This window comes from Oreochromis aureus, linkage group 3 (assembly GCF_013358895.1).
Source record: "Oreochromis aureus strain Israel breed Guangdong linkage group 3, ZZ_aureus, whole genome shotgun sequence".
Taxonomy (NCBI): domain Eukaryota; kingdom Metazoa; phylum Chordata; class Actinopteri; order Cichliformes; family Cichlidae; genus Oreochromis; species Oreochromis aureus.
Window position 1 is genome coordinate 106,815,516 of NC_052944.1, and position 144,179 is coordinate 106,959,694.

The window sequence follows — 144,179 nt, forward strand, 5'->3', positions numbered from 1 at the left end:
TGACAATAAAAGAATATGACTTTAAGGACTTAACAACATTACTTCAGTTATAGTACACCAACATCTCTGACACATTAGCACTAAGGAAACACTGAATGACCTGGTGGTTTTTGTCCATAAAACTACTCATCTAAGATTAGCACAAAGTAAAAGATCTCTCAGCAAAATTATGCAACATTTTAGGCACTATTGCCCCGATCAAATCAGTGAGCTGGGATTTTTTATTCTAAACATGAACTACTGTTACAGCAACAGACATGGACGACTGGTGCCCCACACAACAACTCAATGTCCACTATGTGAAGGAGTCTATACTACTGTCTATACTACACTGTCCTGGTGGACATGGCAACACTTTTTTCATGGTTACATACAGTTTTAGACTGATGTGAGCCAAAGCCTAGCACATACCTGCCAACCTTGAGACCTCAGAATTAGGGAGACATTCAAAGGGGTTTTTACAGTGTTTACTTATCGGAAAAAAATAAGTTAAATGTCACAGGCCTGTTCTGGGGGTGTCCAAATTCAGAGGCTGCGTCCACCTTCGCGGTCTAAGTGGGCCGGGTCCTACGAAAGCCGGTATCGAGAGGAGAAATATTTTATTGCTATTATTTGCTGCTATTTTGATAATCATCATTACCGTTTCATGTTAATAGTGATGTTGCTTTCACAGATGCATTCAGATGTTCAAATATATTGGTATTATATCAGTCTTTATTACAGGTCCAAGAAGAACCACTTCGAACTGTTGAGTTGAATCTATAATTGTAAATGTTTTTAATGCTTCTATGATCTCAGTGTTTCTGTGTAGAGGGCAGAGACAGGAAAATACACTCTGTGCTAAAATGAGACAGGAAACGCGTCTGCAAGTCATGCTTTTGCAGAAGTGAAACTGAAGCCAGAGTTTAAGTGCAAGCCAAAGAGTAGGGTGTTTATTATGCATTTATTGCGGATTAAGCCTTAAGTAGTTGTGGTAGATTGAAACAGTTGTTTATATATTTCACATATAAGTCAAGATCATTACACACAGGATGGCCTTAGCCTGGTTGGTTGCTTAAGTTGAGGTCAACTAAGGTTTAGAAAGCAGATGCAAACTCTGCACATACAGATAGACGAGACATACACACCATAATAGATCTATTTTGGTAAGTGAGAAGTGAAGATGGGTTTTTGCTGCAAATGCAGAATTGTGCCGAAGTACTTAGAGGAAGTGCAACAGATGTCCCAGGAGATAAGCGACAGCGAAGACGAGCTGAGGGGAAGCACCGACCCGAAGACAATGTTCTTTAAAACTATGTTAAAGGTTGTTGACAGAACATTTGTGGTTTTGAGTTGACGTATGCTTTGTTTAAATCTGCCTAGCAACAGAAAAGGGGGCTGTACTATCTTAACCCTATAAAACTGTTGTCTGAATATGGTAAAGACAGTTCAATACTGATTGGGTTGTTGAACTCACACATGTGTTCATTAAAATGCCGTCTAAATTGCACACGCCTGGATCTGTGGTTATTTTTGGATTCCTCTCTCAACATTGAACCCTAACACCGCTTAGACCGGAAATGAGCGACAGTGAAATTGGAGGATCTAGCCTTCATAATTACGTCACCTCTGCCGTCTGCTCCTTGCTGTCTAAATAAAATAAAATATAACCGGACGCTTGCGTAGATTCTCGACCGTCTCACACTTCTGTTTAATCAGTTTTCTGTTCGACATTTATTCAGCAGTGTGAAAATCCCGGAGGAACCCTCCCGAGGGATTAATAAAGTTTTATTTAATCTAATCTAATCTAATAACTTTAATCTCAGCCAAACCGATTTACTCACGAAAAAATAAAACACTGAAAAAGGCCAAACAATAACATGTTTAAGTTATTTGAAGTTTACACAACTACATTATCGCCTGAAAATATGTTAAAAGTTTATTTCGCGACCCAGAAAGAGTAATAAGAGTAATATTAACACTAAGTAGCTGCAGTGGTAGCAGCTATTGTTGGAAACTGGAATTGGCTGGGCCAATCTAGGATATGGTTTTTCAATTTTGTTGTCCGGGTGGAAAATCGGGAGAAATTGGGGAGAATGGTGGCTCCGGGAGATTTTCGGAAGGGGCACTGAAATTTGGGATTCTCCCGGAAAAATCGGGAGGGTTGGCATGTACGACCTAGCATAGCCTGTAACGTTATTATGACGGACACATTTTATGAGTGAACTTGACTTTAAGTGACTTACAGGTTTCTTTGAAAAATACTTTCTTACAACCAGGTTCTTCCTTTTTGCTGCCGTTATCCTCTCCTCCTCGCAGCGCAGGGTTGCCGCTGCTAAAACTAAACAGAGCTCCCTGAAAGGCACAGCCAATCACATTGGCCATATTTGTCACATGAGGTAGGACTCCAGTAGAGAGCGTAATTTAACTCGTTCTGCAACGCTGGGCGAATGAGACTTTAACAGATCTTTTTTTTTCTTTCTATCGGGTTTGTATTTCTTTACTCGAAGAGATCAAATTATTGGTGGGGACAGTTCAATAATTGCTGGATATTGGTGGGGACACGTCCCTTCCGTCCATGCCAAATCGACGCCCTTGCTCTGGACTCGAGATGGGTAGAGCTCAGGGGCGGTTTATTCCTATTTATATCTGCTATGCATTCATCGCAACTCTCCCAGTTGTCATGCAGCTTGAATTCAACGTTCCTCCAGAGTGGGACTCACATAGGACTCACATGTCCACAAGGCTGCAGGTCCTGATGGCATCCCCGGGCGTGTTCTCAGAGCGTGTTCTGGGGAGCTTGCAGGAGTCCTGACAGACATATTCAACCTGTCCTTGGCCCACGCTGTGGTACCGGCCTGCTTCAAAACCACCTCCATCGTCCCGATACCCAAAAACTCCAACCCATCTAGCCTCAATGACTACCGCCCAGTAGCACTCACCCCCATCATCACTAAGTGCTTAGAGGAGCTGGTCTTAGCACACTTTCCTGTAAGTGCTGATGGTGGCGCTGTCACTTGGTGTTCGCTCGCTTTGTGGTAGAGTATCACTTCCTGTTCCTGCTCAAACACAGTGGTGTTTCTGAGTAGCTTTTCTGCTTAGCAATTTAATTTAAATCTTTTGATACATCCCTTTTTCATAGTATAATCTTAACGTGCTTCATCTGAATCACCCTTTCTGTGTACTCACTACCTAATTTATAGCCAAAGTATTCACTCACTGTCTCTTTACTGTTTCGCTAGCTTAGCTTAGCTCGTAGCCGACTCGCTAGCACCATGGCTACTTCACCTGTCCCTCCTGCACTTTCCTGCTCATTGTGTCAGATGTTTAGTTACTCCTCGGCCTCCTTTAGCAGTAATGATACCTGTAACAAATGTAGCATATTTGCAGCTCTGGAGGCCAGGATTACTGAATTGGAGACTCGGCTTCGCACCCTTCATTCACCCGTAGCTAGCCAGGCCCCTGTAGCTGGTGCAGCCGAAGATAGCGTGAGGCCCGCTAGCTGTTCCCGGCAGACCCCAAGCAGCTGGGGAAAGAGGCGGCTGGGTGACGGTGAGGAGGAAGCATAGTCCTAAACAGAAGCCCCAGGTACACCACCAACCTGTTCATGTGTCTAACGTTTTTCCCCACTCGGCAACACACCCGCCGGGGTCAAACTCTGGTAATTGGTGATTCTGTTCTCAGACATGTGAAGCTAGAGACACCGGCAACCATAGTCAATTGTCTTCCAGGGGCCAGAGCAGGCGAAATTGAAGGAAATTTAAAACTGCTGGCTAAGGGTAAGCGTAAATACAGTAAGATCATAATTCACGTCGGCAGTAATGACACCCAGTTACGCCAATCGGAGGTCACTAAAATCAATATTGAATCGGTGTGTAACTTTGCCAAAACAATGTCGGACTCTGTAGTTTTCTCTGGTCCCCTCCCCAATCAGACCAGGAGTGACATGTTTAGCCGCATGTTCTCCTTAAATTGCTGGCTGTCTGAGTGGTGTCCCAGAAAGCGATGTGGGCTTCATAGATAATTGGCAAACCTTCTGGAGGAAACCTGGTCTTGTTAGGAGAGGCGGCATCCATCCCACTTTGGATGGAGCAGCTCTCATTTCTAGAAATATGGACAAATTTATTAAACCCCCAAAACATGACTATCCAGAGTTGGGACCAGGAAGCAGAGTTCCAGTCTTACGCGCCTCTCTGCAGCTTCTCTCCTCCTGCTACCCCCAAAAACCCATCTCCATTGAGACTGTGTCAGCTCCCAAAAGACAAAAACAAACCAAAACCAGCAATAAACAACTTAAACATAAAAATCACAAAGAAAGAACAATACAGTATCCACATCTGAACCAAAGAGTAAAACAGTGAAATGTGGATTATTAAATATTAGGTCTCTCTCCTCCAAGTCTCTGTTAGTACATGACTTAATAATTGATCAACAAATCGATTTACTCTGCCTTACAGAAACCTGGTTGCAGCAGGATGAGTATGTTAGTTTAAATGAATCAACACCCCCGAGTCATTCTAACTACCAGAAATCTCGAAGCACAGGCCGAGGGGGCGGTGTGGCAGCAATTTTTCACACCAGCCTATTAATTAACGAAAGACAAAGACAGACTTTTAATTCATTTGAAAGCCTGATGCTTAGCCTCGTCCACCCCAGCTGTAAAACTCAGAAACCAGTCTTACTTGTTATTATCTATCGTCCACCTGGGCCTTACACAGAGTTTCTCTCTGATTTCTCAGACTTTTTATCTGATTTAGTGCTCAGCTCAGATAAAATAATTATTGTGGGTGATTTTAACATCCATGTAGATGCTATAAATGACAGCCTCAACATCGCATTTAATCTGTTATTAGACTCAATTGGCTTCTCTCAAAATGTAAAAGAACCCACCCACCACTTTAATCACACTCTAGATCTTGTTTTAACGTATGGCATAGAAACTGAACATTTAACAGTGTTTCCTGAAAACCCTCTGCTGTCTGATCATTTCCTGATAACATTTACATTTACAATAATTGATTACACAGCAGTGGAGAGTAGACTTTATCACAGTAGATGTCTTTCTGAAAGTGCTGTAACTAAGTTTAAGAATATAATCCACCCACTGTTATCATCTTCAATGCCCTGTACCAACATAGAGCAGAGCAGCTATCTGAACGCTACTCCAACAGAGGTCGATTATCTTGTTAATAATTTTACCTCCTCACTACGATGCGACTCTGGATACTGTAGCTCCTGTGAAAACTAAGGTCTCAAATCCAAAGTCCCTGACTCCGTGGTATAATTCTCAAACACGTAGCCTAAAGCAGATAACTCGTAAGCTGGAGAGGAAATGGCGTGTCACAAATTTAGAGGATCATCATTTAGCCTGGAGAAATAGTTTGCTGGTATATAAGAAAGCCCTCCATAAAGCCAGAACATCTTACTATTCGTCACTGATTGAAGAAAATAAGAACAACCCCAGGTTTCTCTTCAGCACTGTAGCCAGGCTGACAAAAGTCAGAGCTCTACTGAGCCAACAATCCCTTTAACGTTAACTAGTAATGACTTCATGAACTTCTTCACAAATAAAATTTTTATCATTAGAGAAAAAATTACCAATAATCATCCCACAGATGTAACATTATCTACAGCTACTTTTAGTACCATCAATGTCAAGTTAGACTCTTTTTCTCCAATTGATCTTTCTGAGTTAACTTCAATAATTAATTCCTCCAAACCATCAACGTGTCTTTTAGACCCCATTCCTACAAAACTGCTCAAAGAGGTCCTGCCATTAATTAATGCTTCAATCTTAAATATGATCAACCTATCTCTAATAATCGGCTATGTACCACAGGCCTTCAAGCTGGCTGTAGTTAAACCTTTACTTAAAACCCATCTCTAGACCCAGCTGTCTTAGCTAATTATAGGCCAATCTCCAACCTTCCTTTCATATCAAAAATCCTTGAAAGAGTAGTTGTCAAACAGCTAACAGATCATCTGCAGAGGAATGGCTTATTTGAAGCGTTTCAGTCAGGTTTCAGAGCTCATCACAGCACAGAAACAGCTTTAGTGAAGGTTACAAATGATCTTCTTATGGCCTCTGACAGTGGACTCATCTCTGTGCTTGTCCTGCTAGACCTCAGTGCTGCATTCGATACTGTTGACCATAATATCCTATTAGAGCGATTAGAACATGCTGTAGGTATTACAGGTACTGCACTGCAGTGGTTTGTATCATATCTATCTAATAGACTCCAATTTGTACATGTAAATGAAGAGTCCTCTTCAGACACTAAGGTCAATTATGGTGTTCCACAGGGTTCAGTGCTAGGACCAATTCTATTTACATTATACATGCTTCCCTTAGGCAGCATCATTAGAAGACATAGTGTGACCAAGTGGTCGGTGGGGTTATAAAAGAAATAATAAAATGACAACGCCACCTAGGGGAATTTCACCCCCAGGAAATATATTTAAGAAAAATAGATAAAAAAAAGAATAAAAGGAGGCCGCACAGATTCAAGGATGCACACTGAGGCAGGTTGGCTCCAATATTAAAACAGTTTTATTTATAGTAAAAATAAATAAAATATTTAGAAACCAAGATGTAGCGTCATTGTTGACAGTGTCCTAAAGTGAAAATAAAACAAACATGGAACTTGGACTTACCAGCAGCCGTGGACCCAAAAGAAAATCACACAAAACGAAAATCACTGCAGCCCACCCGGTGCTGTACAAAAGAGTGTGAAAACGACCCACCACCTAAGGTCCCAGGGCCACTGGTACGTCCTCCGTTCACTAAAAGAAAACACAGAAAAATATGTTAAAAGAATAAAAGGACACTGAGCATCAGGCTCGCTACAGATGATAAAAAGAACTAAAACACACTTTAATAAAAGAAACCACACACACACACACACACACACACACACAGGAAGGCTTGTGCCCCACGGGTCCACTCGTACTGGTAGTAATGGTCCCAGCCTCAATCGCGAGCTGGTCTGGCTCCCCACAGTCTAAGACCAGCAACGGGGGCAATTTAAAATCCCCGGCACGACACTCGGGCAAAGAATGGCTTCAGCCCGATCACAGAAGCGTGGGCACACGCCACAGTTCAGAAATAAAATAAAATAAAACCAGGCGAACCAGGAAATGGTAGGCCTACTTAATAAAACAAGATAAGACACGATAAAACAATTCAAAACCAGACAAGACAAGACAGCAGGCTCCACTGAGGAGGAGCCCTCACAACAACGGCTAGGCAGATGTCTTGATTCTTCACTTAAGGCTGAGTGAGTTGCCACGGAGGTGAAGGCAGCGCTCAAACCCTAAAACAGATAAATGTAACCTTAGCCTCTTGTAGTGGTGAATGCTAATAAAAATAATTTTAACAGCTTACCCCAGGACCGAGGCGCTATACTCTCACTGGTGGAGGATCACACAAGCACCTCTCTCCAAGCGCCGAACAAAACAACCTGCCGGCGCTACAACAGGCCGCAAAAACTATTACAATACATTCCAATACTGAGAGGGAATCTGAGGTTAGCAAGAGCATACCTGTGGCTGTCATATGATCTACTCTTGCCGATCAGTCCGTCGCAGAGTGCCAGCATTTACTACTGCTTTGTGCTGAATGCATGGGAGGAATAGTTCAGAGAAGCACAGGCTTTGCTTTATACCTGATGCAAGCCTGCAATCAACATGCAGGTGGGTTCCCAATTGACCTAGTTTTGCAGTGAGAGCGAGCGCAGGAGAGAGCGAGAGCAGTAGAGCGGGCGAGCGAGAGAGAGAAAAGAAAGGCGAGTAGCCCATCCGGCTACAATAGCATAAATTTTCACTGCTATGCAGATGACACGCACCTCTATCTATCCATGAAGCCAGGTAACACAGACCAATTAGTTAAACTGCAGGAATGTCTTAAAGACATAAAGACCTGGATGGCCGCTAACTTTCTGCTTCTTAATTCAGATAAAACTGAGGTTATTGTACTCGGCCCTGAAAATCTTAGAAATATGGTATCTAAGCAGATTCTTACTCTGGATGGCATTACCTTGGCCTCCAGTAATGCTGTGAGAAACCTTGGAGTCATTTTTGACCAGGACATGTCCTTCAACGCACATATTAAACAAATATGTAAGACTGCTTTCTTCCATTTGCTTAACATCTCTAAAATTAGAAATATCCTGTCTCAGAGTGATGCTGAAAAACTAGTTCATGCATTTATTACTTCCAGGCTGGACTACTGTAATTCTTTATTATCAGGATGTCCTAAAACTCGCTGAAAAGCCTTCAGCTAATCCAAAATGCTGCAGCAAGAGTACTGACAGGGACTAGAAAAGAGAGCATATTTCTCCTGTTTTGGCTTCCTTCATTGGCTTCCTGTTAAATCCAGAATTGAATTCAAAATCCTGCTCCTCACATACAAGGTCTTAAATAATCAGGCCCCATCTTATCTTAATGACCTTGTAGTACCATATCACCCTATTAGAGCACTTCGCTCTTGCACTGCAGGCCTACTTGCTGTTCCTAGAGTATTTAAAAGTAGAATGGGAGGCAGAGCCTTCAGTTTTCAGGCCCCTCTTCTGTGGAACCAACTTCCAGTTTGGATTCGGGAGACAGACACTATCTCTACTTTCAAGATTAGGCTTAAAACTTTCCTTTTGCTAAAGCATATAGTTAGGGCTGGACCAGGTGACCCTGAATCCTCCCTTAGTTATGCTGCAATGAGCGTGAGGCTGCCGGGGATTCCCATGATGCATTGAGTTTTTCGCTTCCAGTCACCTTTCTCACTCACTATGTGCTAATAGACCTCTCTGCATCGAATCATATCTGTTATTAATCTCTGTCTCTCTTCCACAGCATGTCTTTCATCCTGTTTTCCTTCTTTCACCCCAACCGGTCGCAGCAGATGGCCGCCCTCCCTGAGCCTGGTTCTGCGGAGGTTTCTTCCTGTTAAAGGGAGTTTTCCTTCCCACTGTCGCCAAAGTGCTTGCTCATAGGGGGTCATATGATTGTTGGGTTTTCTCTGTATTTATTATTGTGCTATCTACTGTACAATATAAAGCGCCTTGAGGCGACTTTTGTTGTGATTTGGCGCTATATAAATAAAATTGAATTGAATTGAATTGAAATTCAAATCCTGTCTCCCCCACCCTGGACCCCCACCAATTTGCATACCGCCAGAACAGGAGCACAGAGGATGCAGTCTCCATCGCACTGCACTCTGTCCTCTCACACCTGGACAACAACAACACCTACGCCAGAATGCTGTTTTTAGACTTCAGTTCAGCATTCAATACAATCCACCCCTCGCAACTCATCAGGAAACTGACAGACCTGGGCATCAGTTCCCTCATCTGCAAATGGTTACTGGACTTCCTGACCAACCGCCCTTAACATGTCCGACTGGATAACCGCTGCTCATCAACAATCACAATGAACACCGGGGTACCACAAGGCTGTGTGATGAGCCCTTTCCTCTACTCCCTCTTCACCCATGACTGCAGACCTGCTGATGGTTCTAACACCATCATTAAGTTTGCAGATGACACCACGGTGATTGGCCTCATCAGTGACAACGATGAGACCGCCTACAGGGAGGAGGTGGATCGTCTGGCTGAGTGGTGCGACACAAACAACCTGCTGCTTAACACCGAGAAGACCAAGGAGCTCATCGTGGACTACAGGAGGAATGCTGACCCACATCCACCCATCCACATTAAGGGGACGGCTGTGGGGCGTGTGAGCAGCTTCAAGTTCCTGGGAGTCCACATCTCCGAGGATCTCACCTGGACAACCAACTGCTCCAAGCTGGTCAAGAAGGCTCACCAGCGCCTCTTCTTCTTGAGGACTCTGAGGAAGAACCACCTGTCCTCAGACATCCTGGTGAACTTCTACCGCTGCACCATCGAGAGCATCCTGACCAACTGTATAACAGTCTGGTACGGGAACTGCTCCGCCTCGGACCGGAAGGCGTTGCAGAGGGTCGTGAAAACTGCCCAGCACATCGCCGGAGCACCACTTCCTGCCATAAAGGACATCTACAGGAAGCGGTGTCTGAAAAGGGCTGGGAAAATCATCAGAGACCCCAGTCACCCATCACATGGACTCTTCACCCTCCTGCCCTCTGGGAGGCGCTACAGGAGCCTCCGGACTAAGACCACCAGGTACCAGAACAGCTTCTTCCCCACAGCTGTCAGACTCCTGAACTCTGCCTCCTGACATCTGACCCACGTTAAACTCATGGACTGAACATACACACACCCACACACAATGGACAACTGTACCCTCAAACACACAATAATAACATGGACTGAACCACCACCCACAACCACTAGCACTTTATCACTATCACAATTATCCACATATCTCACTTATCTTAACTGCACTACTGTATAGTTCTGTGTAAATATCATTCTGTACATATGATAATTTTTAATCCTACAACTGTTTATAACTTGCATAGTTCACATTTCTGTATAACTGTATATCTCAGATTTCTGTATAGTTTTTATTTCATATTTATATCCTGTTCATAGCCTGTACATAGCTTGTACTCACTACAGCCTGTACATACTTATAGTTAAAGAATATTCATAACATACTTCACACCGTGTACATGATAACATACCATAATAGACCCATTTCTGTAATATACTTACACATCTATATTATTGCTAATATATATTGTAATATACCTATATCACGGCTAAAGCACTTCTGGATGGATGCAAACTGCATTTCGTTGCCCTGTACCTGTGACATGTGCAATGACAATAAAGTTGAATTCTATTCTATTCTATTCTATTCTATTCAAACTGCACAGGCGCAGCATCAACAGCATGTGGAGAGGACACAGCACAGAAAGATGTGGCATTAGGTGCAGGTAAAGGGGTACTAGCAGACGGGCTGAGCTGGGTTAAGATACTCTGTGCTACCCTCTGACCAACCAGCTGGATCACATCCCCCATCTGACTCACAATCTCCGTGGCAATAGTATCTGGGTTGGGAGAAGGTGAACTGCTGTTCTGAGACATGTGTGACACAGGGCTAGGGGTAGGGACAACAACCCCTTTGCTAGACTGGGATCCTCTGACTATCCCCCCTAAAAAACCATGCCCACTAACAGGAGTGTCATAACGCAACCGCAAAGGGGAACATAAGAAACCCCTACCCCTACCAACAACATTAGGAGTACCCGATCCCTCCTCTGTGATGTCCATCACTGCGACTAGAATACAAAAAAAATGCTATATTTGTTCCTTAAAAACTAATATTGTAGAAAGAACAACAATAAATCACAAATGTGAAGCGCTGAAACTGGCCCCACGTCGCTGAGGGGAGTCCACTGTTCAACCAGTTGATTGACGGCTCACGGCACCAATGTAACTCCGCTCAGTCTCTATCTCCGGTGCTGTAAGAGTAAAACTCTCTGGACTCGAGATGGGTAGAGCTCAGGCGTGGTTTATTCCCCTCTTGTGGGTCTCTGCAATAACATGGGACATGAATAACCATGGGTTTCCAGCAACAGCATTCCGCCCAAACACAGCAAAAGGTTCGTTGCTACTAACGGCTAATATTTATTTATTATTTATTTTAAGAAAACTCTGTTTTCTTAAAATAATAAATATAAAACAAATATTGATTGAAAAATAAAATCGCAACAAAACTTAATACAGAAACTAAAATAAAAATATTACTGCGTTGTGATTTAGGTAAAAAAAAGAGAGAGAGAAATTAATTCACTTAAATGTACATTCATGTGAAAATAAATAAACTTCCAGAACAAAGCCAAAATTTCCTTTCATGTACATTAAATGGAACAATGCTGCCATCTACTGGGCAAAACTTAATAAGCAGTGTTTCTTAACAGGGTTAGTCTGCAGCTCAATCAAATACATGTTTCAAAATACACATACCTGCAATAACATGGGACATGAATAACCATGGGTTTCAGGCAACAGCATTCCGCCCAAACTATCAAGAAAAGTTTCAAATTGACAGTCTCCTCTAGCTGTTAGCCGCTAGCTCAACGTGTCCATTTTTCCTAACGTCTAACCCATTAATTGGAAAACAAGATCATAAAAACTGAAATCTACTCAGATGCTACTGTATGGACAGATAATGCTGTTAATGTACTGTCATGTTAACCTCAATGAGGATCTTCAAATATGTTTTAAAGTGTTCCGTCAGGGCGGACTGAGGAAGAACTTACCACAGCAAAAGCTTCGTTGCTACTAACGGTTAAGCTTAGGGAAAACCAGTTTACCAGTAGCAGACTTCCGCTGTGGATTTCCAAAATAAAAGTTTCAACATCAAATCTATCAAAATAAACCCATGGTTGCGATCCCAAGTTTAACAGGAATTTAAAAACAACAAAACCATATTCATTCTTTTACAACGTTACACTAGCCTACGCAAGGCCACCTGGGTTGGCTGGAAGACTGTTTACTTAGCCTGGCAGGGCGAAGGATACTGTCTCAGCTGAACTCTGGACACACACACACACACACCCTATTAGAGCACTTCGCTCTCGCTCTGCAGGCTTACTTGTTGTCCCTTGAGTATTTAAAAGTAGAATGGGAGGGAGAGCCTTCAGTTTTCAGGCCCCTCTTTTGTGGAACCAACTTCCAGTTTGGATTCAGGAGACAGACACTATCTCTACTTTCAAGATTAGGCTTCAAACTTTCCTTTTTGCTAAAGCATATAGTTAGGGCTGGACCAGGTGACCCTGAATCCTCTCTTAGTTATGTTACAATAGACGTAGGCTGTCGAGGACTCCCATGATGCATTGAGTTTTTCCTTTCCAGTCACCTTTCTCACTCACTATGTGTTAATAACAGGGCCGTCCAGAGATGTTTATAGGGGCGGGTGCTCAAAGTTAAAAAGGGGCACATTGAACCAGGCTGAATAACAACAGCACACATTCATCAAGAATCTAATATGGGATCGCATCATACTACATCACTGTTGTGAGGTGGCGACAAGGCAAAGCAAATGTAGCCTAACATAACATAACAAAATGCAAAGATGTGTGACAGCGCTTGGAACCATAAGGCAACAAAAAACTGAGAAATAAACTAGGCTCTGCCTGTGATTCACTCTTTGCCTCTCTTCCTCCTTCTATTTCTTCATCTCATATATCACTCTCCACTTGCTGTCCATCTGAGAACAAGGCACAACTTGTTATTGCAATAAACTATTATTTAATTATCCACACCTAACAACTCTTGCACTTAATCTATAATAAAATGATGACAGAAAAATGTTATAGAAGCAAAACATTTCAGTTGTGCTTATTATTATTTTTATACTGGAATACCTCTCCAACAACTGGTACATGTGTTAATGTTACCTGTGCTCTTTGTAATCCAGCTGCTGAGGGATTCACTGCCTTTAGTATCCTCACACAGCTCCTACTGTTTCCTCCTCATGTCCTTACCAGCCATGTCTGGACAATGTTATATTACGAGTAATAATTTAAAAAAATCCATATACATAAAACACACACATGCATGCACACACAGTGACATTTTAGACCTTCTTCAGAATACTGTATATACTGTTGGCACACGTTTCCATCATGGTGCTGATCCCTTATTATTTATTACTAGAGCTACAATAATAAAGCAATGAGGGGAAAAAGTAATAAATATGAAATAATGTATTTATGATGATTCCATTTGTTTCACTATCCACTCAGTGCAGGCAGAAAGCTTATTACATTTTTAAACTGTAGAGATACAATAATTTTGCTGATGTAAAATCAGCATTTTGTCTTATTTAAAATATAAATCTAATATAATCTGTTTCTTAATGTATGCTCTTTAAAATACAGCGTGTGTTTTAAAATATTATAATTATAATAATCCATAATTATGTGGACATGCATATTACATCGTTTTAAGTGAAATATAAGCCCTCCAGAAAGGCAGGAAAAACCCTGTAACTTTCTTTAAAACTAAATATGTTCCCTAAAACCAGGGGTGGGCAATTAATTTTTACAAGGGGCCATATGAGAAACCCGAGTTGCGTCAGAGGGCCACATTAACAACATCTTGAACCCAAGTCTGCTTAACTTTCTTAAATTGTAAACTTCACTAAATTATATATCACAAATAGCTGGTACTGGTAATGGTAAATGGACTGATTCTTATATAGCGCTTTTCTGCTCTCACGGAGTACTCAAAGCGCTCTATACAACATGCAATCAGAAGAATAAAACTAAAATACAATAATGTAAATATTTATATTGGGCTATGCTATATGAAATTGTGGCACATATTCCAAATAAAACAAAAACAACCACCGAATCAATGTCATTTTATTTTAACATGTTTAACTCAACAAACGAGAAGTTTATAGAAATGCAACAATACAATGACTTGTGTCATGTTCTATTCTTTTCAGTGAGAATAATCCAGCCTGTTTTGGTTTTGAACAAGGGCATTGAAATCTCGAAGCATTATCCACGCTGCAGGCGAAGGGAGAAGAAACCATGTCCATTTCATTTTCAAGAGCTTTGAAATCTTGAAATCGCCTTGAAAACTCTGCATGCAGTACTTCTAACATGGCTGAGTACTTGTGGAGGTGATTGGCATTTGGAATAGCCTCCTTTAGTGTTGGCAAGTGGGTCAGAAAGTTGTCCTTCACTTGGCTTGAGATAAGCTGCAACTTCCTCATGAAAGCCTTTACTGCACTGTACATCTCATGCACAAAAAGTCCCCTGCACTGCAGTGTGACATTTAGTTGGTTCATTAGTGCAGTCACATCCACAGCAAACCCGAGGTCTGCCACCCAATCTTCATCTGAAAGCTCTGGGATGGCATGTCCTTTCTTCACACAGAAATACTGAATCGGTTCTCTCAGATCCCAAACACTTTTCAGTACCTTAACTGTAGCTACAGTTCAGTAGCTTACCCAGTTAGCCAGCAGCTATAACCAGCACTACTTGTGTAGTTAATAAAAGGACAGGTAATTTTTGTCGTGCTGTTACATACACAGCATGCTCATTTGTTTCAGTTCGTCAGTTGCCACAAGACAACTTACCAACGTGTACGTAATAAGCTAACACTCCTGTGTGCTATACACCAGCGGTCCCCAACCTTTTTCGCGCCACGGACCGGCTTATGCCCGACAATATTTTAACGGACCGGCCTTTAAGGTGTCGCGGATAAATACAACAAAATAAAACTAGTACCGGTACCGAAAAAAAGAAGATTTATCCATAACACACGTGAAAAGACCCAGGAAAACTGAGTTAACGATAAAAACGATAACAAAGTAACGCTGAAAACCGATAAAAACCCTGAAAACCATACATTTTACACCTAAGCCTCAACTCTCGCGGCCCGGTACCAAACGACTCACGGACCGGTACCGGTCCGAGGCCCGGGGGTTGGGGACCGCTGCTATACACTACAGTGTATGCAGTACACCTACTTACTGGTTTTGTCGCATCAGTCTGTGTGTCTGAGGTAATTTGTGTTTCTCCTACAGCTCTGGACCGCAAAAAATGCGCATGCTCTTTGTGAGCTTGTTCCCGGCTCATAACCAGCGCATTCTGCCGTCAAGGGCGATCATTGGTTAAATGTGATCATGTGACTGATGCAAGCCAGATCCTTTTATTTAGCAAAACTGTGATTAATAGTTAAATATTATTGTTGAGCGGCACAGACAGGACTCCGCACGCACACACACATTAAACAAAAAAAACATTGCCTCAAAAGGGGCGGGTGCTCAAGCCCCTTCCGCCCCCCCTCTGCACGTGCCTGGTTAATAGACCTCTCATTGAATGATCTGTTATTAACCTCGATCTCTCTTCCACAGCATGTCTTTATCCTGTCTTCCTTCTCTCACCCCAACTGGTCGCAGCAGATGGCCTTGTCTCTCCCTTGCTGGAGGTTTCTTCCTGTTAAAAGGGAGTTTTTCCTTCCCACTGTTGCCAAAGTGCTTGCTCATAGGGGGTCATATGATTGCTGGATTTTTCTCTGTATCTATTATTGTACAATCTACTGTGCAATATAAAGCACCTTGAGGCAACTGTTGTTGTGATTTGGCTCTATATAAATAAAATTAAATTGAATTGAATTGTACCTTGTATGCCTGCTCCAGAAAAATTCCTAGAGCCGTGCCAAGGCTCACAAAGAGATTTTTTTCCTTTGGACTCTGCCGCCGCACATGCGGTGATATTTGTTTTCATGCTTAATTAACATTGTCTCCTAGCCAAGCCTAGTGCTTCATAGCTTTGTCTTTCTTCTCAGCATTCCTAGTAGTACTTTTGCCTCGTAGTTCTTGCCAGTTACAGTGTGTATTTAGTTACAAGTTCTTAGTGCTCTAATAGGAAGTTTTGCGTAAAGTTAGTTTAGTAAATTAAAGAGGCTAGAGGCCAAATGTTTTCCCTCTCGCCCTTACTTCATGTGTAATGTTTTATTTTCGTTCACCACTTGCACTGTGTGCCACTTTTTAGTGCCAAAATAAATCGTTTGTTTTCGCCTCCGTGTTGGGTCTGCATTTAAGTCCACTGCATTTGACCGGTTGTGACAGAAGTACCCAATGAAAATGAAAAATCCTTTAGGGTGGTCAGATTGCAGGTCACTGACAGCCTCATACAGCTTGTGTAGAGCTTCCTTAGCTTCTGGGGGAATGTACACTGCCACAATAACAATGATACTGAACTCCCTTGGCAAATAATAGGGCCTTCACATCACTGCCATAAATTTCATCAGCAGAACACTGTTTGTTGATCATACCTGTGTTTCCACACGATCCTGTGTGATTTAAACATATAGGCCACCACCGCCGTTTCCTTTTCCAGATGTACCGGCATTCCTGGATAGTATGTTGCCCCATTAGCTGAATGTCCACGTGGGAGATCATTCAGCCATGTTTCCATGAAGATAAACACACGGTGTAGGAGCCATATGAGTTGTTCCTTTTTTGGATTAAGAGGGTTGGTTCAAATGCACACTCTGTATAGGGCTTGGGAGTTGACGTCATTCCGCAATGTATTGTGGGAGCGCGGCGCCATCTTCCGGGTCCACAAATCAAAACAAACACACTGTGTTGGAACGACGACCACAAGGAACATGCTTAAAAGCAGCTCAAAAGAAAACGGATGGTATAGAGACCGATTGCGTCCAGATGCGAAGGGGTGGTACTTGAAAAAAATAGAGTGGATCGCAAATGTGAACCTATATGAAATACGGCAGTGGAATAAAGACCCCGACGACTTACTGCCATGGTCCTACCCCGGTATCTTTATGTTTGTGGAGTAAGCGCTTACAATGTGAACCAGTTTTGTAATTACAAATCGCTGGAGGCGCACATCCAATTTACTAACGGCTGGGTGCAAGATTTGGCTGTTTTCAAGCCGCCAAACTCTGAGTACGTCATCATTCAAACCAAGGTAAGTCAGCTGGAATGCATCGAGTGTAACAGCCATGGTTCACCCCCTACCACAGTTGATGTTTTACATTTATCAATGAACTGCTAAAATCTTGTTGTCATATTATGTGTCCATAATTGTAAAGTTGATGCAAACTCCCACATTGATAATACAGCCATTTCATAGGCAGGCTTCCCTACAGTTGTGCAAAAGAATTAGCGAATCGTTACATAGCACGTATGTCTGCAAAGTCACTCTGGGACAACCGAGTTAACAACCAACGATAATATTTTTAAGCTCTAAAGAGTGATATGAACATATATAGAACTTACCGGAATGAAAATGTCCGGTAAGTTAAGTGATATCTGGAGATGTAAGTGAACTGGATATTAGCTCGTCTCACGGCTGCTATCCAGGCTATACGCCTTCGTTTGGTAAGGTCCGCCATATGAGCTCCCTCATGTTGCTTCCAGGTTGGGAAAGAATAAAAAGACAAACCCTTTTTAAGCTTATTCCTGTGCTGGTCGTGCGATCGAACATTGCAGTGGACCACACAGCAAGTACGAACGATGGCTATTGTGTTTGCCTTCGCTCCTTTTTTGCTTGCGCTTTGTTTGGACCCGGAAAATGGCGCATCAGGCCAAAATCCTTTCCACACCCACCCCCGTGACATCACACTCCAAAGCCCTATTGGTGCAAGGGTGTGGGCCGTGACTCATGAGTGTGTTAGGTGTGGTTGCAGTCACCTGTTTACCGCACCTGATGTTGATGAGCAGAAAGGTAGGGTGAGCATGAAGAGAAACTTTCTGTTGACTGTAGCTTGAGTCATTTTGATACATTTTTATATACAACTCGAGTTTAGTTGGTAAATGCTTAATGGCCTGTACTTGTATAACGCTTTACTTAGTCCCTATGGACCCCAAAGCGCTTTACACTACATTCAGTCATCCACCCATTCACACACACATTCACACACTGGTGATGGCAAGCTACATTGTAGCCACAGCAGCCCTCGGGCTCTCTGACCACCACCAGTAGGCAATGGGTGAAGTGTCTTGCCCAAGGACTGCCGGAGCCGGGGCTCAAACCGGCAACTTTCCGATTACAAGACAAACTGCCAACTCTTGAGCCACGATTTAGTGCACTAATTGATGCCATAGGCCAATGTTGTAGCTTGGCATATAATTGGTGTAAGACTTTGTGAGTTGAAGTTATTGTGTTTGTGAAATCTGTGCATTTGTTTAAAAGTTGATCCCATGTGCTGATTTTGTATAGTGGACTGTAGTGGTCATGTGAAATAAAAGGAGCAAATAGTACATAAGTGCATCTAATGTGTTTATTGTTGTGCATCATCAGCGTCCTCATGTTTGGGCTGCTGCGGCCATTGGTTGGAGGAGCCGCAATACACAGCACGAAGCACAGGCCAAGAAGGTGGTGTGGCAGCAATCTTCCACACCAGCCTATCAGTCAACCAAACCCCCAGGCTTTTAATTAATTTGAAAGCCTGATGCGCCGAAAGGAGTAAGCAGAAAGGAGGGGGGGCTTTCCATTCTTGTTAACAGCTGGTGATGCAACCCTGCTCACATTACAATCAAAGAACAGATTTGTTGCCCAGACATTAAACTGTGCACTGTTGGACTCAGGCCATATTAGTTGCCTAGGAAATTTACCTCAGTAAGCCACCAGTAAGCCCATCAATAGGCTTACTGACTGTATCCCAACTTAGACTGTCTATTTTTTCCAAATAACAATCTGTGTGTGACTAAGGACATCAACGACCTCCTCAATGACAAGAAGAAGATCTTCTGAGCCGGGCAGTAGAGAAGAGGGGAGAACGGTTCAGGCATTGTTGAAGAGCAAGAACAGATAGGCTCAGGACAATTAAGCCCCTTTTCTATTGGTACCTAATGAGAGCTAATGAGTTGAATGTGTTTTTCAACAGATCTGACACTGCAGTGGCTCCCTGGTATTGGATTGGTCTGGTAAATACTAGGTCCCTAGCAAACAAAACTTTTATCCTGAAAGATTTCTTCACATGTCGAGGACTGGATTTTCTCTGTGTGTGCAAGACATGGCTGAGCGTTGGTGAGTGCAACATCTTCTCAGATCTTCTATCTGGGAATTGCTGCGATTTTAATTCCCCGTACATGTTGGGCCGAGGAGATTTTTAAAAGTCATTTTAAATGTAAGCAGCTATCAACTCTGTCATGCACCAGCTTTGAACTTTCTGTGTTTGAGCTGGGCTGCTCTCACACAGTGTTGTGTGCGCTGGTTTATCGGCCTCCAAAATACAATAACTTTGTGAGTAACTTTCCTGTCCTCTTGTCTAAATTCATGCCAAAATATGATCATGTTCTTAACGTTGAGGATATTAATATTCTCATATGTTGTCCTGATATGCCCATGGCAAAGGGTTTTTTAAACCTTATTGATTCTTTTAATCTGGTGCATTTGTGACCAGTCCCACATATGAAAGTGGACACACACTTGACCTTATTTTATTTCACGGTTTTTCTGACTTAGAGATTTGTGATCCTGTGTTTTCTGACCACAATCCTGTGATGTTTTAAGTATCTCTTCCCTATACATCAGTTAAACCTCACGCTGCTGGTCAGTGCTGACGATTAGCACCGCTAATTAGCATATGAACTGGCGATCTCATTTACATATGAATAGCACAACTGTGATCCATCACACATAAAGACAACACTTGGAGTGTCTCATTGCTTTTTACCATTAAATACTTAGAGACAATGCTTTAACAAACACCCAAAAGAAGGACATGAATGTGGCATGGCCATCTTGAAACAGCATAGCAAGAAAACATCCACTTCCTGTTTAACTCTTCTTCTACTGTCATAAAATATCAACTTAAAGGGGCCACAGAGTGGCACATTTTACTAACATCTGAAACATGAAATTAACTAAGCAGTAACATAACATCTACAATATCTGAATCTAGGTTTGGGAAGGAGATTGGCGGTAGCAACTCTGTAAGAGCAATAAGACTTCCAACCCACATAACACGCACGACCACAGGTTTGTGAAACAAAGTTTGCTTTATATATATTTTCTTTGGATCAGTTCCCTTTACTCATTCTCAATGTAGGGATACCTTCAAATGCAGTAACCATCTCAAATGCATCACAAAAATAATTGAAACAATAAAACAGATGTAAGACAAGAAAGAAAACACAATATTTCAACACCCCAAAGAAAAGGAAAAATAAAATAAAATGTGGTACCACTAGACTTTTACTGGTTGTCAACCGTCAGTTTTTATGATGTCAGTTTCATTTAGTTACCAGTTCATTTGGGTTTCAGAACAAAAAACAACCTGAGTTCCAGGCGAAGAAAAAAGTAGCAAAAGGAAATGATAAGGTATCTCTCAGGTGGACTTCCTTTTGTTTTTTTCCCTACCGCCCTCCTGGTACGGCAGGCATCAACGTGTCGCGTCCTGACACACAGAAGGCCTCCACAGCAGCAACAGTGTCCTAGATCCACGATTCCAGCTCCTCACTCAGCACACATGGAACTGTCCCTCAAAAAAACCCGGTCTGCACACAACATGCAGAATGTTAGATGTCCACATTCCTTAAAAGTCCTTGCTCCTAATGTCCTTGGTTATTTTTAAATATTAAAATAAATTGCATCTTGAGGCAAAAGTAAATACACTGGCATTACTGTGCATCACCCGTAGTTACAGCTACAGCACAGCTATTGCACGTGAACTGCGCATAACCACTTAGCTGGCCGCGGCTGAACTAGCAGGCCCAAGAAAGGAAAAAACACCAAACACTCATAATAAACAATAACTGTCACAACATCGCAATACCATGAAAACATCTTAAACATCCTTAAACAACATTTACTACTATTCAGACTAGTTAGTTATTTTTTTAGTGCATTGAACTGCAATAGTGGTGCTAAGTGAGCTAGGCTAACTCACCAGAGTAGTTCAGAAAGTTTGAAGAAACACTCCGACTCCTTCGAGATAGGTACCCGTCTGTGTCCATATATATATATATATATATACATATACATACATACACATATATATATATATATATATATATATATACATACATACATACATATATATATATATATATATATATATATATATATATATATATATATATATATATATATAAAGAGGAAGTGCTAAGGTACTCTTCAAAATAAGAGTGCAAAGTAAAGTGGCTTTGCCGGCATTTACAGTCACTTCCTGTCTTACTTTGTAATGTGTGTTATGTTCAGTTTTGCTTCCTCTGTCATTGTGTCTGATTAGCTGTGTTTCCCTGTTGTTTCTCTACCCTTGTTATTCCTTGTGTGAGTCCTGTGTTTCCCTCTGTCCAGGTATCTCCCTCATACCTGGCTGTGTGCTGTGTTTGTTGGTTTGGCTTCCTATGTTCCCCAGTCTAGTTTTGTATTCTTCCGTTCGTTGAGTTTTCAGCATATTTTTGCATCCATGAGTCTGCGTTTGGGTCCAGTCCTGCCTGCTTCACACAACAACTCAAGGCAGAAGCAAACATGACTCCTTTAAAGTTTGCCGAATACTGATGTGTAAGTAGGACCAGTCTAAGTGTAAGAGGGATTTAGGAAAAAGAAACACTGAGTGGTTGAAGCCACAGAGAGCTAAACTTAAACACACTGAAGCTCCTTCATTTATAAACAAAAGGTTATCACAAATCTATTGTTAATATTTCATAGAGCTTCACAAACGTGCAGTGTAAACACCATAAACAAAGTGTCTGTGAAGATTTCTCCTCTACTTCTGTGCTTCTGTCCAACATCAGAAGTCAGCTGGTGTTTCTCACTGTGCACAGACTCAAACACTGTTCTTTCCATCAGCAGGAGGGTTGTTCTTAACCCCCATTATGTCCTCCCGTTTGCCATTCATCTGTGGTCCTCAGGAGTCAAAAATATCCTCACTTCATTTGAGTGTTTTTGAAAGTACATAGTATAAACTGTCAATAAATTCAGTGTTACTCCTTAGTTTTACTTAAGATTAACACATTACTACAAAACTACCCTTCATTTTGCAATATAAGGCCACCAGATCTTGTTTAGATAAAGTATACTCTGTTTTTGAATGAAAATTAAATGAGACGATAAAATATTTAAATGTTTAGACTATTTCGGGTCTTTGACTAACCACAGAATGCTGTATGTTGAACTTTAGTTAGAATGTTTTTTTGAAGCATTTAAAAATTTTAAACGGCAGCCCTCCCTTGGATCTCAGGTCTTTGGTCTGGGGCTCGGTCTGCTCTGGAGTAGCCAGCCAAGGATAGCCCGGCAACTCTTTTCTAGGTTTTTCCCTCCCGTGGTCCTCCTTGGGCGTTTACAAGTGCTTTGGGGGCCTCTAGATGTCCGGGGTCTGGTTCTCCTCCGTACCTGCTTCCTAACCTGGAAGGCAGGGCTATGACTCCCCACACCTACCTACTATTAAATAGTAACATGGAGAAACCTTTTGAGTACAAGCGCGCTCACGCACACAGGTGTTCACAGGCACAAACTGTCTTTGTTGGGATGTCCATGCATTGTTTCTGTCTTTCTCTTTCCCATCCTGTGGTCCTGTTCGTTCTGATTGTACTAACTTAAAATAAAAAATAATTAAAAACAATAAAAAAAATCCTAGTAGAAATCTAATAAACTACAAAAATCAAGTGGACCAGTGTAGTAAAGGGTCAAAATGTTGGGTATTTTTCTTGGCCTTCAAACAACAATTCTGATGCTAAAGTGCCGGGGAGGACAGGCAAAAAAAGAAGAAGAAGAATGTATCTAACACCATCACTCAGCTCTGTGTTGTTTCCTTTCTCAGTAACTTCTATTTTTGTTGTGCTGCTTCCTCCTTTTCTCTTTGGTTCCTGTTTTCATGTTCTTACCACTTTAAATCAATTTGTCATATGATGCTTGTAAACCTCCTTTTCAGTTCAGACGCACTCAGATAAAACACCGATTTCGATCACAAAGCAGGGTGATTTACATGTTCCAGATGTCTTTCTTTGTCTTTTGATACTCAATATTTCAAATCAAAGTTACATTTCAGGTGGTGAATTTGTGGTGTTACAGCTTTTCAGCAGCTTTTCTTTTTGTATTTAATGGATGAAGACAAAGATGGAGAAGTGTCTTAAGTCACAAACAAATATTTATCTGAATATGAAATATGAGTTGAACAAAGAATGTTATTAGTCTAAAATTACACCTTAGGATGGAGCTCATACTGCTGATCACACACTTTATAATGTTTGACTGATAGTTCACTGCTGATGGATTTATCTTCACTGTTGGCGAGGAAATAGTGTTTGATGTTCAACCTGAGCCAACCACAAACTTTAAATTTGTGATATAAGGATTTTGGTGGAGGCAGATTTTACCTGTTAGCGGCAAAGAAACACAAGAATGAAGCTTAGTTTGTAAATGTGGACTGCCAACATCTACCACCCCATCTCTCATCGTATGACAGGACAGGCTTCAGCCCACTCTACAACGCTCAACTGGATAAATGGTTGAGAAAAGGGATGAATGGAAATGTCTGGAGCACATTATCAGGTGGTGCGACAGATCATATGGTAATGATGATTTTAATCTTTGTAAATGATAACTACAGGCTGCGGCTCATTAAAGCAAGCCCCGCCCTCACCAACCCCTCAGTGTGGCAACATTTAGTGTTAAAGGGGAAGTGATGAAGCTGAAGGTGTCTCCGTGCTTCTCAGACTGATGTTCATTCGTCATCCAGGCATAATGAAGACTCCGTGTGTCTCTCTGCTCCTCGGTGAGTCAAACTCAGAGCTCCTATGCTCTTTCATTCATTTATTGTCAATTTAATAGAGATTCACTGCACTGAACAAAGAAATTACAGGAAGCTCTTCCTGACTCGCAAAGCTGGAGATGAAATTGGAACCAAAATTGTCATTAAACTGGATTGAGCCGATCTACTTTTAAATACTCTAGGAACAGCAAGTAGGCCTGCAGTGCGAGAGCGAAGTGCTCTAATGGGGTGATATGGTACTACAAGGTCATTAAGATAAGATGGGGCCTGATTATTTAAGACCTTGTATGTGAGGAATTCAATTCTGGATTTAACAGGAAGCCAATGAAGGGAAGCCAAAACAGGAGAAATATGCTCTCTCTTTCTAGTCCCTGTCAGGACTCTTGCTGCAGCATTTTGGATCAGCTGAAGGCTTTTCAGGGAGTTTTTAGGACTTCCTGATAATAAAGAATTACAGTAGTCCAGCCACAAGTAATGAAGGCATGAACTAGTTTTTCAGCATCACTCTGAGACAGGATATTTCTAACTTTAGAGATGTTGCGCAAATGGAAGAAAGCGGTCTTACATATTTGTTTAATATGTGCGTTGAAGGACATGTCCTGGTCAAAAATTACTCCAAGGTTCCTCACAGCATTACTGGAGGCCAAGGTAATGCCATCCAGAGGAAGAATCTGCTTAGATACCATATTTCTAAGATATTCAGGGCCGAGTACAATAACCTCAGTTTGATCTGAATTAAGAAGCAGGAAGTTAGCGGCCATCCAGCTCTTTATGTCTTTAAAACATTCCTGCAGTTTAAGTAATCCGGTCTTTAAGTGATGACGTGATGATTCCTGCTTCTGGGCCCAGACTATCTTACGTTTAATATAACTTTTGTGTTTTTAACATGTTTTAATGCTTTGTATCTTGTTCTATTTAATCTCAACCCCCCCCCGCCCCAAAATACGGTCACTGCCGGCCCGTCTCGGTTTTTATCACCGCTATTTGTTTTTAAAACCTTCCGATCTAACTACAGCCCATCCCATGCAGCAGTATATTAATGACTAACCTCATATTGTGGATGGATTATCTCAGTTGTTCTCCTGTCTGAAGTTTGGTCTGTTTACAGCATCCTACCATGCGATTGCATTTGTCCCTAACCACCAGGACCCCTCACGTTAATTTTTATCTAGTGGAAAATGTTAGCGTTCATCCTCCAGCTTCACTGTTTATGTCATGCTAACACAGCTGTGTAGCCAGTGTTGCCAACTCCTAAGTAAGGAAAATCGCTATTGGCTGTCCTAAAAGTCGCTAGAAGTCGCTAAATGATGTCATCACCTAATTTGCATAATTGTTCATGCTAATATAATTGTAACCTATGTTGTTGGAGAGCGAAATAACATCGTGGAAGAGACATAAAGTGAGTAAAAAACGTCCTAAATGCATTTAGAGTTTATTTAGAACTAGAAATTAAATTTCTTTTAGCAATTATTGTTTTTTTTAATGTCACAATTCCAACCCTGCTCCTTTACCCGGGCTTGGACTGGCAAAAGTGACCCAAAATAGGCACTCTGGTGGAGTTACTTTGTGTGTGTGTGTGTTTATAATTAGTTTTAAACCTTCTGATCCACAAAACAGCATAAGAGTAAAAGAAGAACTGCCTGCGTTACAGCACCCGCTGCTTGTTGAGAGTAAAAGCGATATGCGCTTTCACGTCTTTTTTTAGCGACTTTCTTTAGAAAAAAAGTCGCTAGGGGGTCTGAAAACTCGTTAAATATAGCGACAAAGTCGCTAAGTTGGCAACACTGTGTGTAGCTAGAGATCACGTAGCACATCATTTTATACCACCTAGCCCAACTTCAGTAACCCTACAAACATCACTGCTGTTTAGTTTTCTGTCTTCATTCATATTGGAAGTGACAACAGAGCTGTACGTTTGAATTTGTTTCAGAAATCTCTCAGTCAGAACCATTGACTGTAGAAAACATGGACAACGCGACAGCTCCCCAAAATGAAGTCAAAACGTCTCTATCGCCCCCTGGTGTCTGGCTGCAGTATAGGTCATAAACTCCGCCTCCTCCATGTTAGCAGATGGGACTGGGGTCAGACTAAAATAAATTTATTCTCCTTAGATGATTTTTTTTTCCAAAGATGCTTTCTTTTGTTACCAATAGTTCTCATCATTCTGATTGATGTCCAAGGGCTCTCCTCTCCCATAAGTTTGATTCTAATTCCTACAGCGGTGATGTTAAATTGGGGTGAAACGTCATCATAGCAGCTTTGACTGACAGCTGCAGTCACGGAGAAACTTGCGTATCTCTATTCGGGAATAGCAGATAGAGCGTAGGCTCTGAGAGGAGGGCCAGCGTTTACACTACGAAAACACGACCGAGTGTTTTAACCTGACAGCCTGAGGTGTTCTTCAGTAAACTGGACTACCCGACAGAAGGACCCGAGGCCCCGCTGCACTTTTTCGGTAAGTTAAACGTGTTTGTAAGCTAATCCGTAACTACCGTCCTTAGCTAGGTCCTGAGAGCCAATCCCTGCAGGTGAATGAATTTACCCTGACTAAAGAAATCAAGAGAAACGCCCCAGGCTGCTCAGTTACTAACTACCGTTACTGTACTTGTATTACAAGTATTGTACTGTAAAAGCAACAGGCTGCACTCTGCTTCAGCTCCTGTGCAGAGCTGATTATTAAATATGTGCAAATAACATCATGTTTTCAGTCTCTTGCCACATCTGTAAAGACAGTAACACCTATTTTCTTTTACAGCTTGTACTTCAGTAACTCCTCATTAATCAGGAAGTATGGATTAAAGTACTGTAGTGTACTGTAATACTGAAAAAATGTAAGAGAAGAACTTCAGATCCTGAGTGTGTGAGGACAGAAGAATCAGCTTTATTTCAGTTTTGAGGGATAAAATTTACATTTGAGTTTGATGGTTCTGTTCTGTTTGTGATTACAGGAGCTGCCCTCAGATTCAGACCTCAGCACCACCCAGTGACAGCAGACAGATCATCCAACATGTTCACATGTTAACTGCAAAATGAACTGATGAAAACAGTACAAAGGTTAAAGTACCACATGTGCTGTAGTGAAAGCTGCAGCTTTATTGATAAAGTTAAAGACAAAAAAAAAAAAGGATTAAACACTCATGTAACTGTGTCACTATATATCAACATTAACAGGACCTCAAACCTGCTGATCTCAGACCAGCACAGCTTCCGTTTTAAACACTTGATGTACTCAGCTGCATGAAGAGCACATGAGATTTTCTCTCTAACACAATTAAATAAAACCTGATAAAGGTCAAAGGTCGTCACTTGTATGTTGAACTACAAACTTGTCATCTAGAATTCTTGTGTCATATATTTTTATTTTCAATACCAAACTGTCATAAAACACATAAGTACATATAGAAATAATAATATTTTCCTATTTCTTTTTTATAGCATACACAAAACATAAATGAGATGAGTACCTAAATACATGAATACCCCCCACTCCCTCCCAATAATGAAAAAATAAATATATTGCAGAGAAAATGAGTTGACCCGTCAAAAAAAAAATACAAAATAAAATACAAAACCCATACAAAAAAAAAGAAAGAACCAACAATAAAATATTAATGCATTTCCTTATAGTTTAATATTAACATTAACATCTGCTAACCTCCTAAAATAAGGTCTTAACATTAATCAATATTGATATAAATCTTAACCAACAATAGTAACAATATTTGTGTTAATGATTACTTGCTCCTCGTCGAAACCAATTAATAATGCTGGAATATCTTTAAATAGAGTATTTTTATAAGGTAGATCAGCCACTGCCATCTATCCGATGAGCCTCTGATCGAGAATTTTATCTTCTCCAATTTTAAGAGTCCTAAGATATCCTGTAGCCAGACTTTAATTAATGGTGGCTGAGATGATTTCCACAACAACAAAATTCTTTTTCTAGCGATGAGAGAAACAAAGGCAATAAGGTTATTTTGAATAGCTGTAGTTTGAAGGTTATTTGGTGGTTTGCCAAATATAGCGATATGTGGAGTCGGAGTCAATTTTATACTCAATATATCCGAAATTATTTTGAAGAATTGATGCCAAAATTCAAAAAGCCTAGGGCACGCCCAGAACATATGGGTAAGATTGCAAGGTATCTGTGAGCATCTGTTACATTTATCATCAAATTTATCTGGGTATAATTTTGACAATTTTTCTTTACTGTAATGTAATCTGTGGAAAACTTTAAATTGTATTAATGAAAGTCTGGCACAACTAGAAGATGAGTTAATGGCCCTTACCGCTCCCTCCCAAAACAACTCAGAAAAACTCATATGAAGTTCTGACTCCCATTTCATCTTGGTCCTGTATAAAAGAGATTCACTAGGTGAAAAAGTTAGTTTATAAAGGTTTGGCTCTGAGAACCAAATCTATTCCACTGGAAGTTGGGATTTGTGGGAATAAAGCTGAACATTTCTTTGCAAAGTTTCTCAACTGGAAGTACCGAAACAAATCAGATTTATTAAAATTAAAGCGAGTAACTAGTTCGTTAAAACTTGCAAAACATCATTTACGTATAAGTCACCTAGAGTACCAAGTCCTTTATGTTCTAAAACAGAGAATCTTAAGTCCATCTTTGCTGGCAGAAATAAGTGATTGTTGCAGATCGGGGTTGCAAGAGGGAGGGTGAGCCAACCAAAGTGGCGTCTTATTTGTGACCAAATTTTTAATGTTTCAGTGACAACTGGATTGGAAGACCGGCTTAATAGGGATGATTGTCAGGTATCGCATGCTAAAGCACGTAATGACGAAGAACAGGAGGCCGTTTCACTCTGGCACCAATTAGTATGGGGAGATGTACACCACAATAATATATTATACATATTAGATGCCCAATAATACCCAATTAAATTAGGCAGTCCTAATCCTCCAGCTGATCTATCCCTATAAAGAAGCGAGCGACTAGCCCTTGGACGTTTACCGGCCCAAATAAATGACGAAATAGCATCATTTATAGTTCTGAAAAATGAGCAAACTTTGAAATACATATAGATATCTAGGTAATACATTCATTTTAATAATTTGGATCCTACCAGCTAAAGACAGCGGTAGGTAGTTCCATCTTTGGAGGTCAGACTTAACTTTCATTGTAAGTAAAGTAATATTCTGTTCCCGCATTAATCTCAGAGATTGTGAAATTGCAATTCCGAGATATTTAAAACCCAAATTAGCCATTTTAAAGGGTATAGTTGATGTAGGTATGTCCGCAGCCATTTGATTAACTGGAAAGTATTCGCTTTTGGAGATGTTAAACTTATATCCCGATAAATGTCCGAAAGAATCTAATACTGATAAAATGTGTGGGATATTTAGTAGACGATCATTCACATAAAGAAGCAAATCATCTGCATAGAGCGACACTTTATGTTTTATACCCCATCTATCAATCTCTCCTAATCCTTTCACCATTTTTAAAGCTACTGAGAGTGGTTCAATCACTAATGCAAATAATAATAATAATTGAGGGCATAATCGATTCTAGTCACCGGGCTAGGATTTTTGCAAGAATTTTAACGTCTACTGGGAGGAGTGATATTGGCCGATAGGATGTGCAGCTCAGTGGGTCTCTGCCTTTTTTAAAAATTAGAGAAATAGTGGCTTGCATGAGTGTAGGTGGCAGAGTTCCTTGTTCGAACGAATAATTAAACATTTCCAGTAGAAGTGGAGCTAACTGATCTGAGAAAACTTTATAAAACTCGACCGGGTAGCCATCTGGACCTGGTGATTTACCGCTATTCATTGATTGTATTGAGTCTTTATTTCTGAAATTGTAATAGGGGCGTCTAACTTTAAATTATTTTCAGATGAAACTTTAGGTAGATCCAATTTTTCAAAAAAAAGATTTAATTGACTTTCATCTATGAAAGATTCTGATGTATAAAGTTGAATAAAGAAAGATCTGAAAGTATCATTAATTTTATCTGGATCTGAGGATACTGAGCCTGAATCATCAGTTATCTCTATAATTTGATTTGACTCGGTTTTAGTCTTCAGTTGCTGTGCCAGGAGACGGCCAGCTTTATCACCATGTTCATATACTAACCCTCGAGAACGGAGGATAAGTTGTTCAGCTTCTGAAGTAAGAAGAATATCTAGTTCTGTTTGAAGTCTTATTCTCTCTTTATAAAGATCAGGTGTATTTGTAAGAGAGATAGAATTGTCTGTCTCTTTTATGGCCTTCTCCAACTCTGCTGGGATCTACGTATTTTATTAGAATAAGATGTAAAAGAGATAATTTTACCTCTAATATAGGCTTTTAGAGTGTCCCATAGGATGGATGGGGAGGTTTCATTATTTTCATTAGTTTCACAAAAAAAAGTAATCGACTCAGAAATATATTTTTGATTTTTGAGTCGTGCGACCGATTTTGTGATCGGCCCGATTTTGGCCTTCATCGTGCATCGTGTAGTATACATGGGGTAACAAGAAGCGATTAAAACCTCACGACCAGCTCCCGATCATCAATCGCTCGTGAGGGTGTCACCGCAGCCGCTCACACTGCTCAAGTGCAAACACATAAACACTGAGTAGCACGGCTATGCAGCGTTTGATCTGGACACAAGTGATGAAGGCACAACTTGTAGAACTTTGGAAAGCTCATCCGAGCCTTTTCGATGTGGCATCACAAAATTATCACGACCACAACAACCGTGAAAATAGTTGGATTTACATTGCTGCTCAATCACAGCTGCCTGATCAATGTTTTTCATTAGCAATTTAGCAAAGTTGATGGTGGTGGTGTGTGTGTCTGTGTGAGTGAAAGACAGAGAGGGAGAGCGAGCGACAGAATTTCTGTTATAACCTTCATTTTATGGACGCACATTGTGAGCACTCAGGTCGCATCAGAGCATCGGGCCGTATAGTGTGAGACCCTGCATCGTGACCTACGAACTTCTAACCCCTGCGAGTCAATCGTGCAGTTTGAGCAGGAGCTGAATAACATGACTAAAAAAATCATTTTTTTGACCATGACATTGTGTGTTTGTATGTGCGAGTCAGAAATAAATTTGGATAGCTCACATTAAGAAGTGGAAGAATTATTTTTTCAAGGCTTGGGACAGAAATTCACCACTACAGTGTGTGTTATCTGGCTTCATGGCTGGAGTTTCCAGCCTTGGAAACTTCCATGGAGTTTCCACTCCAGCTTCCTCCTGTAATTGTCCTTAGCCTCTCTGATCTTGTCCTTCAGTAACACCTGGACCTTCCTCACCTCCTCTTTATTGACCCCTCTGAAAGCCCTCTTCTTGTTGTTGAGGAGAGCTTTGATGTCCTTAGTCACCCACAGCTTGTTATTTGGGTAACAATGAACAGTCTGAGTTGGAACAATGGAGTCGGTGCAGAAAGTTATGTAGTCTGTGATACACTCAGTTAGCCCATTGATGTCCTCAGCGTGAGGCTCACAGAGTGTCTCCCAGTTGGTCACTTCAAAGCAGCCCTGTAGTTCCGCTAAGGCTTCCTCTGACCACCTCCTAACGCTCCTCGTGGTCACAGGTTCCCTCCTCACAATTGGCACATAGCGGGGGGGTGAATCAGGTTATGATCTGACCTACCAAGTGGGGGGAGGGAGGAGGAGCTGTATGCATCCTTTACATTAGCATACAGTAGGTCTAGAATCTTCTCTCCCCTGATGGGACAGTCCACATATTGTCTGAATGTTGGTAGTGTATTGTCCAGTGATATATGGTTGAAGTCACCCGAGATTACAATAAAGGCACTCGGGTGCTGAGTCTGTAACCGGGCTATGGCAGAGTGGATAGTGTCACATGCAGCTGTGGGGTTAGCAGAGGGAGGAACATAAACAGCCACCAAGATCACATGAGAGAATTCCCTGGGTAAATAAAACGGCCTGAGTCCAACAGCACACAGTTCAATGTCTGGGCAACAAATCCTTTCTTTGATTGTTATGTTGGCAGGGTTACACCACCGGTTGTTAACTAAAACAGCAAGCCCAGCTCCTTTCCGCTTACCGCTAGCGATGCTGTCCCTGTCCGCCCGAACAGTGTGTAAGCCTTCCACGGAAGCATTCTCGTCGGGAATGTCCTGGTCCATCCATGATTCAGTGAAACACATCATGCTACACACTCGATATTCCTTCTGACTCCGTACCAGTGCTGAGAGCTTGTCGATTTTATTCGCTAAGGATCGCACATTTCCCATCACGATAGACGGGGCAGACATGGTTTATACCTCCTCCTCACTTCGAGCCTCCGCTGTCTCACCGTCTCCTTCTTTTTTCTCTTCTGTCCTTGACCTCTGCATCCTCGATGTGTTTTTCTCCAAATTTCAGCTGGTACTTCTGCAGGTCTGGCCAGCGAGCCGGCCGGCATCAGGGCGATCAGCTGATCTCTGGAGTAAACAGTCCGTGCGTGTAGGAGATGTGCCACGGTCCCGTTCCTTAATAAAAGTAATAGTTCCACGGCCACCAGAAGAACAAAAACTCTCTCAATCCACATGATTAAGTGAAAGATAATAAACGGATGAAAATAGAAGTAAAAAAAAAAAAAGAATACGTAAGAAAACAGAGCTAAACTAAGAGAAAAAGCAGGAGCGACTGCAACAGGCTTCACGCTGGTTGGCGCATGGGCACTAGAAAAAGAAAAAAAAACTTTGTCAGGGACAAAGTTGTGGATACGTTTAAAGCAGGGATAGGTTATAAAATAATATCCCAAGCTATCCCAACATCTCAAGGAGCGCTGTTCAATCCATCATGCAAACATGGAAAAATTATGCTCCTACCAAGACATGAGCGCCGACCTAAACTGACAAAACGAGCAAGGAGAGCTCTGGTCAGAGAAGCTTCCAAGAGGCCCATGGTCACTCTGGAGGAGCTGGAGAAATCCACAGCTCAGGTGGGAGAATCTGTCCACAGGACAACTGTAAGTGTGTAACCCACAAATCTGGCCTATATGGAAGATTGTCAAGAAGAAAGCCAATGTTGACCGAAAGACATAAGAAGTCCTGTTTGCAGTTTGCAGGAGCCATGTAGGGGACACAGCAAACATGTGGAAGAAGGTGCTCTGGTCAGACGAAACTAAAGGTGAACTTTCTGGCCTAAATGAAAGTGCTATGTGTGGCAGAAAGTCATCCACCCATTCAGCACACATTCACACACTGGTGATGGCAAGCTACATTGTAGCCACAGCCACCCTGGGGCGCACTGACAGAGGCGAGGCTGCCGGACACTGGCGCCACCCGGCCCTCTGACCACCACCAGTAGGCAACGGGTGAAGTGTCTTGCCCAAGGAAACAACGACCGAGACTGAAATGGTTTAGATCAAAGAATATCCATGTGTTTCCATCCAATCTGTGTGAGCTTGAGCTGTTTTACAATGAAGAGCTGTAATTACAGTGAAAGGTGGCTCTACAAAGTATTGATTGAAATATTGATACAACGTCAGAGAGATCTATGTTTTAGAAGAATCAGAAGGTCTCAAAATGCGTACTCCGAAGCGTGCGGTCGCTGGATTGGGACACAGCCAGCCTGTGTGTTTTTGTTCAGTCTTTGTCAGGTTGGCTGTTATTCCTAGCCATGTTCCAGGTTTCATGTCTCAGGTATTTAAGTAACTCATGCTCAGGGTTTTTTTTTATGTTCCTGAAGATGTTTTACCAGCCAGTGGTTACTGGAATACTTTTCTATGCTGTGGTGTGCTGGGGGAGCAGTACATCAAAGAAGGACTCATCCAGGCGGAAGAAACTAATCAGGAAGGCTAGATCTGTGGTCGGCATGAAGCTGGACACTCTGGTGAGACTTCATGTCCATAAAAAACATGAAAAAAAAAACATTTTTAAAAATATAAAACCATAATATACATAAAATACAATTACCTAAAAAATATCAATTAATACACAAACACTTCAACCAGTGCTTTCTCAGACTGGATGAGTAACGGGAACCACTCACTGTCAGATCTGTGAGTGCTAAAATTATGCTTTTACTAGAACCATCCAGTCATATAAAAATTGAACATTAACTTTCTCAAAAGTGCTTTAAAAGTCCAAACACGCACATCTACAAAAATCTGGCTGGCACTACCCCCTCTAGTTATCCTACAAAGAATTCTCATCGCATCATTATATGCAATGTGCAGCTTCTGCACACTACACTGTTTGTAGGGTGACCACTAGGGGGCAGCATATAGTGGTGTGTAGTACGCTTTAAACAAAGCCACTTTAATTGGAAGTGAACAAAAGCTGAATTTGCGTGCAATAGTATTTGCCTGCACATAGAGCTTACACCGTTGTCTGTATATGTCATCATTTATTTGATTAGTAATAAAGTGACTGAGGTATTTCACCTTTTTATGAACTTCAAGAGTTTTTGGGGCCAGTTTAAACAAAGGGAAATTTACCAGTTTGGTTCTACATATAAAGACAGCACTTTAAACAGCATTGTACTCTATGTCATATTGCACACCATATTCAGTACAGACATAAAGAAGTTCCTGTAACCCAGCACTGCTTGGACTAAAAACAACCAGGTCATCTGCATGCATAAGATGATTTATCAATGTTTTACCTAGTATACAGCTCAGCTGTATGGACAAATCATCAACATATAAATTCAATAAAATTGGAGACAAAATCCCACCCTGTCTGACACCAAAGGGGGCAGAAATACTGCTTCCCCATTTAACCTGCATGCTCTGATGAGCGTAACAGTAAAAGAGAATTCTCAAGATGTATTGAGGAACTCCCCGTCTCTTCAGTTTATCAAAACGTTTTCTGTGGCTCACTCGATCAAAAGCCTTAGAGGCATCAATAAAACACATGAGGACAGATGAATTTTTAGCCTGTGCATATATGCACATGTCAGTGCCGTGCTTTGGTTTGAAGCCAAACTGATTATCCACAGAAGAGATGAACACACTAACTCTGTCACACAAGATTCTTTCTAACACCTAGTGGCTAGTGCAATCGGCCTATAATTATCCAAACAGCTCACTTTTGCAGCCTTGTCCTTCATAACTGGTACGAGTAAAATACACAGCATTGAGTCTGGTAATATGCCATGAATCATAAACCCAGTGAAACCGAGTGCTAGAACAGGAGCTAGCCTTGAACTAGCATGTTTTAAATATTCTGCAGTGATGTGATCCAAACCAGAAGCTTTACTATCAGATAACCTATGAATGGCTTTATATACTTCATGTGTCCTTATTGTGTCATTACTCATGTCAGAATTGTTCTCATATGGTTCACTTTTCATACAGTAAAAGAACGCACTGTAATGCTCTCCTGACAGGGTTTTGTAGGCGGACTCAGGCGCAGACCTTGGCAAAAGCTGACAGTGCGTTTATTTACAGTGATTTGGCAAGGTGATAATATACACAAAGTGTTTGAGAGAGGGGTCCGGGTCCGAGGGGAAGGGGAAGAGTCTGAAAACACACTCCACTCTCTCAGCAATGATCTCCTTTTCCTCCAACGCTCAATCCCTCTCTCGCTCACTCAAAGATACAGGGACAGGTCCAGGGAAGATCTACACACACAGAAAAATACAATTAGTACAAGGTTCACTCGAAGACTAACAAACTCAGACTTGGTGATCACAGAATAACTGATGCTGGTGGCTTAAAGTTCCAGCAACGAGTAGCGTAGGTCTGCCATCTTAAGAAGTTCTTCTGATTACTACAATCAGCGACAGGTGCAATGATAAGCGCAGGTGCGTGGGCCGGGAGGGAGCCCACAATGACCACTGCCACGGCAGGGGGAAGAGAGAGAGGGAGAACAAAAACAAAAACATGTTCCCTAACACATAGTCAGCCGGTGAGGTATGGGGACGGTGACATCTCCAATGCTGCAATGTTATCTGCCCCAGAAACAGCTTCAACAGTTGATGGTAGAGATGGTTTACACTTATTTAGAGCTTTCACCTCTTTCCAAAAGTCTGTCACATTGTTACACAGCGTTTTCCTGGCCAAAGAATCTGCTCTCAGCATTTGCTCATTTTGAGTTATGAAGCGAACAGCATATTTATATCTGGCATTCGCACATTTTTTCTGTTCAAATTCTGGGCCTTGTTTAGGTCTTCCAGCCATGGCCCAACATTTATAAGCTACACGAGCTTCATCAAAGTACATGGTTACATGTTCTTTCCAGGTCTGATGTTAGGTTTCTTAGGGTTATATTGTTTATCAAACAGTGTACCCCATTCATACAGAGCAGTCACTATATGATCATACATGGAGCAGAGTTCATGTTTATGCACAGCATCCTTACATTTGACATCCTTGCACAAAACAGCTTCTTTGGGCAAAGAAATGTTGTTCAGATGTATATCGGTATTACTATGATAAGCTAAGACGTCCCCTTCACTAAATGCTGACCAGTCTAATTATACACTGGTAGCAATATTAGCATAATTATTTCCAGTTGTTGCTGGCATTTATTCCACATTCACAGAAAAAAAAGAGAAAGTCTTGAATAAATGCATTAATAAAAGCCAGCCTACTGAGGTATTCCTCCTCATTTTGACAAGATTCATAGGGAGTATAAATATTAAGAATAATAGAACTACTATTATTCTGTGTATATTGTATACCAATACATCCAGTCTAATTGGCTTTATCACAGGATTTATTTTTTGTCCTAAAGAAACTGTTGGGAATTAGAACCAACAGACCCACACACCATCAAACTGTTTAACTCCTCTCTGGAGGGGAGAGGGAGGGGAAACAGGAGGACAAAGGAGGGCAGGGACAACTTATCTGTAGTGCATTTTTCACTGTCCATTTTTTTTCTATATCCAATAGAATAGGTGCAATAGACTCAAAATAGTTGAAATGTGCAATTCAATGGTTATTCCTATTTATCGCTACTATATACTTTGTATTTATATATGTGTATATATGGTATATTTCTATGTCTGCTTACATTACTTGCATAGTTCACATTTCTGTATAACTGTATATCTCAGATTTCTGTATAGTTTTTATTTCATATTTATATCCTGTTCATAGCCTGTACATAGCTTGTACTCACTACAGCCTGTACATACTTATAGTTATAGAATATTCATAAAATACTTCACACCGTGTACATTATAACATACCATAATAGACCCATTTCTGTAATATACTTACACATCTATACTATTGCTAATATATATTGTAATATATCTATATCGCGGCTAAAGCACTTCTGGATGGATGCAAACTGCATTTCGTTGCCCTGTACCTGTGACATGTGCAATGACAATAAAGTTGAATTCTATTCTATTCTATTCTATTCTATTCTATTCTATTCTATTCTATTCTTTTGCAATTTCTGTCGCTGCTGTGCTACTGGAAACAGAAACTCCCAGAAGAACCCACCTGAGGGATTAACAAAGTTTTATACAATCTAATCTAATCTTGGAGAGCATCTAAATTCTCCCTGCTGTCCTCCAGGGTGTTGGGAATGATTATGCAGATGTGTTTAGGTGCCTGTCAGTTTTTTGGTCTAATCTAAGTGTTAAAACATGTTCAATTCTGAGCTATCACTTTTTCAAGTCTCTGGTGTCTAACATCACCTCCAGCATTTCCGTTCTGTCTCTGCTCACACTCACCTCCCTCATAAGTCTCCTCAGTGTGTGTTTGTGTGACTGTCACAAACATCTGCTTATCTGTTTGGTCATATTTACACAGAGAAAGAAGCTCCTCACCTGTGCGGGTATGCAAGGTGGTGGAGGGGCCACTAACCTTTGACCTTTAGTGACCTCTGACCTCCTGTTGTAGGTGTGTGTGTGCTGCTGCTGTCTGCACCGACTGTTTCTGCAGGTGAGTTGATAAAGTGAAAACAATCAGTGAGACTCTAACAAGAACACAAACACACTTACTCTGTGTGTGTGTGTGTGTGTGTGTGTGTGTGTGTGTGTGTGTGTGTGTGTGTGTGTGTCCTCCAGTGTCTCTGTCTGTCAGTCCAAACCTTCAGCAGTTCTTCAGTGGATCTTCTTCAGTGGATCTGAGTTGTGTTGATGATGGACAGACAGCTGATGGATGGACAGTGAAGAGGACCAGAGGAGGACTCACTGAGGACTGTGGAGCAGTTCCAGGCTTTGGGAGGCTTCTTGGTTCCTACTGTGTTGTGGATCTTTCTGCTCCCAATGAAACCTTCTGGTGTGAGGACTCCTCTGGACAGCAGAGTGACAGAGTCTCCTTCAGTGTCCAATCAGACCCTACAGGTGAGATGTTCCAGCTGTGTCTCTGTCTCTGTGTGACTCTGCTCTCATTAACTCTGTTTGTCTCTGATGGTCAGATAAAGGTGTCATCCTGGAGATCCCTGCACTTCCTGTGAGGACAGGAAGTGATGTCATTCTGCGCTGCAGACAGAGGAATGGTGCCACAGTCGCAGCTTATTTCTTCATCAAAGGAAGTTCTGTTGGTCATAAACCAGAGCACATCATCACTAACATCACGCAGGCTGATGAAGGTCTCTACTCATGTTCTACTAATCAGGGTGGAAAGTCTCCTCAGAGCTCTCTGAGGGTCAGAGGTCAGAACACTGACATCACTTCCTGTTTAAAAGCTGATGTAACATTGTGACCTGATAATAAACTGACTGAACCATCTTCATCATCTCTCCTGCAGATCCTCCCAACATCATCCATCCTCCTCACTGTCCTCCTCCAAGCACCTCCACAAACTTTGCTCCTCCTGTAAAAACTGCTCTTACGTGTCCTCCCTGTTCTCCTCTCCCAGCATCCAACTGTCCTCCTCCTCCTACTTCTCCTCCTCCTCCTCCCTCTCTCCTGGTCCCAGTTGTAGCAGGTCTGGTCTCTGGGCTTCTCCTGGTTCTAGTTCTGGGTTTGTTTCTGTTCCTCTGCTGGAAACTTAAAGGTATGAAAACTTTCAGTCACCTGACATGAACAGGTGTAATCTGATTACTGTACTAACCTTCTGATCCTAAATATAAATGAACTGACTGGGTCACCTCTGTCCAGATCAGTGGGTTTTCTCATCCAGACATGCAGTCATGGTGCGTTTGAATGTATACTCGAGTGATGCTGCTCAGTGATTCTTCAATTTCCTCTGTGACCTTTCAAAATAAAATGTATATTTGGGTCGCCCCTGACACATAAAGCTATATTATATCTCAGTTTATTATTTTAGTGTGGAAGATTTCACAATGTAGTATAAAAAGAATAATTTTTTGACATTACATTTAATCACCTTTCAGTTCTTTAGGATTTATCATGGAGCAAGGCAGAAGTGTTTTTGCTGATTCTTAGAATAAGTATATAATATTAAAAACGTTTCTTCATAGAGTCCATCATATCGAGCACAGAGTACTTCAGTAATAACATGTTAGTGTCAACAAGCTAAATGATTGTCTTGGAAAAGCAAAAAACTCTAACAAGCTAATCTTCTCAGTAAGTAAAACTTATCATAAATGTTTAATAATGTTGTAATGTAATTAGATTACATAATCATGGTCATGTGTTTCCTCCTCTCTTTTCAGGAAGTAAAAACCCGTCTCCTCCTCCTGTGGATGTGACCTATGCTGATGTCACGATCAAACAGAGAGCCAACAGGAGAGGTAGGCTGTCACCATGTGTGCTGTCATCAAAATAAGACAAGCGTGTTATCTAGATAAATACTGTACTCTTTAAATCTATATTAAAAGGAGTACTACTAAAGGCTGAAAACTACTACCTCTATGAATGTCTGTAAATCTGTGTGTGTTCCAGACAAACATCCTGCTGATCCGCAAGCTGTCTACTCTGATGTGAGGACTCAAACTTCAGGTACAAATGAACATAAAACAGGTGGTGATGATGATGGTGATTATTATTATTATTATCGTTATTACTATTCTAATATTCTGTTATTGTGACTCTTAGTTTTCTCCTTCGGCTATTTCCACAGTTAGCTTTGTGTCATCGGTATGTTCATGAGGGATATGTACAAAGTGTGACCATTAAACGCAGGAACATGCAGGCAATCTAAGTTACCTTCTCAGATAACTTTATTCAGTAGAATTGTACTTATATAAGACTAGCTGTACAGGGTTGTGTTCTGTTACAAATGTTAGAAAAAGAAATCGATTTTAAGACATCAAGCTGTCTCAGAATCAGACGTTTCTGTAGATGGTTGGCTGTGTGGCAGGCATGGGCAGGACCCAAACACAGGACTCGGAGGCAGCAGAAATAAAGTACCACATTTATTGCTGGTATTGATTTACTAAACTCAAAGTCAGGTACAAAGAAACATTAAAAGTTTATAAGGCATTGACTTTGTGTAAAAGAGAGCAAATCAGTGTGCAGCATGATCAAATACATGGAGCAGGAAGAGAGGATGCTCTAAAAAAACAGTTCATCAAAAATTCTGCTTCCAGGTGTAAAATGTACTTAAGAAATACACAGTACATGTTACGGTTTGGAGGAGGACTCAAGCGCAGGACTCCGGTTCTGATGCTCACAAGAAGGTTTTATTTACAATGCACCAGGTGTATATACAAGGATGTGCGGGGGGGTGCTATATACAGCTGAGTGAGGGGAGAAGGGGTCTCCAGGGAAGTCCAGGGGAAAACACGTGTTCTTCAGAATATCCACTCACACGATCACACTCCGACACACGGGAATCACACGGGGGGAAAATCCAGGGAGCTCTGTAGACAGGGAGACAGGGTAACACAGGGAGACAGGGTAAGTACGACGCACACAGAAAAACACTCTTAACTAACTTGCTGTAGCTTGGCTTCACTAACGCGTGGTAGACAACGATCCAGCGACAAACAGCAGTCACCTCCTGGCTTAAATGGTGATCACCATAATGAGACCCAGGTGTCTCATCTCCCGAGGGCGTGAACCCACAGTGAGTTCCGCCCCGGCCAGAGAGAGAGGAAGAGAGAGAGTGCTGATCAGCGTGCAGCTGATCCGCCTGGCCGTGACAGTACATATAGTTATAATTATAGAATTTATAGTATATTATATATAAACGTACCTGTCCACTGGTTAATTACATAACCATTGGGAAACCATTCCTCTTTACTTTTAAGTGTTGCTGAAGTTCCTGAGTTGTTAGTTTTGTATCCTCTGTATACATATATATATATATATATATATATATATATATATATATATATATATATATATATATATATATTATTATTTTTCACCAGCAAACACCTTGGAAAAACTATGTTTAAATAAGAAATGAAAACACAGATATTATATCAGCAAAATTACAACTCAAATACAAGCACCATACTCAAGTCTACCAGTAGGTGGTAACAACACAACATAGGAACCAGATTAAACACCTAAGTTTGAACATTGCAATCACATAATAATTACATTTCAATGTGACAGCTAAAACCTGCTTCAAGAATATGGAATCAAACTTTATGAACAAATGATTAAATTTGTCCCGATCAAAAAATTCAACTATTTAAAAAAAGAAAACTGCAAATCTAAAAAAAATAATAATAAGTAATAATAATAATAATAATGATAAAAACATGACCTTGAGGACTGAAAATACTCACAGAGCAGCTTGTCTGTAGATATCGGCTCTGACCAAACTCCGTCTCGAGTCACTCCATCCATCTCTCTGTCTTCAGGTCCTGAGGACGTCGCTTATGGTCAGGTGGTCATCAAAAGCAAGAAAAAAGGTGGCAAGAGGAAAGGTAACCATAGTAACCACCATAACGACAAAGCATGGCACTCACCATAAGTCAATTCAATTTTATTTATATAGCGCGAAATCACAACAACAGTCACCTCAAGGCACTTCACATTGTAAGGTCGACCCAACAATAATAGATACAGAGAAAAATCCAACAATCATATGACCCCCTGTGAGCAAGCACTTTGGCGACAGTGGGAAGGAAAAACTCCCTTTTAACAGGAAGAAACCTCCGGCAGAACCAGGCTCAGGGAGGGGCGGATATGATTTAATGCAGAGAAGCAGCCTACGTCTATTACAGCATAACTAAGGGAGGATTCAGGGTCACCTGGTCCAGCCCTAACTATATGCTTTAGCAAAAAGGAAAGTTTGAAGCCTAATCTTAAAAGTAGAGATAGTGTCTGTCTCCTGAATCCAAACTGGAAGCTGGTTCCACATAAGAGGGGCCTGAAAACTGAAGGCTCTGCCTCCCATTCTACTTTTAAATACTCTACGAACAACAAGTAGGCCTGCAGAGCGAGAGCGAATTTAATGACCTTAATGACCTTGTAGTACCATATCACATATAATAGGGTGATATGGTACTACAAGGTCATTAAGATAAGATGGGGCCTGATTATTTAAGACCTTGTATGTGAGGAGCAGGATTTTGAATTCTGGATTTAACAGGAAGCCAATGAAGGGAAGCCAAAACAGGAGAAATGTGCTCTCTCTTTCTAGTCCCTGTCAGGACTCTTGCTGCAGCATTTTGGATTAACTGAAGACTTTTCAGGGAGTTTTTAGCACATCCTGATAATAATGAATTACAGTAGTCCAGCCTGGAAGTAATAAATGCATTACTTCTAGGCTGTGTTTGTTTAGAACAGCAGCTGCTTTTACTTTGGCATACAAAATAATCTGCACTGACTCAGAGGTGTGTGTAATAGAAGCAGAGTATCCATGAATCCTGTGTGTGTTGTACACTGTAATTTCTGCAGAGGCCTGTAGGGGAAGCGAGGAGCACCACTGAGCTAACTTGGTAGATATAAACATGTGAAACACACATACAGCTGTGTGATACTCTAAACGTGTGTGTGTGTGTGTGTGTGTGTGTGTGTTACAGAGCAGTCAGCTGATCCATGTGCTGTGTACTCTTCAGTCAGAGCAGGTAACATTTACACACAGGTGTGTTTAAATAAAGGTCAGAGGTGAACAGCTGACATCAGTGGTGTTTGTCTCTGAAAAGGAAGCTGAGGACACACTCGGTCTGATGGACGACCTTCATCCTTCACTCTGCTCCTCTTTCAGAGCCTGCTGAGGCTTCATCAGTTATTCCTGAATCTTAATTAGTCAGTGTTGATCATGGAGAAGCAGATTTGTACTTTGAGTATTAGCTTTTCTCTTTTCATTCTTCTACAAACATGTGAATGACTTTAAAGGATCCATATACATGTAATGAAGAAAGGACCTGTGTTTAATAAAAGTTTGTTTGAAAGAATCCCAGATGTGTCTGAATCTGTGTTTGTTCCATCTAACAGCCTGTGTCAGTCAGTCCCTGTGAGGTCCTGATGAGCTGAGTCCTGTAGTCCTGGGTGATTTGATAATGGATCAGGCTGGTTGGTTCTTTGTTTCCTAAACACATCCGAGTTAGTAAATGGACTTCCTGACCCACTCACAATCAGCAGCTGATGCTTTTCCCAGTGTAACTATTGTATGTTTAATGGACTGCAGTCAGGTCTAGACCCCGATGAGGACTACGAGCATGCAGATGAGCTTCTCCGAGACAGTTTCTGACAGTTTGTGCAGAAATTCTTTGGTTATGCAAACTGATTGTTGCTGCAATGGTGGCTATTTAGTCTTTTATTTCGTAGTTGTTTCTGTCATCTCCCCCTGTACTCAGTCTCCCTGATTCGTGCGTCTACCTGTCATGTTTCATGTCTGTGTGGTTATGTTAAGTTCAAGTCATGATTTATCTTCATGTCTGTGTTTCCTGTTTTATTTTGAAAGAGTCTGGTGTTCTTTGTTCACTGCATTTAGTTTTACACTCCCCTGTGCTGTAATTATGTTTCATTCTAGTCAGCTGTGTCCTCATGTGTCTCCACTTCCCCTGATCACCTCATGTGTGTATTTAGTCCTCAGTCTTGCTTCCCAGCCATAGTAAGTCGTTGTTTAGTCATAGTCTAAATCTCAGTAGAGTCATAGTTTCCCAGTCTATGTTCAGGATTTCCCTCAGTTACTTTTTGTTTTTTTCCGTGAGTTTTCGGCATAAAGGCAAAAAGCAATAAAGGCTCGCTTTTTCTTAAGTCCAGTTTTGTGTCCTCACCTCTGTCTGCTCTTGGGTCCTCTACTCACTCCACACGGTCTGCCCCGGCATTCTGTGACAGACTCCTTGCTGCCCTCACATAAGCTCTGCTTCCCCTCTCGTCATGGTTCTCATGGCTCTGTGCATCCTCCGCTGTTTGCACCTTCTGACATTTCAATGAAGATTTTGTCCTTATTGTCAGTGAACTGTCCTGCACCTGTCTCCTTTGTTTCACCTGTCCTTAGTTTGGTTTGTAGCTACACTGTAGGAAAAGATAAGTGCAAAAAATTGATTATTTCTATTATTTTGGAAAATCTCATTATTCAGGTTAAATGACATATAATGTGCTTTATTATAAAAATGAATTCTGTACTTCAGACTACGGGTGAAATCTGTGAAGTAGCCAGCTTTATTTATTACAATTATTATAGATGTTTGAAGGCTGTAAAAGCCCTCACTGCATGCTTTGTACACTTTTCTCAGACAGGCATGAACATTTTCACTCTTTTCTCTCTTGTTTATACACAAAGTTCAAACCTTGGTAGAAAAATAAGTCCATTATAGAATGAAACCAACCTTTAGAGTCACACTGCGAGGGATCAAAGATTTATGTACATTCTGTACTGGGCAGGAGACACGGCACAAGATTGATTAACAATAGTCTACATACCAATCAGGACGCAGAACACAATGCATTATGTTGATGTTTACTTCTTGACCTCACCGATCTGTTTGATATCCCTGCTGGAGAGGAAGAGTCAGATGAAGCTGGAGTATTTTTCATCTAAGCTTTGTTACCAATGCACACTGGGAGATCCCACTACATGCAGTCACAGCAAGCACCAAGTGGATCGTGGTGCTTGCATACACCTATATAGAGCGGGGGGTTAATCTTACTGAGTCAGGTCTTACTCCTCATTCCTCAGGCAGACCCCCACTGTCAATAAATTCCTCACTCTACACAGTTACACACCAAAGTTTAGCTAAACTACCTGCTTTGGCATGTCAGAGGTCAGGTTCAGCAACTTAATCTCATTTTTGAGAGCTTTAAAGCCACATGAAATGCTTTGAGAATAAAAGTTCACAATTGTCCTTTAAACAGGGGTTGATCAAGTCATCCTAACAAGACACAGACTTACGAATCATTTCCTGTTCTTCTGATCTGCTGCCGAACCCTATTATCTAAGCACATTTTATTATAATTGTTCTTTGTTTATTATATTATAATTATAATAATATTATAATTGTGGGGCTGGTGCCCTACCCTCAATTTTATTGCATATAGACACTAAGGATTTTCGGGAGGAGCCGTGCTGCTCTCTGGCAGGAAGCACCATGCCCTCCTGTGTTTTAAATGCACTTTAGAACAGCACACAGCAACACTACATATGAGCGGGCGGAGGGAGGTTTGGGGGTCTTCACTCACCTCGGTTCTGTTAGCTGTCAGGGCTGGGGGGCTGGGAGGAGGTGCTGGCCGTCAGATTGGGGTCTGGGATGCGGGGCCTCCCTGCTACTGCAGATAAGGAGGCGGTCCGCTTGCCTCCACCCTAGAGTGAAGGGTTACACCTCCTGGGTCTAGGTGCGGCTTGCCCCTCTGGGGGCGGGGGTACCTGGACCTGGGATATAGAGTATGTTTGGGGAGTGTGATTGTCTGTGCAGTGTCTATTTGTGTCTGTCTACACGTTGGGTGAATGCCGAGTATTTGGTTGTGTATATGGGGGTGGGAATGCATGTTTGAGTCTGCGTGCGCCTGTTCATCTGTGTCTATATGTCAGGTTGGGCCTTAGACTCGACCTCTCTGGGAACATCTCAGGCCCTCCAAAGTATGGAGGCCTATCTCCCCTCACCACACTCTCTGCCGGTGGCTGATGCCCTCAGACATTGGTGTGCTGGTGGTCCTTGTCGACTGGGGCTGGGCGCTCATGTATGTACCGGCTCACTCCTGGTGGCAGATTGGCGGGGCCTGGCGCCTGTGGCACGGCTGGGCCCCTTCCAGGGAATGGGGTGCCCTCAGGCCTCTGGCCTCTGGGCCTGAAGCTCGGTCCTCTCTGGCATAGCTGGCTGCCGGCAGAGCCCACGGGCACGCTACTACAACCCCCTCTGGCTTCTGCTCCGTGGCTGCTGGGTGACTTCTTGTTTGGGGCTCTACTCAGCTCTTCCCAGGAGGGTGGCACGGTTCCCCCCCTTTTGGTGGTCCTCATTGGGTCCTCGTGTAGCAGATTTCAAACGGTTGACTGCGTTGTGACGACAGACACAGACTGGCTGGAAACTGGATTTATTTCAGTGTGGAGTCCATGCAGCTCTGGCTGGGAACCCCCACACATGCAGCATGTTTACAAGTGGTGTCACACTGATTAATGCCCTACTTCAACAGTGACATGTGGAACCTTAGTTTTACAAAAATTAAATTTACACAATAAAAAAAATAAAATACATACAATACAGTTTTGAGAATGTTCACACTCAGTATATTATATCTCAGCTACACTTGTACTCTTGGGCCTCTGGATTTCTGGGGCCTGGATCTCCTCCATACCTGCTTCATGCCCTGAGGGACGGGGCTTTGGCTCCTCACACTCCTTAGCAGATCGTTACATGGAGAAATCTTTGGAATACAAGCGTGCTGATCCACACGGGTGTTCACAGACACAAACTACACCTTTCTTGGCTGCTACCTCAAAGCACATTGTGCGTAGTCTATCTTGCGTGCTGCACAATATCGTTTAATATTTAGTATCTACTGTTATCTACTGCTAGCTAGTTTATTGTGATGCTGCTGTATTTATTATGTTGCTCTTTTTTGTTCGTTTGTTTTCTGTTCATTTTTTTTTCTCCATACAGATGATTCAGGTGTTTTGTTTGTTTTCTCTTTCTTTCTTCCCCCCTTTCTCACCATCTCTTCTCCCCCGTCTATTTTTCTTTCTCTCCCTCTCTTTCTTTCTTTTTCCCTGTCCTATCCCCCAGTCATGTCTGTCCCGACTGTAACAACCGAAAATAAAATAAATACATAATTATAATAAAGGTCAATCAAATGGACCAATATGGCAAGGCCATGATGATCCACTTGGTAAAATAAATCCGCTTGGCATCTTTCTTGGACTTAAGACAACAATTCTGATGGCTAAAGATCCAAACGGGACAGGGGGAAAAAAAAAAAAGAAAGAAAAAAAAATTAAAACTGCCACAAAAAGTTCTGCGATACAGCGAGGCGGCGATAGGTGAACTACGTTATAGTGAGGGACCACTGTACCGAGTGAGTAGTTCATAGCTCACACTTTTGTGTTGTATGTGTTTAAGGTGAAATGATTAGATGTTAGAAACATGAACCGTGACATGAGCTCACAGTCAGCAGCTGTATCAGTGACACAGAGTCCAGTGTGTGGGCTCAGTTCACAGGCAGACAGGAGGAGGCGTGTTTCACATATTTCTCTTTGTAATAAAGAGCTTTATTCTTTTATTGGAGCATCTTTAACCTTCGTACAGTCTGTGAGTGTTACAGCTTCTCACCTGCACATATTCTTCACTTTCCTTTTACCTTGTATTCAACACCGTAATGAGCTTTTATTGTGAAGGTTCTCAGGGAGGAGGAGGCTTCCGGTAGAATCGAAAGTCAGTTTTTCTTTGTGCGCCATCTTGTTCAGAGTAACGAGTCTGTGTCTGGGAGCGGTCGGTGGGTCGGTGAGGATCAGCTGTAACGGGACTGTTACCGAGGATGAAGATGATCGTGCTCCTCTTACTCAGTAAGAAACACACACACACACAGAGGTGTGGCTGGATACCGAGTGTGTCGCAGGTCTGTTTTTTTTAACCGCTCGTGCTCGCATTCATCGAGCTCGTTCATGTGATGAAGCTCGTCCCCGCGGCCTCCATGCAGGGCGGATCCCGCACTTTCAGCTGGTTTTATCAGATCATATGTGTGTTTAATGCAGGGGTCGGTAACCTTTCTGATGAGTGCGTCTAAAATGTCCTCAGAAGGCAATGCGCCACATGATTGCATTGCAAATCCATCAGCAGATCAACTGAAGCAGCTACGTAAAAAGGTGTGTGTGTGTGTGTGTGTGTGGGGGGGGTTGCGGCCAGCGGGTGTGTGGGCGTGACACAGTCGCTCCACCTCAAGTCACTACTGTGTTGTCTTCGTAGCGCTTGTTAAAAATAACACAGCATCCACTTATGCCTTGCGAGCTACTGCTCCAAACATTTTATTGACACCATCCCTGTCACACCACAGACCAGTCTTCTTTTATGTGCTCCCCCGGAGGCATTCATGAGCTTTCTTAAATACAGCGCCCCCTGCTGGTAAACCTTATCATTACATGAACACCTACATATCAACACTGAACTATATACAACATAAGTCTTATAAACTAACATATACACATAATTGTTTTACATTAATATTAATAATATTTTTTCAATTGTTTTTTTTTTCAACACCATCAGAATATAAGATGAAAACAAATCCAGTTTTAGCTTTACAGATTAAGCCTAACTGGTCTTTTGACCTTACGCTCTGACCTCCTCAATACAGGTTCTGAAACCACTTCACTTTTCTCCACATACTCATGTCCATCCAGTGGTTTCAAATCAGACACTGTCTCCGCATGCGACACATCAACATTTTCATCTTCCTCGCCACATTGTTCCTCCTGAAATGTCTCTTTAGTCTTCAGCAAGTTGCGACGGTTCCTTCTGAACACATGACCTTCTTCAGTTCTTACGTCATATGATCTCGGACCTGCTTCCTGAAGAACAATGGCTTTCCTGCTCCATGCATTCTGAGGACGATGATCTGTCTCAACTGTAATAGTAGGAAGACCATAAACATAACAGTGAAAAATATCAAGTCCATATTAGGGCTGCCACAAACGATTATTTTGATAGTCGACTAGTCACAGATTATTTTTGCGATTAGTCGACTAATCAGATCATGCATCCATTGAACGTACAGCTTATTGACTATGTGCACGAGAAAATGCTAACTTCCTGGTTTGAGGCCGGATGCGGGGTTGCACATTTCCGGTAGCTTTACTTTGCGGTAAATCGCTACTGCGAAGATATACTCCAAAATCATGTCCAAAACTTGAAAACGGAAAGATTGCGTTAAGTTCCAAAGAGCAGAGGGTGGGAACACTCACCACTGTTGTGTCACAAAAAATCTAATGATAGATTTTGACGTTTAACCACTTAAGCCCCACGTCTCCGGTACCGGGGGCAAAAAGGAGGAGATCACGTTTAATCAGTTATAACCCGGGTTGAGAAATATAACTCCAGACAAGTGTGGTATCCACAGAAACCTCAGAATCTCAGCTAAAATGTCATATAAACCATGTCTACAACCACCAAACACACCGAATTTAAGCCGCGATTAAACGAGCAGTTACGTAAATGCGCAGAAGTCCGCTAAACAAACAAAACCGAACCAGAAATTCTTCAGACTTCATGTAAGTAACCGGTTGAAGATGGGCTGGTTAGCTCCCAGAGCTATCACTGACTCCACACACCAAGTTTCCCCACGATCAGACCAAAATTCACTGAATTAGCCGCAAAAGAAGACCACAAAAACACATATTTATATTGCAAATACGCTAAGACAGAAATTGGCTTACCATCCCGATTATTTTCGCCGGTAGCTGGTAACCACGTGATTGACGTTTAAAGAGTTTAGATTGATCGGTTGTTTGCATCACTCAACACAAGCAGAACTGCATCACTGCAGCATAAGACACATCGTCCACATACAGAAGCGCATCTCTGTACAGTGACTGGTCTTATTCTTTAAACAGGCAAATGTTCAGCATTCAAACTACAGATGAACAACAGTCACAGATGTTTCCCGTTATGTCTATATCAGCGAGTCAAGTACACACCTACACAGCATGTTAACAAACCGTGAAAAAAGCTACACAAAAAAATGAACGATTGATGGTGAGGGTTTCTATACATTAGTATGTATGAAGGGTATGTTGTGACGTACCTTCTAAATTAAAAAGTGCAGTACTGGATGTCCACAATGTCCACGCATCAAAAAAATAAAATTGGCTACTTGATTTCACCTCTCGCTGGTTATTTTTAGAACATAACACCCGCAATAAACGAGGGACAGCTGAGAAATATAACATTTGAATCCCTTTTCTCTTTTGCTCTGAGGCGTGGGGGCAAAATATCGACAAGTCCATGAACATCATTTACAGTTATATTGGGTAAATGACCAAGACATCTATAGAAATGTAAATCGACCTATAATTCATTCATTTGGTTAACTTCTTGTAACAGTGACAATAAAAAGCTATTCTATTCTATTCTTTTGGACATTAAACAGGGCGCGAATAGGACACCGGAAACAAAGCTCCACACAGGATTTTCCGCACCGGAACTAGCATATGCTATCGTGCACATAGTCAATTGCACCAGCATGCATCTGCTCTTATATAACTATCATTCGCTTACAACTTTAAGTGTTTAAGGTATGTGCTAACTAAAAATAAAAACAAGATCATAGTTTATTAAATTTAAATGAAATTTGCAGATTGTTTCGGTGAAGTTTAATAAACTCCTGGCTATCTAAAATATAACGGGACACCAGAGTATATTCTCGAACACTTCTGATAATCAGTTGTCTGCTTGAAGTTTATTCAGCTGTGTAAAAACTATAACTTTAATCTCAGCCAAACCGATTTACTCAGGAACAACTAAAGATACAAAAAAAAAAAGCCAAACAATAATATTTTTAAGTTATCTAAGTGACTTCTATATGTTTAACCTGAGTAGTGAAAGACAGCGGTGGGTTTGAAAACAATTTGCTGGGAGTCCGCTGTTCTCACGGGCTCTAGTGAGCCTTGCCCCCGGCTAGCTATCAAGCTAGTGGGTAACAGACGTCTCTGAAAACGTCGGAGCGCTTTTGAAAATATGTGGTGTCTTGATAAACTGAGCAGATATTTGAAGTTTACACAGCTACATTCTTGCCTGAAAATATGTTAAACATTCATTTTGTGACCCAGAAAGAATAATAAGAGTAATATTAAAACTAACTAGCTGCCGCCATTGTTGGAAACTGAGCAGGGCCGCGCTATGAATTCTGGGACAGTTTCTTCTTCGGGGTTTAACGGCAGCTGGCATCCTTGTACATGCAGTGCTGCCATCTTCTGTTTCATTCCGTTATTACACTCTTAAATCCTACTACTTATTCCTGCGTCTTTTGGGATCTTACAAAGCTTCAAACGACGCATCGACTATTAAATTAGTCGTCAACGATTTTGATAGTCGACGTAATCGTGACTAGTCGACTAATCGTGGCAGCCCTAGTCCATATGCCAGCCCAAGACATTCTTTCTCAGTCTGAGCATATCTGGTTTCAGACTCAGTCATGGATCTAGAAGCATAAGCAACTGGTTTCCAGCTCCCCTCTTCAGCTTGAAGTAAAACAGCTCCAAGCCCATCTTTTGAGGCATCTGTTGAGATTTTCAGACTCTTAGTTGGATCATAATATGCAAGCACTGGGCACGTTGTCAGTGTGGTTTTTAAATCGTTCCATTCTTGTTCATCCCTCACTGTCCATTTAAATTCTATGGAATCACGAAGTAACTCCCTTAGTGCTGATGTTCTCACTGACAAGTCAGGTATGAATTTTCCAACAAAGTTTATCATTCCCATCACTCTGAGCACACCTCTCTTCTCTGTTGGGCGTGGCATTGTTGCGATGGCTTTTATTTTTCTTTCATCTGGCTCAATACCTCCAGCAGAGAATTTATCTCCTAAAAATGTTATTTCCTTTACACAAAAATGACACTTGTCACGATTTAGCTTTAATCCATTCTCCCTCACCCGTTGCAGCACCTTCACCAGTCTTTCATTATGTTCTTGTAGTGTGGAGCCCCAAATAACCACATCATCAACATAACAGCGAACACCTTGTAATCCCTCTAACATGTTGTCCATGGCACGATGAAAAATCTCAGATGCTGAGATTATGCCAAATGGCATTCTGAGGAATCTGTACCTGCCAAAAGGTGTATTGAAAGTACAGTATTTTGAACTTTTCTCATCTAGCTTTATTTGCCAGAAACCCTGTGCTGCATCTAGCTTTGAGAAGTATTTGGCACCTGCCATTTCACTTGCAATCTCTTCACGCTTTGGTATCTGGTAGTGCTCACGTTTTATGGCTTGATTTAAATCGCCAGGGTCCATGCATATTCTCAAATCATTGTTTTTAATTCCTCTTATCCACACACACCATTGAGTTTACCCACTCAGTTGGTTCTTCCACCTTTGTAATGACCTGCAACTGCGACATCCTGTCAAGTTCTTTCTTTAAACGGTCCTTCAGTGGAGCTGGGACTCTACGTGGTGAATGAATCACTGGCTCTACATCCTCTTTCAGCTGGATACTATAAGTGCATGGTAGACATCCCAAACCTTTGAAGACATCCTCATAATGCTGTACAATGGAGTCAACTGCTCCTCACTGACCACTTGCTGCTTCTCCACAGCTGATGTGGTACACTCTTTCTACTAGGTTTAATCTTTTGGATGACATACCACCCAGCAGTGATTCACGACCTTCTGGAACAACATTAAACAATACATCATAATCTTTGTTTTATTGTCACCTTAAGTCTGCATTGACCACTACTTTCAATATTCTTTCCATTGCAGTCTTTTAGAGGTACTCTTTTCTCTCTTTTCTTTATTAATTTGGGCTTTGGTTTCAGAGCATTGATCTCTGTCATGCTGATTAGGTTTGCCTGTGCACTAGGGCTGCACGATTAATCGTTAGAAAATCGCGATCTCAATTCACACTTATGTGCGATCTCATTTCCAAATGACAACGATTTAAAAAAAAAAAAGAAAAAAGAAAAAAAAGACGACGACGATTGTACCACATTTTGATCCGGGACGTAATCTGCATGAAAACAAGCGCGCACTCTTCCTGCTCAACAAATGACAAGGGCGGAGCCTTATACCACGTGATACAGAAGCTGTGCCGTTATGCTCAAATTGGCAGGGAAAAAACAACGGAGAACACCTCAGGGATGACGAGAAAGTGACAGGAGAAAATCTGTCCCGGTCAACCACCCAAAGATCAATAACGGGAAGCTTATACTGCGCTTCCCTATACACGTCGAGCTCCCGCAGGCACAAAGATATTACAGAGGCTATTACTCATCACCTGACCAAAGATATGGCTCCCATCAACACTGTGCAAAACGAGGGATTTAGGAAAATGATCAACACCCTAGACAAACGCTACACAGTGCCGTCCCGCAACTATTTTTCTATTGTTGCACTACCTGCTCTGTACACGCAGTGTCGAGCAACTGTGGAGAAGGAATTTCAAGCAGTACAACATTTTGCGGCAACCACAAAATGTGAAACATTTATTGTTTTTATGTTTATTTATTGTTTTTATGTTCAGTTTCAACTGTTACAAAGTTGATGTGCAGTTAATAAGTGCAATAAATATTTATATTGGAAAAGAAAATCGTGAGAGAATCGTGATCTCAATTCTAAGCAAAAAAATCGCGATTCTCATTTTATGCAAAATCGTGCAGCCCTACTGTGCACCTGTATCAACCGTTAGTGTCACCGAAGTTCCTTGAATTGGGAGTGAAACAATCCATGTGTCTTCATAATCTGAGCGTCTCTCACTGTCTTCTGCTTCATTATGCTCTGTTTTTACATCCCCAAGTGACCACAAAGAAAGTCTCGCTTAAGTCAGTCTCTTCAACTAAATGCACCGATTTGGGTTTGGTTTTAGACAGACATTGTTTGGCAAAATTATTTTTTCCATTGCATTTCAAACATCTTTTGCCATTTCGCTTTGCGCAGGGAAGAGGGGGGAGGGGCGGTAGTTACAGTCGCAGTAGCACAGGAACAGAGCGGGAGGGAGAGACAGAGAAAGAGAGCCAGGGACAACAGCGTCACATTAGAAAGGTATAGTAATCATCCACAACTATTTTCAGCTGCAGATGATAAAGGATTCAGAAAGTTTATTCATGCAGGCCCATATGACAGAATGTGCATCTTCTTTTTGTTTTCATATTTTAATTTATATTTAATTGTGTTGTGGTTTGCAGTGTTTTGTGTTGTTTCACTTTAAATTTGTTTAAAAGGAAAAAGCTGAAAATTTAAATAGTTAAAAGTTGAACTGTGAATAGTTGTTTTTTGTATTATATGATTTATTAATAACATTTAATGTGGAGTGCATAAATAAAAGTATATTTACGGTGGCCCCTACAGACAAAGCAGCATGTACAAACTACAAAACACAACAGAAGTGCTCCAGGATGCTAGGCACAGTGTTGAGCTTTTGATACCTAGTGGCTACACAAGCCAGCAAGTATCAACGACCGGATTTGGTGCGTGGTAGTAGCAGGTAAATGACCTTTTTTTTTTTTTAAATTATTTGAATATATATGAGTGCTTGTTTATAAATACACAAAGAATACACACATGCTTTTAATTGTGTAATTTAAGTGATCTAGGTAGCTCTGTTTTGGAAGTTCAGTTAATGCTAGAAATGTGCTTCTGAGTTTGTACGTGTTTTGTCTCTAGGGGCCATATATAAATAAAACCACTTTTTTTTACGTTAGTTCATTTAGTTACACACATTTAGTTACATTACTTTTGTGCATAATTTTATATTATTGTTAATAATAAATTAATTAATTAAAGCAACAAAACAACCTGAAGAGCCGGTTTGGACCCGAAAAAGCCGGATCTCTAAAAAGAGCCGGAAATCCCACCACTACTGCAGGGCTCTGTGAGTCTCCTACTCGACACCCTGACCCTGGCTGTACACTATTGTGCTGTATAACAGTGTACACGATTATACTGAGCTGTGTGTGTGTGTGTGTGTGTGTTAATCTGAAAGGTCTAAGCTCTGCAGCTACAGGAACTTCCCACTGAGCCTTTTTAGATGTAACTTAAAACAGGGGGAGGAGCCACAGATGCAAACAGGAAGTACAAACAGTAAACCAGCCCTCCCTCCTGACACACAGCCAGGGTGCTGTCAGCTCAGTGCTGTAACTACAGCTTTAACACTGATGGAGCTGAGACCTCCACCCACACAGAGAAACAAGCACTCCCACCCAAAGAGGCAGAGACAGAAACATGTACTACATATTGGTACTACGTGTAAATATTGGTGCTGCTGCAGCTGAGGAGCATAAAATTATTCAGTTAGTAACAGAGTTTTATCTTTTGTCTGATGTCACAGCCTGAGTTACTTTCTGCTGATGTTATTCACAGCATATACGCTATATGCTATACTGCAGATAGATGAGCTTTATCCACCTGACTTGAGCCCATCTTTCACTGCTCACCTGCTGGTGGAACTGAGTGACCCTCACAGCTTCTCTCTGCTGCCTCCTCTGATGTTCTGAGTACTGTACATGTGTGTTTGTGTTGGTGATTTGAGCTGGACAGGTTCTCTGTCACATGTTAGCACTGCACTGTTTCTTTGCTGAAGTGTGTGTGTGTGTGTGTGTGTGTGAGAGAGAGAGAGAGAAAGGTCATGTGACTGTGAAGCACAGGTCTCACCTGTTTCATGTTTCTGTCTTCAGTTTCCCAGCATGCCTCAGGGGTGGAGGTGTATAAGGGGGCGGAGTCTGTCCTGCTGCACTGTCAGGTATCAGTTGGTGTTTCCAGTAGCGACACAGCAGCAGTGTGGAACCGTGTTGGGCTCAGGAACCCAACAGTTCACCTGCGAATGCAGAAAAGTGACGATCTTGATGAGCGTGATGATCTTAGTGGTCAGAATGATCTTTACCAACATCGAACATCAATGAGAGCTGATGCTCTGCAGACTGGAGTCCTCAGCCTCACTCTGAAGAACCCCACAGTCTCTGACAGTGGAACCTACAACTGCATCTACCGTAAATATGGACAAGATCTGAGAAAAACTGAAGTACAGCTGAAAGTCTCAGGTCAGTGAACAGAGGTCAGATTCATGTGAGTTCATACAAACATGTTAATGATGTTCATGTCTCCTGTGTTTGTGTTACAGAACCTCCTCCTCCTCCAGTCTGGCCCAAAGTCCTCGCAGCTGTGCTGGTTACTCTGATCATCCTGGCTGCTGCCATTGGTCTGTTTGTGTACTGTGTGTATAAAAGAATGAAGAACACAGAAGGTGTGTATATGTTTTATAATGTGTGTGTGTGCGTTTCCACAGAGCAGATCAGGAAGTGGAAGCAGCAGCCATCACCTTCACCTGTAACTCAGTAACACAGTCACACATTCAGTCATGCAGTTATTGTGTTCATATTATCAATAGCAATAATGAATCCTGTCTCGATGCTCAGTCATTCAGGCAAGTATCTCCCAAACACTGCTGGACTCTGTGGCCTCCTTTCATCTTTCTCACAGCTCAAAATCTGCTGATCAACTTTCCATCAGCTCATCTTTCCTCTGTGTATTAGAACACTTTGGTAGCAGAGCCTTGAACTCACACCGATGGAGCACATTAGAGGCATCACCCACATCCTGAAGGTTTAACACACAGCTGCTCTTGTAGATCTGAACTGATTTGTCTGACAGCGACGTACTGAGGTCACATGACTAATGTGAGCATCAGAGCACTTTTCCAGGATCAGCTGGTCTGAGCAGCTTCAGTGATTCAGGGTCCTTAGATGGAAGAGCAGATACTCTGCCACCAATCACAGACCTGTTCCTGAGGTCTGGTGTTCTCTACAGCTGAGCTGTTACTGACTCTCCAATACCAGCAGCTTACAAACCAGCTTCTTTCAGCACTTACTGCTGTACTCTGGGGAAACAGTCCAGTAGCAACAAATATCATTTTTCACTTAGTAGCAGCTCATTGCAGCCTTAAATGAGGATCAAGATGGCGCCGGTGTCCATGGCTGCTCGTCTGTGGCTTACAGTTTTGTTTGTTTTTATATTGTTCCTGTCATGTGACACTCAGGAAATCTGCTCTCTACTGGTGTACGATCGCCAATCACTACTAAATCTGGTTCAGAAGCTGGCTGGTTAAACTCAAGCTCTCCTTGGTGCATTGTCCCAGTACAGTCAAAGGAATACAGAGATTATTTCATGGAGTTTTTTGTGCATCGACGTTTCCTGGACCCTGTGGATTCCTGCCTCATCCTCGTGGTCGGCCAGGATGACGCGCCGCTCCTTCGTGACCCCAGTTCTCCTCGGCTCAACGTGCGCCGGGCAAACCTTGATAAACTCAGGCTGCTGTGTTGGGCTCCCTGTGCCGCTGGGGCTCATACCTCATCCCCAGCTCCTGTCAGGATTGGCCTGGTAAATGACAGATCACTAGTGAACAAGTCTTTTATTTTGAAAGAGTTATTCACCTCCTGGAAACTAGACTTCATGTGTGTAACTGAGACTTGGCTTAACACTGGTGAGTCCAGTACTTTTACCAGTGGGTTGTTCCTATTTTAACACACCAAGGACATCAGGGAGAGGAGGAGGTACGGTGGTTGTTTTTAAAAGGATTTTAAATGTAAACAGTGTTTTTACAGCCCTCGTTTTCCAGCTTTGAGCTCACGTGTTTTGAAGTTAATCACTCTAACTCTGTGCTCTTTGCTGTTATTTATCGTCCCCCTAAACACAATAAGAATTTCATAAATGACTTTTCAGAATTCCTAGCTGGGCCTATGCCCAACTATGATCATGTTCTTATTGTGGGAGATTTTAATATCCATGTCTGCTGTCCTGACAAACCTCTGGTGAAGGAGTTTTTAAGCCTTATTGACTCTTTTAATCTGGTCCAGTCCGTACCTGGTCCCACACACGAACACAGACACACACAGTGGTCCTGTCACACAGTCTACCTGTGTCTGACACTGCCTTCTCTGACCGTATGGCTGTATTATTATTTGATGCTGTGTTTTCACGCACTACAGTTCAAACCAGCGCTCCTGTTCACCGCTGTCGGATTATTAACCCTTCCACTGCTGCCCAGTTCTCCTCTGCTTTTAGCCAGCTGTCTGTCCCCACTGATATCACTCCCTTGGACACAGAGGACCTCAGCTCCTGGTTTCAATCTTCTTGCCTAACTATTCTGGACAGTGGCACCGAGCCTTGGTTTAATGACACCACTCGGGCTGTGTGGAGGGAGTGTCGTAGAGCTGAATGCAGATGGAAGAGGGACAAGCTGCAGGTGTCTCTTCTAATCTTAAAGAACTGCTGGCGTTTCTATCAGGATATAAAATGCTGCTGCACGAGTTTAACTGGAACTCCCAGTTAAAAGTCCCATCCTCGCTTCACTCCAATGCCTGTATGTCTTAGAGTTCATTTTAAAATTCTAATGTTTGTTTTTAAATGTTTAAACAGTCTTGCCCCCCCCCCCCTTACCTCTCTGAGCTTCTGCATCCTTACTCACCCCCCAGGTCTCTTAGGTCAGCTGACAAGCTGCTCCTGGAGGTACCCAGGTCCAAGAGGAAGCTCAGAAGGGGCGAGGCCTTTTCTATTGCTGCTCCTAATCTGTGGAACGATCTGCCCCAGGACATTAGCGAGGCCCCTTTATTGTCCACTTTTAAAACACCTATTCTCATTTTACTGCTTTAATTTAATCTAATGTGCTGATTTTATTTTTTTCATTTATTTTTATGTCTTTTTTTAATGTATTGTTTTCTGTTTGTCATGTGAAGTGTCAGCACTGTTTTTAGCTGGGTTCAATGAGTCTCACACAGCAGAGGACATGATGGAGGATAAACTTCACTCGTGTCTGTCTGTGTTCATGTTCTGCTTTCAGCTACGCAGACAGAGGTGGTGGAGGTGCCACAGGGGGAGGAGTCTGTCCTGCTGCCCTTTAAGACCACAGCTGACCTTCCTCGGGACGTCACAGTGGAGTGGAGACTCACTGAACCCGAACACATGAAGGTCCACGTGTATGAGAGTGGAAACAATCACCCAGATAAACAGGACCAGGGTTACAGAGGTCGCACAGAGATGGATAAAGATCCACTGAGAACTAAAGACCTCAGTCTGACCCTGAAAGACCTCCACCCTACTGACAGTGGAGTCTACACCTGCAACATCTCCAGGGATGGACACATGCTGCTACAGAAATCAGTGACGCTCATTGTCAGAGGTGAGTATAACAGCTGTTTGTCCACAGTGTGAATCCTCCATGAATAAGATCCAATCAGACAGATTCTTGGGTGCTGTGTTCTTTATTTTTTAAGATAATCTTACCAAATGTCAGGATACGACAGTATTTGTATCATCATCTTTTTGTTCCAATACATAGTTTTAACCCCCACTACTGGTTTCATGATGTTCTCAGCACAGGCACGCCTCAGTCTGTTGTCATATGCTGTTTTCAGGTGAACTGAAAAAAAAGCTTTTCTAGAATAGTGAAAATGGGCCAATAATATGTGCAACAAACCTTTGGTAGGAGAACAGACAAAGACATGATTTGTTAACATTTGTAGAATATAATTAATCACAGTTTGTACTGAATTTGCAGTGCTGTGTGTTTCTTCTCAGCAGTGCACACAGTGGGAATATTTAGTCTCATATACCACATTCAACTGATTCATGTGTTAATTATGTAATAAATATCTGTGTCCTCTTACACAGTGCTGAACAACAGAGCAGTGTCCACATTACATCATGGAACAGTTACATTTTTTATCTGTCTGTCTCATAATTTTCTGTTTTCTCTCAGTTCCCCCGCCAGAGGTGGTGAATGTGACAGATGCAGACAAGTCTGTCGAGCTGCCCTTAAAGACCACAGCTGACTTTCGTCAGGTTGTCACAGTGAAGTGGACTCTCACTGAACCCAAACGCATGGAGGTGTATAAGAGGGAAAAAGGTTCGTCAGACATTGTGGTTACCAATTGTCGCACAGAGATGAAGAAAGATTCACTGGCAACTGGAGACCTCAGTCTGACCCTGAAAGACCTCCACCTCACTGACAGTGGAGTCTACACCTGCACCGTCTACAACAAGGATGGAGACATGCTGCTACAGAAATCAGTGACTCTCAATGTCTATGGTGAGTGTAACAGCTGTTTGTGCAGCCTCACACATCAACACACAACAGTTCAGCTCCAAGTCAGAGAAACACTGAGAACAGGAGCTGCTGGTTACACAGCAGAGGACAGGATGGAGGATCAACCTCTCTCATGTCTGTCTGTCTCTTTACAGAGAGTGTGCCAGACATTGTGCAGGTGCCAAACAGACCGGGGTCTGTCCTGCTGCCCTTTAAGACCACAGCTGACCTTCCTCAGGACGTCACAGTGGAGTGGAGAGACTCCAACAACATGAAGGTCCACGTGTATGAGAGTGGAAACAATCACCCAGACAAACAGGACCATGGTTACAGAGGTCGCACAGAGATGAATGAAGATCGAGTGAAAAATAAAGACTTCAGTCTGACCCTGAAAGACCCCCACCTCACTGACAGTGGAGTCTACACCTGCACCGTCTACAACAAGGATGGACACATGCTGCTACAGAAATCAGTGGCTCTCCATGTCTATGGTGAGTGAAACAGCTGTTTGTGTGAATCAAGCATAAATAAGTGTAATCAAAGAGCTGCTGATGGATCTGTGATAACCTGATACGATAAAATAATAATGAGACACAAAAGTGCTGAAAATGAATTTTAATAGCTGAAAGTGTGATGAGATATTTTGTGTTTTCTATCTAATATAAGCTGGGTATCTATCATCATCATCATCATCACGCTGAGTTGTTAATAAGAAGCTCCTGACATTCACTGATCAGTACAGATGAATATATTTGCTGGCACTGCTGCTCTTCAGGGTTCTGCTGATTGGTCGACTACTTTAACGAGACTTTTTGGTGAATAAGGAACAGAGTGCTTCATCTTCTATATATAAATGATCATAAACTAACATTGTTTAGAAATAATAATTAATACTTTGATTATTTAAATGTGTTATGGTAAATAAAAGCTGACAGCTAGTGCAGCAGCTTTTGGATAAATACAGATTTGCTGATGATGGAAAAGCACAAACAGAATAAAGATGTTTAAAGGTTTAGTGTGAAGACTGTGATCCAGGTCTGAAGGAGATCCACGTCAGCGTCCTGTCAAACCTGTCGCTCACTCAGGGCTCAAAGTCTTTTTTTGTTCTGACATCACTTCCTGTGCTGTAAGTCCCACCTCCAAACCTCTGATCAGATCTGAAATCTTCTGAACAGCAGGTTGTTTCTCTGAGGTTAATAACACACATATAACAGTGACAGTTCAGCATCAGCCCACAGTGAAGCTTCAGGTGACTCCAGGCTGCCAGCAGAGCTGACACACTGACAGCTGTGAGTCTGTGACGAAGCTTCACTCAGTGTTTAACATCCATCATGTTCCTGTCTGTAACTAGTGGCAACAACCACTCACAGCTGCTTAGTTTCACCAGGACTGAAAGCAGCACCGATAACATCAGAGCTTACAAATACTTTAAATATTATTTCAGGATTCCAGTACCATCGATACTCATCAGACTTTAAACAAAGGATCATCTCTGTGTTCTCTGTTTGATGGAAACAGTCAGCTGTGACTGTGTCCAGCTGTGACTGTGTCCAGCTGTGTGAGAATAAAAGCTGCACAGCTGTTTGTGCAGAGGAGATAATCACTCACTCACATCTGTCTTTTGAGAGAGTGCCTCACGTGGTGGACGTGCCACAGGGGGAGGAGTCTGTGCTGCTGTCTTTAAGACCAAAACTGACCTTGGTCAAGTTTGTCACACTGGATCAATGGTGTCTGTCTGTCTGTTTTCTCTTTTCAGACCAGCCTGTGAGAAGTTTGGGGACAGTGTGTGGAAACAAGTCTTATTTGCTAGAATTTGAAAAAAATGAAATGAAAGATGAACTTGATCAGATTTCCACAGTGGAGTGGAAACGTATATACCCCAAATACAATTTCATAAAGGTAATAAGACGCCATCAGGGAAATGAGAAAGACCTCAGTCTGAACCTGGAAGACCCCCGCCTCACTGACAGTGGAATCTACACCTGCACCGCCTACAAAGAAAATGGAGACATCCTGCTAGGGCAATCAGTGATATTCAGTGTCAGAGGTGAGTGTATCAGCTGTTTGTCCACACTGTGAATCCCAGCTGTGTAAACCTGTATGTCCAGCTGTTTGCAGCTGTGTGAGAATAAAAGCTGCACAGCTGTTTGTGCAGCCTCACACATCAACACACAACAGTTCAGCTCCAAGTCAGAGAAACACTGAAAACAGGAGCTGCTGGTTACACAGCAGAGGACATGATGGAGGATCAACCTCACTGATGTCTGTCTGTGTTCATGTTCTGCTCTCAGACTTCCAACTGGAGAAGGTGGAGGTGGATGAGGGGGGGGAGTCTGTCCTGCTGCCCTTTAAAACCACAGCTGACCTTCGTTATGTTCTCAGAGTGTACTGGACTGTCTCTGAATCCACACAGAAGATGGTCGACTACTTTGATGTGACTAAAAACTACCAGCCAGGTTTACAGGCCAAGGATTACATCGGTCGCACAGAGATGAATAAAGATCCACTGAGAACTGGAGACCTCAGTCTGACCCTGAAAAAGCCCCTCCTCACTGACAGTCGTAGCTACACCTGCACGGTCAGCAACAAGGATGGACGCGTGCTGCTACAGAAAGTCGTGATTCTCAGAGTCAGAGGTGAGAGTAACAGTGCAGTTAATGTTGAAGAAATGATGTAAAAAGATTGATAAGAAGTTTACACTATAAGAAAGAAAGTGATGGGTGATGCAGTGTCACATAAAGATCTGAACACACCTTTAGCTGCACCGTCCCCTCTTGCTCCTATAGTGAAACTACTCTCAGAAATATTTAAGGTGTCTAGTTTCATAAACAGCAGATCTTCACATGATGTCTGCGACCACAGACAGCTCACTGTGTTCCTCTGGATGTTATTAATGGAAGTGTTAGGCTGACTTCTTTAGAGTCAGAAGGCTGAATGATGGATGATTGAACGTGCTTCAAGGTTAAATCCACATTCATTCACTGAATTAAAGAGAAAATAATCTTAAATACTTGTTTGATAACATCACTGTGTGTAATTGGTATGACTTTAATTCATGATCCACAGAAAAGTGACGATGTTTTACTCCTTAGATGTAGAGTTTGTATTTTATTTTGCAAAGATATTAAACAGCGTAGTGTTTACTCACCGGGATCTTTTACAAGCCAAATATAGAAGCTAAGTGTGTTAGTTTTATCTACACGATGGATATAAATATAAAACTAAATAACACTGAGATAACTAAGATAACTAACTATAAATGTGTCCGTGCAGAGTGCATCCAAATAACATCTGTGATACTTGTCCTTCAGTGTAGTGTTAAACTTACAGCTGAGCGGCTCATGCAGAGCTGTGATTGGCCTGTACAGTCAGGTGACCAGGTGCTGATTCAGTGAATGCTTGGTTTGCATTTTAAACATCACTCAGTCTCGTTTAACTGTAGGAAGCCAAATCTGTGCAGAGTTCATGTATGTGATCGTTTTCATCACTATTAAAGGTTGTTCCAGTGTTCCCACTACTCAGACTAAACCACAGCTGAGAGGAAAGAGTCACATGATCACCTGGTTTGTGTGTCTGATGTAGAAACACTGAGACTCACTCCTGTTTTCTCGTCTGCAGCAACCTTAAAGGGAACCATGGAAGACATGTTTTCACGTCTCAGGAGGAGGAGGACGGCACCAAATGCTGAGGTCAAAGAGGACGTGAGGTATGTTTGCAGGGTCACAGAGGTGTGTGTTTACCTGTGAGGTCACCATGGTAACTGCAGCTTGTCCAGATTCAATGAGCTGCACTTTAAATATGGAACGATCTTTATATCATAAGAAGAAAAAGAAAAAAATGTAGTCTGAGCAAATGATTTCATTTCACATGCACAGTTAAATTCCTCGTGCATAAATCCAACAACCCGCGCAGAGCTCAGCAGCCACACGCACGAGAAGCTGCAAGTGTTTCTCCTTTGATCGCTCGTGCAGTTCATCTGCTGGTGACATTTTGCTGCTGCACATCACTACAGCTGTTACCTGACTTGGCAGTGTGGAGGTGGATCAACCCAAAGGTTGATTCTGTTCATCTGGATGTTTTCAGTGGGAGAAACATTTCAGTAACATCCAAGTGACTCTTTCAGTCTCAGCTGACTGCAGGTTTCCAACCTTATAAACAGCACATTTGCAGAATGACTTAAACTAGCAGCAGTGAGGGAACAATGAACAGTTCAGTGGCGCCCACTGAAAACACAGATGAACACAATGAACCTTTTAGGATGCTTATTTAAAAGCACCTTTCAAGGACACTGTACAGCAAATAAAACAGGCATAAAAACAGGCAGTTTTAAACAGGTGGGTTTTTAGGTTGGATTTAAAAAGAGGGAATGAGGTGATGTTTCTGAGGTCTGGAGGTAGGAGGAATTCCAAAGTTGGGGGGCAGAGGGGCTAAAAGCCGCCCATAGAAACAAGACGAGAGGAAGGAAGAGAAAAAGAAAGAGAAGAAGATGATCGAGGGCGCTGGAGTGGGATGGTGATCTGAACCAAGTCAGAGATGGTGGGGAGAGACGATGAATAGCTTTAAACGTATAGAGGAGTGTTTTAAAAGTAATGTGAGATTTGACCGATTCAATTCGATTTGAATCTGGGAAATTTTGACAGTCAGAAATATAAATAATTCAGATCAGTACATTTACATATTTTTGTATCTATAAAAAGGAAGCTGACACACGCAAGACTTTATCAAAGGTGTGAGCGTTACAGCAGATGCCTTTGTGTCAAAGTAGCTGAAGATAAAACACAGAAAAACATGAAGGTGATTTTTCCTGGCCTGGGATTTTATAAAAATATTCTGCAGTACATCAAAAACGAAAGAAAACCATTAATCAACATATGAACGTTACCTCTGACGTTACAGCGGTTTTATTAGAGACACGGCTAAGCATTTTGCATTTTGCATAATTTTAAAAAGTTTAAATTTGTTTAAAATTATTGAACGGCAGAAATTAGGTTTTCTTTTCGGAAGTATGTAAAATGAAGAAAAAAAAAACAGCATCCCACAGCGCTGTAAACAACGGTAGACTTGTGCGTAACAAGCAAGCGAATAATGCAGAAAACAGATTTTTAGACAGGAAACTGTTCTTGAAGTACAGAGAGAGAGAGAGAGAGAGAGAGCTGTGCATAAAGTGTGATTTTATCATGGTGGAAGTAAAACAGTAAAAGTCAAAGTGATTTCATGACGATGTTTATGTGAAGCGTAGTTTGGATCTTCTTTTGCTGCTGGTTCAGTCAATATTGTTTGGAGAGAGATCAAACTAACAGCTTTAGAATCAGCGCAAAAAGGGCGTAAACACAAAGTGCGGACCCGCCGAAACATCAGAATCAGCGAGCTGTCGGCTTTCAGCCCCGACCGTGTCCGTGCCGTCGGGTGAGAAAGGCGACATCTCACTGATTCTGATCCGCGGGTCCGCGCTTTGTGTTTACGTCTTTGTGGAGAATCCGTGTACCTGCTCTCATTCACTGTTTTAAATGTTTGGTGGTTGTTGAAATTTTGTGAGACTTCACCTGAGATTCTGGCATTTCGGGCAAAATAAATTTATGTTAAAAAAATCGATTCAGGATTTTAATGAATCGATTTTACGTTTTCCAAGCCAGAATCGATTTTAATTGATAAATCGATTATAAAAACCCACCCCTAGTTTACCGTCGTTGTTGCTAACGACAACGCCTAAAAACAGTGGCTTGTCCGTCTGTCCACACTGTGGTTAAATTAAATATAAGAGAAAGAAAGAACTGTAAGAGATTGATTTAGCCACTACAGTGACCATCAAAACCATGAAAACATAAACCGTAACCAGTTTACATTGTGACACCATGAAACAAACGATCGTGTATAATATGAAACAATACGCATTTTCATATCATTTTCATATCGTCATCGGATGGAAGGGTCCTGACACCAACAAACTGACCAATCACATCAGGACACTGGCCTCCTTTAGGCAAAGTGATCTGCACAAGCTAAAATGACCTTTGCTAGCAGGTTAACTGTACAAGTGTAGCACCGCTGCAGCACAAGCAGAGGAGAAACCTCTTTGGTTTTCGGCTTCTCTGTGCAGCTGGCTGGAGTGCTGCACTGACTTTATGCATGAGGAATTTAATTATTTGCTTGAATTATGTTTTTTTTTTCTTGCATGGGACTGTTGATATAAAGATTATTCCATATTTAACACTGATTAATGGAACAAGGAGCTCAGAGAGTGAGGACATTACATGACCTGCAGGTATGAATGTATGAACCTGGTTTAATTCTTGGCTCTGATCCCCATCCTAGTCCCAGCTGATCGATCACAGATCAGAGAACCGATCAGTCTGTTTGTAGGATATTGATCAGCTGGGATAGACTCCAGCATCAAACCCACGGACCCATGTGAGTGTCTGACTGTCCTCTGTGTCCTCAGGAACAGGAACCAAGAACAGGAACCTCTGACTGCTGAAGAAACAGTCTGAGGAGGAGGAGGAGCTGGTGATGAAGAGCAGCCTGTGTGTATATACAGTATCTGTTGTGTATTGAGCCCTGAGGAAGATGAAGATGCAGCTTTGCTTTGGCCTTCCTCTGCTAACAGCTAACAGCTAACTAACCTCAGCCAGATGTTCTGCAGCTGTTTGTCTAACATTATAAGTTTATAATGATGATGACCCCGAGCGTGTTTCTGCTGTTCTGATGGATCCACAGAGCGTCCTGACTCTGTGTCACATGTTAGCTTCATGTGGGTCAAAGGTCAAAGTTGCTGACTGTCAGGAAGCATCAGAGAGGATCAGACAAACAGATGAAACACCCTCTCTGAAGCTTCAATCAGAGCAGGAAGGACCTGTGATGGAGGCCCTGAGGCCACATCCACACTTCCTGTCAGTCCCTCTGATTGACAGCTGCCTCCATTAATATCATATATATCCATATAATCACCCTGAGGTCACTGATGTTGTGATGTTGGTTCTGTATAAACCAGATTAAATGTTTTTACACATCAATATGACGTCTCCGTGTCTCTCTGTCACATATACAGTATTTATTCATGTCAGTCCATTCAGTGCACAAACATGTCAGTAAACAAACACTGTGCTGTTGTGTTGCAGCTGCACAAACACACTCATGTTGGTGCTTTGTGTTCACTGCTGTTGAGTCAAAGCTGTGTTTGGACCAGGCTGTGCTGGTCTGATGGATCTGCCTGTTCAAACAGTGTGAACAGCACCCGGTGTGGAGGGTCCTCCATCATGTTCTGATGGAGCTGTGGGGTTCTTCCAGTGTGGGCAGAGGGCGGCCATCATGGTGTTTTCCTGTGAGCCGAGGTTCAGCTGTGAGTCAGTATGCTCTCTATAGAGCACCGATAAACACCAGCAGCTCAGACATTTCATTATTCCAGGGGAGGGTGGTGTCAGGAGTCGATGAATATGGGGTTTAATTATGGTGGAGGACTCCAGGCAGAGTGGGACAGACACTGGCTGAAGACTCCTTCCACCCGGCCTGGGACACCGTCAGGACCAGCAGCCTTCCTCAGGTCGACGGTTCGCAGTGACCTCATGCTCGTGTGCTGTGAGGGTGGAGCTTCTGAGGTGAGTGGGTTGTGGTGCAGCACAGTGACTGTAATAGATAAAATACCATCCTAGTGAATCCAGCAGACGTCACATGACGTCAGTCTCCATCACTGATTAAACACCTCAGCTGTGAAAAGTATGACCAGGTTTCCATTTGGTGTTGGAGTTAATCAAACATTCAAAGCATTGTTATAAATATACAGTCCAGTAAGAGCAGCTCCCTGTTACAGACGGTCTGTGTGGTTTAATGGCCATTAAAAATAATCACGTACCATCTCTGGTAGAATGAGCTTGACTCTGAACAGTGGACTGGTTCGTGAGCTCAAAGGACCAAACGTTTGCTGCTATAAGCTAACTGTTGATTTCATGGCCTAGCCAAACAAAAGAAAAAACTGTATGAGGTCACATGGTTTTTATTACTAGCGTGAGGATACTTAGAGTGCCCAGAGTGTGGGTGTGGACGCTTAGTTCACAGTTCATATTTATGGTATTTTCTATGTTACTGTTGTACACCGTTAATCTCAGGATTACAGGTGTGTTCCTTTGCTGTGGGTTCAGTCTTTATAACATTCAGGTACAGCACAGTACACATTTTATTTTCAGTGTGGACATGTCCTTTAATTTCAGAGGCCCAGTGTAATAATATGATTGTTGTGTTTTACATAAAGGCACAAAGACTCGTGCAGGGACATCATGCAAACCTCCCACAGAGATCCTGAACGGTCTGTCAGTGTGAGGCTGAGTGGTTGTCTGTACCTCTGTGACTGCACTCGTTACTTACCCACCATGCACCACTCCTCTCAGTCAGGGACTGTAACCCATCTCCATCCCTGGGCAGGCTGTGATCAGCCGACCTCTCTTTGGCTGTACACAGCTGGATTCATCCAGATGTGAGCAGATGTCTTGTGATCTTCTAGGCTGAACTGCTGTAATTCATTATAGGATGACCTCTGACAGCGCCACCTGTTACTGTGACCTCACAGCTTCCTGGTTCTGACCCATGTGACTGAGTGGACCAATCAGTGACCGTCAGTGTGTGAACCCTCAGATGACGAATTAAAGCTGAAGCATTCACTCAGATATGAGTTCATAACCTCACACTGATGTTTTCATGTTGACTCCCTGACCCCACTCACAGTCTGCTCCCACTGTGGAAACAGGAAGTAGAAGAACCCCCAGAGCTGAAAATAAGGAGGAGGAGTACAGATGCATAAAAATACTGCAGGGCTGAGGAAGTTCCTACAGATGTTATACAGAGTCAAACATCAGCTCTGAGAGCAGAAATCAGCTTTCATGGGTGGAGACACTCTGAGGTGGAGATCACACACCTGCTTTCTGACAATTTGACTTTGTTATAGGAACAGTCACCTCCAGGAAACCAGCTGGATCCATGTAAATACGGTCAAACAAGAGAGCACAGCCCTGACTGCACACTGGTTCATGATGCGTTTGGGGACTGTAGGTTGTTGGGACTGCAATGAGATGTACACAGCAGTCTGTCTCTAATGTTTAATGAAATGTTCTGAAGATGATAATAATTTGTGATTTTCTTTTAAATGAATCTTTAATTATATTGTGAGAACTCTGAATCTCATGAAGATTTTCACATCAATGTGCTTTTCACAAAGACTATTAGCAGTAACAATGAAAATGACGTGCAGCCCTGAACTACTCATGTGTTAATGTAGCGGTCCCTAAGCCACGGCCTGGTACCGGTCCAGAGAGCAGAGAGGAGTCAAGTCAAAGTTTATTTCTACAGCACATTTAAAAGTCTAGTGTACATTAAAGTGCTTCACAATAAAACCACAATGTGGACAGAAGAAGAAACAAATATTACAGTTACAATTAGAATTACATTACATGGTGTAGTGCAGGCTAAATGAAAGTCAAACTAATTTCCTTCGAACGCTAAGTTTAACAGTTGTGTTTTTAAGCACAATTTGAACGATTAAATTGATTCCGATGTCCAGATGTCAACTGGGAGATTATTCCAGAGTCTAGGAGCGGCAATGGCAAAAGCACAGTCACAGTTTTTAAACGAGACCTTGGTTGCATTAGGAGCAGTTGGCTGGAGGATCTTAGTGCTCTCCTTGGGTTGTACAGATCAAGGAGATCAGTTAGGTAGCTAGGGGGCACGTTAGTTAGAATTTTAAAAGTGAGCAGAAGGTTTTTAAAATCAATGCGATATTTGAAAGTGTACGTCAGCGAGGACAGGGGCGATGTGCTCATGCCTTCTAGTGCCGGTTAAGACACGTGCTGCAGCATTTTGGACTAATTGCAGGTGCTGAAGGAGGGAGAGTTTGAGGCCCAGGTAAAGACAGTTGCAATAGTCCAATCTGGAAGTGATGAAGGCATGGATACGTTTTTCAAGTTCTTTATGTGGGAAATAGGGCTCAGCTTTGGAAATCTGGCATAATTGCTAAAAGCTGGTTTTTACCAAAAAAAACTTTCCAGGAGCACTCCAAGATTTCTGGCAGAATGAGAGAGGTGGCAGGCAAAAGACCCGAGTGTATCAGTTAGCTGGCCCAGGGGAATGTGGCTATCGAAAACAATAATTTCTGTTTTGCTTTCATTTAAAATAAGAGAATTCTGGGATAGCCAATCTTTAATGTCCCGCAGACAGGTGAACAAAGGCAAGAATGGAGACGGGGCACCCAAATTTAGAGGACGGTAGATTTGGATATCATTTGCGTGGTAGTGTTAGGAGATGATATGTTTTTTAAAGATGAGTCCCAAGGGCAGCAAGTACAGGGAGAACAGCTTGGGGCTCAATACGGACCCCTGAGGTGCACCATGAATAGCAGGGACAGAAGAGGAAGAGTATTTCCCCATGGTGACAGAGAAGGATCTGTCTGATAGGTACGATTTAAACCATGAAAGAACTTTACTTTTAAGACCCAACTACATGCTCTAGCCTTGTTAGGAAAATATTGTGGTCAACGGTATTGAAAGCAGAAAAACTCTCAATAAAGCTGTCTTGGTACTATTACAAGGTTTGAATCCAGATTGAAATTTGTCACTGACACCATGTGTCTCTAAGAAGGACTGTGGCTGCTGGAGAAATATTTTTTCTAAAAGTTTAGACATGAAAGGAAGCTTAGAAATCTGCCTGTAAATTAAAAGAGTGTTGAGGTCTGATTTGCTTTTCATGATAACAGGTTGCACGACTGCATGTTTGAAGGCAGTCAGAACACAGCGTGATGACAATGAAGAGTTCATTAAGAGTGAGATACAGGGTCCAATAGTAGTCAGAGCATCCTTAATAATGTGGGAAGGAAGAATGTCATGCAGCATATTAGAGCTGGAGAAGGTTTTTACTCTCAATGTTGTTGGCGCATTTCAGGGTTTTTAACAGGGAGCCAGTGTAGATTGGCTAGAACAGGGATCATGTGATCATGCCTTCTGGTGCCCGTTACGAGGCGTTTTTGTCTTGGTTGTATCATTTTATTTTGTTGTATTTATCTGCCACACCTTAAAGTCTGGTCCGTGAAAATATTGTCTGACATTAAACCGGTCTGTGGGGCAACAAAGGTTGGGGACCGCTGGTGTAGATGCATTCATCCAGCCAGAGCCTGCAGTCACCACAGAGTCAGGACACTGACCATAAGGAAGTGTGGAGCTGATAAATGAGGGTCCATGTCCTTCATTCAGAACAAGAAGATTGTGTTTATGAAGACAACAGAGGCAGCTTCTCCAGCCTCACATTTCATACAGCATCTCTAATCACAACAGGCTTTAACAAACACTCCTTTGTGGCGGTCCAGGCCTAGTTACATGTTTGTAAGCTGCTGTGCTCTTCACAAATAAAGCTGGAAGCAGCTCATACTGTTAGAATCAGCACTGAGGCCTGTTACATTTATACAGTGCAGCTTACAGCCTTTAACCTAGCGATTAAAATGCTGACAGTAAACTCATCAGTCCAGATGTTACCACATTACTTTGTGATACTGAGAGTTAAAACAACTGAGACAGGCTGATTAAAGCCCCAATTCTTTTATCACGGCCTCTGTCTGACTGGAGATCACACTGATTTCAGTTGATTTAATATGTGAGTTCACACAGTCGTTCTCTACTGGACATAGATGATGACCAAGGACCAGGCTCACCTCATCCCAGCCTCTAACACAGTGTGCTGAGTCTGTGCTATGAATATGTTGCAGTGAGTACAACGTAAGGATTCACTGCATTTACAGTACCTACACCAAGTCACATGTGTGGTAAAGATACAGAGAATGAAATATAATTATAAATGAAATAACCATCCATCCATTCTCAGTGCTTCCATATTAATAAATGACACATGATGGAAAACAGAACCTGAAATTGTTCAGTTTAGTACGTTTGTCTGTTTGCACTGTGCTTATAAAGGCCCTGAATGCTGTGACACATACAGCAGTAAATATATACAGTACATGATGTGGAAATCATTTTCACAGACATAGCTCCTGGAATGGCTAACTGAAGCTGGTCCTGATCCCAGGACCAGAAGGGACCGGCCCCATCCAACTACAGAAGAGCCCACTGAACAGTAAGAATAAGATCCGGGCTACTAACACCTACACCCTGCCTGTGATCAGGTACCCTGCTGGGATAATAAGCTGGCCAAAGGAGGAGGTAGAAGCCACTGATGTCAAGACCAGGAATGCATGGAGGGTTTCACCCCAAGACCAGCACCCTGAGGCTGTACGCTAAGGAGAAGGAAGGAGGCCGGGAACTGGTGAGTGTCAGCACCACAGTCCAGGATGAGACAACGAACATCCACGTAGGGCTGCTCGATTATGGCAAAAATGATAATCACGATTATTTCCACTGAAATTGAGATCTCGATTATTTGACAATATTTATTTAACAATAACAATGTATTGAATAATGGCTTTAAAGATGTCAAAAAATAATATAAAATAGTGTGCAAATACTGATAACAGTGCAAATGTTTGCAATATAAAAAATAAAATGTAAACATCTATGTTTAGTGAACTTTGCAGTGTTGCTCTGTGGTGCAGCTACGACACCGTAGCAAAGTTTACACACTATGTCTACTTGAGCCACGTCTGACTCCGCGAACCCAAAATGTTTCCACACCACTGAAGGTTTTTTGTTTTTTTTTACCTCTCCTTTCAACCAACGGCATTCTTTCTTCAGCAGCCATTATCCTCTCCTCTCCAAATAACTTCTGCTTAGCTTTCCGAGCTTCCTTCCCCTTTCCTCTTAATTGTTGTGTTCGAAACGCAGAGAGGTGCGCTCGATTTGCCACATGGTGCAGCGCGAGAGTAAAGCACGAGGGAGGTGCTAATAATCGGCTCAGTCCTTTTTAATGATCCTTGAAAGCCCAGATCGTAATTTAGATTAAAACTGGCCCCAACCAGCCGTGTGCTCAGTGAATAGCTCAGGCAGCAGAAACCCAAGAAAGAGGAGGAAGAGGAGGCACCATCATGAAAGGACAGGCCCCTGCACGGTATGTACCACCGGCAGATAGAGGAGGTGGCTGATATACAGAAATCCTACCTGTGGCTGGACAAAGCTGGACTGGAAGACAGCACAGAGGCACTAATCATGGCAGCACAGGAACAAGCACTGAGCACAAGATCCATAGAGGCTGGGGTCTATCACACCAAGACTGTATTTATATCCAGGCTGACATGGAACAGCCAGTAGTTCAGGGTTCAAACATACAGGAAAGTGTGTGAGACCTTCCGTACTGAGAGAAGATGGTACTAAACATGATTTTAAACTGTTGTTTGTTAAAGCCTCACAGACAGAGTTAGATCTGAGAGCAGGGCTCAGTGGGAACATGAGCCTTTATACATGAAGTGTTTCAGGTTCATTTAAATCAGTGTTTCTGTTTCCAGGAGAGCAAACATGATCCAGCTGTGTTTCACATGGATCTGTGTGGATGCAGCAGCACCTGACTCTGCATTAAACATGTTGTTATTATTGTTCTTACAGTCTTAACTCAGTAGATCAGGTGGGTCACATGACACCTGGACATTCACAGCATCTTTCCTCAACGGAGGGACCAAGTGTTTCTTTCTGCTTTAGAAAGCTGCTCTCTGTACCAGGCGCTGTTGTCACAGGACAAAAACAGAAAGTCACATGCTCTCTGCTCTGTGATTGGCTGCTTCTTATCTCAGCTTCCTGTAGACGGTGGAGGTCTGCTGAAGTGTGACTTTCACTTCCTCTTTATTGTTCTTACAGCTCTCAGGCGATGCTGCAGCGCCCCCTGGTGACACAAACTCCTCCCTCTGTCTCAGAGGTCAGAGGTCAGCCTGCTGCTGAGGGTCTGCCTGTTCATGGACTTCCTGTCACAGACCCACCCGGGTCTCAGGGTGGATGCTGGTTTCTGATTGGATGGTGCAGAAACCAGCTTCCTCCAGCCGAGATAGAAAAATCAATATTCTAATGTTCATGTTAAAGCAGTGAGTCTGTGGATTCATCACTCTCTGTGGATCGGAGGCTCCAATGATCGTCTCAGCTGCTCTCACCACCTGCTGTATCTGGACTGTCTGAGGTGTCTCCATCAGAAAGTCCAGGATCAGTGTGGAGGTGTTCAGGCCCTGCAGGAGCGACTGTGTTGGATCCTGAACTGAAGTCTATCAGCATCAGCAGAACCCAGTGTGACAGCACTTTGTGAGAGTGGGAATGAAAAGCTGAACTGATCACTGATTGGATCAAACAGTGTCTCAGTAAGAACTGACTCCTCTGATTCAGTGATGCTTTAATAAAACAGTGAAACATTACAGAGCAGATACTTCAGTGACACAGAGAATCAGAGTCACAGAAACAAGATTGAAATGATCCAGGAGTGTGAACTATGGCTGATGAGAGAGTGATTTATTTATTATGGTTTATTCTGTGCTGGTGAGGTTAGCCTGAGAGTGCTAACAGCAGCTCAGCCACAGCCTTAGAATGTGAACATCAATAAGCTGTGATGGAAACAGGAACAAACAGAACAAAGACAAACATCACAAACACTGAGCTGATCTTATCTTCACTTCTGTTTATAATGTGGAAACAGTTCACTCACAGCTGAGGTGTCAAACTGTCCTTCACAACATGTTTCTTATCTTTAGTGTTAATAAATTCATTGTTTGCACATTTTTATCTCTTCAACTCTGAGAAGTGACCACAGAGAAAAACAGGAACAAGACGTCTTACTGTCTTAAACTGAAAGGACGAAAATAACCTGCAGCTGTCACCTCATTTAAACTGTCTTTGAACTGAAATCCAGCAATGTGGGGAGTGATGGACCTGCATCCAGGGCAGGTGCCAGAAACCGCAGGAACCCAGTTGCAAATAAAATAAAATCACTATTGAGCTGACAATGTGGAAGTGTCTGCCTGTTGGTCAAGTATCACAGGCTAATTGGTCAAATCCACAATTCCTCTTTTTGAATTTAGAGAACAGACTGTGAGACTCTTCCAGGGTAAAAGGACAGAAGTAGATGAGACTAGACAAGGACATGAGAGCAAAGCAGGAAAGATAAGGCAGAGAGATGTAACTAAAGTTATATAATCAAGAACGCAATTGCACAAAGGCATCATGGTCCGGAGTCTAGTGGCTCTGTGTTTATGTTTGTGATTATTTAATATTCATCGCCTTAGTTAAGTTCTGGTCATTGGTTATGATTTGTTGTGTTTAGGTGTTTCTGTTACCTCTTGTCATCCCTACGTTCTTGTATTTCCTGTTTTACTTTGACAGTCTGTGTCCCGAGTCCTCGTATTCTGTTGTTCTTCCTGCCTCGTCATGTCTGATTAGTCCTGTGTTCCCACCTGTTCCTCTCATTGTGCTGCTTGTGTATATCTAGTGTTTCCCTCTGCTTTATTGTCACTGATCATCATCCTCTGTGTTTCATCTGCATGTCTCCTGTTCATTGTCCCCTGAGTATCTCCCCCTGCGTTTCTTTTCCTGTGTTTTCAGGTTTCAGGTTTTTCTTGTTTAGTTTTTTCCTGTTTATATTTTGTTCATTTCCTTCCTGCCTTGTTTATATTCACATTCAGCCAAATAAAGGCTCACTTTTGGTTAAACATTCACCTCAGCCCTGTGTGTCTGCATTTGGGTCTGCTCTCTCTCCCCATGGTCTGCCAGCTCAGACCGTAATCGAAGGCATCTGCAGAGGAGAATGACAGATGCACAGAGGGACACAGCATGAATGCTGATTGGCCAGGAGAAGGTGACTGGGCTAGATCGCTTGACAGCTTGGATTTATGTGGCAGCACTTGTGTTTGAATCCTGCTCTGAATCAGTCTTATTAGGTAATTTTCAAATATGAACACACTATGAAAGGCAGCAACAAGTTTAATGTCCAGAAACCTAAAGTATGTATCAGCAGCAGAATGGAGCTAAAAATAAACGTTTGTTTCAGTTCTATGAAGCTTTGAGTATTTTGGATTAGTAGCACTGCTGTGTTTGTTGCATCATATTGTTGTAATTGTTTATATGCTTTATATATTCTGAGCTAAGTTGATCTATAGTGTTACATAGAATAGAATAGAATAGAATAGAATAGAATAGAATAGAATAGAATAGAATAGAATGCCTTTATTGTCACTATACAGTTGTACAATGACATACAGAGCATCTCCTACTTAGTGTAGCACATACAATTGGTATTGCACAGTAATGGTCCATAGAGGAAGTGGGAAGTGGGTGGCTGTGTTATCGGTGCATGTGTGAGTTCAGGGTGGTTATGGCTTTGGGGAAGAAACTGTTTTTGAGTCTGTGGGTTTTTGTGTTGATGCACCTGTAGCGCTTCCCTGAGGGAAGCAGGCTGAACATGTTGAAACCAGGGTGGGAGCTGTCCTTGATAATGTTTGCTGCTCTGCTGAGGCAGCGGGAGGAATAAATGTCCATCAGGGAGGGGAGAGGGCAGCCGATGATCTTTTGTGCTGTCTTGACCACACTCTGAAGCCTCACTCTATCTGCCTTGGTGCAGCTGCCGTACTATACTGTGATGCAGTAGGTTAGCAGGCTCTCAATGGACGAGCGGTAGAAGGTCAGCAGCAGGTTGGAGTTCAGCTTGTACTTCCTGAGGACTCTCAGGAAGTGCAGCCGCTGTTGGACCTTCTTGACGACCACTGAGATGTTTTCCGTCCAGGAGATGTCAGCAGAGATGAGGACACCAAGGAACCGGAAGGTGTGGACCCTCTCCACACACTCCCCGTTGATGTAGAGGGGGGCCAAGTCAGTGCTGTGTCTCCTGAAGTCAACATCATATTCTATAAGGATGATATGTATTTGTATACACTGTAAAAGATACTTGTCTTTGAGATGGAATAGACATGAAATGATAGGAAATATAAATACATATTCCTTGAATCTTTGCTGAAGCTCAAATGCTCTTCTTAACTCTTATAACCTGACAGGTTTAATGTATTCTATGGTGTATGATGCTAACAGTGGGTATAAATGACTCCATCTGTGTGATGATGGTGTGGCGAGTATATTTACAGCTTGATATTCAGATTTCAGCCTCTGCCTTTGACTCAGAGGTGACAAAGTGTAAGGGAGAAATGTTTACTCGTTATCTTCAGTTTCATCTTTAAACACTCCGACTGAGTCCAACCATGAACCTGATCACTGATCTACACACGGTCATGTTTCCACTGAGAGTCAAAGCTGATGTTTGCAGTGGAAAACGTCTCTGAGAACATTTGTCAGCCTTGTTGTGGAAGATTTAAAATAACCTGCAGACACTTCGGTGAGCATGATTTGAAGTGGGTTTAATGAACACACTTCAATGTGGAGAGAAACACTCCAAACACCAGGTGATCTCTGGCCACCGCCCTCACAGATACCCACTCTCACACAAAACACATTTCACAGCACATCATACGTCCCTACACCTTCAGTCCAGCTCATCCTTGACCTCCTCCCACTCTAAGGAAAGCTACAGCCACCAGTCACCTCCCTTGAACAGGATGTCTCTACAACAGGTCCCCTGTGAAGGTGCAATAAACATGAGGCCCACTAGTGATAACATTCATGCTGGTGACAGCAGTGATCTGCTACCACACCCTCATCAGCCTCCTCTCTATCAGCCCTGCAGTATTTTTAGCCTCTGCATCACTTCTTCTTCTTCTTCCTGTGGTTTCCTGCTGATGTGAGGACAGCTGTCCTTATTTTAACTGTGAGTTTGGGCTCTGTGGGCTCTGCTGTAAAGGCTCGGTCAAGTTACAACAGCCATGTGGCTCCATCTAGCTGTTTATCATAAGTAAGTAAGAATAATGTGTTTATGTCGCACTTTCACAGATAAAAATCACAATGAAACCAGAAATATAAATAAACTATGGAACAATGAAATAAAAACCTAAAAAAAAATAATTAATTGAACTACAGCACACTCCATGTGCTTCTGCATCCACTTCCAAACACTTTTTAAAACAGTATGGTGGGTGTAGGTGGACATGAAACTAGAACTGAGCAAACACTAGCACGCAGTAACATTACTCATCTCCCAACAGGAAGACGTGTTTCAAAGTTTTTGATCCGTGTATTGATGTTTATGGTGAACAGGCGTGCTGCTTTGAAAACCACATGCAGTGTGTTACCGTGACTGGCACACTGAGACCATGAACGCCACCTCTCTGATGCTTCTTTCTTCTTCAGAAGCAACATGAGCTGCTTTGATGTACCGAAAGGACAAAGCAGAACATCTGAGCTGAGACCAGTCAGGAGGAATCATGAAGACAGAAACAAGAGTTGAGTGCAATGCCTCAGGTAGCTTTGTCCGTTATAGCTGTCGATACAGGCTCAGTACAATCAACACTCAGTGTCAGTGTGGGAACTAGTGGCTGGTTCGGTGCATTGGCTCCCATGCTGTATTTAAATACATGACTTGGTTCACTTTATGTCTGGGCTGTATGTGTGGTTGTATCATGTTATTTGGACAGGAGTACCTGTCCCCTGTTCTCATCTGCACCTTATTCTTTCTGTCTTGCTTCCATGTTTCCCTTTATAAATATATACATTTATATGTCTATCTTTATCTTGATTCCAACACTGTAAAGAGCTTTTATTGTGAAGGACCCAGGGAGGAGAAAGTCTTTTTTTTTGTGCGCAGAGTAACGGATCTGTTTCTGAGAGCGGTTGGTGATTTCATTTCTCAGTGAGGATCAACGGGACTGCTACAGAGGATGAAGAGGATGATGAAGATCATGCTCCTCTTAATCGGTAAGAAACACACTCACACAAACACACACAAACAGATGGGTGTGGTTTCATACAGAGTAAGTAGCAGGTGAGTCAAACCGTCCTCTGCTGTTAAAACCGCTCACGTTCATTATTCTGTCATCGAGCTCGTTCATGTGAAGCTCGTCCCCAAGGCCTCCGTGCAGGGCGGGTCCCGCACTTTCAGTGTATACTGTTACAGTGTACACTGTGTATAAGGACACTCTGTCTAAAATGTACATAATAAATACACTATACATAGAGTTAGACCTCACAGGACAAACATACTGCCAACCTATTACATGACTGTGTTGTACATACACATATATAGTGTCACCAGCAAAAGGAGAACACACCATGCCCCACGTTTAAACAAGGAAGGTTTATTCCTCTAAAAGATTTATTATTAAAATAGATGTAACATCCCCCCAAAAACAAGCACAAGCACCATATCAGCATGAAACAGAAGCTCAGCTCTGTAGAGCGGCCAATCATAATGAAGCACTTCATTAGAAGTTGTAGATTCAAGCTGCTCTTCATATGTTTGTCCACCAGATGTCACCAAAGAGGACTGTGTTGAAAAGCTTTGAGTAATGAACTGTTTGTCAAACAAGCTTCAGTGTTTCACAAAGCTTCATCTAGTATCAGTGTTCACTGTTGTACTGAGCAGCATGTGTGTGAGTGATGATCTGATGTGTCTGACATCACACTGCAGCTACAGGAAGTTCACACTGAGCCTTTTTAGATTTATCAAAAAAAAGGAGGGGGCGGAGCCTCATACACAAACAGGAAGTAGAAACAATAGCCAGCCCTCCTCCTGACACACAGCCAGGGGTGCGGTCAGCTCAGTGCTGTAACTCCAGCTTTAACACTGACGGAGCTGAGACCTCCACCCATATCGCACACACATGTCAGACACCATGTAGACATGTCAGAGAAGCTACAGAGTCTGTTGATCAGCTGCTCTGATGAAGGACTCCTGCTGCCCATCACTGCTGCTGTTGTGTTATCGTTGTTTGTGTTTACACCTGGAGGTGTGTGAGCTACATGTGGCCTTATATAGACGACTGCGTGGACAAAGTGGGCTCAAGTTGTTCTGTTGGTCACACACTCTGTGCTGTACTCACATGGTTATGACTTTTGGCCTAAGAAATGAATCACATAGGGGCAGGACTACAGGGCTGTGCTGCTTCCCTTGATGTTGTAATTTACAGCAACACTTGAAGACCATGTAGAGTGAATTAGAGCTGAAGCTCTGACATGGGCCTGCTTCACTGTGAGAAGTGCAAAAAATGCAAATGCCAGTCAGTCCATGATCACCTATCAGGGTGAGGTTGGGAATATCAGCCCTGTGTGGGCCAAATGTGCTCCTGATCATTTCCCCTCCATCTCTAAAACAGACCTAATGCAGTTCTTGGCCATGCTAGGTTTCTATCTGCACCTCTCACAGATCTGCTCAGCTCTAAGATTAACTTCGAGCCGACCTGAGGAAACGACTTCTGCTCCTCATATGGGTGAGCCATTCCAGCTGTAGGTGGATGCTGGGTCTGTTTCTTTGTAGACTGGTGATGATGGAGCTGTTCATTCAATCATTTTGATGTTTTGTTTATACTGCTCATTGGTTAAAGAAGAAGTGCCGGCTTTAATATGGGCTGTGCAGCATTTTGGGGTTTATAGTCATCAAAGACTGGAGTGTAACATCAGAAAACACAAAGTGATCCGTGGCCTGGACATCAATGACAGTCTGTTTTCTTTTCTATATGAAGCCTGGTCACATTCTCAGTAAGAGCGCTGACCAAGTCCCTCAGTGAGGTGTTCTCATCAGGGCTTTACAGTCATGGTGTAAAATCTCCACCACAACGTCACACTGAAGCTGGACAGTCGCTGATAGATTGTGTTTGCCAGCTGACGATGTTGTACGAGGAGAGTCTACTGGGAGATTTCTTTTGGCGGGTGGCGTCTAGTTCTTCATAATTATCTCACTGAAGCAGCAGTTGTTGCTGTTATTTATTTATTTATAGAGTATTCAAATTCTCCCTGCTGTCCTCTGAGGTGTTGGATGATTAAGCACATGTGGTTATCTCTGCTCACACTCAGCTCCCTCCTAACTGTTCTAACTGTCATGTTGTTTTGTAATGACTGCAGTTCCCTCAATGTGACTCACAAATGACTGTTTGCTCACACAAAGACACAAGGTGGTGGAGGAGCCACTAACCTTTGACCTCTAGTGACCTCTGACCTCCTGTTGCAGGTGTGTGTGTGCTGCTGCTGTCTGCACCGACTGTTTCTGCAGGTGAGTTGATAAAGTGAAAACAATCAGTGAGACTCCAACAAGAACACAAATACATTTAGTGTGTGTGTGTGTGTGTGTGTGCATTATTTTCAGTTTTGGGTAATCTTACTTTTTTTATAACCTCTGGCAGTTTTGTTCCATTTCAAGTGATTCATTGGACTTGAACAACTTGAATTACAATGAATAACTGGAAAAATTGGGGCTTCTTTATATTCTAACTGTACATTTCTCTACAATTAGACCTGATGAACCATTTCCTCAAACATTTGTAAATTAAAACTTTTGAAATTATTCTTTAGCACAGACCATTGTGTGTGCACACTGTCTGCTGGTCCCACTCTTCATCACCAGTGTGACAGAGTCCTGAACACAGCCTCAGTTTGCATGTTAGTCCACCAAGTTCCATCTGAGCTTTAAAGAAAACACACTCAGCTTTTCCTTTTGTTGGCCGTTCCTCTGAAAACCAAAGTGTGTGATCACAGCTGAAATAAGGGAGATTTTTCCACTTTAAAGTGCTTCAATTAGTGATGCTGTTGATCCACAAATCAAATCATCTCTAAGATCTGAATGTTGATGACAAACACAAATATCTGCTTATTATGAGGCTAAAAGCTTGATGTAGACATAACAGTTTATAATATGTCAGCAGCATATAACAGCCCTGCACACCAGCACTGTGCTTATATTAGACTTTAATCAACATATAGTTATGATTTCATCATCTCTGTGTGTCCTCCAGTGTCTCTGTCTGTCAGTCCAAACCTTCAGCAGGTCTTCAGTGGATCTTTAGTGGACCTGAGTTGTGTTGATGATGGACAGACAGCTGATGGATGGACAGTGAAGAGGACCAGAGGAGGATTCACTGAGGACTGTGGAGCAGCTCCAGGCTTTGGAAGGCTTCTTGGTTCCTACTGTGTTGTGGATCTTTCTGCTCCCAGTGAAACCTTCTGGTGTGAGGACTCCTCTGGACAGCAGAGTGACAGAGTCTCCTTCAGTGTCCAATCAGACCCTACAGGTGAGATGTTCCAGCTGTGTCTCTGTCTCTGTGTGACTCTGCTCTCATTAACTCTGTTTGTCTCTGATGGTCTGATAAAGCTGTCATCATGGAGATCCCTGCACTTCCTGTGAGGACAGGAAGTGATGTCATTTTGCGCTGCAGACAGAGGAATGGTGCCACAGTCGCAGCTTATTTCTTCATCAAAGGAAGTTCTGTTGGTCATAAACCAGAGCACATCATCACTAACATCACGCAGGCTGATGAAGGTCTCTACTCATGTTCTACTAATCAGGGTGGAAAGTCTCCTCAGAGCTCTCTGAGGGTCAGAGGTCAGAACACTGACATTACTTACTATTTAAAAAATGATCTAACATTGTGACCTGATAATAAACTGACTGAACCATCTTCATCATCTTTCCTCCAGATCCTCCTACAATCTTCTCTTGCTCTTGACGAAGGCGGTCGCACTTTTCTCCTCTCCTCTTCCTCCTCTCCCTTAGCTTCCCTGCTTAGCCTCTTATGTCCTTGTCTAGTCTCGTGTTTTTTGTATTACTTTTCCCTGGAACACTCTCTCACTGTCTGTTCTCTAAAACCTAAAAGAGGAATTATGGATTTGATCAACTGGTCTCTGAATGCAATTGACACCCCTTTCTCAACGAGAAGTTGAGAAAGGGGTGCTGAAGATATCTACCTATTCGGAACCATGGTAACAGGGTTCTTGCTGATCCGAGCTGGCTTGGCTCTGGCTTATCGAAGAATTAAGGAAGCGGAACCGGCTGTTCAAAGCCGCACAAGGCTGCCCGCTGGGACTGAAACGATGGGATGAGGAGTGAGTTTCTCAAAATGGGCTCAATGAGTGCAGCATGGATAAGATCTTGGAGAACCGCACGGCTGCTGTGAATACTCAGAACAAGACCTCTGAGTGCAGACTGGATTACATCTGGAGGGGCTCGCTTGGAATAACCCCTCTGAGCGAAAATTGAATCACATCTTGGGAAGCGCACTGCGGTCGTGAGTTCTCAGAACCTGCTCTTTGACCACAAGAATGACAACATCACGGAGCGTAAGTTTGGATAACATCATAGGAAGCTCACAGCTCTCCAACACGAGATTGATAGACCAGTGTTGGACTGTTCTCAAACTGATCTCCCTGTTGGAGCTCAGTCTGGGGGGAGTTATTTTTTCTCCTTATCTTTCCTCATGTTGTGCTTTTCCATGTTATACCTCTCTGACCTGTCTTCCCCATGTGATGTTTGTGTAATGTATGTATGGTCAGAGGGTAAGACGGCGCCGCCATTGCGTGCAATAGGTCGGCAGCCTTAACATGAAATTTCCCCTTGTGGGACTAATAAAGGTATATCAAATCAAATCAAATCAAATCAAATCCATCCTCCTCCTCCAAGCACCTCCACAAACTTTGCTCCTCCCTCTCCTCCTCTCCCAGCATCCACCTGTCCTCCTCCTCCTCCTCCTTCCTCTCTTGTGGTCCCACTTGTAGCAGGTCTGGTTTCTGGGCTTCTCCTGGTTCTGGTTCTGGTGCTGGGTTTGTTTCTGTTCCTCTGCTGGAAACTCAAAGGTAGCTCTCACTCACCTGATATAAGCAGGTGTAATCTGATTACTGTACTAACCTTCTGAGCCTAAGTAAATGAACTTACTGCGTCACCTCAGTCAGTGGCTGTAATGGTCCAAACATGCAGTCATGGTGTGTTTGAGTGATGCTGGTCAGTGGTTCTTCAGTTTTACCTTTCAAAATAAAATGTGTTTGGGTTGGCTTTGACACATAAAGCTGCCACAGAATCAGAGTCTACGTTCACACTGCAGGCGAAAGCGCATCAAATCCGATTTTTTTTTTTGCCCCTATGCGACCCATATCCAGTGTTGGGGAGTAACGGAATACATGTACCGCCGTTACGTATTTAGAATATAAAATATGAGTAACTGTATTCCGTTACAGTTACCGTTTAAAAAGGTGGTATTCAGAATACAGTTACTTTGTTGAAATAAATGGATTACACGGCGGTACTTCCCTGTTTCATATTGTCGTGGGTCAGGATTGTTTGGGTTTGTTTGACAGCTACGTTCTGTTGTTCCAGGCGGCAGCGTTACGGTTGCCATGGTTACAGGGTGACGCGCTCTCTCTCTGCGTGTTTCTTGGGTGAAAGAGCGCTTTTTTGTTGTTGTTGTTGTGCTAAGCTAAAAGGCAGAATGCTACAGGCATAGCTCTAAAGCATGTAGCCTGATGGGCAGTGTAGTCCGTGCTGCAGGGAGAATGGACTACCATACCCGCTATGTGTCTGTGAGCGAGGGAGGGAGAAAAGGGAAAAGTCCGAGCTGTCATAGAGCAAAAACGGGAGCTGGAAGCATGTAAATATAATAATAACCACAGCAGCCAAGAAGAGTGCCTGACGAGCCCATTTGTAAGTAAGCTATTAAGACTCGACTGTACGCTGTGTTCCTGTTTTCCTCCGAAACAGTAAGTTCCGTTGGAGCAGCCTTTCAACGACTTTCTCTGTCTCTTGCTAGCAAAGTTGACCCAGACAACAAAGTAAAGCTAGTTTTCGCCGACGAGTCCGACACGAACCCGACGTATTAGCCAGAGGTCCCTTTACTACGGTTCGGAGCCGCAGACCTTCAGTAATAGTAATAAATCACAGCAATAGTGCATTCATGTAGTTGTAAAAAGCATGATAATATATTAAGTAATCCAAAGTATTCAGAATACGTTGCTCTCATTGAGTAACGTAACGGAATACGTTACAGAATACATTTTGGGGCATGTATTCAGTATTCTGTATTTTAAAAGTAACCTTCCCAACACTGCCCATATCTGATAATGGTATGACAGTGTGAACGGCACAAATCCGATATTTTCAAATCCGATCTGGCCCTTTTCGTATGTGGTCCTGAATCCGATGCATATCCGATGTTTTAGAAAGCGACTGCTGTGTGAACGGCCAAGTCGCATTAAATCCGTCTTTTACGTCACTGACACAAGACAGACGCCGATTATCAGCGCCCGGAGAAGCGCCCGATAGGACATCGCGAACGATTTCCTACCATCCGGTGAAACTGTTGGGAAGACAACGTTGGAGAAATGTGAACATTTTATTTTTACTGTATTTTCTGCAGATTCTGACAGAAACCTGCAACTATCCTTTGAAGCACCGCTCCTCTAAAACAGCAAAAAGTATCATTATTAGGTTATATACATTATTATGTAAATAACAAAATAACTTAAAGCCAAAATTTGGAAACATAAAGTCTGAAGTCTTTATATTAAGGGCAATCAGTCAAACAATATTGTTTGCTCTGGGTCTAAACAGAACGAGTTGTGTGTGACATCTTCTTTTGCGCATGCGGGCCGCTTTGAGCGTTCACACTAGAGCGCGTTTGATGTCGCATTTTATGTGTAGTGTGAACAAGCAGACAAAAAAATCAGATTTGATCAAAAAATCGGAATTGAGCATTAAGACCTGCAGTGTGAACATAGCCAGAGTGTACCGAGCTCACAGCTTCGGTGTTCCAGTTTAACTGTTTTTAATGTTAACCAGCAGCTGCAGCTCGATATAACACAATGACGGCGCAATATTGTGCACAAGATAAGTAAATATAGCTTCCTGAGCTCAGAGCTGCTGGAGCTTGTGTTTCCCTCAGAGTGACTGACCTGAGTTACAGATGATGGCTGGAAACAGAAAACTACACAGCACTTCATCAGCGGCTGATATCACCGCACACAGCTTTGAAACCTTCGCTGAGTTTCAGCTCTCAGGGCTTCATTCACTCAGGTTCTGTCTGTCGGGTCATGTTCAAGTCACTGTTTTATTTACAATTAAGCAAATCGGTTTGGCTCAGATTAAAGTTACGTCTCATAACTGCATAGTTTTACTGACGTTTAACGTCTCAATGTTAGACTGAACCATTGGCTTTTCTTTATTATCTGCTGTTCATATGTGTTGGATTTTTTTAAACCGTGAATTTTTAATTAAAACTAATATTAAAAATCTTTTTTACACAAGGAGGAAGGATAAAGCATTTTTATATTATAGTATAATTGCAATAGTCCAGCCTGGAAGTAATAAATGCATGAACTAGTTTTTCAGCATCACTCTGAGACAGGATATTTCAAATGGAAGAAAGCAGTCTTACATATTTGTTTAATATGCACAGTGATATATGATACCATATTTCTAAGATTTTCAGGGCCGAGTACAATAACCTCAGTTTTATCTGAATTAAGAAGCAGAAAGTTAGCGGCCATCCAGGTCTTTATGTCTTTAAGACAGGGGTGGGCAATCTCAGTCCACGAGGGCTGGTGTCCCTGCAGGTTTTAGATCTCACCTTGGGTCAACACACCTGAATCACATGATTAGTTCATTACCAGGCCTCTGGAAAACGTCAGGACATGTTGAGGAGCAAATTTAACCATTTGAATCAGCTGTGTTGGTTCAAGGACACATCTAAAACCTGCAGGGACACCGGCCCTCGAGGCCTGGAGTTGCCCACCCCTGCTTTAAGACATTGTATTACATCCTCAAGTCCTCTCCCTCTCTCCTTCTCTTTCATCCAGTTTCTAAAACATATTTTAATGTGAGATTACAGGATGACACATTGTTGTTTATACTGATATGGTTGGTTGTGTTAAGATTATTGGGGTGGTGGTGTCCGTGCACCTTCAGCTGCTCCACCTCTCTCCCTGTCACCGTCTGCAGACAGACACATTTACATAGGACAGATCGTCCTGTGGACACATGAGCTGAGCTGCTCTGTCCTCTGTGTCCTCAGGAACAGGAACCAAGAACAGGAACGTCTGACTGCTGAAGAAACAGTCTGAGGAGGAGGAGGAGCTGGTGATGAAGAGCAGCCTGTGTGTATATACAGTATCTGTTGTGTATTCAACCCTGAGGAAGATGAAGATTCACCTTTGCTTTGGCCTTCCTCTGCTAACAGCTAACTAACCTCAGCCAGATGTTCTGCAGCTGTTTCTCTAACATTAGAAGTTTATAATGATGATGACCCCGAACGTGTTTCTGCTGTTCTGATGGATCTCCACATAGCGTCCTGACTCTGTGTCACATGTTAGCTTCATGTGGGTCAAAGGTCAAAGCTGCTGACTGTCAGGAAGCACCAAACACCCCCTCTGACCTCAGAGCTCCCTGAGGCCACACCCACACTTCCTGTCAGTGCCTGTGATTGACAGCTGCCTCCATCAGTATCACATATATCCATATAATCACCCTGAGGTCACTGATGTTGCTGCTGTATGAACCACATTAAATGGTTTTACATATTAACATCTCGTGTCTCTCTGTCACATTTACAGTATTTAATCATTTTCTCACACAGTTCTTCACATTTGTGTTGTGGGTTTGTTGTTACAGGTTACACAGCAGCTTGTGTTTCTTGTGTTTCTGCCCAGTTTGACCCATTTAGCAGAAGTCAGCCTGTTTAAGGCTCTGATATCTATTCTGTATGACTTAAAGCAGTTATGACATGGTCTGATTTTCTCACCCAATAAAGGAATATTTAATATATCAGTCGACTCTTCATTCTATCAGACACAGTTATGTTCACTGTTCACTGCTGTAATAACTAATAATGATTCATATGATAACTATAACATTATATTTACATAACCAAAGTGAGATGACTTTAGTCTCATGAACAACATTAGCTAATTGTTATTTACTAATCTTAAATGACTGTTCGGTACAGAAATGAAGCCCAACAATCATGATTCACAGTCTCGTGGTCTCTAGTGAAAAAGGCCCTAGAGCTGAAACTAAGGAGGAGGAGCACAGATGCATAAAAATACTGCAGGGCTGAGGAAGAGGAAGTTGTTAAAGACGTTACACAGAGTGAAACATCAGCTCTGTGAGCAGAATCATGGGTGGAGACACTCTGAGGTCTCTGAGCGTGCTCATGGGTGGAGATCACACATCTGCTTCCTGACAATTTGACTTTGTTATACGAGGACTGGTGTGTGTGTGTGTGTGTGTGTGTGTGTGTGTGTGTGTGAGATTAAGTTAGATGGCCATTATTGTGTAAACGGACAAATACAGTTTGATTCTACCATGAAGCTGCTGATGAAACCTCCACCAAAGTGTGTGAAAGGTCACAGATAGAGACAGGGTGGGGCTGAATGTCAGTGATGTGGGTGGAGACGGTGGAGATAAAGTGAGCAGACCAGAGGCGTCCTCGCTGAGTCTCCTGTGAGACGAGCAGTTCAAGGATTCCAGATGTTCACCACTGGAAACTCCATCAGAGGCAAATCATTCAGCCCCTGAGTCAATACTTTGTAGAACCACCTTTTGCTGCAATTACAGCTGCCAGTCTTTTAGGGTTTGTCTCCACCAGCTTTGCACATCTACAGACTGAAATTCTTGCCCATTCTGGGCCTGAATAATTACACACACCCCACTTTTCAGTTATTTATTTGTAAAAAATGTTTGGAATCATGTATTTTCGTTCCACTTCTCACGTGTACACCACTTTGTATTACAGATGTGTTAATAATGTTTCACGCGAAATTCCAATAAAACTAATTCATGTTTGTGGCTGTAATGTGACAAAATGTGGGAAAGTTCAAGGGGGTCTATCACAGCAGGCAGGTCTGTATTTATATATTATATATTTATATTACCTGAGTCTGTATTAAACATGTTGTTATTATTGTTCTTACAGTCTTAAATCAGTACATCAGGTGGGTCACATGACACCTGGACATTCACAGCATCTTTTCTCTGCGGATGGACGAAGTTTTTCTTTCTGCTTTAGAAAGCTGCTCTCTGTCCCAGGCGCTGTTGTCACAGTACAGAGATAGGAAGTCACATGCTCTCTGCTCTGTGATTGGCTGCTTCTTATCTCAGCTTCCTGCAGAGGGTGGAGGTCTGCTACACACACCAGCAGAAGTGTGACTTTCACTTCCTCTTTATTGGTGTTGTTCTTAAAACTCTCAGGCGATGCTGCAGCGCCCCCTGGTGACACAAACTCCTCCCTCTGTCTCAGAGGTCAGAGGTCAGCCTGCTGCTGAGGTTCTGTCTGTTCATGGACATCCTGTCACAGAGACGGGTCTCAGCGTCAACGCTGGTTTCTGATTGGATGGTGTGGAAACCCAGCTTCCTCCAGTCGAGTGATGTGTGGATTCATCACTCTCTGTGGATCAGTGTAAGTCTTTGTGTGGGTCAGCTGCAGGACTTGTTTGACCTTTGACCCTGGCAGACAGAGCTGGTTACTGCTGTGTGACTCCTGCTGTCGCTCCACTTTAAACTCCACCTGGAGAAGGACCTCGGCTGGTCCCTCAACACCAGCTTCCTGCACAAGAAAGCCCAACAACGTCTCTTCTTTCTGAGAAGACTGAGAAAGGCCCAGCTTCCACCACCGATCCTGACCACCTTCTATAGAGGAACTATCGAGAGCATCCTGAGCGGCTGTATCACTGCCTGGTTTGGGAACTGTGCCATATCGGACCGCAAGACCCTACAGCGGATAGTGGGAACAGCAGAGAAGATCATCGGAGTCTCTCTCCCCTCTATTAAGGACATCTACACCACACGCTGCATTCGCAAAGCCACCAGCATTGTGGCTGATTGGACACACCCTCTCACACACTCTTCACACTCCTGCCATCTGGAAAAGGTACCGAAGCATTCGGGCACACACATCCAGACTGTGCAACAGCTTCTTTCCACAAGCCATCCGTCTCCTCAACAAAAAGGGACTGGACTGATAAACACACACACACACACACAGACACACACAGACACACACACACAGAGTAAGTGTGTTTTTGTTCTTGTTGGAGTCTCACTGATTGTTTTCACTTTCATCAACTCACCTGCAGAAACAGTCGGTGCAGACAGCAGCAGCACACACACACCTGCAACAGGAGGTCAGAGGTCACTAAAGGTCAGAGGTCATTAGTTACTAGGGACAAGTTATCCCTGGAAGGGTCTTCCAAGGGAATTTGGTATTTGCATGAGCCATTTCTTCTTTCAAGCTCAGAAATGTTGGATGTGAGCTTTTTGTGCAGTTTCTATTTTATATCAAGGGAATAATTTATTTTATTAATTGATTTTAATAATTTATTTTCAAACTATAGCAGTTAGTCTTCTCAATTCCCAAAGAAAAAAAAACTTATTCTGATGACAGTGTCTGTGCTGATGTTAAGAGGATGTTTGGAGCTCCACCTTTCACCGACTTTTCACACCATGTGCCTCCCTCTGGGACTCGATGACTATCTTCTGTAACTGTAGATACCGGTCTGATACTTCCTGGCTGAGCTGCTGTAATTACTAAATGTTTAAACTGTGAAATAATTTCACTTCCCACATAGCACGCAGGTCTGGGCCGGATCTGGTGTCAAGCTGGCACTGCTGGCTGATGTCTGGCAAGTCATCCAGATATGGGCCAGGCCTGACATAGATGGCACTGTTTATGACACTGCCAGAGGCATGCCACATCTGGCTCGATTATGGTTTGGTTTATGTGGCCCAGGCTCATAGAAAACAGGTCTGGCCCAGATCCGACATCAAGCTGGCACTTCTGACTGACTGGTGTCATGGCAGGGTGTATGTCAACCAGATGTGGGCCAGGTCTGACAATGATGGCACTGTTTATGTTCCTATTTTATGTAGAAGACCCTAGAGGTGGATGTTTTAGACCAATTTTGGTCTTGTCTTGGTCTCGCTGTCTCGGTCTTGCTTTCTCAGATCGACATAGTGTTCGGGACATTTGGACTGAGCGCAGCACCCATGTGAGCGAGGGGGGAGAAGCTGCTGCCTGCGAGTTTGCCACAGAAAGAGGAGAGCTTAAGTTTGACCAGGTACCAAAGCAAATCATTCGTTCTGTACAAATAATGTAAATATGACGGTGAATCACAAAAGACTGATATCAAACTGATCACGTGACCCATATTACGTTACTTGTTCTTCGCCAACAAATGGCGAAATGAAAAGCCGAACAACAATGCTGTTTTTTTAGAGAGTCTTAGCTCACATGTGTTTATTTCATATTTTCAGTTGTTAACCTCTGATGAACACAACAATGGACATAAGGAGCTTCTTTCAAAGAAAAATCTCTGGTAGATGTTATTTTATATATTATGCTTTGTATGTTGTTCAGTATATTTCTATGCAAAACAAGATGAACTTCAATAAACAGCAGTATATTCACAGTTTAAACCAGATATTTACATACACTTTAAGGAGAAAACATAAAAACTTTTTTTACTGTTAAACATCAATTTAGAGTAAACTTGTTTTGTTTTGGATAAATAAATATTGAAATATCTTTTGAATTAGTTAAATGTCAGAATAAAGAGAGACAGAGTTGTCTGTTTTTATCACCTTTATCAAATTTAGGAGTACATACACAATAAGTTTATTGTTAATTAATAAGAAACCTCCAGAAGATTCCATCCTGGGCTTAAGAAGCTTCTGATAGGTTAGTAGAGTCCATGTGAGTAAACTGGTGGCACACCTGTGGATGCATATAAGGCACCCTGTCAATAGAATGTAATGTCAGTATAATCTTTTAATTGTATAAGTTTACTTATGTTAGAATGCTGCATGTAATCATTTGTGTTTAGAAGTATGTAGAGTGTCTCATCCTAGAAGGTTTGTGTGCATTCCAGAGTGTTCTGGCATTCACTCCCACACGGGAAAGGTTGTAACTTCTTTTATTGTTTTGCAGTAGGATAAACGTAGCTATGTCAGTTTTAGTCTAAGTGCCTTTTTTACATATAGATGAACTGTTGGATTTTCCAGACCAGCAGGTTTAGGGAAATCGTTTATGGGGTCACACTCTGACACACACACACACCCACACCTAAACATCCACATTCCAATGTAAGGAACAAACACCCACTGATGTATAAATAAAGACCAGGGCAGTCTCAGAGCTGCGAGTCTCAGAGCCCGCACTTCTGTGCGAGTGCTGTGGCTGCCCTTGCTTGCAAGTAACTAACTGCAGTGTGTGTTTCTCCTCTCTGATTCTCAACTGGAGAAGTGTCTTAGAATAATTCTCGTGACACCCCCCCCCCCCCCCAAAACACAGAGCCTGTTTCTTTGAAATGGGAAAATCAAGAGATGTCAACCAAAACACCAGGAAAAGAATCGTGGAGCTCCATAAGTGTTGCTCAATTTTGAATACAATTTGGGTCCATTTGCAATTAAGAAATACAAACAATTTCTCTCTTTACTCTTATATTCAACAAATATGTTTTTTATATTTATCAATCTAAAAAAATCAACATGTAGTCTGATTTGATGTTTGACAATTAAAAAAGTGTTTTTGTTTTTATCTGAAGAGTGTGTAAATTTCTGGTTTCAACTCTATTTCAGGATGTTGTTGTTTGGCTTGATTGTCAGCACACTTGGCCACCAGTGTGTCTGCAACTGGCCTTTGCTGGCCCATGTGTGGGCAAACCTGATCTGGGCCACCAAATTCGTTGTGGTATGTGGGCCATGTGTAAACTGACCTCAGGAAATCACATGATAGAGTGGGGCTAGGTTTCACAATGAGCTCACCTGAAACCTTGGCTGATTGTGACCCACACCTATTTTCACACCTTGGCTCATGTGATTAGGTAGAGGATCAATAGGGGGTCCATGTCCCTCTTGGGGATACAGTCCCATAGGGCTTAAATCTGGCACTCTCCACCATTTGACCCAAGAACTGAAGAAGCTGCTTGGATGAAACACCTTAAAGGAACTTAAAGAAGTCCAGATGCTCTTTCCAAGCTCCTTAGACAACATTTAGAATTAAAACAAATTCACAAACCAACGTGTTTCAGCGGTATGACCCTGTTACAGTACTAGCCTCGTGTTCACTGAGCTCTTTAGAAAGATCCATTCTTTCATTGATGTTTCTAAAAGCAGTCTGCATGGGAGCTGCTGGATTTTATACACCAGCGGTCATAAGATTAAAAACACCTGATTTCAGTTATTATTAGCTCTGGCCCACGATTTTTGGTATTTTCTAATGAATACAATCTCTAATTGATGCAGTTAAGTCTGATGATAGTCTGGTGTCCTCTATTTCTAATGTAAATGTGTTTTTTTACTCTGCGAGTGTGTGTTGAAGCTCAGATCACGATTCAATGAGTAGATAAACATTTGACTCACCGAGGTGTCTGAATGTTTGAAGTCTGAGCAGCGTAGACGTCTTCAGCTTCACAACTTCCCTGTTAACACTTTCACTGTCTGAGCAAACGCTGCACTAATGAGGAGCACACCCACACAGCACCTGGTTGAGTTTCGATGACTTTTTGCCTTAATAAATGAAATTCTCATTTTAAAAATTGCATTGGTTATTTACTCAGGTTGTATTTGTCTAATATGATATTTGTGCCTTGGTTATAGGAAACAGGATGTCTCTTAGAGAACTGTGTGGTTAGCATGTAGCTGTGCTATAGAGAAGAAGCATGAGTCTTTGCAGATCGAAGGAGAGCCATTAGTTTTTATTATTTAACTTTTGATGCCACGGGTAGTCCTGCTGAGACTCAGTGTCTCATTTTTAAAACAAACCTGGTTCAGCTGAACGCTGGTGTTGTAGTTTGAGTGCAGCTGTAGCATCTCTCATTGGCTCGTGACCACAGGTGGAGGTGGAGATACAGACTGACTGGCAGATTGATAACTTTGCTTTCACACTCTCTCATTACTTAAGTTTAATACGACAATTTTAAAGAAGCTCATTATCTGCTGTTTCCAAAAGTTTTCTACAGTTTACACCTAAAAACATGGCTTAGAAGATCTTTAATCATAAATTCTAATCTTATGCCTTCTCACCCACTAGTCACTTCATACCCCCAGAGCCCACATTTGACCTTTTAATGGCCCAGAATAATTGTTTGACTTTTATGAAACATTTCTAGTAGGAATTGTGATTAATGGGATTCAGGTTGGTTGATGTATTCAACCGCAGCACCAGTGTCAGATGTTTAATAGCTTTTCTTTGAAGGTGAAACTGTCCAAACTACAAACTAACGAAGAAGTTCCAGATACAGATGCAGAGATGATCCTCTCTCATCAGGCCGTGTAACAACGCGTTTGCAGGCTGTGATCGATGGTTCAGTTCAGCTTAACGTGGGCGTTTCATTAAAGACAAAGACAACAGAAGATGATTTGAAGGGCAAACAGAGAAGAACAAAGACAGCAGCACAGAGCTGAACTGATCTTATCACAACTGTCACGTACTGTGTGACAACAGCTCATCCCACCGAGGTGTGTTTCATAACGTGCGCTTAAACGTGCATGTTAATGATGCTTTAGCCTCAGCAGAAGTGACCGCAGAGACAAACAGAGCCTCAGATCTCTGACTCTGTGTACTGGAAACATGAACCACAGCTGTGAGACCATCAGACCGTCACGAATACTGACAGACTGAAAGATTTCGATCAGAGTGCTGTGGTCTGCTAACATTATCACAGAGATTATCAACCACTGTTAGCTTTTCTTATTAAAGTCTCTAAAGAAACAAGTTTATCAGGTCTGAACTTCAAACACTTGATTATTCATTGTCTTCAACCATGCGCATGTCTTTGAGGATGTGCTCCATGTCTGGGTCACTGATGAGCTCCTTTATTTTCTTTGCTTTAAAGTCACAGCCCCCCCCCCTCCCATCTCCCAGCAGGGGGCTGACAGAGCCAGTAGACACCTGAGCACCCAGCCCCAAACACCAAGAACCACAAATCTAAGTTGCCCAATAATCAAACTGAAGGGGAGGCTGAAAGTTTACATTTCTGACACTATGGCTGTACCAGTGTCTTCATCCTTCGCGGTCTACGTGGGTCATGTCCTCGGAAGACCGAGAAGGTCGGAAGTGCAAGGCTTGTGAAATGGGTGGGTCTGAACATTAAACTTGTTGCTGCCTTTCATAGTGTGTAACTTGAAGGCCCTGAGTACTTTCTCCCACACTGAAAACACTGGGATGATAACATTATTTGAACATTACCTAATAAGACTGATTCAGGACAGACAATTAGTTATGTTAAACTTTCCTAGCAGTCCTTCACAAACAGGGAACAGTCTGTCTATTCTCTCCATCTGTCAGCTGCTGCTGGCTCTTCCTCCTCCTCTTCCTCACACACTGCTGAGTTTGTCCTGGTGGATCATCAGGGGTGCAAAGCCTCACAGATGATGTGCAGCAGTGGGTCCCTCAGTCTGTCCTCACTCTGGACACTTGCAGTTGTCACACATGGAAATCAAATGTGTGATAAGCTGCAGGATTCAAACACAAGTGTAACTTATAAATACATGTTCATACTTTTATTCCACAATCAGAGAGAAAGAAACAGAGAGAGAGTGCAGGACAGACAGACAGGTGACAGTCTCAGGTGTACACACTGCTACAAAACAGCACAAGAGAAGGAGGATTTAGTGTTCGCCTAAGGAGCTTGGAAAAAAAAGCATCTGGACTTCTTTGAGTTGCTTGAAGACGTTTCACCTCTCATCAGAGAAGCTTCTTCAGTTCTAAGGGTCAAATGGTGGAGAGTCACTGATTTAAACCCTGTAGGAGTGTCCCCCCGAGTGGGACAATGGACTCCCTCTACCTAATCACATGAGCCAAGGTGTGAAAATGGGTGTAGATCACAATCAGCCAGAGTTTCAGGTGAGCTTATTGTGAAACCTGGCCCCACCCTATCATGTGATTTCCTGAGGTCAGACGGCCCAGGATGTGAGTGGGCGTTAAGGCATCTGGGGAGGGATCTCAAAACTGGATTATAGATGGCAGACAGTTGGTGTCGTAAAGCACCACCTCTGTTCAAAGATTGTCGCTCACAGTGGACATAGATGGCTTCTTTCACTCCTCTTTTAAACCATCTGTCAATATAACATAGCTAACATTAACAGTGCAGTGAACCCTGTTTGTGGCGTTATATTCAGGACTGCAAACTGAGCAGCATCACTGACTTTCAGCTTGTTGTGTTTGTGGATATATGACTGACTTCCATAAAATCATCATATTCTCTGTAAGATTAAGGTCAACTATTGAACGGCGTATATTTTAAAGTAAAGGCTTTAAAACAAAGTAAACGCTGAAAGTACAAACATCACTAATGTCACATAACTTTGCCGACATGTGGCCAACAGTAATGTTTTAATGTTCTTCATTATTAAACATTCGCACATAAATAAGTGACATAATATTCAGTACTTACTTTTCCAAGTTTACTCTTTGGCCGTCCCGCTTCCGCCGTTTGTTTGTTTTTTTTCGGCAAAATTATCCACACCCAATGCCGCGCATTGCATTCTGGGATATGTTGGCCCACGAAGTCTACACTGCCACATCCTTAGAATTCAGGGAAATGAAGGACGCATTTGAGGGCCGCATTTCGAGCAACCTTTGAATTGGGACAGCCTTTTTCACGTTGCGGTGACGTAATCGGCCTTAAAATGCGGCCTTTAAGGCTGCAGACCCTGAATTGGGATACAGCCCATGATGCCACTGGGAAAAGTTAAACTCAGCATACTGAACATGGAAAAACCAGATTCTTCAAAATAAAATAAAACAAAATAAAACAGGAAACATGGAAAGACGTTGACATAATAACACGAGCTTGACAATAGGATGTGGAACACAGACATGAAGCACATGACAGGCTGAGGACATGAAAGCACAGGCGTAACCAAAAGTAAAACAGAGGACAAGACAGACTTACACAGAAGACAGGAAAGACTAATAAACCAGGAGACATAGAAGAAACCAGACTAAAACAACTTTGTCATTGTCCGGGTAATTCTGGGGTTTTTCCACTCTGCTGGGCTCCACCTTCGGATGGAGAATCCAATAAGCCTTCACACTTGACTGCAATCAAGTCACCTGCATTTAAGACCAGCACTGACGACAACCGTCTGTCAGACAATCCACACCAGTTGGTGGTGGTAATGCACCATGTTGGTGTTTGCCAATAAAACAATATGAAGAAGAAGCCTCCTGTCAGATCTTCAGCTAACTGTGCCAGGCTGCTGGTTTTCTGCTAGCAGGTTATACTCTCTTCATCATGGCACTTAGTGATGCGTAGATGAGGCCTCGTGAAGTGTTTCAGCACATTCCCCAAACTGTATATACTACGATACTGTGTTGACACAGTGTTGCTGTTTTACTCCATACTGACACCTGCTGGGCCTTAAATATCATTGCAGGCAACTTACTTGAGACTCACAACAGACACTGATTCATATTACTACACGCACGTTATACCTATTTCGTGTCCACAAAGTAGTATTTTGTGGCCACAATTTATTTATTTTTTGGACCATGTCATCAGAGGGGCTCCGTAGGCTTTCACCTGGTGTCTGTGAATAAACTGTTGACTTTATTCTAAAGAGCTGGTCTGTGTTACGTTATTTGAGGTTATGAATGTTATCTGACTGGAGGGATAACTCACAGACACGCGAGATGCCATTACTCCGCTGAGCATCCTTAAGTATTTTTTCATCCCCTCCCTCACAACAACCCAGCACAAACGTTCCTACCTGTTAACATTTACCTGATACTACAGCCTGTACCTGAGTCCGTTGGTCCTCGTGACAACCAGTTTATAATATATTTTAATAATAAGCCCCGCCCCCGACTGTACTGCCACCTTTATTAGCTGGGTGGTCCCATTAGTCACATACTTACTAGAGATGGACCGATCCGATATTACATATCGGTATCAGTCCGATACTGACGTAAATTACTGGATCGGATATCGGAGAGAAATAAAGAATGTAATCCAATCCATTAAGTATCACGAAAACACCTCACAAAACAAAACACGACGAAATTCAGCTCATAACCTTAGCACCTCGGAGCAGTGTGTGTCACACGATAGAGCGACTGTGGCGTCCGAGACCTCTCGGCGGTCTGGTTGAGCATTTGGAGCCTCGCTACCAAACCGGCATTTCATCTCAGAGGAAGTTATCCCAGAGAAGTTTATCTCTGAATGTTTGTAAAGCATTCCCACGTTAAGCTTAACAACCGATATAATGAGCGACTGCCTCTCTCCCTCCTGCTGCTACTTCAATCATGAAACTGATCAATGATCAGCTGATCGGCTTTTCTATCACGACTCCGTCTCTCTTGTTTGTTTTTGGTCCACTTTGCACCAGAAAGAGGAAACCAGCGGCTGAACAACAGCAGCACGTTTAACCTTGATAAGCTGTCGTTAGAATTTATTTAATATTACTTTCTACTCCAGGATCCTTTTCTACGTAGCTGACGGCTGTAACTGTGCAGGGGCGGATCTAGCAAAGTTTAGCCAGGGGGGCCGATAGGGCATGAACAGGGAAAAGGGGGGATACGAAGAAATACTTTTCTTTTTAATTCTTATTTAAAATGTCTAGCTTTTAATAAATAATTATCTGAATCTTACACTCAAAGTTTTAATCTGATGTAAAATGTATAGAAGTCCATTACTGTATTTAGTAACTGTTAAGTCTAATATACCCTAGTAAGCTGTAGTACTTTTTCCTTTGGGAAGGTACCATCTGTGCAGTCTGCAATTCTGTAGAAGAAAGATGTTGATTCTATTTAATTATTCTTAAAAAATAATTGATTTATGTGCATTTTCTTTTACACTTGCATTAAATTAAAGTGGATTATGTCGATTAAGCATCATGAAGCAGAGGGTGGGGGGTGGTTCCCTATTTTTTTGCTGGGAGTTGGCAACCCTTTTAGTTAGGTTGCTAAGTACTCTTTAAAATACCAGAATATGGAGTATGGTGCAGGTTTATGTTTATTAGATTGGTCAGTATCGCTCAGTATTGCTGAACTATAAAATAGTTTTTGCATAGAGGTATAACAGAATCGCTTTAGTGGTTGTTTGTTTTTTTGAGTATGAACTTATACAAACTGCAGCAAGATATTAAAAAAACAGTTTTATTGATTAAAAAACACACAATTGGATTCATATCGATATCGGCAGATATCCAAATTTATGATGTCGGTATTGGACATAAAAAAGAGGTATTGTGCCATCTGTAATACTTACACATACTAATGTTACTGGGTAAATGAGAAACACGTCATTACATTATGAACACGCATGAATTAAGTCATCTCCATTTTCTGAACACTTTTTGGAATACATTTAATGAAGCAGTTCATAAACAACCCCTAATTTTTATAAAGCGCCATGTATTTAAAGAACCAAGATTCATACGAACTTTTATTTGCAACGTTTAAAAAAACGAGCTTTACATTCAAACCAGGGCAGATTCAAAAACCAGAAAGCTGGGAAGAGTTGTTATTTCTCCCTCTGTTGTGGTCTCTCATTTGTTAATGTAGACGTATTAATGACATCATCGTTTATTGTGTTTGTTAATAAAGAGAATGAAACAGCAGCTTGGCGCTGGAAAACGCCCCATGTCAGTGTTTCTTGTCCAACAGGGAGGAGACTTTCTGCGCCTCCTTCAGCAGAGTAACGGATCTGTGTGGGAGCTGTCGGTGGTTCGGTGAGGATCAGCTGTAACGGGACGGTTTAAAGATGATGTTGAGGTTTCTGCTCCTCGTTTTTGGGAAGAAGGCCTCTCTGATCCTCTGAGCATCCACTATGGACCTGAATGTGATTGTGTGTGTTTTTACAAAAACAGGAATATGGTGCAACATGTTGTTGGTTAGAAATGCCTCAGCAGCCTGTGTATGAGCGTGTATGCTGTAAAACATCAGAAGTGTCTGCTGGAATTTGAGGATTAAACCGAGTTCTGATAGAGAACTGTTAGAAGCTACTTTATTGTTGTGATTTTCGTTCTGAGTTATATTAAACCTTCATCAAAGTGATTTTCAAGCGTATCTGGCCAAAGTGTTTTTATTTTGGATAAATAAGTCTGTGACAAAGTGGGTGAGAACACCACTCGTCCATATTCTTAGTTAACATTCTTGTTTTGATTTAACCATATTTCACATGTAATCTGCAATAGGCAAACATCTACTATCCCTGGTTTGTTTATGTTTTGCACTTTTACAGATTATATAATATAACATCTTGGTTTAAATCAATTCCTACAAGTTTGTTAAGTTAACATGTTCCTTATTTCAGCTGTTAATTTGTATTGTATAAACTTACCTTACCTACCTGTCTTCCAGAAACAAAAGGAGGAAATGTAGTTTTACTTCTTTCTTTTTTTTTTACTTTATAGCTTCTGGGTTCATCTGAGGTCACAGGAAGAGACCAAGTGCAGAAGGGGAAGAATTCTTGTAATTTAATAAAGTTGATTTTAGAGTGTTTATGGAGAAATAGATTTATTGTTGTAATATGTATTGATTACACCACAGAGTTTATGTTGTTAGTAAAGAGTAGCAGTAGAGGTTTGAGTATGATGATGTTCATCTTACCTACTGAATGGAATAGTGCAGAGGAGAAATTGTTTGGTTAAGTGGACTATTTAAGCAGAAGAACTCAGGTGTTTGAGGAGAAAGGTTCAGGTCAGTGTAGCTGTGTGCAGTTTGACCTTAATTTCTGTTGATTTGAGTTCAGTTATGTTTATTTGAACTGAGTTAATTTGGAGTTGAGTTTCTTATTTATTTTTTGTAAATATTGTTTGGGTTACAAATGGTGAATAAATCACTTGCTACACTGGACAGCATCAGTCTCCTGCACTTCTTTGGCCGCTTAAGTCAAGTCCTACCACAAAGTCTTTATTGAAAGTACAGAAGTAACTTTTAACCTGTAATTTTACGTGAATAAAAACTGTACAATGACTTTTCAGAGCACAAAAGTAAGAACCATGATTTTTCAAACTTGTACAATTAATGAACGATTTACAAATCAAACATACTCCTGATGTCTGTGTTTCTCTCAGATACATCAGACAAACAGGTTTCTGTGACATTTGTTATTTGCAGTTATTTCATTAATCATCCATCATACATGTTGAAATATCAGCCAGTACATCAGTCACACACCTTTAATGTTGTAGCAGCAGTCCCTCTCTCTCTCTCTCTCAGCAGGTAAAACAATGTGACAGCACAGGCATGTGTCACGGTTTAAACAGAAAATAACAAAGAAATGCATTTTAAAGCAGAAGTATTCACATGTTTGTCAGCAGGTAGCAGTTCATCCTACACATCTGTTTCACTCTCACCTGTTAATCTCAGACAGCTTTTCCAGATGAAACACATCTGTTTGTGTTTCATATACAACTTGTGTCTCCCAGGAGCTGCTGTGCATGTTCATTTATAGTAAACTAAACTGATAACAGTCAGAGTTTAAACATGTGGAGTCACACAGACATGATATAAACTCATATAGTCACATGATCACAGGAACTCACCTGCCCGTGCAGGTATGAATGTATGAACCTGGTTTAATTCTTGGCTCTGATCCTCATCCTAGTTCCAGCTGATCGATCACAGATCAGAGAACCGATCAGTCTGTTTGTAGGATATTGATCAGCTGGCACAGCATCAAACCCACGGACCCATGTGAGTGTCTGACTGTCCTCTGTGTCTTCAGGAACAGGAACCAAGAACGGGAACGTCTGACTGCTGAAGAAACAGTCTGAGGAGGAGGAGGAGCTGGTGATGAAGAGCAGCCTGTGTGTATATACAGTATCTGTTGTGTATTCAGCCCTGAGGAAGATGAAGGTGCAGCTTTGCTTTGGCCTTCCTCTGCTAACAGCTAACTAACCTCAGCCAGATGTTCTGCAGCTGTTTGTCTAACATTAGAAGTTTATAATGATGATGAACCCGAACGTGTTTCTGCTGTTCTGATGGAGTGAAAATGCTTCATTTGAGTCAAAGGTCAAAGCTGCTGACTATCAGGAAGCGTCGGAGCTTCAGAGAAGATCAGACAAACATCATGACACACCCCCTCTGACCCACGGGTCCTCCCTGCTCCAATCTGAGCAGGAAGGACTCGTTAGATAAACGTGGACTCTGAGTACAGAGCTGGTTTGGAGCTGTGGAGACTTACTAAGGAGTAAAGTGGACATGAATGAGTCACAGAGGGAGGAGGAGATGAACAGTGATGTTTGTTAGACATGATCAGACTGAAGAGTGAACATAAGAAGAGTTTAATGCTGGATTTGAACAGAACAGGAAGATAAGCTCCGCCCAGCAGCTGAGTCCTCTCTGCTCACACTGGTGTTGGACTGCAGACCTCAGGGAGTCTGCTTCCACATCTGGTTTCCACAGCTGGAGGAAGGAGGACTGTCCCACGAGCACGCCTACGCCCCTCTGTCATTACTGAAGTAGTGATGGTGTTTAATCAGTGTGAGACTGTTTCACTGGTTCAAGCAGAGATTTACATAAATGAGCTTTTATGAGTTATTATATTATCTGATCAGGCCGTTTGCTCCTGTTAAAGATAAATGTGCATCGAACTTTGTGGATATTCATGAGTCTAACCGTTTAAACCTGTGTGTGACTTTGTGTCCTTGAACGGCCCTGACAGACTGCTGTAGTCCATAATATTCATTTTTCCTGCTGACTAAAATAAGCAGCTGAGCTCTGTGAGGGGAGAGCTGCTGCTAACAGGTGAGTCTGTTACCTGGACTGGACTGAGTGAGCTGCTGTGTCACAGCTTTATCAGTGACACACTCTGTATGTGTGTGATATGTCATAGGGCTTGAAACACACATGAAAATATATTAAAGGTTGATTCTTTTTTTCTTGTTTTTGACAAAAACCAGCAATGAAGAAATGTACGTGCTGTCTTTAGGCACCTGGTATTGCACCTGGTAAATTCAGGAGTCTCTACTCCAAACCACAGCATGCTTCAAAAGATCCACCATCATCCCTGTGCCCAAGAACAGCAAACCCTCATCCCTGAACGATTACCGGCCAGTTGCACTGACCTCGGTAATAATGAAGGTGTTTGAGAGGCTGCTGAAGAACATCATCTCCTCCTCCATCCCAGACACCACAGATCCGCTCCAGTTCGCCTACCGACCCAACAGATCCACAGAGGACGCCATCGCCCACGTCCTGCACACCACCCTCAGCCACGTGGACAAGAAACAGGGTAACTATGTGAGAATGCTGTTTGTTGATTACAGTTCAGCGTTTAACACAATAGTGCCCAGCAGACTGTTCACAAAGCTCAGGGATCTGGGACTCAACAGCCGTCTGTGTGCATGGGTGTTGGACTTCCTCACTGGCAGAACTCAGGTGTGAGGGTGGGTAGGTGTGTCTCAGACAGCATCACCATCAACACAGGAGCACCACAGGGGTGTGTCCTCTCGCCACTGCTCTACTCCCTCTACACTTCGGACTGTGTGGCCACCCACGGCTCCAACACCATTGTGAAGTTTGCTGACGACACAGTGGTGTTGGGTGCCATCTCCAACAACAATGAGGCGGCCTACATGGACGAAGTGCAGAATCTGGCATCATGGTGCCAGGACAACCACCTCCAGCTGAACGTCGGTAAGACCAAGGAGCTGGTGGTGGACTTCAGAAGGAGTCAGCACAGAGACTACAAGCCCATTATCATCAATGGAGCTCCAGTGGAGAGGGTGCAGTCCTTTAAGTATCTTGGTGTCCACATATCCTCAGACCTGACATGGGCTGCCCACATTCAGGTCCAGACCAAAAAGGCTAGGCAGTGCCTGTATCACCTACGACAACTGAGGAAGTTCAGGGTCTCTCCAAAGATCCTTAGGAGTTTCTATACAGGCGCTATGGAGAGCATCCTCACACATAACATCACATCGTGGTTTGGAAACAGCTGTGTGAAGGACCAAAAAGCTCTCCAGAGAGTGATCCGTACAGCAGAACGCTGCTGCAGGACTGCTCTCCCCCCGCTTCAGGACACCTACACCAGGAGATGCCGGACTAGAGCACATAGATACTGAAGGACCCGTCCCATCCTGGCAACAAACTGTTCCAACTTCTACAATCTGGTAGAAGGTTCTGCATCATCCGGGCAAGGACAGAGAGACTCAAGAGGAGCTTCTATCCCCAAGCCATCCGGGCTTATATATATATATATATATATATACAGTGGGGCAAAAAAGTATTTAGTCAGCCACCGATTGTGCAAGTGCCCCCACCTAAAATGATGACAGAGGCCAGTAATTTGCACCAGAGGTACACGTCAACTGTGAGAGACAGAATGTGAAAAAAAAATCCATGAATACACATGGTAGGATTTGTAAAGAATTTATCCGTAAATCAGGGTGGCAAATGTAGCGGGTAAAAGCCACCGAGTGTTCGCTAAGGGCCTCTATACGACTTGTGCAAACTTTCAGGCCCAAAGCTCTTACAGGAACGAGCCCAGAATAAACGGGACAAGAGGGTCAATATCAGTCAAATATGTCAAAATTTATTATTTTAAAAGAAAACACAAGGGGTTTGTAAAAGGCCTAAAACATCAAAATAGAGAAAAAGTCACTAACGACTGCAGTATAGTTTTATTGGTGCAACCTGCCAGCAATGCAGCTATCACCTGAGGGCTTGCTCTACCCGGTGGTCCCAGATGCTCGTTACTTTAAAAGAAAGAAATCCACCCCAAATAAATACGAGCCCAACAGAACACTTATCGCATGCACTAAGTGTTTTAGTCCAGGCAATAATCGGTGGCACTAAAATCACTCTTAATAAAACTTGTTCACAGCAAATCCACACGGAGCACCTCTAAAAGACCTAATTCCCCTAAGGTAAGAGCCCAGCTCAGGGATTGCACGTTGCCCGACTAATATTGCACCAGCCCAGTAGAAATAAAACAAACCCAGCATAAAAACAAACAGTTTTAAAAGGTGACCCTACTAAAACCAAAAGCGCAACAAAAAAGGAGGAAAAAAACAGTGACAAATTCACATGTGCAGCCTGTCCTGCAGGAGGCAATACAATATAAATTAGATTATAGTGCATAAATATACTTTTTTTTTAATGTCAAATATATTAAGTTAACATACCTCCAGCAGACAACTGTGTTTGCTGCACACCTGGCTTATCTTGGCTTGTCTTCTAAAAATCACTACTAAAAACATAAAATACAATAAACATCAAATACATTTCAACAAATGTAAAAAAGAACTAAAAGAAAAACAGCCTGTACCTCGAACCTCTGCTGTAGCGGTTTAAAACAACTGTTTGTGTAGCAGACAATTAAAACTTCTCAGGCTCTTCACCTACTCACACAACCATTGTTCACAGCCAGCTCGTCAGTGGGAATGAAGAGCACCTGCTGCTACTTCCTCTTTTATATCCTCCTTGGGTCCCCTGGGTCCTAAAGCCTTCCCCATTACAATTGCCCCCGTTTTGAAAGGTCACCGTCCCGGTGACCACTTACTGCCAGGGCCTAAATACATTTTGGGGAAAAACATTATGGACAAAAGAGCTCTGTGAATCACTAGTGAGAACAGCAACAGTCTGATTTACTGACCGTGGGAGATTAAAGGGGTTAGAATGCTTTCCTGCTGTACTTCTTTTGGCCGCCCCTGAACTGTTCCTGAGTCTTGCTCTAAAACATTCTCCTATTATCAATCCCACTTTCCTCTGCCTGTTCTGGAACTATGGACACAGGGTTCAAGTTGCTCGAGTCTATGCTCCTAGTTTCACTAGCAGGCTCTGGAACAGATACCGAAGGGAGCTGATCTTGGGGTTGGTGTGGAACAAGGGCGAGTACAACTCCATCAGCCTCACTGTCATCATCTGGTGTATCTGATGTTGACTGCGGGGTGACTCAACTACCAGCCCTGGGTCAGAGGGAGGATATTCGTCTGGAGCAGGTGCTACAATACCTGAGGGTATTACTCTCAACTCTGCCCGATTTAAGTTCTTGTCTGGACCTGAGCGATCTCTAGGGCGTATTTTGTAAACCCTGCCATCTTTGTCCATACTCTGCACAACAACATACACCATAGGATCCCAGGCATCGTGGATCTTATGGCGGCCTAAAGGATGACTTTTCCGATAAACCAGAGTACCTGGGGAGAGAAGGAAGTAACTGTTGGCTGAAAATGTTTATTTCTCCTCTCTGCAGCTTGTTGGAGTTGTTCTTTCGCATGCACATAAACTGAACTTAGACGTTGTTTATGCTCCTCTACCCACTCCTGCGCAGATCTAGACATAGGTTCCGACTGGGAGGCCCCCAGTAAGAAGTCAACGGGCAACTGGGGCTTCTGACCAAACATAAGCTCATAAGGTGAAAAGCTGGTGGACTGATGTTCTGTGGTATTATAAGCATACAATACCTGTGGCAAGTATTGGGGCCACTTTCTTTTCTTATCAGGAGGGGGCGTGCGCAACAGATCATGGAGTGTTCTGTTAAATCTCTCACATTGTCCATTGCCCTCAGGATGATATGGTGTGGTCCTGCTTTTGTCTATGCCATACAGGTGGCACAGACGTTTCAGCAAGTCTCCTCAAAGCTCTTTCCCTGATCACTATGGATACGCTTAGGGACCCCATAGATATAAAACCATTTTTCAGTTAATAACCTGTGCCACTGTACTTGCCCGTTGATCTACTGTAGGGTATGCTTGAGAGAACTTTGAAAATACGTCGGTGACCACAAGTACATTCTCACGCCCATCACTAGACTTGTCCAAAACACTGAAATCAATGGCGATGATTTCCAGGGGTTTAGAAGCCACCAGTCCCCCCCTGAATGTACGAACTTTTGGTTTCACAGCCTTTGCCAAGACACAACGATCGCACTCCTGACAATATTTCTCAATGTCACGTGCCATAAAGGGCCAAAAACACCTTTCTCTCACCAGGCTGGTAGTGCGTCCAATGCCTTGATGCCCATGATCATCATGTAAACTTCTCAGGACCTCTGTTTGCAAGCACTGGGGTAGCAACAGTTGAAACAAAACTTGGCCATCACCAGGTGTCTGAACTTGACGATACAAGACACCTTCCTTCAACTTGATTCTGGGCCACTGTTGCACCAACTTTCTCACTCCCTTACTTACGTTACCCATTTTCTGCTTGGTAGGCAGCCTCCCTCTTTCCCAATACTGTGAAAAAGGGCCAGTACAGGTCAGCAGCTTGAAGGATATTAGATCAGCTTTAGGTCGGGATGGAAAGGCAGCTATGGCTCTACACGTAGTGGCAACAGCATTTCCCAGTTGTCCTACATCTGTCTGATCTTGCACTTCCTGTGGAACCTTCAACCCTGGAAGCAGGCCAGATGGACTCTGTGGATGCAGTTGCCGTGACAAAGCATCAGCGTTGCGATTGCTGGGACCTGGCCTATATTTGATCTCAAAATTGAACACAGCTAGTTCTGAGGCCCATCGCTGCTCTACGGCTCCCAATTTAGCAGTCTGCAAATAGCTAAGGGGATTGTTATCTGTGAACACAAACTTATTTCCCAACAAATATTCACGGAATTTTTGAGTGACAGCCCATTTTAGTGCCAAGAATTCCAACTTCCTAGAGCTATAATTGGACATATTCCTTTCACTAGGTCGCAGGCCCCGGCTAGCAAAAGCAACTGGCCGTCTCTTTCCTTCTTGCTCCTGAGATAAAACTGCCCCTAAACCTGCCTGGCTAGCATCTATCTCAAGGACAAAAGGTTTAGCAAAATCTGCATATGCCAATACTGGGGCACTAACCAGCAGCCTTTTTAGTGTTTGGAATGCATTCTCACATTCCTCACTCCAAAGATGACACATTGCCCCACTGGCACCACTTCTACGTTTTTTTTCTTGGTACCTCCCAACTCGCCCACCAGCCGGTGGAGCGGGCAGCATACTTGGCAAAACCTTTAACAAAACGCCGATAGTATGAGGCAAATCCCAAAAATGACTGTAGCTCTGTACAAGTAGTTGGTCGTGCCCACTCAGCCACTGCACTAATCTTAGAAGGGTCAGTCGCCACCCCAGAAGCAGATATTACATGCCCGAGGTATTGAACCTCCGGTTGGAAAAAGTGACACTTCTCCAGCTTCAACTTTAGATTGTGCTCTTTGAGGCGTGTTAAGACCAGGTCAAGACGCTCCAGATGCTGCTCAAAGGAGGATGAAAACACAACAATATCATCCAGGTACAATAAAAGGGACTGGAAACTTTGATCCCCAAAAATCCGCTCCATTAGCCTCTGAAAGGTGCTAGGGGCATTACAGAGCCCAAATGGCATTCGATTGAATTCGAAAAGACCAAAGGGGTACAGAAAGCAGTCTTAGCTTTGTCCTTCTCAGCCACTGGTACTTGATTATACCCACTTGCAAGGTCCAATGTAGAGAACCACTGTGCTCCCGTCAGGGCATCTAATGACTCCTCAATACGGGTAATGGGTAAGCATCTTTCCGTGTCTTGGCATTAAGCAAACGGTAATCGACACACAGCCTAATCTCTCCATTTTTTTCTTGAAAACCACCACAATCGGAGAAGAATAAGGGCTACTGCTTGGACGCACTACCCCCCGATCCAACAAATCTTTAATATGGGCTTTCACTTGTTCATACTGAGAGGGTGGAAGTCGGCGATACCGCTGTCGCACTGGGGCATCATCCATTAAAGGGATCTCATGTTCCACTAACGTGGTACATCCTAAATCTCCCTCCCCATGGCTAAAAACTGAGCAATGCTTCCGCAAAAGTGACACTCCTTGTTGTGACTGTTCATTGGACAAGTTAGGCCATGAGAGCTCGGAAAAATCAAGGTGCGGATGCGCCTGTACAGTCACTTCATGCATCATTATCTGCATCGTGGGATCATCAGACTCTTCAGTAATGACAGAGTCCCCAGATGATGGAGGGTCCACCACATGCAATTCACCTAGTTGTGTACAGGGCGGTAACCAAACATCCTCAATTCCACATTGACCACCAGAATGTCAACAACACCCTGTTCAACAGAAAGGAGGGCCGGGAAACCAAGATGCCCCTGGAAGAGGGATTACCTGTCGCTATGGGCTCCAGGAGCACTGACGGAAGGTTAATGTTAGCAGCAGAGGGCAGCTAGTACGTATCCATTTCAACGAACCAGCAGGGACACAAACCGCTCGACCGTGGACTTTTGCTTTACCTAAATACCGGATGTATTCAAAGCCTCAATGCGCTGACACTTATGAAGTGTCTCTTTCCACGTCTTACTGGCATTTTCAAGGGCAGGAGATTCAAACAGGCGAGGGCCAAACTGCTCAAAGAGTAGGTGGTAACAACGGCTAATGATATTCATCCCCAAGAGGCCAGGCACACTCTGTGGCTGCTGAACGCTCCCATCTGGAGGGTCCTCCACCACTAACACACCCATTTTGTCAGGGTGCCACCAAAACAGTCACATCAAGCTCCATGTAGCCTGTATAGGGATTCTCAACCCATTAGCTGCCCTAAGGCGTAACCATTGACATTTCTTTAAATGCCCCACCCCCTGTGACCTGAAGTGCTTCTCAAAGAAACTCTCTCGAATAGTGGTGACCATGGACCCAGTATCCAACAGGCAGGGAACTATAACACCCCCCATTTCTATTTCCACCACTGGACAATTTCCCAATTAATCGAGAGGATCTTCCATAACAACATCAGCTGAGCCTGTAAACCCTGTTCCTGATGCCTGGCTCTCTGCACCAGAGGGACCTAGTTTCCCGATGGCTGAGACTCAGGGCCTTGTTCCACAACCTGACTTTGTACATGTGCATCAGCAGGAGACCCACCACTATTCTTTATAGGTGGATGTTTTACCCTACAGAACCTGGCAATATGACCAGCCCTACCACACCGATGGCAAATTGGCTTTCCATCTGCCTGGAAACGAAAAGGCCTAGTTGTGGGAGGGGTCGGGGCTAGTCCAGTCTGAGAGGGCTGTGAAAAATGGACAGACATTTGCTTCATGAGCATATCCAACTGAACCTGTTGTTTACGAAGGCAGTCTTTTATCTGTAGAATGTCATCATTAGGCCTAGCGGTGACTGCATGCATCTCTGCATTAACTCCTTCTACTACCTGACAGTTCGTATCACAAGAATAGGCTCGGGACCTAGTTTTCCCTCCCTGCCTACCTACATCAGCCCACTTAAGGGCAATACTGCGTAGGGCAAGAAAGGACATGTCTGGTGTTTGAAGGACCCGCTGTTTCAACTCTCTGCGCAGCATATCATCATGGACATGTTCAGTAAACTGGTCCCGTAGCAATATATCAGAATTTGGAATACCACCTGGTGTCTTACAGATTACAGTGTCCATTAAAGATTTAAGGGCATGAGAGTAATCTCGCAGAGATTCCCCTTCTCGCTGGGTGCGCTGGAAGAACTGTAGCTGGGCAGCTACATACGACTGAGTACAGCTATAGTTCTCAACTAAAATGTCAAAAATCTTGTCAGGAGTATCTCTACTGGTACTCAAATGAAAACAGACCTCAGATTTAGCACTGCCATCAAGATGGTCCATCACAAACATCACTTGTGCTGCTCTTGACATAGGACGAATCTCCAGGCATCTACGTACTTCTTCAACCCACTGGTCAACAGTTAACAAGTCCACTGACAATTTACCAGTAAACCTTGGGCATTTACGCTCCCGAGGTGCATAAACGTAACAGACATTTGTAGTTTCATTTATTGGGTTCATATTTGATGGCACAGTAGATGGACCCGGCACTGGATCTGGCACTGGACCACTCACAGGAGAACGTTCCTGTAATTGGTCTCTCAACTGTTCATTTGCTGCTTTTAGCTGCTGCAGCTGCTCCAAGAGAGCCTGTACGTCGTCCATAGGGGCGGTGAAGGAGGTTTATTATCCGCGCGGGCAGTCCAACCGTTGGCGTCCCCTCTGTAGAAGATGTCACTGTTTTTCCTCCTCTCCTCTAACACTCTTATTAAAATAAACAGGGCCACACCAAAATAAAAACAAAACACTAACTGATATGACCTGATCCTGTCGACAACGCCAAATAATGTAGCGGGTAAAAGCCACCGAGTGTTCGCTAAGGGCCTCTATACGACTTGTGCAAACTTTCAGGCCCAAAGCTCTTACAGGAACGAGCCCAGAATAAACGGGACAAGAGGGTCAATATCAGTCAAATATGTCAAAATTTATTATTTTAAAAGAAAACACAAGGGGTTTGTAAAAGGCCTAAAACATCAAAATGGAGAAAAAGTCACTAACGACTGCAGTATAGTTTTATTGGTGCAACCTGCCAGCAATGCAGCTATCACCTGAGGGCTTGCTCTACCCCGGTGGTCCCAGATGCTCGTTACTTTAAAAGAAAGAAATCCACCCCAAATAAATACGAGCCCAACAGAACACTTATCGCATGCACTAAGTGTTTTAGTCCAGGCAATAATCGGTGGCACTAAAATCACTCTTAATAAAACTTGTTCACAGCAAATCCACACGGAGCACCTCTAAAAGACCTAATTCCCCTAAGGTAAGAGCCCAGCTCAGGGATTGCACGTTGCCCGACTAATATTGCACCAGCCCAGTAGAAATAAAAACAAACCCAGCATAAAAAACAAACAGTTTTAAAAGGTGACCCTACTAAAACCAAAAACGCAACAAAAAGAGGAGGAAAAAAACAGTGACAAATTCACATGTGCAGCCTGTCCTGCAGGAGGCAATACAATATAAATTAGATTATAGTGCATAAATATACTTTTTTTTAATGTCAAATATATTAAGTTAACATACCTCCAGCAGACAACTGTGTTTGCTGCACACCTGGCTTATCTTGGCTTGTCTTCTAAAAATCACTACTAAAAACATAAAATACAATAAACATCAAATACATTTCAACAAATGTAAAAAAAGAACTAAAAGAAAAACAGCCTGTACCTCGAACCTCTGCTGTAGCGGTTTAAAACAACTGTTTGTGTAGCAGACAATTAAAACTTCTCAGGCTCTTCACCTACTCACACAACCATTGTTCACAGCCGCTCGTCAGTGGGAATGAAGAGCACCTGCTGCTACTTCCTCTTTTATATCCTCCCTTGGGTCCCCTGGGTCCTAAAGCCTTCCCCATTACACAAATAAGTATTTGGTCACCTCAAACATGGAAAATCTCTGGCTCCCACAGACCTGTAACGTCTTCTGTAAGACGCTTTTCTGTCCCCCACTTGTTACCTGTATGAATGGCACCTGTTCGAACTCATCATCTGTATAAAAGACACCTGTCCACAGCCTCAAACAGTCAGACTCCAAACTCCGCCATGGCCAAGACCAAAGAGCTCTCGAAGGACACCAGGAAAAGCATTGTAGACCTGCACCAGGCTGGGAAGAGTGAATCTACAATAGGCAAGCAGCTTGGTGTGAAAAAATCAACTGTGGGAGCAATCATCAGGAAATGGAAGACTTACAAGACCACTGATAATCTCCCACGATCTGGGGCTCCACGCAAGATCTCATCCCGTGGGGTCAAAATGATCATGAGAACGGTGAGCAAAGATCCCAGAACCACACGGGGGACCTGGTGAATGACCTGCAGAGAGCTGGGACCAAAGTAACAAAGGTCACCATCAGTAACACACTAAAGCGGCAGGGAATCAGATCCCGCAGTGCCAGGCGTGTTCGCTGCTGAAGCCAGTGCATGTCCAGGCCCGTCTGAAGTTTGCCAGAGAGCACATGGATGATACAGCAGAGGATTGGGAGAATGTCATGTGGTCAGATGAAACCAAAGTAGAACTTTTGGTATAAACTCAACTCGTCGTGTTTGGAGGACGAAGAATACTGAGTTGCATCCCAAGAACACCATACCTACTGTGAAGCATGGGGTGGAAACATCATGCTATGGGGCTGTTTTTCTGCCAAGGGGACAGGACGACTGATCCGTGTTAAGGACAGAATGAATGGGGCCATGTATCGTGAGATTTTGAGCCAAAACCTCCTTCCATCAGTGAGAACTTTGAAGATGAAAGCAGCGGCTGGGTCTTCCAACATGACAATGATCCAAAACACACCGCCCGGGCAACAAAGGAGTGGCTCCGTAAGAAGCATTTGAAAGTCCTGGAGTGGCCTAGCCAGTTTCCAGACCTCAACCCCATAGAAAATCTGTGGCGGGAGTTGAAAGTCCGTGTTGCTCGGCGACAGCCCCAAAACATCACTGCTCTCGAGAAGATCTGCATGGAGGAATGGGCCAAAATACCAGCTACTGTGTGTGCAAACCTGGTAAAGACCTATAGTAAACGTTTGACCTCTGTTATTGCCAACAAAGGTTATGTTACAAAGTATTGAGTTGTATTTTGTTATTGACCAAATACTTATTTGCCACCCTGATTTACTGGATAAATTCTTTACAAATCCTACCATGTGTATTCATGGATATTTTTTTTCACATTCTGTCTCTCACAGTTGACGTGTACCTCTGGTGCAAATTACTGGCCTCTGTCATCATTTTAGGTGGGGGCACTTGCACAATCGGTGGCTGACTAAATACTTTTTTGCCCCACTGTATATATATATATATGTATATATATATATATATATATTTATAATGTTATTCCTCTACCCCCTTTTTTTTTTTTTGCACATGTCGAGGAGCGTGTCAGGATACATTTCACTGTGTGTTATACTTGTATAACTATGCATGTGACAAATAAAGAACCTTGAAGGTTGTTTTAAAGGCTTTTCTGGGTTAATATTTGTTTGTTGGCATAAACATGTCTGTGATCGCTGTGTTGTTCTTTTTGATGCAGTATTTCATGTAACTAAAATCATAACAATAAAGTAAGTTTAACAGTTCTAGTGCTCATGCGTCAGCTAGCATGCAGCCTGTTTCAGTTGCTAATGTTTTTCTCTTTACTTTAACTTTTTAAAAAAACCTTTTTTCTTTGTCCTTTACTGAGTGTGTTCATCTGTTTGGTTAGCTTTTGTGAAGAGATGTATTCTAAAACACTTCTTCAGGAGAAACACAGTTTTACTTGTATACAAGGGCAGCACAGAGCATCCACAGTGAGAGTGATGGCTCTGTGACACGCGCTCTGAGACTGCCCTGGTCTTTATTTATACATCAGTGGGTGTTTGTTCCTTACATTGGAATGTGGATGTTTAGGTGTGTGTGTGTGTGTGTGTGTGTGTGTGTGTGTGTGTGTGTGTGTGTGTGACCCCATAAACGACTTCCCTAAACCTGCTGGTCTGGAAGTCCAGCAGTTCAAAAGGCACTTAGCCTAAAACAGACATAGACACGTTTATCCTACCATAAAACAATAAGACAAGGTACGACCTCTCCCATGCTCCAAGAATGTGGGGGGTGAATACCAGAATTCTCTGGAATCCACACAAACCTCCTAGGATGAGACACTCTTTCAATATACCATCAACTACATACTTCAAAACACAAATGATTACATGCAGCATTCTACCATAAGTAAACTTATATAATTAAAAGATTATACTGACTACCAAGTAATAATTTTATATTGACAGCTTTCTTTTCAAATATGTGGGTCTAGAGAGTTCTTGTTCTGCTGTTACTCTCATTGAAGAATGGGACCACAGTGCAGCGGATACACGCCACATTGTTTGTTTACTCTAGAGATCAGCTGCCGGTGTCTCAGATTAACTGGAGACGGTCAAACAGATGTGTGGCAGACTTGCTTTAAGGAGCTGCTGCCAACAAATCAGCAAATAAACACTGAATATTTCATGTGTGACATTTGTGAGCTTAAACACAGTCCGTCAGTCTTTTTACTCTTGAACAATGAAACATTAAAAACTGTCTCGAGTTTATTTGGTGATGTTCTCATGCACGAGGCAAAAACAGCAAACAAACGTCACAGTAAATCTTTCCAGCTGATGTTGAGCATCCTCCACCTGCTGAATCCACTTCAGCCTCTTCCTGCTCATGTTCCTGTTTAGAGGCACAGTCAGTCTGTACAATGGAGAAAACTGAACACAGGAATATTTGGATTTTCCTTCTTTTTCTCTGCTCATGTTCAACTTGTCTGATTCAAGCTGGGAATATTTATTATGTGTTAGAAATGTTCTTCAATCAGCTCTTTTTTCTTTCTTACATTTCACCGCCAGTACTTTTTAACTTTTACTTGAGTAAAATGTTGAATTAGTACTTCAATTTTTACTGGAGTATTTTTAACAGTAGTATTTTTACTTAAGTACAGAATGAAGTTCTCAGTCTGCTGTGCATCTTTAGTCGCTGAGTAAATGGTAAATGGCCTGTATATTCACACACTTCACACTCCTCTAAGTAAAAGAATAAACTATTCAAGTTGGGTATCACTTGGTTTTGGAATATAAAACAAAACTCCTTGTATATACATGTGGTGGATGAAACAGCAAACAAACATCATTGCAGACATTGATGCTGATGGAACAGACCTGAGAGCTATACAGTGGGGTTTGGCAAAAGTGGAAGTTGAAGAAAGTGTGACTCCAGTACCTTAGAGTTTCCAGTTTACAACAAAATATTTCTAGGGCAGTGGAACACAGTTCCACTCCTGCAATTAGATTAGATAGCGACTGGTCTCAATCAACATACAGCTTTTCAGTCTGCAATTTAAAATTAGGTCATTAAAAAAATACTTTAGTAGATATTGGTTATAATTATCCATCACAACATTTAGAATTTAAATTTTAACCATTTTTAGGGTATAACTGGCTGTTTTTGACTACTTTTGATTTTACCCTACATTTCACCTTTAAAACTGTTTATCTCGCCTTGTTTGGTCTCATTATTCTCAGCACAACCTCACGTTTTACTTTACTGTTATTTTTTCCATTTTTACATACTGTTGTAACACAACTGATCTATATTCAGACAAAAACATAAAATTAGAGCAGAAAAAAGTTATTTTTGTCACTGTAAAAACCACAAACATGTTTAACAAATCAGTTTTATAGCTTGAAATGCAAATGTATATTATAAAATTTTAAAAACCTATTATTGTGGAAGTTTTCCATTTAAATAAAGCCTGCAGACGAGCGGTGAGCGGTAGCTAACATTCTTTAATCCAAACACACAAAGAACAGAAAACCAAGCTTGTGGAGAGCCTGCATGACCGCGGGGCAGGTCAGCAGAGTCTCTCTGAGCCTAGTGTGGCTCTCAGTTAAATACCTTCTCCAGGAACAAAAGGCAGTACACAGTTGTTTCACACCTTAAGGTTCACACTCCCTTGCTACCTCCCAGAGTCCTCGAAGAGACAAAAGACTCTTCCTGTGGAGTGGTTTGCTTCCCCCCCAACTTCCTTACTACCCCCCACCATTTGTCTTACAGTATGGGTGTCAGACATGTTAAAATCCAGTGGCACCAAGGCATTCTTTCCTGACATTCTGTATATCACATCAACATTATTTTACACTTAAAGGAGTTTCACACTGTGTATCCTCACTTCACTTTTCTCTCACCACCCTTTGTTCATCTTTAATCATCCCCACAATCTAAGCTCTCACATGCAAATGCCAACAACAATTATACAGAGGAAAAGCCTTCTCCAGAGTGTCAAAGTACTTTGCATGGCAAAGTGAAACAGCATTAGGTGGTCATTCTCAGTCCCGGTCATGGCTCCTGGTGTCTGTGCCATCTACAGAGTCATAATTCCAACGCCGATCTCCCTTTGCGCTGTCACTTTTGGAGCTTGGCCTGCTTTCCTTCATCCCTCGATTTCTGTTCCAACGCGGCTGTAGATTTAAGGCAGAGCACGTCGTACACCTTAGTTGTCTTCCTCAACGGCGAAACGCTTTCATTTTATTTTAAGATTTTGCTGTTCAAAATCTCCTCGTGACAATCCTTTGGAAGCCCAGTGGTGCAGCCCACTGTCGTTTGTCTGCTGTCCTGCAGATGGTCCCTGCTTCTCACTGGCCCTCTTACAGCGTTCTCTCCCAGTCATGGTCTGCATCTGCACCTCAGTCAATCCTTCCATATCCCTCATGTCACGGTCTCTGCAATTTAAAAATGAAAACTTCCCCGGAAAACCCTCTTTTGCCCTATGTTAACTTAACACAATTAGACATGCACAATAAAGTTGTGCATTGTCTCTTAAAAATTGGAGTAGCTTCACTCCAGGCCCTGTCGTATGAAAAAACATTAGCCAGTGGTGTGTCCTGCTGTAAATCATGTGATTAGATCCCACGATTAACCCTCTGCTGTGGAAAAAGTGATGTAGATGTTAGCGCAGCGCATCTGTATGCACACTTTCTCACAGTGAACTCTGCACATGCAAACAATACAAGGTCATGAATAACACACTGCTGGTAAATTCACAAAAACACAGAAAGTGGCAATTAAAAGGTTAAGTCAGCACGGCCCAAAAGCCCATGCAACCTCTTGCTGTCATCTTTCTGCTCCTGTAAAAAGAAACATACATACATGCATGCATACATGCATGCATACATACTTTTGTGACTCTGGGTGGAGGTGCAATCTTGCATACTGGTGTCAAGTCAGTCAAAGCTTTTTTCAGTCCAGTCAGTCCCCATTTTTATTTGCTGACAGTAGAACCTTTCGTGACGCAATAAGTTTCTACTGCCAGCAATGACGTCATTTCAAAAAAGAAAGAATATTTAGACTGGATTACATCGCTGAATCCTTTTTGACAGGGACTTGTTTTCTGATTGTCCCAAATAAATGGCTTTCCGATCTTGCAGGCCTGCTTCAAAAGAGGAAATTGCCAAACAAAAAAATCTCAGTGCACTGTTAAAAATCAAAAACTATGAAGGCCTCTTTTTAGAAGTTGTCTAAGCATGCTCTCTCACAATGATAGATCAAAACACAACTAATTGGCAGTTTCAAAGTGGTACCAAAGGAAAATGTAAAGTCCCCAAAACTTTCATCCACCAGTCACACACCTCACACAACAATATTCTATTAGATGATGAGTTTTGTTTTCCCCCATGTACCCAGATGTGTGTCATGATAAGACCTCCCCCACACATCAGAAACCAGAAACTCAAGAATCTATTAGTCCCCGCTCATCTGACCCTCCTGCAGCATTCTGTTCACCCCTGCAATGATTCAATCATCCTTCCCCAAAATAATACTAGTTCACTAGTCTATGTATCACTTCTTAACCCACTAAGTGAACCGGACAAGATGATGGTAACAGAAATGCATGCTTAAAATACTATTTGGTCTTTATGAGCTTCATTGCATGTGTGTATGTGTTAGTAGGATTAATGCATTTTTCTGTTTGTCTAATTTTTGTGTACCTCTCCTCTTTGCGGTGCTCCAGACACTTTTCAATTCTCCACGCAAGGCAGTCGTTTTTTCTTCCCAGTTTTTCATTCCCCACACTAAAAAAAGCCTTCCTCCATGTTCTCCCCTGCTCCTTCCACTGTGGTCTCATCTCATCTCTCCCCCCTTGCAGCAGTCCAGTGAGAGTCAGTTGTCTTTCAGCTTTGTCCTGTGTTTTCCACTGTCTCATTTTGCCATTTTGCTCCAAAAGTGGCAAATGTCCAACTCAGACAGTCTTTTCAAAGGTCCATTCACACACAGTGAAGTTGCAGCTCATTGGAAATGCACATCCATCCATCCAGTCATGATGATGCCATTTTTCTCCTTGCTGTCGCTGTCTTGCACAGCTGCTGCTGCTGCTGGAACTTTTCTTCACTGCTCAGGACACTGCTGTGAGCTCTTGAGATCCATCTCGTTGTTCTGGAACTGCATTTCTTGTTTTCAGGGAGCTTGTTTTCTCAGGGTGACAAACACATGGAAGTTAAGCTGTAAAACAATTCAGCCAAACTTGGCTCGAGTGTTTCTAATGATGTTAACCTATAATTTTCTTCCGACTGCTGCACGTGGAAAATTGATCCGGGTCTGCTCTTCACCTGCAAGTGACACACTGAGACATTTTGATCATTCTTATCACTGCTTAACACTAGAAGTCCCAGAGAAGAGCCATTTGGCTTTTCTACCTATAAAACCCACCGTCGAGCCAAATGGCTGGTAGGCTTTTAGCTAATATCCTTAATCACCTGTGAACAGCTGCTTTTGTTATGTAAATAAGGTGGGGCCATGCTGAACCACTTGGAGTGGTTAGTTTCCTGAGCCACAAGGAAACTTGTGTTTCAGTTTGCCTTAGGGAGAAATCAACACACATGGGTGTATTTCCTTTGTTGCTGAGATTTATTGATAAAACAGTACAAAAAAACAAAAATAAAAAACAACCATTTGTACACATATTTACAAATAACAATAAAAAGTGAGTGAGTACATTTCAACATTTTCAGCAATCACTCACAATCCTGGCACTGCTATGGTATCTGTAGTCTGCATTTACCACATGTGTATCTGTAGCAGTGAACACATCGCACAGTGGCATGATTGTTCTTGCATTTGTGTTTGACCTGACACGTGGCTCTTTTTCCAGGGCTAGGTGTGGAGGGTTGTGTCCGAAGCAACTGTTCTTTTCTTGCCTTCTTCCCAGCCATATGAGAGTTAGCCAACTCTCTTGCAAACTCCACCAGGAAGTCCACCCGTCTTTCCTGCGTCCCGTTGCATGCTTGATACAGCACATGTGCATTCAGTGCTGCCATGTCAATCATGTTATAGAACACGGCAACTGGCCAGCGCCGTGTTCCTCTGCGGACCGTGTACTCCCGCACCATCTGGTCCATCACATCCACGCCACACTTTGTGGTGTTGTAAAGGTGACAGTGTTTGGCTTCCTTTTGGTGGTGTTATCAGTCTGAACCACGCTGTGCATGCTGCTAAGAATATAGACTGTCTTCTTCCGTTTGGCCGCATACGCCGTCAGCGTGGCAGCAGTGGTTGAAAACACCTAAGAAATAAGATAAATTGTTATTTCCATAGCACTTTTTACACTATGAAACACATAAACATAGAACCACAAAGACCTGCAGCCTACCTGAGTGGTGAATTCATTGCGATTTGTGTATCTAGCGGATTGAGAATTTCGGCGAATCTTGTTGACTGTGCCGAGGATGGTGGTTTTCCGTCTAAGAAGTTTTTGCGCAAGTGAAAGCGATGTGAAGAAATTGTCCGTGGTAACATTTCTGCCCTTGTCTAGGAATGGTTCCATCAGCCTCATCACTACATTTTCAGACAGTCTCTCCCACTGGGACGATTGGGGTCCTTGCCAAGATATGTGAGGACATTGCAAATGTACTTGGATTTTAGGTCATGAGCCACCCAAAACTTGATCCCAAACCTGTCAGGTTTACTTGCAATATACTGCAGGAAACAGCACCGAGTCTTTGATGGGAAGAGCTGTTCATCAACGGTGATATGTAGACCAGGGTTGTAGCACGTGATGCAGTTGGTGACAAATGATCCCCACACACTGGAAACTGCAGCGAACTTATCAGTCTTTGCTCGATCACTGCGGGTGGACCTGTCATCAAAGCGTAGGTGTTGCATGATGTCTTTGAAGCGGTTACGCAGCATAGTTCCAATGATCTGTGGGTTTCCCAGGTTTGCTGACCAGCAGTCACGTAGTGATGGAACCCTAGTAACCCCCCGCAAGATCAAGATCTTTGATCAAGATCAAGATCAAAGACTCGGTGCTGTTTCCTGCAGTATTTTGCAAGTAAACCTGACAAGTTTGGGATCAAGTTTTGGGTGGCCTGCGACCTAAAACCCAAGTACATTTGCAATGTCCTCACATATCTTGGCAAGGACCCCAATCGTCCCAGTGGGGAGAGACTGTCTGAAAATGTAGTGATGAGGCTGATGGAACCATTCCTAGACAAGGGCAGAAATGTTACCACGGACAATTTCTTCACATCGCTTTCACTTGCGCAAAAACTTCTTAGACGGAAAACCACCATCCTTGGCACAGTCAACAAGATTCGCCGGGAAATTCCTCAATCCGCTAGATACACAAATCGCAATGAATTCACCACTCAGGTAGGCTGCAGGTCTTTTGTGGTTCTATGTTTATGTGTTTCATTGTGTGTAAAAGTGCTATGGAAATAACAATTTATCTTATTTCTTAGGTGTTTTCAACCTCTGCTGCCACGCTGACGGCGTATGCGGCCAAACGGAAGAAGACAGTCTATATTCTTAGCAGCATGCACAGCGTGGTTCAGACTGATAAGATAAGATAAGATAAGATGGCCTTTATTAGTCCCACAGGTGGGAAATTTGTTTTGTTACAGCAGAAGTGCAAAGTTATGTAGCAGAAATTAGAAAACACTGGAATGCAATAAAATACAATAAAATAAAATAAAATACTATATACAACTGAGTAGGAAAATACAAAAACACAACTTCGTCAGAAGAAGAATTGCACGTATAGCAGTCTTATTGCACATGTGTGGGTTTGTGTGTTTGATCAGCTGCAAAAGTCTTTATTGTAGAGTCTGACAGCAGTGGGGAGGAAAGACCTGCGAAATCTGTCCGTCCCACACCGTGGGTGCCGCAGTCTCCCACTGAAGGAGCTGCTCAGTGCTGTCACAGTCTCATGCATGGGGTGGGAGATGTTGTCCAACAGGGATGACAGCTTAGCCACCATTCTCCTGTCACTCACCACCTCCACTGGGTCCAGAGGGCATCCTAGAACAGAGCTGGCCCTTCGGATCAGCCTGTTCAGTCTCGTCCTGTCCCCAGCAGAGATGCTGCCCCCCCAGCAGACCACACCATAAAAGATGGCTGAGGCCACCACAGAGTCATAGAAGGTCTTCAGGAGTGGGCCTCCACTCCAAACGACCTGAGTCTCCAAGCAGGTACAGCCTGCTCTGCCCTTTCCTGTAGAGGGCGTCTGAGTTATGAGTCCAGTCCAGTTTGTTGTTCAGATGAACACCAAGGTACCTGTAGCTGTCCACAGCCTCGATGTCCATACCTTGGACCACCAAACACCACCAAAAGGAAGCCAAACACTGTCGCCCTTTACAACACCACAAAGTGTGGCGTGGATGTGATGGACCAGATGGTGCGGGAGTACACGGTCCTATAACATGATTGACATGGCAGCACTGAATGCACATGTGCTGTATCAAGCATGCACCGGGACGCAGGAAAGACGGGTGGACTTCCTGGTGGAGTTTGCAAGAGAGTTGGCTAACTCTCATATAGCTGGGAAGAAGGCAAGAAAAGAACAGTTGCTTCAGACACAACCCTCCACACCTAGCCCTGGAAAAAGAGCCACGTGTCAGGTCAAACACAAATGCAAGAACAATCATGCCACTGTGCGATGTGTTCACTGCTACAGATACACATGTGGTAAATGCAGACTACAGATACCATAGCAGTGCCAGGATTGTGAGTGATTGAAATGTACTCACTCACTTTTTATTATTATCTGTAAATATGTGTACAAATGGTTGTTTTGTAGAAATATTTTTGTTTTTTTTGTACTGTTTTTATCAATAAATCTTTTGGAGATTTATTTTCCTGGATGATTGAGAATGCATCAAGACGAACACAAAATGAAGTTCACAGCTTTTAGCAGTTCCCCCTCCCCACACACAAACAAAGAGGCAGTTTGCAGTTAGAAATCCGCAATCATTCACACACCCCCACTCCCCTCCACAATTCTCAGGTAACGACCCAATTTACATATGAATTGATGCTAACAGACTAGCCAAGTTAGCTTCCACTTGGCTGACAGAGGGTTAGAAAAGCCTGGGACTTCTAGTGTTAAAACAACACATCTCCCCTCTCTGTTTCTGAATTCTGCTTTCTTAAAATCCCAGAGAGATTGTAGTTGTTCTACACTGAAAAACACTAAACCCCCTTCCTATTTTGCTTATTTTCATCAACAAGTCTGCTAAAAAAGAAATTTTTGTGTGTCCACCCTAGGGGAGCTGGTGGCCTGCAGTACCACCCTCTCCCGCTAGTTGAAACAACTTTTACACACATTTCTACACTCCTCTCTCTTTTTTCTCTTTTTTTCCCCCTTGTTTTTTGTTCCCCATTTTCAACATTTTGTAACCCCATTTTTTTCTGTTTTGACACACATCAACTTTTCCCACACAACCATTCTCTGCAATCTTACACACCACACATTTATTCAGTTCTTACCATACAGTCACGCATGGAGTCAGGTTTCCCCAAATCTTATAAACAGTACATTTGCATAATGACTGAAACCAGCCCACTGAAAGAACAATGGGCTGTGAGGCCAGTTCCTTTATCATGATTATGCAAATTCTCATGACCATTGATCAACAATCACTGACCAAAACCCACTGATCAAAGAACACTGATCAATGGCCATGAGTACCATTCACAGAGAGTTGGGGAATGGCTGCAATCACAGCATTGTAAGATGGCAAAAGATGTACCCGTAGGCCCCCTAAGGGTACATCTAAGAGGATGTGTACATCCTCATCGTTGAAAGAGTGTCCACTGGCCTGTAGGTGTAAATAGACTGCAGAGTCCTGGCCTGATGAGGTTGCTCTTCTGTGTTGTGCCATCGGCTTCGCCAGAGGTTTTTTTGTCTCCCCGATGTATAAATCCTGGCAATCCTCCTGGCACTTAACAGCGTACACTATGTTACTCTGTTTGTGTCGGGGGACCCGATCCTTGGGGTGGACCAATTTTTGGCGAAGCGTGTTTTGGGGTTTAAAAGCCACAGAGACACGGTGTTTAGAAAAAATGCGTCTCAACTGTTCCGATACTCCTGACACATATGGGATCACTACAGGTTTTCGCCTGGGCAGCGGTTGTCCTTCTCACCTGGATCGACTGGAGCTTTCTTTAGGTGCCTTTCCAGCTTTGACAAAAGTCCAGCTGGGATAACCACATTTACTCAGGGCCTCCTTGATGTGCTGTCCTTCTGCCTCCCTGGCCGATGTGTCAGTGGGGATGGTGTTCGCTCTGTGTTGTAGCGTCCTGATGACACCCAGTTTGTGCTCCAGTGGATGATGAGAGTCAAACCTTAGATACTGATCCGTGTGTGTAGGTTTACGGTACACGTCAGCCTTTAGATGTCCCCCATTACTGATGGAAATCTCACAGTCTAAGGCGGCTAACCTGCCACTTTTCATATCCTCCCTGGTGAATTTGATGTGTTGGTCCACCGAGTTAATGTGATTCGTGAAATGTAGAACGTCCTGAGATTTGGTTATCACCCAGGTGTCATCCACATATCTGAACCAATGGCTTGGTGATGTTCCAGGGTAGGATGAATGAGCACATTGAACACAAACATGAACACAACATCTTGTTTTTAACCAGAGCTGAGCTTATCTTTCCTGAGTTCATTTCTACATAAACGGACGAGTTAGAAAGAGTCCTTAGTCTCAGCAGTATCTGATTAAACCGATCCACTGTTGAGGAGACAACGCTGTTTCTCCATCGTGGTCACATCAGGAGGTCAAAAGTCAAAGCAGCGCTGCTGAAGGTCAAAGGTTAACTGAACCCTGAGTCTCCTGATGAGATCATGTTCTGTAGATGATGAGATGTTCACAGTGAGGAACATGACTACAGCTGCTGAACCTCTGTCTGCCTCTCTAACATGATCTTTCTATGCCAGCCAATTAAAAAGGAGCTCATTTTATCAACAATTCCTTCAGTTTAACCCTTTAAAGCCGGTCGGAGCGGGCACGCTCCGTTTTGCGTAACTATTTTTAAATCCCTGTAGAACCGGAACCATGTAAGCTAGCGCAATAAATTTTTTTGCATATGAAACCGTAGGGGTTGTACTTACATCTTATAAGTACTTATAAGTACGCATGTCCGCCATTTCCTGCCCGAAACCAGAAGTGACATCATTTTCGCGGAAAATTTAGTTTTTTTACTTGTAGGCCTTGAAAGCCTATATTGGTGTTTCTATAAGTCATGTTTGACTTTAAGCTTTTCTGAATAGTTTCTGGGATGTGCTCCTCCATCACAGTCTGGTATGGTGCAGCCACCAAACAGGACAGGAGCAGACTGCAGCGGACTGTACGGGCAGCAGAAAGGATCATCGGCGCCCCCCTGCCCTCCATCCAGGATCTGTACCTCTCAAGAACCAGGAAACGGGCAGGGAAAATCATCACAGACCCCTCACACCCTGGACACAGACTTTTTGATCTGCTGCCCTCTGGCAGACGGTACAGAAGCCTGAAGACCAGGACCACCCGACACAGGAACAGTTTCTTTCCCCTCGCCATCTCCCTTCTAAACAGTTGACCTGTCACACTGCTCCCACTGCCAGACTGCAACTGCACCTTATGTACATTCTGTAGTATTCATTCCACCTCATTTCATTTCTGTATTTTATGTATATATGTTTAGATTAGTTATTTATAGTTGGTTTACACGGCTTTGTGTATGTATGTGTATGCATGTGTAATGTATATATAGACAAGTGTGTGTGTGTGTGTGTGTGTGATTTACATTGCTGTGCTTGAGAGCCACCATCTACCGGAACCAAATTCCTTGTATTTGTCTGCACATATACTTGGCCAATAAACACGATTCTGATTCTGATTCTGATGCCATCAGCTTGTCCTAGGTCACAGTTTCCTTCCACATATAGCTTTGCAAAAACTGCATAAAAAGCACTTGCAGGAACAAAACCATAGTATTCCAGAAACACGCTTTGCAGATCCGATCAGCTGGTCAGCTCTTCCCACATTGAAACAGACGTCAGCCCGAACGATCGCATGTCCGCCATTTCCTGCCCGAAACCGGAAGTGACGTCATTTTGCGGAAAATTTAGTTTTTTTACTTGTAGGTCTTGAAAGCCTATATTGGTGTTTCTATAAGTCATGTTTGACTTTAAGCTTTTCTGAATAGTTTCTGGGATGCTTAGAACTCGAATTGCACTGCTGGAAACAGTTTATTTTGATGCACATGCTGTTTTCTTTGCAAATTTGCATCATAGAATTGTTTTTCGTTTTTCCTGCAGTATATAAAAATTGGTGTATCTCAAAAATAAAACTATGAAGACACTTAAAACAAATTTCCTGTTGTTGTAAACTATTTTTTGCAACTTTTTTGTATTTAAAGTTTTGAGGGATAAGCCTCTTAAATTTCTCCAAGTAGAAATATATTTTTAAAAAAAACAAAAACGATTTTCAATATTTTTTGTAGTTTATTCCTACCATAGAACCAAATCCGCCAGAGCTTACTTTATATTTTTACATGCTGTGGATCCATTTTTGGGAGCATTTCAAGTTGCTATACATCAATACAATTGTTATAGCCCATATTTTAATAATATGTATGCATTAAGTCCATAGTAACTACATTAATTGCAAAAAATGTAAAGGGTTAAACAGTCCCTTTACATTTTTCTCTGTTGTGAGTTAAATATGTTCAGTTGTTATTTACATATTTCAGCGTCCAGCTTTTTTGTACAGTTGGGTGGATTCAGTCCTGTTGGTCTCTCTGGCTCAGGTCCTGGAGCCATTGTTGTCTCTGTCTTCTGTAGTTCTTTGGACAAACCTGGATCTGAGTGATTCATCTGACCTGTGAACTCTGACCCTCATATGAAGAAGCAGCAAGCACAGATGAAGTTAACCTGAATCAAATCTGAATTTACTGCTCCAGAGATCCCACTGAGAGCTCCACAGCAGCTGGGTCCACAGCAGCTGGGTCCACAGCAGCTGGGTCCACAGCAGCTGGGTCCACAGGTTTAATCTGATAGTTTTCCTGACCCGGCCCACCCAGGAGCTGTGACTCCTCCCAGTCTCAGCGGTCAGGTGGATGCTGTGTAAACAGCACTGCACACTGACATGAACAGGGGAAATGTTTGTATCTGTATCTGCTGAATACACTCAGTGATGGAGCCTCAGAGGTCACACAGGTCAGATCTACAGTCAACCTTTAGGGATCTCCTTACCTGGATCACTGAGCGTGCATCAGGACATTTTTCATGGAAACATGTATGATTTTGGTTCAACACACAGCTGTGTTTATTTAGCAGCTGTAACCGTGGTTAACATAGCTGTCAATAAATAAAAGCCTGTTAGTAAAAACAGTCATAAGAAATATATTACAGGTGATAAATAGTCAATAAATAGATCATAATGGTTAAAAAATTCATTAAAAACACGGTAAAAAACTAGCTAATTCATGGTGTTTTATGTTAATTCAGGTAAAATGGCTAAAATATGTGTTCAGACTCTTATTGTGAAAAGGCACGCTGCAGTGTGACCCCTGTGACCAGCCACACCCAATCGGGTTGTTCCTTCTTTTTGATGCTGGAGAGGGAGAAATGCAGACAGTCCTTGCGGAGCTGCTGCCTAAACGAGTTGAAAAAATATTAAAAAAACAAGCCAGAAGTCTACATAAAGCCATTTTTGTACTCTGGAGAATATATTTTTGTTTTTCCGACCTGTCCTTGCCTTTGTGACGTTGTGAACATAACCGAACGGGACTTGGTGAGTTCAGAAATTGTATTTTATTTGATATAAGAAATGTTTAGTTGTATTATATTGCTCTTTTCATGCAAATGGAAAGCAGATTTATGTTGTTTTATGTTAAAAACGGGGGATTGGTGCTTAACCGACACTAAGGCTGCAGTTCAAAGGCCTTTGACGATGTTTTCAGCGCGCCATATTGGCGTCACCTCATTTAGGACTAAATAAGCTGGAAAAACGGACTTTTACTGTTATTTAAGGGCTACCTGTGTGTTCTTTTCAAATGTTTATGCACTTTGTCTGTGAAGGTTCTCAGTCACTGACTGAGACAGAACTGAAGAAGCTTCTTGGATGAGAGGTGAAACGTCTTCAAGCAACTTAAAGAAGTCCAGACGCTTTTCTTTCCAAGCTCCTTTGACGTTTATGCACTTTATTTTGTTGTTATGGTAGGCCATTAAGGTTTGGATCTGGAAATGCTGAGCTAGAATCGGAGTTTGATCCGCTGAGTGAGAAACAAGATGGCAAGCCACCCACGGACCCATTGAACTGTACCGAGGAGGAAAGTGTTACACAGTGACCATGCTATTGGGTAAAAGAATATCCTGAAGTAGTAGTGGGAGGTCTTACAGGGGTATATTCATCATCCCGACCTGAGTAACAAATTTAAAGATGATGAAATTAGTTTTTCACCTCGTACGCTAAGGTAAACTTACTGTCTGATAAAAACACATCAGAGATCCACAGTGTCGCGATCTGCAACGACAGATCATGTGGAGAGAGGAGGAGGAGCCAAATGTTAAAACTGAGGCGAGAGTGAGGTTTTACAGAAAGAGAGTCCTTTATTGAGGCTGGAATGGTAACATACATAAAATGTGAAACCAAGACTAGACTCACTGACTAAAGTGGGAAAACTAAATCAAAAACACCAGGAAAACTGGAATATGAGACTGGGATGAACTAGACCAGGGGTGTCAAACTCATTTTAGTTCAGGGGCCACATGGAGAAAAGTCTATTCTCAAGTGGGCCGGACTGGTAAAATCATTGTATATATAACTTAAAAAAAATAACTTCAGATTGTTTTCTTTGTTTTAATACGATCAACTTAAAAATAAAGCTAGAGCCTGTAGACAGTATGTTCAAAATAGTACAGGCACAACATAGCTATTAATCATAAAACACCTCAAGTTATTTGAAAATTCTGAGGACAAAGAACACACAAGCACACAGTGCCTCAGTGATTCACAGAAGTATATCACAGATCACAGAACTACATCAGGGTGTCTCATGCAGCACTTTCAGTGGGGTTGCATAGTTTATTTGACTCCTGGCATCTTTTAGCTTTCACCAGCTCATCAATATCAGGCTTCACATTCTGAGCAGCAGCCAACTTCAGGATGTGATTCAAGTGTCTGTGTGTGAGCCTTGAGCGCAGTTTTGTTTTATTTATGCTCATTACAGAGAAAACTTGCTCACAAAGATACGTGGTTCCGAACATGCACAACAGTTTTGCAGCGAGGGCTGTCAAGTTGGGGTAACCTGGCAAGAGATTCTGATAAAGTGTGTTCAAGCTGCGGCAAATTTGCCCTTCAAATCCGAGTCACACTGCAAGTCTATTATTTCAAGTTGGATCCTGACGGGCAGATCAAAGAGTTTCACGGTGAACGGCGAGCAAAAAACTTTGAAGTCTTTCTCCAGATCACCAAAAATCTGAATTCGTTGCTCAAACTCTAGTAACAGTCCCGTTATTTTATCTTTGAACCGCTTCATATCTGCCACACTTTGGATCGTGCACACATTTTTCAGACAGGGGAAGTGAGCTGCATCACCACCAGCGAGCTACGTCTCCCACAATAACAGCTTCAACTTGAAAGAACGTATGCTGTCATAATACTGCGTGACAACTTCTTTGTTGCGTCCTTGCAGCTGTTTGTTCAAGTTATTCAGGTTCTCTGTAACATCCACCATAAATGCAAGGTCCTGCATCCATTCTGCGGAATAAAATTCTAACACTGGTTTGCCCTTTTCTTCCATAAACTGTTCAATTTCTTCTCGTAAATCAAAGAAACGCCTCAGCACAGCACCTCGGCTCAACCATCTTACCTCAGTGTGGTATGGCAGGCCATAGATGTGGTCTTTCTCTCTGAGAAGACTGTCAAACTGACGGTGATTGAGGCTTCTGGATTGGGTGAAATTAACAGTTTGGATGACCACCTTCATGATGTTATCCATTTTCAGTGACTTGCAACACAAAGCCTCCTGGTGCAAAATACAATGAAAAGTCCAAAAATCACGTCCTCCATTTGCAGATTGCACTTTATGTCTGAACTTTTTTACAACGCCTGCTTTCTTCCCGATCATTGAGGGTGCACCATCTGTAGCCAGGCTGACAGCGCGGGACCGGTCCACTCCGACCCTGTCCAGCGCGCTGACGAGTGCGGTGAAAATATCAGCTGCGGTCGTTGTATCTGTCATCGGCACCAACTCCACGAACTCCTCGGTGACGGTCAATGTGTCATCAAATCCGCGGATGGAAATTGCCAGTTGTGCAACATCTGTAATGTCCGTGCCTTCATCAATTGCATCTGGAAACGCAATAAATGACTACTTTTTGCTTAAACTGGCTGTCCAAATCCGCTGAAAGATCAGAAATCCTGTCAGCAACTGTGTTTCTATTTGCAAAGGCCTGGCGCTTTTCAGGGCACACAATCTCCGATGCCTTCATCATACATGTTTTTACAAATTCACCCTCACTAAATGGTTTTGAAGCTAGTGCAATTTCGTTAGCAATGAGGTAGCTAGCTTTCACTGCAGCGTCACTGATGTCTTGGCTGTGAGTAAACACAGGCTGCTGTTTCTTCAGACCCGCCAACAGTTCATTCACCTTCTCTCTTCTCCGCTGTCCTTGAAAGTTGTCATATTTGTCGGCATGAAGACTCACATAGTGATGACGGAGGTTATATTCTTTCAGCACTGCAACATGCTGGGAACACACCAAACATACAGCTTTCCCATTCACTTCCGTGAATAAATAGGAGGATGACCATTTTTCTTGGAACACTCTGCACGCTGCATCCACTTTTCTCTTTTTTGACAGAGACATATTGGGGCAATGAGGGTGCCAAAGCACATCAGTTTTAAATTTCGCGGGCAAAACAAAGTAGCTCACAATTGCTATTGCGCCATCCAATGGACACAATTGGAACAGCAGTTTATTGAAAAATTGCAGCTCATTTTTATACTTAACAAAATCATCTCACGGGCCAGATTAAACCCGTTTGCAGGCCTGATCCGGCCCACGGGCCGTACGTTTGACACCCCTGAACTAGACCATTACGTGAGAGACACAGTGGAAATACAGACAACCAACAGAGGAAAACAGACACAATATAAGCAAACAAGGGTAATTAGGAAGAGTGGACCTGAAGACACACAGGAAGCAAAACTACACACACTCAGCACAGGACGTGACACTGTCAAAGTAAAACAGGAAGCACTAATTCACACAACATGACACAGGAGATGGGAAGAACTAGATGGACTTGGAAGACAATGGAAGAGATGGACTGGAGAGAATGTACAGGAGACACAATACAGACAGAAGAGACATGGAATGAAAACACAAAACAGAAAGGGAGACGAGACAGAGAAGACATACATAGAGGACAGACTTACACAGGAAACAGGGATGAAGCGATAAACTCAAACCTAACTAATCCACACTGACACTAAACACTAGAACTTTTCTCCAACACAGCAAAAGAGGAACCAAGATACAAAAATACTGTAGATGCTGGTACCCTGACACACAGTCTGCAGCTCAGAAAGCATGCTCAGCGGTGACATCAGCAGTGACATCATCACCATCTTCAGCCAGTCCCTGACCTCCTCCATCACGCTGGCTCATCTCCATGGAGACAGCCGGTTTGTTCGGTGTCCTCCTGCTGCAGCAGATGGACAGCAGCAGACCAGTGGAGATGCAGTACGGACAGAAGACCACTAGATGGCAGAAGAGCCTCAGCACAGACTCACAGGGAGGAGGAGGAGCTGAAAGAGGAGGACACAGAGGAGGAGTCAGAAGGTCTTTATTACTCAAATTACATCATGAAGTACTTTGAATCCTGCATACTGTAGACATAGAACTAGCCTGTTATAACCACACAGAGCCTTGGGCATCTTGCTGTAAGTAAATTTGCACTGAAGGCCAGCCTAGTATCTACAGCTCTGACCTTTGACCCTCAGGTGTACATGTTTGTGGGTCAGATCTGACCCAAACCTGTGGGTGTTGCAGGCCAAGGTTACATTGTTAGAACTGTGGATTTATGGTCTTTTGTAGTTCCTCATGTGGAAGCCAGGTTTTTTCTTAGTGTTCGAGGCCCTTTGAGTGAGTGTGGACACACCAAGAGACTGAATTCCCCTCAGAGTTTCATAAACTTTGAAAAATTTGTTACAATAAAAACTAATTAAAAATTTCTACAGTCAGAAATAAATGTTAAAAAGCTGTTCAAAGAATGATAAAACAGCAGCTCTTAAGGCAAACAGGAAAAACTAAACAGAAGCTGAAGCTTTATTTATCAGCTGTAAACAGTCAGTCAGATAAAGGAGAGAAGAAGAAGAAGAGGCTGACCGAGGATTATTGACCCTGTGCACGAGAAAATGCTAACTTCCTGGTTTGAGACCGGATGTAGGGTTGTACATTTCCGGTAGCTTTACTTTGCGGTAAATCGCTACTGTGAAGATATACTCCAAAATCATGTCCAAAACTCGAAAACAGAAAGATCGCGTTAAGTTACAAAGAGCAGAAGGTGGGAACACTCACCATTGTTGTGTCATAAAAAATCTAATGATCAATTTTGACGTTTAAAGAGTTTAGATCGATCGATGTTTACATCACTCAACACAAGCAGAACTGCATCACTGCAGCAGAAGACACATCGTCCACATTCAGAAGCACATCTCTGTATAGTGACTGGTCTTATGATTTAAACAGGCAAATGTTTAGCATTCAAACTACAGGTGAGGAATAGTCAAACCAGATGTTTCCCAATTATGTCAATATCAGCTAGTCAAGTACACACCTACACAGCATGTTAACAAACCGTGAAAAAAAGGCACACAAAAAATGAATGATTGCTGGTAAGGGTTTCTATACATTAGTATGTATGAAGGGTATGTTGTGACTTACCTTCAAAATTACAGTGGTCCCTCGCTATAACGCAGTTCACCTTTCACCTCGCTGTTTCGCAGATTTTTTAGTGCAAGTTTGCATGCTTATTTTTTCTTTACATCACATTGTGTCCTGCGACCTGATCGTGCAGACAATCTCCTCCGTGCCGTCTCTCCTGTACAGTACAGAATCGCTGCATCGATCGCTAGCAGTGTGACTCTGAAGTGCAGTATTGTATGTCCACGATGTCCACGCATCAAAAAATAAAATTGGCTACTTGATTTCACCTATTGCTGGTTATTTTTAGAACATAACACCCGCAATAAACGAGGGACAGCTGAGAAATATAACATTTGAATCCCTTTTCTCTTTTGCTCTGAGGCGCGGGGGAAAATATCGACAAGTCGATGAACATAATTTACAGATATATTGGGTAAATGCCCAAGACATCTATAGAAATGTAAATCGCCGCTTGATTCATTCATTTGCTTAACTTGTTTTGGACCGTAAACAAGGCGCGAATAGGACACCGGAAACAAAGCTCCCCACAGGAGTTTCCGCACCGGAAGTAGCATATGCTAACGTGCACATAGTCAATTAGACATGATGATGGAGCAGCGACCACAGAGCACCTACATCACCTCAGAGTTCCTGTTACCTTCAACTCACCTGCAGGAACGGTCAGAGCAGACAGCAGCAGCACACACACACCTGCAACAGGACAGAGGTCGCTAAAGGTCAGCAAAGGTCAGAGGTCATGATGAGGACAGACAGGTGTAGGAACATCAGCTCACCTGCAGCAGTCAGCAGAAACAGGCCTGAAACTGAAGAACACACTGATCAGAGATCAAATGGTCACATGACCAAAGAGAAGCATTCAGACTGCAGTGATTGGTTACTGTTCCCACACATCAATAACCCACAGCGCCCTCCAGTGGCGGAAACACAGATAATACATGAAACATGAAGGAGACTCACAGCAGAGGCAGACGCTCCGTCTCAGACAGCCGTCACCTCCAGAGCTCCACAGGTCTGCTCCCCGACCTCCTACATCACACAGAGAAACATCAGCACAGGAGGAGTAATGGTGCACATCAAACTCATGTGATGGTTCGTGCTGACAGCGTGATGGTGTTTGTTAGACAGTAGGAAGTGCTGTGAACTTGTTGTTCCTGCAGACACATGAGTGGAAGGAAACCTGGGACCAGCTGAGTGTGTGATGTGTAAACACAACTCCTCTGTTTTCAAACGCACAAACATTATTGTTCCAACTCATCCTGCAGCAGGTTTTAAAAGAGTTGATGGGAGCGCGGCTGCTCTCGTCAGCTTTAAGGGTTAAAGGAACAAGACTTTTACTTCTGTGCAGGTTTATCACCTTTGAGTTTACTGCAGAGGAACAGAACTCCACCCAGAACCAGAACCAGGAGAACCCCAGAGACCAGACCTGCTACAACTGGGACCAGGAGAGAGGGAGGAGGAGGAGGACAGGTGGATGCTGGGAGAGGAGGAGGAGGGGGACACGTAAGGGTAGTTTTTACAGGAGGAGCAAAGTTTGTGGAGGTGCTTGGAGGAGGAGGATAGTGAGGAGGAGGAGGATGGATGATTGTATGAGGATCTGCAGGAGAGATGATGAAGATGGATCAGTCAGTTTATTTTCAGGTCACAATGTTACATCAGCTTTTAAACAGGAAGTGATGTCAGTGTTCTGACCTCTGACCCTCAGAGAGCTCTGAGGAGAGTTTCCACCCTCATCAGTAGAACACCAGTAGAGACCTTCATCAGCCTGCGTGATGTTAGTGATGATGTGCTCTGGTTTATGACCAACAGAACTTCCTTTGATGAAGAAATAAGCTTCGACTGTGGCACCATTCCTCTGTCTGCAGCGCAGAATGACATCACTTCCTGTCCTCACAGGAAGTGCAGGGATCTCCAGGATGACACCTTCATCAGACCATCAGAGACAAACAGAGTTAATGAGAGCAGAGTCACACAGAGACAGAGACACAGCTGGAACATCTCACCTGTAGTGTTTGATTGGACACTGAAGGAGACTCTGTCACTCTGCTGTCCAGAGGAGTCCTCACACCAGAAGGTTTCACTGGGAGCAGAAAGATCCACAACACAGTAGGAACCAAGAAGCCCCCCAAAGCCTGGAACTGCTCCACAGTCCTCAGTGAGTCCTCCTCTGGTCCTCTTCACTGTCCATCCATCAGCTGTCTGTCCATCATCAACACAACTCAGATACACTAAAGATCCTCTGAAGAACTGCTGAAGGTTTGGACCGACAGACAGAGACACTGGAGGACACACACACACACACACACACACACACACACACACACACACACACACACACACACAGTGTAAGTGTATTTGTGTTCTTGTTGGAGTCTCACTGATTGCTTTCACTTCATCAACTCACCTGCAGAAACAGTCGGTGCAGACAGCAGCAGCACACACACACCTGCAACAGGAGGACAGAGGTCACTAAAGGTCAGAGGTCACAAAGAGGCAGACCACAGTCTGGACCCAGACCCTGTCAGATCCAAACCAACAACCAAATCAGATTTTCCAACCTGCAGTCAGCTGATGTGACTAACGTGGACCTGAAGCTTGTAAGAGGTGACCTTCCACCACTGAGACGAGTTTCTCAGCTTTGACTCTGAGCATCGTCACATGTTTGGCTCCACACACTAAAGCAGTTTCTCCACAGTCGACATAATCACAGCTAAATATGGTTCCCAGCTCATCAGTGAGCTCCTCCACATGTGTGTGAGGCTCTGAGTCAGCCAGGGTTAAAGTCCTGGCAGCACAAGCTGGAGCTCAGTTTACTCACAGAGCAGAAACGTGCAAAAGCACAGCAGAGTGGAAACTGTGGTTGAGATGTGTTACCAGTATAACTGAGACACAGTCAGTGTGTGAAACAGAAAAGAGGAAATTCAAGTTCTTTCTCTTTTTATTTATGTCCCTTTGAACATGCATCACATTGTATTATGTTAAAATGGAGCATTATGCATATGAACAGTCTTACATATGTGTTTACTTCTATGTTGCATCTACATATCTGTATCTGTGTGTTTATGTTTGATCCTCTGGACTTTAGCTTCAAGACACGACCTCTTTAAACTTTAGATTAATGCCCCTTTTTTACATGATCATTACACACACACACACACACACACACACACACCTACACGCACACACACACACACACACACCTACACGCACACACACACACACACACACGTCCTTGTCTTTGGTACATTGTAGGGACACCTGACCAGAACATGTATCGTGGGAACCATCCTGTCTGGTGGTTTAAAAATAAATAAACCAGGCTTTATGTCAGAAAGGACATAAACCAAGTTGTTACATCAAATGATCAGACAGAGTTCCCACACTAGGAACAGCATTTTGGGTTTGGTTCAAATTGTGCTCATAAATATTTTGCATTTGTAAATCAGACTGCCTAGTAGTGAACTGAGTTTTGTAACCCTGTAAACCAAAATATCTGAAAACTCTGTTTGTGCATCCATAGATGAGAATGTGTGTATGTGAAAAATATGTACACAAGTTACATTGTTTTAGTTGAGGTCTGTTTACAGATACAAAGCAAAAATCCACATGTAAAACTCTGCACTCATGTTCCCTCGCTTGTTTTTCTTCCTTTCAGCTCATTGGTCAATGTCATGTCAATCACAAATTTAACAATCAGAGAACAGATGGGTTTCTATCTATATTTGTGTGTATGGCACACACACAAACACACACACACACACACAGACAGACGGTTACCAAGACTACGTGAAGTACCCACAGAAGATCTACTAGATGATGTGAATGCAGGACCACATCTACTGCAACCAGCTCATCTACAGCACAGCAGGAGAGATCAGTGAGATGCTACAAGCAGCAGTGGCCTCCATGGAGAAGGAGACTAGAGGCCAAGGTCAAAGGATCACGGAGGGAGGTTGAAGTGGTCTTGAGCAGCAGTTCTCCAGGGTTTATGATCAGCATTCAAGTTTTTTCTTTGGACATATTTGGTTGTTTTCTCACTGGTTTCCAGTCGAGTGGAAGTCAGCAGGAAGTCACATGTAGTTAGTAGGATTAGCATCATATTCAGAACAGGGTGCTCTCTATGTAGTCCGGCTACCACACTGAATTTAGTCAAAGGGATGTTTTTTAATGAAACTAGTTTATGGTTTAATCACCAGGCGTTGTGTTTTACACCTTTTCATGTACACAGTGTCCCAGACCACTGAAATCAGTATTTTAAAATGCTTTTCCTGCTTGTTTAACCATAATTATTAGCGTGTAGTCACTCTGGTGTACTGGAGAATTATTAATGTGTATAAAAGTGTTTTTATTTAAATTCATGACCTGATGGCATTGTTTTTGTAAACTGTTCTTAAACGACGGTAAACATTAAGTAGACTGAACTCAATTTTCATCAGTTTGTTATTAGATCTCAGGTTAGGTAAGTTACCAGTAGTGATGTGCGGATCGATCCTGAAATATCGATTCCTCCGATGCCAATCATTTATGTTCTAGAATAGATTCTCACATTGAAATATTGATATTTTAGTAATTTAGGGTAAATTTGTAGTTTATCATTAACAGGAACACAGTGGAAAGAAACTATAACATTCGGATTGTCTACATTCAAAGGAACTACTTTCTCTTCCGCCTTTCATAGTCATGTGCGAAATACGGCTGTATAAATGTCATGTGCGAACGTATTTTACCTCCACAAACAGCTGAGACGTGGTTTGCGATACATGTGGCAAAAAAGTGAGGTGTTGTAGCCATACTTGCCAACCTTGAGACCTCAGAATTAGGGAGACATTCAAAAGGGCTGTTGGGGGGGGGGTGATAAATGCATTTTACAGTGTTTATTTATCGGATAAAATAAATGTCACCGTTATTATTGGCCGGCCCGGAAACAGCAGGTGTGTCCAAATTCAGAGGCTGCTTCCGCTTGAGGACCCGGCCTTCGCGGTCTAAAGAAAGCTGGGTAGTACGTCACGAGCTCCCTCGGTGGAGTGAAACTCTGCTTTCTGCCCCTTGCTATCTAAAAACGTCGTAAACTGACGTAAACTCTCGACCGTCTCACACTTTGTTTAATCATTTTCTGTTTGACGTTTATTCAGCTGTGTGAAAACTCGGAGGAACCCTCCCAAGGGATTAATAAAGTTAAATTTAGTTTAATCTAATCTAATAACTTTAATCTCAGCCAAACTGATTTACTCACAGATGAATAAAACACTGAAAAAGCCAAACAATAACATTTTTAAGTTATCAAAGTGACTTATATATCATGTTTAACCCGAGTAGCGAAAGACCGCGGGGGTTTGAAAACGATGTCGATCGGCTCAGATATTTGAAGTTTACAGCTACATTCTCACCTGAAAATATGTTAAAAGTTTTTTTGCGACCCAGAAAGAGAAATAAGAGTAATGTTAAACCTAAGTAGCTGCTGCCATTGTTGGAAACTGGAATTGGCTGCGCCGCGCTATGAATTCTGCGATATGGTTTTTCAATTTTGTTGTCCGGGTGGAAAATCTGGGAAATTGGGGAGAATGGTGGCTCCGGGAGATTTTCAGGAGGGGCACTGAAATTCTGGATTCTCCCGGAAAAATCAGGAGGGTTGGCATGTATGGTTGTGGCAACACCACTAACCTTGTCAAACACCTCAGAGTAAATCATATCACAGAATATGATGAGCTTATGTTGAGGTGAACTGAAGAGGAGGAGAGGGACAGGTGCTGCTAGGGCGAGACAGACGTCTCTCACGGAGTCCTTTAGTGCAACGCAGGCAAGGTGTTCAAATAGCGCACAACTTCAGTTTTTTTTATTTCTATGTGATGAACTCTGCAGTATTAAGTGATATGAACAAGTAATCTGATGTCCTGTAATCATTATGAAGCTATAATTTGAGATACAATAAATGAAATAAGTTTTTGTACAAAGTATCGGTATCGGATCAGTATCGTCGATACCACCCTGAGTATTACTTGGTATCGGATCGGAAAGGAAATCAGTGGTATCGCACATCACTAGTTACCAGTACTTTTTATTCAAAGAACTGATCAACTTAATTTATTTGAGTTGTCTTAAATTAGAAAAACTAAGTAAGCTGGAAATTTAGACTGTATGGTGTCATGGTCCTGGGTCATGCGACCCAGTGTTTTGAGTTTTAGTTTATTTTGATGTTTATTGTTTGTTTAGGTTCATTAAGCATTCTAGCTCATTTGTTATTATATCACCCTTGTGTTAAGTCTCTCTTGCCCTTCATGTGTGTTATGTCTGTGAGTCTTATGTTGTCAAGTTCTTGTAGTTATTTCTGCCATCTTCCCCTGTACTCAGTCTCCCTGGTTCTGAGTCTACGTGTCATGTTTCATGTCTATGCAGTTATGTTAAGTTCATGCCATGTTTTATTTCCATGTCTATGTCTGCGTGTTTCCTGTTTTATTTTGGAAGAGTCTGGTGTACTTTGTTCATTGTAGTTAGTGTTACTCTCCCCTGTATTGTCATTATGTTCCATTCTAGTCAGCTGTGTTCTCATGTGTCTCCACTTCCCCTGATAACCTAATATGGGTATTTAGTCCTCAGTCTTGCTGTGCTCAGTGTCGCGTCGTCTGTGTTCCCACCTCCATGTTTGTATTCGTAGTTTCCTGTGGTATCTTAGTACCAGTTTTCCAGTTTAGTTATAGTTTAGTTTCATCACTGTGCTTCTGCCTTGTTTAACCCCCTGTCATCAGCCATAATAATGGCTCGCTTTCAGTGAAGTTTACTCCAGTCTGCTCTCTTGTGTTCGCACCTGGGTCCACCACACACACCACCGCACGGTCTGCCTCCTCAGATCGTGACATATGGTTTGAAAGTGCCACGTCACTACCGTCCTCCTCCTCTCACAGATCAGTCCGCGTGTTCATGGTGCCGCCATCTTTTTCTGGGATATGTTGAGCAAACCTGGAGAAGCTCCAGCTCAAGAGATTATTGTTGTCACTGCTGTGGATCTTTACCTGATATACTGACTCAGTGAGTAAATGTTTACTCTTATTCAAACTTCTTGATGCATTCTCAATCATCCAGGAAGGTAAATCTCCAAAAGTTGAATCTGTTCATCTGGACGTAGCGTTTTGTGGGAGAAACGTTTCGTCACTCATCCAAGTGACTTCTTCAGTCTCAGCTGACTGCAGGTTTCCCCAAACCTTATAAACAGTACATTTGCATAATGACTGAAACCAGCCCACTGAAGGAACACTGGGCTGTGAGGTCATCTTTCGCCATCTTACAATGCTGTGATTGCAGCCATTCCCCAACTCTCTGTGAATGGGACTCATGGCCATTGATCAGTGTTCTTTTGATCAGTGGGTTTTGGTCAGTGATTGTTGATCAATGGTCATGGGAATTTGCATAATTATGATTAAGGAACTGACCTCACAGCCCATTGTTCCTTCAGTGGGCTGGTTTCAGTCATTATGCAAATGTACTGTTTCACTCTGACTTTTACTGTTTTGCTTCCACCACGATGCACAGCTCTCTCTCTCTCTCTCTCTCTCTGTACTTCAAGAACAGTTTCCCGTCTAAAAATCTGTTTTCTTCATTATTCACTTGCTTGTTACGCACAAGTCTACCGTTGTTTACAGCGCTGTCGGCCGCTGTTTTTTTTTTTTCGTTTCACATTTCGAAAAGAAAACCTCATTTCTGCTGTTCAATACTGAACCAATTTAAACTTTTTAAAATTATGCAAAATGCAAAATGCTTTACCTTGTCTCAAATAAAACCGCTGTAACGTCAGAGGTAATGTTCATATGTTGATTAATGGTTTTCTTTCGTTTTTGATGTACTGCAGAATATTTTTTATAAAATCCCAGGCCAGGAAAACCACCTTCATGTTTTTCTGTGTTTTATCTTCAGCTACTTTGACACAAAGGCATCTGCTGTGACGCTCACACCTTTGATAAAGTCTTGCGTGTGTCAGCTTCCTTTTTATAGATACAAAAATATGTAAATGTACTGATCTGAATTATAATATTTCTGACTGTCAAAATTTCCCAGATTTAAATTGAATCGAATTAAATCGAATCGATTCGGGACCTTGTGAATCGGAATTGAATCGATTCTAGAAATCAGTGACGATACCCAGCCCTAATTACAACATACCAGCTTCTGTGTTTGAATGTAAAGCAAATGTGTTTTTTGATGTAGAAACTGAAGAAACTGTGACTAAACAGTAAATACATTTTATTTTGATTATAGAAGTAATGTAACTACAAAACAAACTTGTGGAAAGTCTAAACTTAGTTTCAGAATAATTATATCAGAGAATTTGTTTCATTGTAAGATTCTAACAATGATGGCAGTATAACTGTTGTTGTTCAGCAGAACAGTGTCCATTATGATGGCTGTTATATTGTTTTACATTTCAAAATAAAAGTTGGGCTGATTTAAACACCATTACAAGACGTGTGTCAGGATTTGTGTCGTGTGGAGGCGAGGAAGTGACCCAAACGCAGGACTCGTGGATAGTGAAGAACTGAAGATGGTTTATTATGAAGCGTGGATGAACAGGGCAGGACTGACTGGCTAAAAGACTAAATGGCTGGCTGAACTGAACGCAGGCGGAAACGACAACATAACATCAATGACACGACAGTGAGCGAGTGGAAACAGAGGACTTAAATACACACACTGATGAGGATGATAATGAGAGACCGGTGAGTACACAGCTGAACATAATCTGGCTAATGACACAAGAGACGAGCTGACACAGGAAAAGCAGGAAGTGAGAACATTGATGTGGCAACATAAACTAAACGTGACAAAACTGAAAGCACTGGGTCAACGACCCAGGAACCCTGACAACTTGTTGTTAATTATTCTTTTTAAATCATATTTGCAATACAGTGTTATATTAATATAATTTACTACAAGTTGTTTTTTAATGTAGCAGAACTTGACATGTTTGTCAGTGGGTGAACAATCAGTGTTACACACTCGCAGTGTTGGGGAGTAACGGAATACATGTACCGCCGTTACGTATTCAGAATATAAAATATGAGTAACTGTATTCCGTTACAGTTACCGTTTAAAAAGGTGGTATTCAGAATACAGTTACTTTGTTGAAATAAATGGATTACACGGCGGTACTTCCCTGTTTCATATTGTCGCGGGTCAGGACTGTTTGGGTTTGTTTGACAGCTACGTTCTGTTGTTCCAGGCGGCAGCGTTACGGTTGCCATGGTTACAGGGTGACGCGCTCTCTCTCTGCGTGTTTCCTGGGTGTGAGAGCGCTTTTTTGTTGTTGTTGTTGTGCTAAGCTAATAGACAGAATGCTACAGGCATAGCTCTAAAGCATGTAGCCTGATGGGCAGTGTAGTCCGTGCTGCAGGGAGAATGGACTGCCGTACACGTTATGTGTCTGTGAGCGAGGGAGGGAGAGACAGGAAAAGTCCGAGCTGTCACGGAGCAAAAACGGGAGCTGGAAGCATGTAAATATAATAATAACCACTGCAGCCAAGAAGAGTGCCTGACGAGCCCATTTGTAAGTAAGCTATTAAGACTCGACTGTACACTGTGTTCGTGTTTTCCTCCGGAAACAATAAGTTTCGTTGGAGCAGCCTTTCAACGCCTCTCTCTGTCTCCCACAAGCAAAGTTGAACCAGACAACAAAGTAAAGCTAGTTTTCGGCTACCAGCCCGACACTAACCCGACGTATTAGCCAGAGGTCCCTTTTCCTTCAGTAACAGTAATAAATCACAGCAATAGTACATTCACGTAGTTGTAAACAGCATGATAATATATTAAGTATTCCAAAGTATTCAGAATACGTTACCCTCATTGAGTAACGTAACGGAATACGTTACAGAATACATTTTGGGGCATGTATTCAGTATTCTGTAATGGAATACATTTTAAAAGTAACCTTCCCAACACTGCACACTCGGAATCATCAAGTTATTCTTAGAACTGTACACTTAATGAATAAGTTGTCCTAATATAGTCATCTTAAGATTCCCTGTTTGAGTAAAGGGAACAAGTTTTATTTTTGATCTTTTTTTAGTTCTGGGAGCTAATTAGATTTCACAGTGTGGATTTAGTGTCTGTGTCTGTCCTGCATCAGTTTCCCACATTCCCGGCTGTGTGTAGCAGAGGTTCCTTCAGTTTAATGCTGATGAATAAATGAGCAGCAGCTCTGAGTTTGACTCACCGAGGAGCAGAGAGACACACGGAGTCTTCATCGTGTCTGGATGACGACTGAACATCAGTCTGAGCAGCAGCGAGACGCCTTCAGCTTCATCACTTCCCCTTTAACAAGTTTAACACATGAAGTGTTTCACTGGCTGAACTCCATGTCGCCACACTGTGTGGTTGGTGAGGGCGGGGCTTACTTTACTACACTGCAGCCTGTAGTTATCATGTACCAAGCTAAAGTTCATCATGCTACCCTCTCATCTGTCCCATCTGCTGCTACAGGTGCTAATGGCATTTCTATCTATACATCCATGGCTACAAGAGGAAATTCCTGACTCCTCGATGCAGCTAGCAGACTGCACCGCAGCAACAGAAAGAGTAAAGCAGGGAAAAGCAGAGGAGGTGGTTTGGGCATGTAAACCCACAACAACTGGTGCACAAACACTAAGATCACCACCACCATCTGCTCCCTGGACAGAGAGGCAATGTCTGTCATGTGCAGACCTTTCTACTTGCCTAGAGAATTGCCTGCAGCGCTAATAACAGCAGTCTACATACCACCAGATGCTAATGTTAGCTCAGCCCTTGCCTACCTGCTCGACACGATTTTCGAACAGCAACGGGCATATCCATCATCGCAGGGAATTTCAACAGAGCATGCAGAGCAACATGTGAAATGCCCTACGAGAGGAAATAACACCCTGGATCATGTTTACTCAAATATTAAGCAAGCCTACAGATCTGTTCTCCTCCCCTCTCTATTATGTCATTAAGAACCGCAGCTCTATTGCTAGCTTTAACGACAGACTTGTAAACATTAATGTCTGTTAAATCTTGATTGGTGCTTATGTGACCTCTGTGTAGTGTCTTCTCTGGTCTGCATTCACAACAAAAAGGTGAAAAGTTAGAATGCTTTTGTTTATTGTCGTGGGCAGTCAGCATAAGACCTCGCAGGAATCCTCCATTATTCTGAGCATTACATTTCCACTTGCAGTGTGATCATATAGTGGTAAAATTATACACAACAAAATAGAAGAACGTGAACACAATTGATCTGCTTCTTAAATTTCCCAAATGAAATGAATACAGAAATATATTTCAGAGCTGTACATAAAACAATGTGTACTCTCTAAACCAGGGCTCTAGAGTGCGACCAATTTGGTCGCAAATGCGACCAAATTTTTCCGTGGTGCGACTAAAAAAAAACATTTGGTCGCACCTGTTTGGGTAACAAAAAAAAATCTCTGCAACTCTCCATGTGGTCAACAACAGACACACATTATGCCCCTATCGTGGACTAAACCAATCAGAGATAGTCAGGGGCGGGACCTCTCTGATTGGCCGTGGTCCAGTGGAAAGTGCAAGTAGAAGAGGGAGGTGAGTAGCTTTAATAAGGCGATATCAATTCATTAACGGATTCCACACAAAGACGTAAACACAGAGCGACCCGACGCATCAGAATCAGCTTTGTCTTTCTCGGCTTTCTCACCGGACGGCCCGCAGACGGACACGCTGTCGGAGCTTAGCGATTCTGATGCGTCGGGTCCGCGCTGTGTTTACGTCTTTTTGCGCTGATTCTGAGCTGCAGGTTTTGTCTCTCCAACCAAAATTCGCCGAGCCAAAAAGAAGCAGCAAACTGCGCTTCACATTTGATCAATGTCGTCATGAATTCCCTCTGACTTTTGCTGTTTTGCTTCACCACGATAAAAATTACACTTCCTACACAGCTCCCTGTGTGTACTTCAAG

The 144,179-nt window shown here is 42.6% G+C and overlaps 5 protein-coding genes across 7 annotated transcripts in view; 3 read left to right on the forward strand and 2 right to left on the reverse strand.

Annotated features, from left to right (window-relative positions):
- LOC120438625 overlaps nucleotides 1–7,365 on the reverse strand; it is a 335,811-nt gene extending 328,446 nt beyond the window's left edge. Inside the window, exon 1 of the mRNA XM_039609046.1 lies at nucleotides 6,634–7,365. The gene's annotated coding sequence lies outside the window, so the exon portion shown is untranslated. The remainder of the gene's footprint in view (nucleotides 1–6,633) is intronic.
- Nucleotides 7,366–24,029: 16,664 nt separating this feature from the next.
- Nucleotides 24,030–43,247, forward strand: LOC120437837. The gene is made up of 10 exons (XM_039608389.1): nucleotides 24,030–24,128; nucleotides 37,886–37,927; nucleotides 38,053–38,331; nucleotides 38,406–38,642; nucleotides 38,738–38,986; nucleotides 39,609–39,686; nucleotides 39,838–39,894; nucleotides 41,712–41,777; nucleotides 42,879–42,923; nucleotides 43,002–43,247. The coding sequence occupies exons 1-10, from the start codon at nucleotides 24,074–24,076 to the stop codon at nucleotides 43,007–43,009; spliced, it is 1,116 nt and encodes a 371-aa protein (XP_039464323.1). The 5' UTR covers nucleotides 24,030–24,073; the 3' UTR covers nucleotides 43,010–43,247.
- A 4,417-nt stretch (nucleotides 43,248–47,664) lies between these two features.
- LOC116335607 lies at nucleotides 47,665–67,033 on the forward strand. Of its 2 annotated transcripts, XM_039608391.1 has the most exons (11): nucleotides 47,684–47,797; nucleotides 47,987–48,097; nucleotides 55,619–55,981; nucleotides 56,062–56,184; nucleotides 58,777–59,115; nucleotides 59,695–60,024; nucleotides 60,177–60,512; nucleotides 61,778–62,068; nucleotides 62,313–62,657; nucleotides 63,640–63,727; nucleotides 66,461–67,033. In XM_039608391.1, exons 3-11 carry the CDS (start codon nucleotides 55,765–55,767, stop codon nucleotides 66,507–66,509), a joined length of 2,118 nt encoding a protein of 705 aa, XP_039464325.1. In that variant the 5' UTR covers nucleotides 47,684–47,797; nucleotides 47,987–48,097; nucleotides 55,619–55,764; the 3' UTR covers nucleotides 66,510–67,033. The 2 variants fall into 2 exon arrangements, with proteins under 2 accessions (XP_039464324.1, XP_039464325.1); XM_039608390.1 differs by lacking the exon at nucleotides 47,987–48,097 and having other exon boundaries at nucleotides 47,665–47,797.
- An 11,637-nt stretch (nucleotides 67,034–78,670) lies between these two features.
- On the forward strand, nucleotides 78,671–87,344 carry LOC120437838. 2 transcript variants are annotated; one of them, XM_039608392.1, is made up of 5 exons: nucleotides 78,671–78,764; nucleotides 81,013–81,054; nucleotides 81,794–82,069; nucleotides 82,150–82,380; nucleotides 82,476–82,615. In XM_039608392.1, the coding sequence occupies exons 1-5, from the start codon at nucleotides 78,728–78,730 to the stop codon at nucleotides 82,502–82,504; spliced, it is 615 nt and encodes a 204-aa protein (XP_039464326.1). In that variant the 5' UTR covers nucleotides 78,671–78,727; the 3' UTR covers nucleotides 82,505–82,615. The 2 variants fall into 2 exon arrangements, with proteins under 2 accessions (XP_039464326.1, XP_039464327.1); XM_039608393.1 differs by lacking the exons at nucleotides 82,150–82,380; nucleotides 82,476–82,615 and adding an exon at nucleotides 86,834–87,344.
- A 45,626-nt stretch (nucleotides 87,345–132,970) lies between these two features.
- LOC120434930 lies at nucleotides 132,971–142,581 on the reverse strand. Its single transcript, XM_039603609.1, has 7 exons — nucleotides 142,449–142,581; nucleotides 134,655–134,696; nucleotides 134,254–134,529; nucleotides 133,943–134,173; nucleotides 133,608–133,847; nucleotides 133,211–133,279; nucleotides 132,971–133,056 (listed from the first exon to the last, which is right to left on the reverse strand). Exons 1-7 carry the CDS (start codon nucleotides 142,501–142,503, stop codon nucleotides 132,971–132,973), a joined length of 999 nt encoding a protein of 332 aa, XP_039459543.1. The 5' UTR covers nucleotides 142,504–142,581.
- Between the last annotated feature and the right edge of the window lie 1,598 nt (nucleotides 142,582–144,179).

Excerpts from the sequence above, each read along its gene's own strand:
- LOC120434930 (XM_039603609.1), bottom strand. The coding sequence starts at position 142,503 with ATGTTCAGTCGTCATCCAGACACGATGAAGACTCCGTGTGTCTCTCTG. Across the intron at positions 134,174-134,253 it reads TGTCCAATCAAACACTACAG|GTGTCATCCTGGAGATCCCT; the intron begins GTGAGATGTTCC and ends GGTCTGATGAAG. Across the intron at positions 133,280-133,607 it reads CCTCTGCAGTAAACTCAAAG|GAGGTCGGGGAGCAGACCTG; the intron begins GTGATAAACCTG and ends TGTGTGATGTAG.
- LOC116335607 (XM_039608390.1), top strand. The coding sequence starts at position 47,770 with ATGAAGATGATCGTGCTCCTCTTACTCA. Across the intron at positions 47,798-55,618 it reads GATCGTGCTCCTCTTACTCA|TTTCCCAGCATGCCTCAGGG; the intron begins GTAAGAAACACA and ends TTCTGTCTTCAG. Across the intron at positions 63,728-66,460 it reads GAGGTCAAAGAGGACGTGAG|GAACAGGAACCAAGAACAGG; the intron begins GTATGTTTGCAG and ends CTGTGTCCTCAG.
- LOC120437838 (XM_039608392.1), top strand. The coding sequence starts at position 78,728 with ATGAAGAGGATGATGAAGATCATGCTCCTCTTAATCG. Across the intron at positions 81,055-81,793 it reads TGCACCGACTGTTTCTGCAG|TGTCTCTGTCTGTCAGTCCA; the intron begins GTGAGTTGATAA and ends TGTGTCCTCCAG. Across the intron at positions 82,381-82,475 it reads GAGCTCTCTGAGGGTCAGAG|ATCCTCCTACAATCTTCTCT; the intron begins GTCAGAACACTG and ends TCTTTCCTCCAG.
- LOC120437837 (XM_039608389.1), top strand. The coding sequence starts at position 24,074 with ATGTTCATTCGTCATCCAGGCATAATGAAGACTCCGTGTGTCTCTCTG. Across the intron at positions 39,687-39,837 it reads ACAGAGAGCCAACAGGAGAG|ACAAACATCCTGCTGATCCG; the intron begins GTAGGCTGTCAC and ends TGTGTGTTCCAG. Across the intron at positions 41,778-42,878 it reads AAAAGGTGGCAAGAGGAAAG|AGCAGTCAGCTGATCCATGT; the intron begins GTAACCATAGTA and ends TGTGTGTTACAG.